At 37.6% G+C, this 119,155-nt stretch overlaps 13 protein-coding genes across 22 annotated transcripts; 5 read left to right on the plus strand and 8 right to left on the minus strand.

Moving 5' to 3' along the window:
* Positions 1-2,356: 2,356 nt before the first annotated feature.
* Positions 2,357-9,505, plus strand: LOC137944828 (auxin response factor 5-like). Of its 3 annotated transcripts, XM_068790592.1 has the most exons (15): positions 2,357-2,560; positions 2,725-2,837; positions 3,156-3,254; positions 3,339-3,395; positions 3,662-3,811; positions 3,923-4,007; positions 4,704-4,794; positions 4,994-5,158; positions 5,257-5,379; positions 6,362-6,437; positions 6,522-6,657; positions 7,155-7,493; positions 7,575-8,533; positions 8,621-8,811; positions 8,939-9,505. In XM_068790592.1, exons 1-15 carry the CDS (start codon positions 2,461-2,463, stop codon positions 9,063-9,065), a joined length of 2,811 nt encoding a protein of 936 aa, XP_068646693.1. In that variant the 5' UTR covers positions 2,357-2,460; the 3' UTR covers positions 9,066-9,505. The 3 variants fall into 3 exon arrangements, with proteins under 3 accessions (XP_068646693.1, XP_068646692.1, XP_068646694.1); XM_068790591.1 differs by having other exon boundaries at positions 7,155-8,533; XM_068790593.1 differs by lacking the exons at positions 2,357-2,560; positions 2,725-2,837; positions 3,156-3,254; positions 3,339-3,395 and having other exon boundaries at positions 3,701-3,811; positions 4,691-4,794; positions 7,155-8,533.
* A 3,268-nt stretch (positions 9,506-12,773) lies between these two features.
* Positions 12,774-14,404, minus strand: LOC137944219 (probable methyltransferase At1g29790). Of its 2 annotated transcripts, XM_068789819.1 has the most exons (2): positions 13,763-14,404; positions 12,774-13,609 (listed from the first exon to the last, which is right to left on the minus strand). In XM_068789819.1, exons 1-2 carry the CDS (start codon positions 14,309-14,311, stop codon positions 13,073-13,075), a joined length of 1,086 nt encoding a protein of 361 aa, XP_068645920.1. In that variant the 5' UTR covers positions 14,312-14,404; the 3' UTR covers positions 12,774-13,072. The 2 variants fall into 2 exon arrangements, with proteins under 2 accessions (XP_068645920.1, XP_068645918.1); XM_068789817.1 differs by having other exon boundaries at positions 12,774-14,404.
* A 338-nt stretch (positions 14,405-14,742) lies between these two features.
* On the plus strand, positions 14,743-16,167 carry LOC137944771 (peptide methionine sulfoxide reductase A5-like). Of its 2 annotated transcripts, none has more exons than XR_011110849.1 (3): positions 14,743-14,849; positions 15,634-15,729; positions 15,805-16,167. XR_011110849.1 is itself a non-coding variant. In XM_068790517.1 (3 exons), the coding sequence occupies exons 1-3, from the start codon at positions 14,763-14,765 to the stop codon at positions 15,843-15,845; spliced, it is 228 nt and encodes a 75-aa protein (XP_068646618.1). In that variant the 5' UTR covers positions 14,743-14,762; the 3' UTR covers positions 15,846-16,167. The 2 variants fall into 2 exon arrangements, 1 of the variants encoding a protein (XP_068646618.1); XM_068790517.1 differs by having other exon boundaries at positions 15,634-15,733.
* A 3,482-nt stretch (positions 16,168-19,649) lies between these two features.
* On the minus strand, positions 19,650-22,551 carry LOC137944830 (uncharacterized). The gene is made up of 3 exons (XM_068790596.1): positions 22,349-22,551; positions 22,194-22,259; positions 19,650-19,838 (listed from the first exon to the last, which is right to left on the minus strand). The coding sequence occupies exons 1-3, from the start codon at positions 22,394-22,396 to the stop codon at positions 19,791-19,793; spliced, it is 162 nt and encodes a 53-aa protein (XP_068646697.1). The 5' UTR covers positions 22,397-22,551; the 3' UTR covers positions 19,650-19,790.
* Positions 22,552-22,666: 115 nt separating this feature from the next.
* Positions 22,667-29,254, plus strand: LOC137944829 (peptidyl-prolyl cis-trans isomerase Pin1-like). Its single transcript, XM_068790595.1, has 2 exons — positions 22,667-23,068; positions 28,915-29,254. Exons 1-2 carry the CDS (start codon positions 22,837-22,839, stop codon positions 29,037-29,039), a joined length of 357 nt encoding a protein of 118 aa, XP_068646696.1. The 5' UTR covers positions 22,667-22,836; the 3' UTR covers positions 29,040-29,254.
* Positions 29,255-29,677: 423 nt separating this feature from the next.
* LOC137944831 (uncharacterized) lies at positions 29,678-44,140 on the plus strand. The gene is made up of 7 exons (XM_068790597.1): positions 29,678-29,974; positions 30,333-30,929; positions 31,736-31,932; positions 42,661-42,899; positions 42,980-43,179; positions 43,624-43,749; positions 43,827-44,140. The coding sequence occupies exons 1-7, from the start codon at positions 29,822-29,824 to the stop codon at positions 43,923-43,925; spliced, it is 1,611 nt and encodes a 536-aa protein (XP_068646698.1). The 5' UTR covers positions 29,678-29,821; the 3' UTR covers positions 43,926-44,140.
* An 8,493-nt stretch (positions 44,141-52,633) lies between these two features.
* LOC137943980 (zinc finger CCCH domain-containing protein 6) lies at positions 52,634-61,610 on the minus strand. Of its 4 annotated transcripts, none has more exons than XM_068789442.1 (5): positions 61,209-61,610; positions 54,921-55,112; positions 54,618-54,742; positions 53,160-54,028; positions 52,634-52,819 (listed from the first exon to the last, which is right to left on the minus strand). In XM_068789442.1, the coding sequence occupies exons 1-5, from the start codon at positions 61,266-61,268 to the stop codon at positions 52,785-52,787; spliced, it is 1,281 nt and encodes a 426-aa protein (XP_068645543.1). In that variant the 5' UTR covers positions 61,269-61,610; the 3' UTR covers positions 52,634-52,784. The 4 variants fall into 4 exon arrangements, with proteins under 4 accessions (XP_068645543.1, XP_068645542.1, XP_068645541.1 ...); XM_068789441.1 differs by having other exon boundaries at positions 52,634-53,741; positions 53,820-54,028; positions 61,209-61,607; XM_068789440.1 differs by having other exon boundaries at positions 52,634-54,028; positions 61,209-61,270; positions 61,382-61,606.
* A 5,078-nt stretch (positions 61,611-66,688) lies between these two features.
* Positions 66,689-69,648, plus strand: LOC137943974 (GDP-mannose 4,6 dehydratase 1-like). Of its 2 annotated transcripts, none has more exons than XM_068789434.1 (2): positions 66,689-66,770; positions 67,041-69,648. In XM_068789434.1, the coding sequence occupies exon 2, from the start codon at positions 67,043-67,045 to the stop codon at positions 68,204-68,206; it is 1,164 nt and encodes a 387-aa protein (XP_068645535.1). In that variant the 5' UTR covers positions 66,689-66,770; positions 67,041-67,042; the 3' UTR covers positions 68,207-69,648. The 2 variants fall into 2 exon arrangements, with proteins under 2 accessions (XP_068645535.1, XP_068645534.1); XM_068789433.1 differs by having other exon boundaries at positions 66,694-66,770; positions 67,035-69,648.
* Positions 69,649-69,924: 276 nt separating this feature from the next.
* Positions 69,925-71,814, minus strand: LOC137944123 (zinc finger protein STOP1 homolog). Its single transcript, XM_068789656.1, has one exon. It carries the CDS (start codon positions 71,579-71,581, stop codon positions 70,157-70,159), a length of 1,425 nt encoding a protein of 474 aa, XP_068645757.1. The 5' UTR covers positions 71,582-71,814; the 3' UTR covers positions 69,925-70,156.
* A 670-nt stretch (positions 71,815-72,484) lies between these two features.
* LOC137944833 (uncharacterized) lies at positions 72,485-77,408 on the minus strand. Its single transcript, XM_068790599.1, has 6 exons — positions 77,200-77,408; positions 77,032-77,112; positions 76,858-76,945; positions 75,009-75,097; positions 74,378-74,489; positions 72,485-73,081 (listed from the first exon to the last, which is right to left on the minus strand). The coding sequence occupies exons 1-6, from the start codon at positions 77,236-77,238 to the stop codon at positions 72,882-72,884; spliced, it is 609 nt and encodes a 202-aa protein (XP_068646700.1). The 5' UTR covers positions 77,239-77,408; the 3' UTR covers positions 72,485-72,881.
* Positions 77,409-77,873: 465 nt separating this feature from the next.
* On the minus strand, positions 77,874-85,160 carry LOC137944832 (protein IQ-DOMAIN 32-like). The gene is made up of 6 exons (XM_068790598.1): positions 84,856-85,160; positions 82,328-82,681; positions 82,068-82,241; positions 80,902-80,985; positions 79,086-80,802; positions 77,874-78,291 (listed from the first exon to the last, which is right to left on the minus strand). The coding sequence occupies exons 1-6, from the start codon at positions 84,937-84,939 to the stop codon at positions 78,272-78,274; spliced, it is 2,433 nt and encodes an 810-aa protein (XP_068646699.1). The 5' UTR covers positions 84,940-85,160; the 3' UTR covers positions 77,874-78,271.
* A 4,110-nt stretch (positions 85,161-89,270) lies between these two features.
* On the minus strand, positions 89,271-93,955 carry LOC137943979 (endoplasmic reticulum oxidoreductin-1-like). 2 transcript variants are annotated; one of them, XM_068789436.1, is made up of 11 exons: positions 93,703-93,954; positions 93,419-93,601; positions 93,136-93,267; positions 92,285-92,540; positions 92,075-92,185; positions 91,521-91,639; positions 91,320-91,424; positions 90,563-90,765; positions 90,355-90,478; positions 90,043-90,211; positions 89,271-89,930 (listed from the first exon to the last, which is right to left on the minus strand). In XM_068789436.1, the coding sequence occupies exons 2-10, from the start codon at positions 93,587-93,589 to the stop codon at positions 90,056-90,058; spliced, it is 1,377 nt and encodes a 458-aa protein (XP_068645537.1). In that variant the 5' UTR covers positions 93,590-93,601; positions 93,703-93,954; the 3' UTR covers positions 89,271-89,930; positions 90,043-90,055. The 2 variants fall into 2 exon arrangements, with proteins under 2 accessions (XP_068645537.1, XP_068645539.1); XM_068789438.1 differs by having other exon boundaries at positions 89,271-89,934; positions 93,419-93,955.
* Positions 93,956-94,567: 612 nt separating this feature from the next.
* LOC137944834 (uncharacterized) lies at positions 94,568-113,718 on the minus strand. The gene is made up of 16 exons (XM_068790600.1): positions 113,208-113,718; positions 110,609-110,670; positions 110,392-110,459; positions 108,696-108,817; positions 104,200-104,305; positions 104,009-104,060; positions 103,802-103,925; positions 103,672-103,702; positions 102,927-102,950; positions 102,690-102,814; positions 96,492-96,573; positions 96,179-96,301; positions 96,015-96,068; positions 95,851-95,920; positions 95,565-95,598; positions 94,568-95,165 (listed from the first exon to the last, which is right to left on the minus strand). The coding sequence occupies exons 1-16, from the start codon at positions 113,407-113,409 to the stop codon at positions 94,816-94,818; spliced, it is 1,629 nt and encodes a 542-aa protein (XP_068646701.1). The 5' UTR covers positions 113,410-113,718; the 3' UTR covers positions 94,568-94,815.
* Positions 113,719-119,155: the final 5,437 nt, after the last annotated feature.

Genomic DNA, 119,155 nt, shown 5'->3' on the forward strand with positions numbered 1-119,155 from the left:
GGAGATAAATTCATCTTATTTTAATATATTTTTATTTTATTGTAACATTAATAAAAATAATATTTATTCAGTATTATATATGATAGTAAATAAATATTAAAAATAATTAATTTAAATTAATTTAAATTAAATTAATTTTTTTTCTTTTTCCTCGAATAACGGTAACCTCTGTTTACAGTAAATGAGCCCAAATTTTAAGGGAATTCATAAGTCCCAAAGTTGGACTTTGGAATACGCGCTATTTTTTATAAAAAGCAATTATTATTTAATTATTATTTTTATTAGAAAAAGTAAAAAAAAAAAAATCATTTTTCGAAAACAGCCATGGTTTTCAAGCGCCTTCTCCCTATCTGATCTGACCGTCCGATCGTTTTGGTGGGTTCCATCTCTATTCGGTCGATCCAGTCCGTTCATTCAGCGAAGTGGTGGACCCCAGGAACCGTCTATAAAGCCATCCGCGCTAATCATTGGCATCCCCGATAATTCCCTGTCTTATAGGATTACTAGCATTTTTAGAACGTGTTAAAGATCTTATTGGGCAACTGCTTTTCTGATTTCTCATCTGAGACGATACGATAAATGAGAAAATAGACGAGAAATTGGTAAATGCTACATTTCTTGTGCTCAAAACAAGGATTAGCGGTAGACTCATCTTCTCTTCTTCTCGCGAGAAGCTAACCGAGAGAAAATAGACGTCTTCTGCATGCTTCCATGCAAATAAAGGAGCCCAGCTTTGGCGTGCCGGGCGCAGACGACCGGGGACCACGGTTGCCGGTTTCGTGGTCCGCACGCGTGATCTGCACCCAGTCAAACGGGTACGCACGCAAGCTACCAGAATTTTGTCCTTTACGAACGAACGCCTCTTTCTCTTACGCATCCGCTGGGCCTGAAACGGCGAGACAGGAAAATTGGACCACCGTGTAACGGTAGTTCGTAACTTGTAGATCGCGGGGTCCACTTTACCGATCCAACGGTCAGGATATATTAAGATAGGCGGTGCTGATTTTTAATAATCCATAGTTTATATTGGGTAAAAATTGTATTAGTGAAGGAGTTGATGTGGAATTATGGTTAATTAATCAGGTAACTAGTCTAATTGGTGAACCACAGTGGCCACTGGAGCCGTTGATTGGAAGGCGAGAGAGAGGGCAGTAGCCAGTAGTCCCATCATGTACGATAACTCAGATAGGACTACCATTTTACATGGTCCTTTTTTTTTAAAATTAAATTCCCATCGTTCCCTCTAATCGGCCATTTCTCTCTCTACAAGCAGCTTTGTGTCTGCGCCAGGCCTGTTTTCGTGTTTTCTTCGCCTTCTCTGCTTTCCCGCCGTTTAAAGCTGCAACGAAGAACTCAAAAGAGAAGGAAAGAAAGGGAGAGCACTGGAGAGAGAGTGGGGTGCGTAGGGTAAGAGAGTTGGCCACATTCCGGAGTTGGACCGGACAGAGAAAACGGAACTCTTTTTTCTTTGTTTGCTTTCGGGGAGGCTTCTCCATACTCCTCCTTCGAAAGGTCGGTTTCCTTCTCCAAGCACTAAAATTCGCTTGCTTGGTCCCGTCGCTTTTGCTTCTGTTTATTTGTGAAACACCCACAAGGATTTCAGTCCCCTTTTGCAGGTTTTGTTCCTCCGCGTTTGGATTTTTGGCTGTTTTTCTCGTTCAGTGAGATGGATTTTGGAGCTTCTTGACACAGGGAATGAGAATTTGCCAATTTGGTCTCGCTTGCTGTATTTTCAGATGAAATAAGATTCTTCTGAGTGCTGTTCACCTGGTTTGTCTTCCTTCTTTTCTATACCATATTTGATGGAAGAGAGCGTCTCAGGGAGTTGCTCACACTGGCAACGCGCATTGTGGGAGGTCCCTGCTTCTGGGTTGTAGTCGTTGCCTTTTGGGAGTTCAGGAGTTTCGGCTTCGGGCCGTCGTTTTGTCATCTTGTTCTACTTGTGAGACGTTGTGTGTTCCTCACGTCAGTTTGCCGGTGAAGTATATTGAAGAAGTCGATATTACCAGAGAAGGATGTAGTGGCAGTTATTGTTTTCCTACTCTCTCGTAGAATTCTGAGACGTTACTTCTTCCGATCTCTGTTCATTTTGGATGATGCGGGCAGATTCCGGAACAAGACGAAATATTGCGTGCAGTGCTTATGGGCACGTATGAGAGCTCTATGTTCATGGGCTCTGCTCTGTTTCTTTCGTTATCAACCTGCTTGCACCAGGAGAGGTAAAGTTGGAGGCATTTTGCAGATTATAGCAGCGCATTGTCCTTTCACATTCTAAACTTTGACAGAAGAAATCTTTGGTGTTCATCAAATGCATTTTGCAAAGTAAGGGACACATTGCTGCCACTGAATTTGGTTTTCACTTTGTAAAGTTGCCGAACTTAAGAGCCAAGTTGATTGAGGATTCCTTTGGATCAAGATGTGTGTTCTGTGCTGAGTGATATTGTACCATAGCTCATAAATATGACTTCTGTTCATGAGAATCCTAAAGCCAGCTCAGTGAGAAATGGAGCAACTCTTCTGGAGGACATGAAGCTCCTGGGAGAACTCCAGTGTCAGTCAGGTATAAAGCGTAATCTGTATTTTCCTCTTGTTATCCATGATTTTAGCACAAATCCGGTGTTTTTGCAGTAAATTTACGTTAGATTCAACACCAAATCTCGCGCTAATGACAGTGGACCCATTTTAGATTAAAAGTAAATGGCTTTTTGATATTCTCTTGTTCAGGAGCGAGGAGGACTATAAATTCCGAGCTTTGGCATACATGCGCTGGCCCACTTGTTTCATTGCCGCAAGTAGGCAGCCTAGCGTACTACTTCCCCCAAGGGCATAGTGAGCAGGTATGTGATACTACTTCCATGAAGATTTTTCTTCAGTTTGAACTATGAACAACACTATTAGCGTTAAGGACGTCCGGGTTCTAGAGGTTCTGATTCAAAATGAAGCACAAAGTAAGCAGCTTCCTTTAGAACTAAGGCAACTCAACAACCAGCTTAGCTAGGAAAATTAGCTTGTCCTACACATTGTGCCTTCACTATGTGAAGAGAGCTCAGGATTTAAGAGTATGCGAAAGAAAGAAAAGTCAAGTTACTTGTAGAAGTTAGTTTAGAAAGAGTTTTTTTGTTTTTATCTCAGAAAAAATCAAATTGGTTTTGTAGGTTGCAGTTTCAACTGGACGACCAGCAAATGCTGATATTCCGAACTACCCAAATCTCTCTTCTCAGTTGCTGTGCCAAGTTCATAATCTTACACTTCATGTATGTAATTTTTTTTTTCTTAATTCCTGATGGAGGAGTATTTGGGTATTTACCCTGTTTTTTGTGTCTTATGTGGATTAACAGGCGGACAGGGATACTGATGAGATCTATGCACAAATGACCCTCCAGCCAGTACAACCTGTAAGTAACAAACTTCACCTTGAATGTGACTGCCATTTTCCCCTGAAAACTGTATTTTGGCCTATTCATGCATTGGAATTGCTTAGTCAACATTGGGTCTGTTCAGTTTTCCTTCTAAAGTTCTTAACCGGTCTAGCAGCTGTAGGCGTTGAAAAATATGGTCATGCTCAATCAAATAAACTTGTGGAAACTGTTGTGTTTAGGAAAAGGAAGTCCAATATTTGTTACTTAGTTAGATTTGGAATTAAAGTTGCTGGCCTTGTCAGGAGAAGGAAGTCTTCACCATTCAGGATTTTGGACTGCAAAGTAAGCACCCAAGTGAGTTCTTCTGCAAGACTTTAACTGCAAGTGATACAAGCACGCATGGAGGCTTCTCAGTACCTCGCAGGGCAGCAGAGAAATTGTTTCCTCCTCTGGTGAGACTCTCAAGTGAATAACAGATTAGTAGAACCTGTCCTTTAAAAGAGCATGATAGTGTTGTAAATATGTTAATGCGTACAAGCTCACTGTATTATCATATGGTTCAGGATTACTCAATGCAACCACCAAGCCAAGAGCTTGTTGTCCGAGATTTGCATGATAACTCATGGACATTTCGACACATCTATCGTGGTAAGTTTTCTTTTTCCCTTATATCGTAATATGCAATATAGGCCTTGATTTATGGAAAATGCATTATTATTATTTTTGTAATTTCTTTGCACAACATAAGTCTTTTGATATTGTTTTAAATCCGTGAATATGTGGGCATGCCTGCTTAACGAAGGCTTAACTTCTCTTGAGTGATAATATGAACATCAGCTGCCTGTGGATTTAAATGCTACAATTGAATTTAAATGTTTCTCTTAGTTCTCATTATGTTGGTCAAAGATAAGGGTTTCCATTGAGAGAGAGGTCAAGTAACTCAGTGTGGATTGTCTGGCTGGATCTGAAAATTCTAAAATTTGTTTCTACACTTAATTGCCGCCAGATTGATGGGAATCACACCTGTATTATTTCTTCTCAAAAGGATTCGGGCATCAGATTAGTTGCTAATGTTTTTCAAAATTAATATGTGTGTATTTTTTTATAACCAGATCTCTGTGGCCGTGACCTGGTGTACTTAGTTGCACATGTATCTGTTGATAAAATCTGATTTGCTGTTCATTATTCCAAAAAGAATCTGGTTTGCTATTCGAAATAAAAAAAAGGAACTTGTAATATGCTTTAGAGCGTTACCCAAATTTTTGCATGTTACAAGTTTAACTTTTTATTATGCACTATTAAGTGATTATTATTACTATTAATCTTGTCAGGTACTTTATGCAGGACAGCCAAGAAGACATCTCTTGACAACTGGTTGGAGTTTATTTGTGGGTGCAAAACGACTTCGAGCTGGAGATTCTGTTCTATTTATCAGGTAATTTCAAGTCACACAGTAGATATCATTTAAATGTTTTACTTCTCGGTGTCTTAAATTCTATTGTTATCGAGTTAAACACTAGTACTCAAACAGTCACTTAACAATATTATAACCACAAGAAAGGGTAAACTTATCAAATTAAGTAAATAAAAGACATTATATTTTCTAATAATGTATATCTTATTTACCTAAAAAGGGATGAAAAGTCACAATTACTTCTTGGTGTGAGGCGTGCCAATCGTCAGCAAACAGCAATGCCTTCGTCTGTTCTCTCTGCAGACAGCATGCATATGGGTGTCCTTGCAGCTGCTGCTCATGCTGCAGCTAACAGGAGTCCATTTACTGTTTTCTACAATCCAAGGTATTCAATTTTAGATTTTCTTTCTTTCATTTTCAGTTTGTTTTTATTGACATTGTTAGCCATAACTTGAGTTGTATTATATATTTATCTCTTGGTAGGGCATGCCCATCAGAATTTGTAATTCCATTAGCAAAACATCATAAAGCTTTTCTAGGGACCCAAGTTGCAATTGGTATGAGATTTGGGATGATGTTTGAAACTGAGGAGTCGGGTAAACGCAGGTAACTCTTCTGCATTGCCTCTTTATTCCATGTCAAGATCTTTCCAACCAATTAGATGTTTAATGGTTGATTTACACTCCAAGGCAGCACTTCCTCAGAAATCCACTCATGGCATAGGCCAGTTTAATTTGTTTACTGCCAAATTACTGTACTTATGAGCCTAGGTCATTGGTATGCTTGGACATTTTAGCTACAGTGTATCTTCTTTTACTTTCAAATGTTTTAGCTTACAACAAGACTCGCTGTCTATAGATATGGTTGTGAACCTTAAATCGCACATGTAAATGCCTTGGACACTCATAACCCTGAAGTTGCAGGTTCAAGTCTCACCACATCTTCAAGGGAAAATGTCTTAGCTTTACCTGCAGAAAAGAAGTTACCGTATTACCTCTTGTTTGTATGAAACAGGACAAGGAAAAAAAAAACCTCTATTTTTCCATCCCAATTCCTTTTTCTAGAATTTTAAATTTCTTTCATAGCTCTTAATTAATTATTTATTTATGAAAAAACAAATGACATGACAGACTCAAGGCAAAAAAACACAAGCTAGGGAGGGGGAGCCTTTACAAAGATTAGAGAGAAATCCCCTTTTTTGCTGAAGCATTGACCCAATTACATACAAAATTATGAGATCCATAGCACCTAATTGTCATTCTTGATTTTCATGTATCCATTCTTTGTTAATGAGATCTCCCTACTGCTGTCAAAAAAAGAATTTTTTGCCTTGGCATGATACATACATTTGGAGCAAAATAAGAGATGAATGCATAAGAAGTCCATCAAGTTTAGTGGTGTCCACTCTAGAAGAAATCATTCTGACTTCTTATGTTTGATTTTCACCCTTTGAGCCTGCTAATGTTAGGGACACACGTTGAATATGTTAGGGGAGGCCCATATTGTCATTGTTTGAAATTTTAAATTTTATCAATGATAAGCACTGAACATGACATAGATAGCTGATGTATTGTTAACTTTTTAGCAGATATATGGGTACGGTTGTTGGAATTAGTGACTTGGATCCAATAAAATGGCCTAATTCAAGGTGGAGAAATCTTCAGGTATGTTCATTCTTTATGTGTGGCACAAGGGTTGAGCTTCTCTTCTGCAATATCATAACACAAATTCATTGAACTTCTAAACAGGTCGAATGGGATGAACCTGGATGCAGTGAAAGGCAAAGTAGGGTTAGCTTGTGGGAAATAGAGACCCCAGAAATCCCCTTCATTTGTCCTGCTCCCATCTCAGGTTTTAAACGGCCTTTCCTTTCAGGTTTTTCTGGTAAGTCCCTTATACTTTGCTGTTAGTAATAAAATGAAGCTATTTTTTACAGACAATGGTTAAATAGCAGGAGCAATTGGTATATCTGCATTTCAATAGGACTAACTATAATGGAGCTTAGCATCAAGGATTCTGTTTGCTTAATTTGACATTTAGGTACAATCTGAATGATGACTTGGAACTTTATGATCCAGAAGCCCTTATATAATACAACTATCTTAGCCAGAAGTCAAATGCAAGAACTATTCTTCATTCAAACTCAGTCTACGAGTTTTCCTGGGCTAAGGGTCTTCTTGATTTCTCTTATTATGTGTTGCCGCCTTTGGTTTTCTTTGAATTCATCACTTTATCTGGTTTAATACAATCTTTTAGATTTAATATGTATATTATCTGTTTTTATGTTGATATCAAGTACCTTTTTTACTTTTATTGATTTTTTTTTCCAAAGGAAAATATAGGTGCCTGTATTTATCTAGTCATTTATATTTATTTATCAGGTACTGAATCTGATTTGGAAACTGCGATGAAAAAATCTTCATCTTGGGGTTTAGAGAGAGAAAATGGAGATACCCAATACTCTTTGGTTCCAAATTTTGGTTCAGAGATGATGAAGATTCTAGTCAATTCTCAGAGCATTAGTCCCAGTGCTCATCTCATGGATGCTTCTATTATGCAGCATATCAGAACTAATGAACTTTTAAGAACCTTCCCTTCGACCATACCAACTCCTTTTATGAAAGAACTTCTGCTACAACCGGAGGAAAAGATGGGCCAAGGATTTATGCAGGAGAACAGCTCTCTTATCCATCTACAGCAACATATGCTTCCTTTGCAAGGTATTATATCACGAAATCAAATACCTGACAGTTGTCAGGTTCGTACACGGTTTGTTGATTCAAGTTTAGAGCCACAAGCAGGAATGCTACTACCAGAGCAACTTGCAGAAGACTGCCCCACTGAGCAGGAAAACCTGATTCATCAGGCTAAGCACGATCAGAGACCAGATGTTACAGCCATAGAGAAAGTTGGAGACCACTCTCAAAGGATCATGTCAACATTACTCCATACAGGCTCTGCGAGCCAGCTTCATCTGTCCGGGAAATGCAGTGAAGACAAATTGATCAGTAGCCCATGTAACCCTGAGGACATTGCACCTCAGGTGTATCAAAACCAAAGTGAGGCAATTCTGCCATTACCTTCAGTGGAGGCCAGCAATCTGAATTTTTTGTTACCATCAAATTACATACCACTTTCATTCTTGGACAATGGTGATTGGATATCACACCATTCTAGTTGTCAATCTCTTGCTAGCATTCTGAAATCCCCAAGGTCAATCCATGGGTTTACTAAGCTTGGTACACCACACTTGTCCCCATCTACAGACACCAACTGTGAATCAAAATTTTCCTCTGCAGTTAATCTAGAAACAGCTAATCCAACTGAAAAACTTCAGTTTCCATGCATGCCAACTCTCAGTGGAGGACAAGAACTATCAAGTCTTCCAGAGATGACATACCTTAAATTACCACCTGGGTTTCGTGATTTTTCAGAGGAGAGCAGCTATCAAACAGAGGCTTACAGTAACCATCAATTGGAAGTTCACTCTTCGCAGACATGCTTAGAGAATTTTTCTACAGTAAAAGACATTGGGTTTCAGAACCCATCTGAATGCCTGTTTGAGAATTTCAGTTCTAGTCAAGATGTTCAGTCTCAGGTTACTTCAGCAAGCCTCGCTGATTCTCAAGCCTTTTCTTTTCAAGAGTTTCCTGATAACTCAGGAGGTACATCTTCAAGCAATTTGGAAGTTGACGAGAATACCTTCCTGCAACAAGGTCCATGGCAAAAAGCACCTCCTTGTCTACGAACTTATACAAAGGTATTTCAAGTGCTAATCAACAGACTTTTCCTTTGTTAAAAATGTTCTTCTCCACAAGTAGAAATAACTTTTGGCTGACTGAAATAGGTCCAAAAGCTAGGATCAGTAGGGAGGTCAATTGATGTGACAAGGTATAGAAACTATGCAGAGCTGAAATCTGCAATAGCTTGCATGTTTGGACTTGAAGGGCAGCTTGACGACCCCAGAGGCTCAGGATGGAAACTTGTTTATGTTGATTATGAAAATGATGTCCTTCTTGTTGGAGATGATCCTTGGGAGTAAGTCCTCTCTCTCTACACCCCATATATTCTGCATGTTTTTTAGGTTAAGGTTCCAGTTCTGCTTTTTAATAAAAGGAAGGTGATCTTAACTGTCCTGCTGCTTTTCCCATTGGTTGCATTGCAGGGAATTTGTAAGTTGTGTGAGGTGCATCAGAATATTATCACCATCTGAAGTTCTGCAGATGAGTCAAGAGGGAATGGAGCTTCCCACTAGTACTACTATCCAAGGAGGACAACAGCTCGTTCCTTGACAAGGGACCACGCTCAGTTGTAGGAGAACCAAGGAGCTGATGCTGCTGATACTTTCTTGCATGCAACCAAGAAATCAAAGGGTTCCTTCTCCCAACTTGGATGCAACTTTCTCCAACCAGTGGCTGTTATCAAGATTTTGTACATGTAAGGGCAGACAAGGATTGAAGAAGTACTTGCAGACAGCTATAGATTCTTATCCGGTATCCTGCTGAGGACAAGTAGTGCACGGAGTTCCTGTAGATGCGTGGAAATGATAGCATATTTGTCTTTTACTTCTAGGTGTGAGCCGCATTTTGCAATGCAACATTCGAAGCTTTTATATACGAACGTGAATTGTGGGAAGAATTTCTGCTTAACGCTTTACGAATGAGTATTGCAGGGTGTTCTGTCAAGATTTCAAACAAGAAAGCAAAAATGAAAACCTTCTTGGTGGTTTCTCTTCTCCGATCTTGAATCTTCAAATCTTATAAGTAATGGTCACAGATATTGGGTAACCTGCAACAAGTTCGAATTTTGATTTCTCCTCTTGCACAGTTATCTACTCTAGACTTGATTCAAATAGGTTCTGGACACTACGTTCACTGAGTTCCTGCTCGTAGCCTCATAAGGAATCCCCCTTAAACCGACAAGAGCTTAATCTGTGAAAATTGCAGCAGTACTGGTATTCGAAAGAGAACAAACATGGTCTCTTACAGTCTTTCTTCAGAAGTAGGATAGGAAGCTGCTTTCTGCGACTGTTCGTGGGAAGACTCCTTCCCTGTGTTACGGATAAAGATGATAGTGCGAGAGAACCAAGGAGCGACTACAGACGATTACCCATCAATGGTCACTTTACCGCACATCATAAGAATTAATAGCAAATGTCATGGATTCTATCCTGCAATTTAAATCTACGAAGGAGCAGTCTACCCTGAAAAGGTCAAAAGTAGAAATGGCTCGTATGCCAGCCCGTTTTGCAGGTAGGGAGACTTCCCCGTTCCTTGGGTCGATGACTTGTCTGTACTTAACACCAAGAAGGGTGTTTTATCAGAGTAAACTCAACCAAGGGCGGGCTTATAGCAGATATGCATTGTGTATCAGTTAGCATTTTTTAAAAATTTCCTAGTAAAAACTGCTGCAAACATGCTTTTATATTATTTTAATGACATAATATTTTTGTGAGATTATCCATTAAATCCGTAACTCTGAAATACGTTTACACAATTTCAAAGAAAAGGGTAATGGAATTAGAATAGCAGAGTTGATGAATAACGTAGTAACCATTTACAGCGTCGATTGGTATCAAGAAAAGACCCAGAAGAGGAAAGAGAGAACCAGACCCAGAAAACTCAGTTTTTTTCATGAGGAAAAAGGAACCGGCTGTAAATAACCATTTACAGCGTCGATTGGTATCACGAACAGACCCAGAAGAGGAAAGAGAGCCAGAGCCAGAAAACTCACTTTTTTTCATGAGGAAAAGGGAAACGGCTGTAAATAACCATTTACAGCGTCGATTGGTATCACGAAAAGACCCAGAAGAGGAAAGAGAGAGCCAGAGCCAGAAATCTCTCTGAGTGTCAAAATTATGAGGCTTGCATTTGATACTGAATTCATGTTCGTGAGCTGCTTTGTGAACTCTGAGTTAAAGAGGTACAGATGAAGAGTAGCAGCAGTTACTACCTCATTCATAGTAGAGCTTATAGTTGCATTTCATATGGAATTTTAACAAATGTACCTTGAGATTGTTGATCCCAGTCTGTTTCAAGTGAGGAAAGGCTGTACTGACTGTTGAAACTCAAGCTACTTGCACAAATTCTTTAGTAAAAGGCCTAACAGCTCAGGAGCCTTAGTCATATAGATTAGATACCAGCTTCTGGTTTCAAAAAACAACTCTGAATGAATTTCTGCTATAGAATTGCCATGTGTAGAGAAAAGTGGTGCAGGTTATTTCCTTCGATGTCATGAGATTCATCTATCATGCAATCAATCTTTTTGTGTGTGGCTGCCTTTGTTTCTCTTACATTGAAGCTAAAATTGATTCTACCATGACAGTCCTAATCTGAAGAGATAACCATGACAGTCCTAATCTGAAGAGAAGTGGAAGTGATGGAGAACGACTTGAATTGATTCATGATTTTTTCAGTATTAGATAACCTGAGTAACAATATAAATATAAATTTACAACTTTTACGTTTTATGCTTGTGCTTTCCTTGTCAGTGGTGGGGCTCCAGGCAAACAAGAAAAACGAGTATATTTATGTTGCAGCTACTATTAGATATCTTGTTGGCTTCTATAGCAGTCCATCAAAGAGTGGTATATTGATGTTCAACGAATTCCTAGAAGTGAACCTATCAGAATAGAGAAAGTGTCAACTTAACTCGTTGGACTTGAGTGGCATAGAATTGTTTTAGAGAGCAGCTAGTTGGAGAATCACTTGGGGCAGTCTCAATAAGTGAAATCTGTGAAAACTAGTTTTCAGTTCTGAGTCAGTTTTTTTTTAATGGGCAGTCTCAAGTGAACAACTAGTACTTTTTTGTCTTATTTTCTGAGTCAGTTTGAGTGCTAGGGTAATTGATGCATCTGCTGCCTTTGTTCTGGCTTTTTTTCCAGAGGAGAACACAAAATGAACCATATCCTGTCTCTGTCATGGATTTAGCTGGGAAGAAGATTGAGCAGCTGCAGCATTCTCATGTGGAAACATGGACTATGGTCTCAACCCCTTGAGGCTAGGGCCACATTTCTACGATTAGCGGTTTGGTAAAGTGTGGCTCTCAAGTTTGACTTCTGTGTTTTTTTACATCCAGTTAACAACCCTTCCCCCACTGCAAGAATCGAATCAAGGAAAATGTCATCCTAGAAAAAGTTATCCAAATGCTGCAATCAAAAGAACCTGCAGTTTCACTTAAGAGTAGGAGAGCTAATTACGAACAAATCTAAACACATGCACCACTGGATATAGACCTAACATCTAAAGTTTCAGATGGGATATTTATCAGATCAGAATCTTTTAATTCCAGTTCCACTCTGGTAAAGCGATGGATCTCTTATCAGATATCTAATAAAATTCCATCAGAACTCTGTTTTGACTAATTATCAGTTCGGACTAGAACTCAAGTCGGATCTGATATTATCTGGATTAATTAACAGCCCAACTCTTGAGGCCAGTCTCACAGTCCTATGATTAAAAGTTAGGTAAACTCTAGCTATCAAGTTTTGACTTTTGTTTTTTGGCATCACATACTTGACAACCCTCCCCACTCCAAGAATATAATCAAGGAAAATGTCAGTCTAGAAAATTTACCATTTCCCTGTCCAAAAAATTATCCAAATGTTGCAATCAAAATAAGCTGCAGTTTCACTTGGAATAAGAAAACTATTCATTAGCAAATCTGACTATACCAACGCGAAGCATAACTCCAGAAGCAGAATATGAATACCAATATGGTATTGAAACATGCAGTTCTTTCAGCCTACCTCTGAGGCCATAGGGGTGCTGTCATATAGAGAATCACATCCAAGCTTATTCTACATACATTGACCAAAGTTTTGGTATCATAGGAAGAAAGAAGTGAAGAAAATCATTGGCAACATATTTAGATTAAATTCAACTAATGAAGATGACAATGACAAAATTACAGATGTGTAAATAAAAATTTAACAGAAAGCTGAAGTAGTTTACTTCATTGAGACTGTCGCACAGTTTGTGAATGATATTGCACAAAATGTCTGTCCTGAATCCCCAATTTATCCATTTAGATTCAAAAGATACACAAACAGACACCAGCTCACTTCTATGGAGCATTACTACAATAAATCCTACAGAATAGCTCATCATCAGTCAGTCGATTCACAGTCAGAGAGGAGCCACACATGTTCCACTTATTTTACGTAGAACAGCAATTTCATGCCTAAATAAAACAAAAGAATTGCACATGCGATTTGATGAAAAAGATCAAATTTTCCAAGAGCTTTTTGCCTTTCAACAAGATCAGTTTATCTTCAATCTCAAGCAAAAGCACTTTTCCATTACAACCTAACAGGCTTCTGCAACACTGCTGATAAATAAACCAGAGGCTTCCCTGATCTGGAGCTGTCAGCCTTTTCTCCAACAACCCACCTCAGTTTTTTGTACCCAAACTTCTCAATCAACCTTGTTAGTGTCTTCTTGCTCTCATCATCAATACAAGAGCAATTATCCAGCCAAAATAATCCCCCAACCCTCAAAATTCTATCTATATCAAACATCAGGAACTCCATCTTCTCCACTGGAGCACCATCGCTCAGCTTACTCGTATGGACCAAATCAAACACTCCGTCAGAAAATGGAAACCTTTGGTTGGGAGTTAAAAACAAAGGAAAAAGGCCTCTTGCTGCAATGAACTCACTGTAAGGTGCATTAGGATTCAAGGTCGAGGTAATAATTGTCACATTGTTTTCAGCCATAATCGCAGCAAAATGACCAGAGTCACCGCCAATGTCGAATCCAATTCTGATCCCACCCCCTCCCATGGCCAGAACATCATCTACGAGAAAATCGATCTTCCCCCGGGGCTTGACCCACTTCTGTTTTTCATACCCATTACCAACCAAATCGAAGTCAGCACCACTATTTTTTGCATTGTAACAAGCAAAATTCTTACACACCAAACCGCTCCAGCTTAATATCTTATCACTCACAGGTTTCCATAATGACAAAGGGAAGCCAAACAGACCCACCTTAGGAATCGTTTTAGTCTGGCACCTCCGCCGGGGCAACGGTTCGCACCCGCGTAAAATCAGTTTCTGTGCAAGGTACGAATCGTCCGGGCAGGGACCTCCGGGCTTGTAATTCATATATTGAGCGAGTAGTTCCATAGATCCCGCACAGAAATGCCCAACTGATGCCACCATTTCAGTGATCCCCGTCTTGGAATCTGGCCCGAGTGGAAGTGGGTTACTCTGAAGAAACACCTTCAGCTCGCTGGGTACATTGGGTTTCGAAATATCAACGATTTCGAAGCCAAGGAGCTCTTTTTCCATCAGAGCAAGTTTTCTCTGCGAATACTCGATCTCCCTCACAATCAACGAGACGTGTTCTGAGATCACTGAGATGTTCTTGTGGGGGCTCTGGCGTATGCGTTGTGGAGGCGTAGTGAAGGCGTAGAGAGCGAAAAGATTTGTGGTGAGCACAGAGAAAATCATGATGACATTAAGAGCTGAAGAACAAACAGAAGCACGCTTGAATCGAGCCGTTCCATCTCCAATCTTCAGAGAGACAGAGCCCATTTTCGAGCGGAGAAGAAAAAGGGAGCTCAGGGTTTAAGATTCCCCAAGCAGAAATGGCGAAAGGGGGGTTGGTGAATGCTGAGAGCAGAGTGAGTGGAGTGAATGTGATAGGACAGGGACAAGGCAAATTGAGATGTTCATGAATCGGATCAACCACTACCCGTCTCATTCTTTCTTGAATTTACTCACTCATTTACCCATCCAATTAATATATTTATTTATATATAATTAATTAAATAATTAATATTTATCCCTGCGTTTTAAGTAAATGTTAACATTACTAAAAAAAAACACTCTCTATGGTAGTTGCAAAATAGAAAACAAAAAATGAACAATATTGATTAGAATATTAGCATAATAACTTAATTTTTTTAACAATAAAATATATATTATTTTATAATGAACATGATAATTCTGGAGGTCCGAAACTGTTTTCGTATGCCTCCCGGGAATGCTGCGGACGAGTGTAGGTTATGCTGGAGGTACCAAAGTGAATCCCGAGTTCAGAAACTTGGGAGATCACGCCGAAGCTGTTCAGGTGATTGGCATTTATTTTTCTAATTTCTTCCGCTTTGATTGTTTCCGAAGTTGGAGTCGTTTCGACTGAAAGGTGATCTAAAAATGTTGAGATGAATAGTTTTGGATTTGTGTTCTCTCTCTGTTTGCTGCTCTTTTTAAGTCAATTCTTCTCGTAGATTAGGGAAAACTCTCCTTTGCTTTTCTGCCTTCACTGCCAACTTTCTCATTTGTTGCTTCTGTTGCTGTAGGGTTGTTGATCTAATTCCATTCGCTTTCTGCTTTAACTAAAAATGGCAATTTCATTTCACTGCTTCTTGAATTTCAGATACGATCAAACGGCATAGTTTGAAATTATAGGTTCCCATGTTGATGTATCTTCTCTGCTGTGTTTCTTTTAATGAGTTACTCCCTGGAAGGGATGAATAAAAGAAATGGGAAAGTCTTAGCTTACTATTTACCAGGGTAAAGTTCTTCTATTCAGGAACAGAAAAGCCTACAAGGCAGAGATGACACAATCTGAAAATGAGTGAAGTGTTGATAATATTAGACCTTATTAGCTTGCTTAAACTAGGAAAAGGCACAAAAATTGGATAATTTTTGGAATTTTCTGTATTATTGAGGTTCAAAATCTTCCGCTTGCTTTAAACATCTCAAAGTTTTCAATGGCCCCAAAAACTAGGTGCAGATTACAATCTAATCACTCAAGTAACCATAATGTCTGGAGAACTGCTCATTTATTGTTTTCAGCATAATGATTTATCTGGAACAACAATTTATGACTAAGTTTCATGACACTATTGCAGGTTCAATATGATCCTAGTGTGATTCAATTTAGGAAGCTTTTGGACATCTTTTGGGCTAGTCATGATTCCAGGCAAATTTTTGGGCAAGGTCCTGATGTAGGTAAAAAAAAAATTGTTATACATAATTTTGACCATTTGGTTAAAATTTTCTAAAATTCTCATCCTCTATAGGTCCAAAATATTTTTTAATGGAACTGAAGAAGCTAGATTAGCTGGTGTTAGTAAAGAAAAAGAACAAACCAGAGATAGGAGCACTCTTGTGACTACAGAAATTCAGCAATTGGGAACATTTTATCTCGCTGAATCTGAGCATCAGGTATGGCATGGTACATAAATATACTACCTATTAGGAGGATCACAGATCTTATAACTTAAATGAGAATGCCTGTTCTCTGATAATGGATCCGGAATTATTGTGTCTTATAGTAATAAGTTGTTTCTGGAATGACATTATCTTCTTAGGGTTGAGGTGTTGTACTGGTCACAACCAGTGTATTGTTTAAACTGCTGGCTAGATTTATATGGAGCTTTCATTGTTGCCATCTACAATCTAAATTGTGGTGCAGTTTTCCTTTTTCCTCAGTTTTAGCTACTTTGAAGTTTTTCAAATGTTAAAAAGAAAATTCTTACATTTAGGGCTCCATCTGAGGTTGAGGTTGTAGAAGTAATCCGGAAACGAAAAAACTTCGAAGATGGAGCTACTTTCACTGCAAGCTGCTCTGTCTATCTGCATCATGAAGGAGAGAATTTCTGAAGTTCATAAAAAGAAAAGACAAAAGAGATATGTTATAATGAGATTTTCAGCAAAAATATGCTGGCCATCCAAAAATCTATTCTGATGGTTCTCAGTTAGGTGTTAGTATTTGCACCGCCTGAATGCTAATCTAGAGGCAGTCCGGTACATTCTACTTTCGTTAGATATGTGTTATGTTTCAATATAACCACTAGAGTTCTTGTTATTACGTTACTTCTGTAGTTTAAATTTTCCTCCCTTCTCTGAATATAAATCTCTTCCAATTCTGAAAAAGTTTAAGTCGTCATTTCATAGGAAATTCCAGTGAGAAACTTGTTATGTATGGCTTAAAAAAATTCATGACTATTACATTAAAATTGCTTCAGAAATTTGAGCTAAGACGGAACCCAGATCTCCTCCAGCTAGGGGTGGCATCGAGCCGAGCCGAGCCCGAATCTGCTTATGTTCGAGTCGAGCTTGATTTAAATATTTCGAGCCGAACTTCGAGCCGAGTCTCGTCTCGAGCCTAAAATTGTTATCGAGCTCGAGCCCAACGAGTTCGAGCCGAGCTCGAGCCTCAACATACATTTCAAACTTTTCAAAAAATATATATCGAATAAAATGTATATAAAATTATGCATACATTTTATATAAAATTGGGCATGACCTCTACATAAAATTGGGCATAACTTATATATATAATATGTGTATAAGATTGGGCATAACTTCTACTTAAAATTGAGCATAATCTATATATATAATACTTGTATAAAATTCGGCATGACCTTTACTTAAAATTGGGCATAATCAATATACATAATACCTGCATAAACACTTCATAAACACTCCATAAAATTGTTTATACATTCCATAAACACTTCATGAAATTGTTTATACACTCCATAAAATAATCTAAACACTCCATAAACTGCATAACTTTATAAATAAACTCCATACAATAATCAAACACAACAAAATTAAATAAAATATCACTATCAATTTACAATCACCCAAATAAAAAATATAAATTCTTTAAATAAAATCATATTACTATTACATACTTACTAGAAAATTACAAGAAATATTTTAAATTTTTCTTAGGAAAATTAAATGGACCTCTTATTGCCTTTTCTAAGGAAATAAATAAAAATTAATAATTAATCTAATATATTATTATACGTAACGATAAAATTTTAATCACATAAAATGTCAAACACAAAATTACTATGAAAATTGCCTCATGCTCAAAGTATTATATCATCAACTGTCAAATACTTATTCAAAATTTTTCTATATGGTTTTCTAAACCATCTTGGCAAGAAAATCTTACTTGAAAAATTATAGGATTTTTTAAAAAGAATTTATAATTAGAAAAATATTTTGAAAAAATTCGAGGCACTAATGGTCCCTATATTTCTATTAAAAATGTTTTTTCAATATTTATTGAAAAAACTAGTCTCTGGAAACGTATTTCTACTAAAATATCTTTTCAATTTATTTAAGAGCCATGAGGAAAGGACAAAGAGTTTTTTTTTCCTTGTTTATGATCTCGCACGTAGGGGTGGCTTTGAATAAATTATATATAAAATTATGCATACATTTTTAAAAAATATAATGATCGGGGAGGTTCAAGATTGAATTTCAATAATGGATTAAAATGCACCAATATTAATATTTTTTACTCCAATTGTTGTCTAGCTTGTTTTGTAATTTTTGAATTTGGCCATAATTTATTATGGCCTCCTTAGTGCCCCTAGATAAAAATTTATATTCTAGGAAAAACTAAAAGTATTTTTCCTATGATACATATTCCCAAAAAAACCTTTAAATAAAATCTTATTACTATTAGTGACTTATTAGAAAATTATAGGAAATATTTTAAAATTTTCTTAGGAAAGTTAAATGGACCTTTTATTGTCTCTTCTAGGGAAATAAATAAAAATTAATAATCAATCTAATATATTATTATACTTATCGATAAATTTTTAATTAAATAAAATATCAAACACAAAATTGCAATGAAAATTATTTCATGCTAAAATTATTACAACATCAACTGTTAAATACTTATTCAAAAATTTTCTATACAGTTTTTTACCCCATCTTGGTACAAAAAATCTTACTTTGAAAATTATATGATTTTTAATAAAAAATTTCAATTAGAAAAGTGTTTAAAAAAACATGAGACACTAATAGTTTATAGAAAATTATTTATATAAAATTTATTTTTAATTTTTTCCAGAGGAAAAAGTTTTTATTTTATTTTATGATCTCACACGTGCGAAATCGCATGTGCGAGATCATCTTCTCGCGAGGAAGGGGGAGATTATTTCTCCCCTGTTCTGGTTTTCCGCCGAGACGACCCCGAGGGAAGGGGCTTACGGCGCCGGGGAGGATTTATCGTCGGAGATGACGGCCATGATGGAGTCGGCGGCGACGGCGAGGAGAGGAAGAAATCGAACGGACGGACACAGAGGCGGCCGGCGAGCAGCTGCGACGACGGTATAGATGCCGGAGAACAGCTACGACGGCGTTAGAAGCGGCGACAACAACCGATGGGAGGGGTTGGCGGTGACGAGGGGGGAGGAAAAATTTTTCCCCCCCTCGCTCTCGCTCCCGCTCCCGCTCCCCCGCTTGCTTGCGATCCCGTACCGATTTATGCCGATCCGACTCATTTCGAGCCGGCTCGCGAGCCAACGAACCGAACCTAGCTTCGGTCGAGCTCGGCTCGTTAAGGTAAACGAGCCGATTTCGGTGTTCGAGCTCGGCTCGAGCTCGAACAATGACGAATCGAACCGAGCCGGCTCGCAAACCGGCTCGGCTCGAAGCCACCCCTACCTCCAGCTACTGGACAACATGCGTGATGAGGAGCTCTCAAGATTAAGCTTTGCAACGAGGCTGAATAGAGCTACACTGCATAGTTATGTCCACCAAAGATCCAGAAGCACATTGAAGCAAAAATCAGTGGTATCTTTAGGAAACGGTGGCCTGTATTGAGAGAGATTTGACTTTGGAATGGAAGTGTTAATTCAAATTAAAGTAGCATTTTATTTCCCCAATTCTTTGACAAGCTCCTCCGGCCAGAAGTAGAGTCCAATTACTTGGGAACTTCATCAGCCTGTCAGTGCTTTTGTTAAATTTCTTGTTAAGACAGCACAATCACTTATCAGAAAGCTCCAGAAATTCACGAAATAACTCCAGAAATTATTTTCTGGAGGGGCAAACAATTATTTTCTGATTAAAGCTTCAACCGAACACACTGAACTCCCTTAAGAGTCAAATGAAAACCTCAACAAAATGGTTTTAGCTTGCGACTGTCATGGTTTGTCTCATTGAGACTACCAAAAAAATTAAGAAGAGCTATCAAGAAGTCTTCTGCTTTAAGTCAACCCTAATTAAAATCAAACAAATAAAAGCCCATAGCTCAATGGTGAGCCTTGGCCTCAGCCTTTTTCAGTGACTTTGCCTTTGCCTGAAAAGGAGAAACAAACACGCGTCCAGATGTTAGTCCAAAATGAATCATCAAATTTCTTTTTTTTTCTTGAAGTGGAATCAACTAGTTCAACCATAAATTTTTAAACTAACATGAACATCCTACTCGTTCGGGTTTTTTCTCTCTTTTTTGTAAAATATGTGAAACTTGAAGGTGGAAAGAGAGAGTGAAGGAGAAGAGAGTTGAGAGACGCTCTTGAATGAGCTGCAGCTCCAATGCTTTTTATTAGGCTTGGTTGATCAATTTACAAAAATACCCTTCTTTATATAAAATCACTTATTCAACTCCTATTCTAGTCTTACTATGAATATAAAAATTTGTACATAGACTATATCAAACACGTTGAATAAGATAGTGCAGTAATATGAAATAACCGATCATATACGATGACCAAAATGCCCTTGAACTGAAATTCTCACACTTTTCTTACAGGGGAGGCTGTTATGGGCATTTAATATGAATCGGGTTTCCCAAAACCCGATACATATTGAACATATTTGTTATGTCCTGCTGGTTATGCATTATGCAATGGAGTGATTGCCCCAGCTGGTTATGCATTATGCAATGGAGTGCTTGCACAGAAACTCAATGAAAACAGTAATATGAGCATATATATATCAATTTTTCTTAACCCTTCCTAAAATGGAAGGGCCTCTCATGCAAAAGGTGCAAAAATTACTCACGTCTTTCCAGAGTAACAGAAGGAGCTCAAAAAAACATACAGAGCATCTTGAAACAACAGAGAAGAGGACCTTCACCCAACAGAAAAGACCCTCACACGAAACAGAGGGTGTCTTTGAAATGAAGCCACCACTTCCTTCGGTTATAGAAGATCTTGACATAAGAAAGCAGACCATGGAGCACGACAGGAATCTAGGACTTGCACAGTGCCCCATTGATGGAAAAGTAAAGAATTCAATTCCAAATAGCAAGGTCTCCTAGTTGTAAGAGTGTTGAAGGAGCCATCATATGTACGGGGATTGGTAGAAAATGTTCTATGTTTCTTCATCCTTTTTTTCTGTAAAGGAAACAGCAATATCTGCTCACTGACGATGTCTTTTCAAAAGTATGAAAAAACTAAGACAAGTGAGCACAAATAACTTTAGCTTATGATAATGTTGAGGACCAAGAACCACATCTCATTGGACCTCGACCGTCAATAAGCATAGCTTGAAGATGCTCTCTAAATATTTTGACTTGAGTGACTTGAATTCAGGTACCAATTATTTCCTATGAGACAGATGAGTCAGTAGCCTCGCAAGTATGAGTCAATACACGGGGCAGGAAAGATGAGTCCTGAGTGAAGGGGGTATATCAATTGCCAACCAGAATCAGGCAAACAGTGTCAAGGTCAGGATCAAATCCTTCAAAGTTATAAGAGGACAGCTAAAGATTAATAGAATGCACATACAGAAACTTGGGACACAGCCAGGATTAGCGAGGTTTTCCAATTGCAAAGGGCTTAAGCATGCATATGAGGGTAACTTGACACTGTCATCCACTCATAACACTGCGACTTATTAAGATGTAGGAATTCAAGGCAAAGGTCAGCATGCTCCACAAAACTGAACAGGAGTTCCTAATGTACTGACAAATGAATCTAGAAGAACCTGCCCCTCATAGTCCTTAGACGTACTTTCGTTGATCTACACTGAAAATATTCTCCTTTTCAGTTAGATTGAACAAGTGAAGATAAGATAGACTAGGCATTTACTAAGATCATTCTCATCAATTTTATCAATAAAATTACTTTTTTACAACGAGAACTAGTGCTTAAGAAGACTTAATTATGGGGAACCGACTCAACTTACAACTGCTTCCTACTTTCCAAATCCTAAAAGAGAAGCAAGACCCGTGAAGAAAAAGCTATGTGTTTCCAAATGAATGAGAGCGGTTTCTGAAAATTGTACCACCAAACCTAATATGGATGGAAATAGGTGTGCATCGCACATAGAAATTAGCTTCCAATTATTTCCAAATAGTCGTCAACTTCGTCGAAATCCACATTAAAATCCAGACTATTGACAAGGTCCAAAATCCAAGCGCCTAAATTGGGATCAGACTTGACCTCAGCTGCTGCATCAATCGGTAAATCTGAACACATAAACGAAAAAACAAACACAAAGATTCGATAAACCCTAAAGCCTAAATGAGGATCGAAACCATAAACCACGACAATCCCCTCCATAAATGGAATCAGACTCAACGAAAATCCCCTCCAGTAAACCAAAGATCCACAAACTAACAGTCTGCAGTGTAGAAACCGCATCTGACCCAATAAAACGAAAGAAGGAGAGCGGGAAAAGAAGATATTCGAGAGTGGAATGCACCCACCTTGAGGTAGGAGAGCTTCAGGCTCCCGTACACAAGACCAACGGTGAAGGCCGAAGCCCGCGCAACCTGCAGATGAAGAGCGAGACCCATGAGAATCAAATAAGTCGCAGAGAACCATGGATAGACAGTGAAAACGCAAGAATTGGAACACTTACGAGAGCGAGACCGCTGGTGCCAGAGTAAGGACCTGCTGGAGGTGCCATTTGAGTTCCTCCTATGTGAATTTCCCCTGCAAATATCGGGACTCGGAGGATTGAGGGTGGGCGAGGAGCCTAGGTCTTAATGGCCACACGGGAAGACGCTTAAAACTTGATCTCAAAAATAGAAGGGAGTTTGTACCATCTGTCGTATATCTTCATTAGTATTTATCTTTAATAGGGACCCCAATCGTGTAATCGGGACCGTTAATATTCGTACACGCAGGAAGGGAGGGAGATCGCTCGATAAAATGCAAGAGAATAATGTCTCCTCTCTGAGCCACTGTAGACTTTACGATTTCTCGCGGAAGCCAACAAATGCCGTCGCAGTATAAGAAAAAGGGGCCGTCGGAGATAAGCCTGTGAGGGGATCGATCGTGGATCGGAAGAGGAAGAAAGATTCGTCGTTGATAGCGTCTGGTTGGAGGAGAGATAAGAAGAAGAAGATGTCGTCGGAGAATGTGCGCGCTTCCCACATACTCATTAAGCACCAAGGCTCCCGGAGGCCGGCCTCTTGGAAAGATCCCGATGGCAGCGTCATCAAGAACACCACCAGAGATGAAGCTGTCGCGCAGCTTAAGGCCCTCCGGGAAGATATCGTTTCAGGGAAGGCGAAATTCGGGGAATTGGCGACTCGCCACTCCGACTGCACCTCCGCCAAGCGCAGTGGTGATCTAGGTCAGTGTTCTTGTTTTGTTATTTGCATTCCGAGTGAGACGAGGAAATCCGGGCGTGTTTTTTTTTCCTCCAATGAACGGTTGGGTGCTTTCTGATACTTGGCGCTGGTTGGGACGTATTTTTTAGCTTTAGTTGATGTTGATTACCGGCGCCCCCGCGCCCCCCCCCCCCCCCCCCCCCCCCCCCGCCTTTAATAGCCTTGAGTTGTGCTATGTAGACCTGACGGACTCGGTTGCCCACTGTTATTTCCTTGTTAGCGGAAGATGTCCTTTTATATTGAAGTTGATAATTTTGTTTTAGCTTGTTTGGGTCTATCATCTCTGCTTGCCCCTTTCTTATGGCTGCGCTTTTCATGTGGTCTATGTACATTCTTGTTGAAATTACTTGAAGAGCTGTATTATACACTGCTAAGTGCTTAAGATGGTAGATAAAAAATCGGTGATTGATTAAGTACATGCGATTTAAAATATTGTTATTAAGATCTTTGTGAAAAGTATTTCATTAGATGATAGAATTCAAGCATCCGCCTCTTTGAAAACTTTCCATTGTCATAGTCAGATTTTAAACTCCAAATGAAGCATAAAAGAGAGTTTCCCGCATTGAATGAAATGTTTGTTTCAATCCAGATTGAAGAAAAACATAGAAACAATACCAAAAGAGTTGGAGTAATTGTTCTGATATTAGTGGTAAAGCCAATTTGATAGAGTCCAAGAAAATTAACTTTTTAAAGAAGAAGACTAAGAAACACCTTAGTAAGTATGAACAAAAGATTCGGTACTAATAGAATAAGAGAGTATGTTATGTCTTTGTTAAATCAGGTCACTTTGCAGAGCAGTGTATACACGAAAAAGGTAATGTTAAGGAGTATGGTGATAATGCAAGTACTCAAGCCAACATGACACTTGGGACTAGCTCAGTTGGACCTGATGATAGGTTAGTTACAACTAACATAAAGCTAACTTTGATATATAATCCAACTTATTGGTGGATTGACACAAGAGTAATTGTCTATATTTGTTTTGATATATATACACCAAGAGGTCAAAGAGAGAAGTGTGGTAATGGGTAATTCCACTATTGCAAAAGTTTTACATCCAGGAATATTCTCATTCTCCACAATGCGCAGCATATGCCAGATGTGCACAAGAATCTTGTTTACAGTTTCTTTTTGAATCAACTAGGCTTTAAATTAGTGTGTGAGTCAAATAAGATAATAGTCACCAATGGTGGGTCTTTTGTAGGGATGAGTTATGTTTCAGATGGATTATTTAAATTAAATGTACTTTCAGTTAAGAGTATTAGTCGATTTTTTTGACTTTTGGCATAGTAGACTTGGACAAGTAAATATTAATAACTTAGAAAGAATGATGAATTTGGATTTAATACTCAAACATAACATAGATGCAAAAAATAAATGTAAGATAAGTATCTAATCGAAACAACCTAGGAAACCATTTAAGTTAATGACTATATGTTCTAACTTACCTGTGCTTATACACAGTGACATATGTGAAATTAGTGAATTTTTAACTAGAGGAAGAAAAAGGTATTTTATTGCCTTTATAAATGATATGTCAAATTACTGCTATGTGTATTTAGTAAAGACTACAGATAAAGTGTTGGAAAATTTTAAAATTAGAAGTAAAAAATAAAACCCAAACATCAATAAAAAGACTTTTGTTAGATGGAGGAGGAGAATATAGTTCTATAAAATTAGGAAATTATTGTGAACAAGATAGTATTATATATGAGACCTAGGATAGAAAGAACCTAAGAAATCATTTTAACACATTCCTCATAGAGGATAATCCTTTGACATATAACTAATCTAGTAATGCATGCTTATGGGAGGAAGTAGTTAGAAGTGAAATGGATTCAATCTTTTCACACTACACAGATATTGACAAACTTATCTTCAGAGTCTAGGCCAATTGGATGCAAATAGATTTTTAAAAGGAAATGTAATCCTAAAGGGTCAATTGAAAAATACAAAAGTAGATTAGTTGCTCAAGGTTTTAATCAAAGAGAAGAGATTGACTTTTTCGACTCTTATTTTGTAGTCACTAGCTTTAAGTTTAGAAAAATGTTGGGAATAGTGTTTCTTAGTTGAAATATTCTCAAATTGTTAGAATTTCATGTATTTATTAAATTGTATCAAACTGATTATTTTTTACATTATAGGAAGATTTAGTAGGTACATGAGTGACATTGATAAAACTCTTAGGATGCTATTGAAAGACTTTTGAAATATCTAAAAAGTACCATCAATTGTGGAATACACTATTCTGGATTTCTTGCTATACTAAAATGGTAATTCTAATACAATAATGCTAATTGGATCGTTGATTACGATGATAGAAAAACCACTAAAATAATGCTAACTGGATCTCTGATTCCGATGAAAAAACCACTAGTATATTTGTATTTACACTAGGTGATGGTGCTGTCGCTTTGAAATCTTCCAAGCATACTATGATTACCGGATTCACTATGGAGTCTGAAATGGTAGCCTTAGAGTTGGTTGGTGGAGAAGCTGATTGACTTAGGGGTTTGTTATGAGATGTTCCCATGATGAATAAGCCAATTCTTGCCACCTTGGTTAATTGTGATACTCATGCAACTATAATAAAAGAAAAAAGTAAAAATTATAATTTAAAGTTGTTGAGCCATATTGAACTTCGATATAAAATTTTGAGGAAACTTATAAGAGCCATTTTGAACTTCGATATAAAATTTTGAGGAAACTTATAATCACTGAAGTTATAACCTTGAGTTATATTAGATCAATGGAGAATTTGGTAGAACATTTGATCAAGGATTTGTCGAGAGGACAAGTACTATATGCTTCAAGGAGAATGGAATTAAAACCTATTACTTGAGTCATCTTCTGTGGCAACCCAAATTAATTGATTGGAGATCCCAAGGCGAAGGTTCAATGAGAAAAAAACAAGCTAATTGAGTGGCTGGTAGGAGTACCAACAAATTAAAGTGAATTTATTTTACATCTCATCTGTATGAGGTAGGTGCACAACTGTATTAGATATGAGATTGGTTACCTTAATAATATCGACTATTATAGTAGGGTATGGAGATACTGTATACCCTTGGAGATATTATCGATGTGAGTGTGAGTGTGACTATGGGGTTACAATCTAACAAAATTAGTGCTTGTTCTCTAAGAGGCACTCACAAGACAAGATACTTCGCATGGTCGTAATGCACTACCGCGATGTAACTTATATGCAGGACAAACACTTAGTTGTTAAGTTCAAGATTTGTTCACTTAGGATCGTTATGAGTAGTGAAATATGAACTAGATGAAGGTTCAAGTTTTAAAGATACCTATCATCGAAAGTTGTAGTGTACTGATTGCTCATTCTTACAATTTTTTTTTTAATTCTGTCTTTTTAAATCATCTTTTAATTTTCAAATTTTAAAAAATGATGGGCAATTAGAATGTTGATAAAAGTTTGAGAACACATGTGCTAGAAAGTCTTGTGCATGCATAACTTGTCATTAAGACTTAGTTCCACATTGCTAAATGCAATAAAGACTAACAAGTTAATACCCTCTATCTTGATTATGTGTGAAACACATGCACGCATGCGAGTGAGGCACCCGTGTACATGTGTACGTGGTCTTGCATGTGTCTTTGCTTACCACACATGTACATGCATACACACGTGCTTGCTTGTTATCCAACTAAAGGCACTCTTCTTTACAGACTCTTCCTTGGTTGAAAAATGGTGTTCAATCTCCAATAAATTTGTCTCAAGCTATTTGAACTGAGCATTTTATTGCCATGGTCAATTTTTTATTTCTCAATTTTTTCCGTTGCTCATACAGTTGGATATAATAGGCTGATAATTTGGGATTGATTCTTTTTTTCAACTCAAAGGAAATATCTTTAGTTTGATGTCTTCACATAGATGATAAGTGTGTGGGCAGCTGAATGTCTTGATCTAATTGCACATAAGCGTGTGTGGTTGGTTTTCCTGGCTGTATGGAATTTTCAAACTTCTTAGTACAAGTTTAGCATTCTCAATTTCTGTATCTAAAGGAAAAAAAAAGGCTCAACTTATTACTGATATGTGATACTAGTTTAGTGTTTTAATAATTGCTAGAAATTCTTTAGGCAATGATAGATGCTTAGATGCTGATTGCTGTCTGCCAGCATGACTCCAGATATATGATGATGCTTTACTAAGCAATGTGAATATTGCAAGATTGTAAAACTTATAAATAGATCATAGAATAATGAAAAACTATGAAAGGAAACAAAATTTCATGATGTAATAATCAAGGTTTGTATTTTAGTAGAACATAAATATACTTAAGAATACTAGAAAATTGTGAAAGGACAAATTCATTGATATACTCATTCTGATTGGTGTTATTGGGGTTTAGATAGACTTAAAATGAAGAAAAACGATAAAACAATACAGATTGCATGATGGCCCTAGGAGTATCTCAGGCTATTAATCCATGTCTGCAATTTAGTGAAACATATTGAAGGCTAAAAAAAGGTTATGTGCTATAAAGTTTCATGAATATCATTTATTCCCGGAAAAAAAGAAGTTTCTCGTGAGTAATCAATTATAAGGATAAGAAGCCTTCTTGTTTCACCTACTTTATTCTGTGTCTTATGTCATGTAAGCTTTCAGTGAGGTGAGTCACGTGAGACATCAAGTATTTAACTTGATTGACTTTTATAAGCCTGAACATGGGTCTTGCTGGTAATTGTGCCGAGCTGCATGGCCTGTGATTCTGGTTTTTAAGAATATCAGTGGAAGTTGGTGGTTTTCTTCAATATGTAGTTGCGCAGATGCATGTTTCGTCTGAATAGATATATGGAACTTGGTTTTGCAAGGGCTTGTGGATGCTTTAAGTTCTTGGTGTTCTTTGCTCAGTGAATTGAGCACTCAAAAAGTTTGAAATCTACTTTGTGAAGTTTGTGGTGTATTTTGTTCATTTTAACGTATATTACTTCCCCAAAAGAGGCCCACGGTGCTATCTGAAAGAGAATTGGTCCCTAAGTGGAGGAAGTACAAATCCAGTAAGCAAAAACTTAATTGTGCTGTATAAACCAACACCTTATCAGGAATCTGATAATTTCATCAAAGACAACTGATCTTTCAACACCAGGACCAAGTGTAATGCCTTCAATCAGGAAGGAGCTTTGGCAGACAATCATTCTCAAAAACAAGTTCGGTGATCCATCTGCCTTGTTATCTGCCTTTGCCAATTTTCCTTATTCCATTTGGATCCTTGAGGGCCATGTAATGTAATTCTAAATGACTGCAATCAAGATTCCCCATACCTACATTCTCCAACATGAACACATAAAAGGCCTAGAAGAAACCATCTAAGATTAGACCAACTGTTGAATGATTCACTTGTCATAAGGTTTTACTGTTAAATTTGTGTAGCCTATTGATTATCTCCCCCGCTTCCTTTTTAATCTAAATTTATCAAACCCTTCTTCTACTTTTCTCTTTGGAACTCAGAACTCGTAGAAGAACCAAGTCTATTACCTGTCAGCATAATGTCTTCTTCTTCTTCTTTTTTGAGTCCACTTCCAGAAGGACATCTATCTGTTTTTCAAGCTCACTGAGCATTTGTAGACCAGAAGACCTTGGCCAAGAAGTTGTTAATAGTTCTTCCCTCTCCTGCGTGAGGTTGACTGGAAAGAAAGGATGCTTATTTCGATTTTTGTTATCCATTACATCTTCATGTGGAAGACTTTTAATTGTTCCTCTGGTGAGCATGTTTTGCAAGTAGCTATTAATTGCAGAAATCATTTAAGCAACGCCATACCTCATTCATGACGGTAATGATTCTTGCAGGTTCGTTTGGGCGAGGACAGATGCAGAAGCCTTTTGAAGAGGCAGTATTCTTACTGAAAGTCGGCGAGATCAGTGACATTGTTGACACTGATAGCGGAGTCCACATTATCCTCAGAACTAGCTGATTTTTTAGCTGGGTTGATGGAGGTCCAGCACCCAGAAAACCTGGATTTATCTGAAGTAATATTTACTCTTCGTTCCATTTGCATCATTAACAGATCTTTGACGAGATTTTCTCAGAATGTAAGCTAAATTTATCACGTTAAAACAATTGTGTGGATAACTGGAAGGCCGTGATGCCTGTGCTTTTTGGCTTTTTACAAGACGCATTCATTATAAATTTCATGACGCGTATGAAACTCAAACTCATTACTGTGTAGAAGAATTTCATTTTTGGCTTTTTAATCTAAAGTTCCGCAGGTGACATTGATGCGATCAAGTCAATCCAATGTTTGGCCACTCGATGGGTCAACTCGTGACTCTTGAGAGTCGACCAGGATTTCCAAGATAACGAGTCGGGTCAATAGGGCATAACCACCCTGCAAAATTGTCATCAAATTGTTTATAATATTATTTTTATACTAATTGTGAAGATTATTGTATTAATTTTTTATTTTTTATAAATTTGGGATTGAAATTGCGGCTGGAAGCGTGGGACGGTCTGCCGCGTCGTCACCCCAGATCATTCCTTGGGGTGACATGTGGCCTACGAATGCCGTCAGCTAATCAACTATCGAGCAATTCAAATTACATCACTGCCAGAACTTTAGGAAACAAATTGGTAATCCGCCAATTTCTCGTGCCGTTAATATCTGATGCATTTGTCTGTTGCTTTCCATTTCCAGTCTTCTCCTCCTTTCCAATTTCTACTTCGAATCAGTTACTGAGAGGGACGATCAGACAAGAAATGGGGGCTTCTTCGTCGACGGATCATGTCTCGGAGGAGCAGAAAGAGGTGGAGTCGCTTGCAGCTTCTACGGGATCTCTTCCTATGCTAAAAAATGTTTTTTCCAAGCTATGTAATCCGTCCACAAGCACAATTCCACTCGAGTCACTTCAGGTACGCTTATTCCTTAATTGTTTTTTCCTTTAATGTCGGATATCTTCCCGTTGGGTACTCAGTTTCCTTACCGGATTGGATTCTCTGTGGAACTCATATGTATATTTTATGTCTTGTAGCTTGTTGAATTGTGTTTATTGGGCATTTTCTCAGTCGCTCTTCGTTGGATTATTTTGAATTCGGGTGCTAGTTTGATCTGGATGTATTTTGCCTTGTGTGCGTTCTTGTTTGGGCGATGCTTGAATTTTGGTGCTTCAATAATCATACACAAATTTTACTTGTTCAGTTTGGTTGCATAGCAATGTCACCTTGTCCTAGAGCATGTTATTTAGTCGATGTTTGTTTTTATTTTTTACAGGAATGCTTTTCTTTAAGCTTCACAAACGTTCTTACTGAAGGGACCCCGATGCCGGCATGCTTTCCAGAACTCTTGGCTCATCTTGGTCCAACTATAGCTGACCAGTTCTTCGTGTCAAATAAAGGAGGCATCGTTTGGGTTGATTTTTTGAGAGGGTATGTCAGGTGCTGCGGGAGGGTATCATCTTCAATATCTCTGAAGACATTATACAAGGTTTATGCCGCTGTGTGTGTGAAAGTTGGTTTGCCTCTGAAGCTAGAATTTGAATCAGATGAGCCCGACTCTAAGATAAGTGGTTCCCTGCTGCCAAGTGATATTTTCATGCTTCTTTGGACTTGTTGGATTATGTCAATCACGAAGATAACTAAGAATGATGGAGTCATCCTTCCGGATATAAAAAACTTAGTATTAGCTGCCATTCAGTCATGCACTGTAGCTACAGGTGACTTAACTGAGGCGGCTTGGGAGGTTTCTACCACGCAAGAGCCTGTTCCTGCCCCAAAACTGCATGTGTGGGCCCTGACAACAGTTCCAGGCCTTGCTCACTGTCTCAGCCAATTCATCCATGATAGACTCCAAAAATGTGCCACTTCGATGGTATACTTCTTCATCTATTTTTTTTTTTTTTTGTAGCTTTATTTGCTTTCTGTAGTACTGAAGAAAGTTTACGTATGGAACAGTGAAATGGTTCTCTCATTTGTATGAAAATCTATGGTGCTTTTTAGAATTGCATACACTTAAAGGCCTGGTTCAAGGGCCTGCTGTGCATAGTGCAAGTCCTTAATTAACACAACTTCTGTTTCAAAAACAAAAAGAAAAACTAATTATCACAACTTGGACGGCAGTGCTTTCCGAACAAAGGCGAATTGCTACTTGAACATTGACCATCTGTTTAAATAATATGTGTTGGTCAGACAGCTAGAACTATCCTGCTGTTGAGTGTTTGTCACTGTCAAGCAATTAAAACACTGGGAGGAGCAGATGAACATCAATTGGCTCTGACAGCTCAATGGTTCTCTTTTTTCTTTTTTAAACATTCTTTTACTGGTAAAAGAGGCAATCATGCAGCTAATATTTACAAAATTCTGCATTCCATAATTTTCTGCCGTCGAGGCTCTTTTGTGATTTTTTCTACTCAAACAGAGCTGTATTAGCAAATTTTTTCTTTTCTTTGTATGAAACAGGTCACACAGCATTGTATAGTCTTACATTCAAGTGAGATAATCCTATACCTTCCATTGTAGAGTAAATATGACAGCTTCTCCACACTGTGTCATGTTTCAACTTATCTTTTCTGTAATACCTGTAGTTTGCATGCTTTCAGTTAAGTTTTACTTTACTGGTTCTGTTCTCTAATATATTTTCTCTGTATTCTGTCTTTATTTCATTGTTGCTATGAATAGGGTAACTCAGAACCACCTGTTGCCCCTCCTGATGAGACATTCTCCATGGAGACTAGAGAACATGATACATGTCTCTTGACATGTGGAACAGCCTGGGCAATCTCTCTTTCCTTGGGAAGTGCTTTTAGAAGTGAACTATTTCTAAAAGCATGCTGTCCTGGGAAACGAATGGGAGTATTTGAGGACCTTCTCTATCGGTATGTTACCTATAAAGCATTTCTTGTAGAGTAAGACAATTACTTCTATGTGGTATATTGAAAATAATAGTAGGATAGAGAAAAGAGAGAGAAAGCAGATGGGAGAAGAGCATGAGAGAGATAGAGAAGAGTGTAAGAGGAAAAACACTCGTTAGGGGGTAGATGTCGACCCCTTTCTGTATTATATATTCACTTTAAGTGAAATATCAAATCACAATAATTCCCCTTTATATATAAATCTCTAGAACTCTCTAAATACAACTCAAAATAAAATGAAAATTGAACCATAAAAACTTTAACAAGAAGACCAACTCACTACTATCCTATGAGGGACATACAACTATAGTAAATGATTGGAGTGCATATATAAAAAAACCCGACTTGTTATAAAAATTCACAAAATCTTGATTGCCTAAAGCTTTAGTAAAAATATTATCATGCCGATCATCGGACTTGACAAAAGGAGTAACCACTGCTCCACTCATTACTGCATCACAAATGAAATGGTAATCAATATTTGCACACTCATTTGATTTTCTTGTGGATGGACAATAATATTTGTACCTATTAAAAATCAGATGAAGGGTAGTTTCATCATTTTGAAGTATTTGTATTTTCCAGAATAGATAGTATTGGGCTCAAGCCCACATGACCAAGGAAGGCCCATATATCTAAGAGTGTTGGAGGATGGGCCCAAGCCCATAAGAAGGACTCACCATAATTACCACGAGCTAGTATCCGTATCACATAAGTTGGAAGATCAAGTGGGACTCACAAAGATAACCACAAGCTAGTTGGAAGATCAAGAAGGACACACAAAGATAACCACGAGCTAGTTAGAAGATCAAGTGGGACCCACAAAGATAGCCACGAGCTGGCATCTTTATCTTATGGTCACGTCCTCATAGAAGAGTTCTAGTTTGAGTTATGTTTGTCTTCAATTTATATTGAGTTATTTAATTATGCTAGGACTTACCTTTAAGTGTTAGAGTTTGGGTGTAATTGGAACAAGGGTAGTTTAATTGTAATTGGACTCTACTACCTTCCTCTATTATAATCAGAGTAAATTATAAATAGAGGTTCATGTACTCTGATTATAATAAGTCAATGAAGTATTTCTCTTTTCCATAAATTCAACATGGTATTAGAGTAGGTTCTGTGAGTTGACTCGGTCAACCCACAAAGGTAATGTGATTCTTTTCTGATCTATTATTTCAAGCAGTATAGGTTTCATATTTATCTTTTTTTCAGTCCCTACACCCGTTAGTTGTTTATGTTTTTCACCTCTACATTGAGCTTTTCATATTGCAAATTTATATTGACGGAAAGATATTCGAGTCTACTTTCCAAGGAAAAATCATTTTTTCCAATCAGAGTTATCTACAAAGAGAAATCGATATTTGAAGCAACGAATGTCAGATTACAAAAGAGGTTCGAGCAGTAGCAGAAAACTTCAACTTTTGAGGTATTTTATGCTATCACGAACGAGACTTTATATGGAGAATTATATATTAAAAGAAAGATTTGTAAGTCTATTTTCTTACCTATTCAACCAATTCTCGATCTGAGTTTTTATAAGGAGATATTGATCTTGGAAGAGTCAATGGTCATGCTGGCAAAAGGAGAAACAATACTAGATCGGCCAGATTACAGAGACCAAAATTTGTTAGATTATTTATCTTCTGATAATTATATTTTATGAAGAGAGCTTATACTTGGATGAAAGGTATTTAAGTCTAGTTTCAAAAGGAGAAAATTTTATGTCAAACTAATCTATATTTAAAGATATATTCTCATTGGAAGAATCAAAGGTCATGTTGGTATCCTGTTGCATTGAAAAATCCGAATTTAAGCCAATTGTTTTGCGTCACTTTTTGAGTTGCTATATTAGGAAAATATCTCACTTCTCCCTGTTTTGTGGGCTTATTACTACATATATGTTATTTGGGCTTATTACTACATCTATGATATTTGGTTCAAGCTGGAATCACTGCCATTACCTCCCAGCTTGAGGGGGAGAAGTAGAAGAAGTACAAGAAATAAGTATTTTATTCCATATGTTGTGGTATTTAATTACTCCTACCACTTGAGAGTCGTTGTCCTATGGAGGGACACAGTGATGAAGGAGTTTTATTATACTTTTGAGCATTGCGTATAGACCCACAACCTATAGAAGATAGGAGTGTGCCCTACTGGAGTATGGAGCAATGTCATACGACTTGGAGTGATTTTACTCTCACTTATCTTATGCCAGCAGGGTCTCATGGAAGAGCCACCAGCATGAAGGGGAGTGTTAGAAGATATGGAGGACTGCCATTTTATACAAAAAGATCCTATACATCATTTGCAGCAAGCTGGGAGTTCATGATGTTCTCTCACCCCTAGCGTGAGGGGGAGTGTTGGAAGATGGGCTCAAGCCCACACGACCAAGGAAAGCCCACATATCTAAGAGTATTGGAAGATGGGCCCAAGCCCATAAAAAGTAGGACCCACCATGATTACTACGAGTTGGCATCCTTATCACATAAGTTGGAAGATCAAGTGGGACTCACAAAGATAACCACAAGCTGGTTGGAAGATCAAGGACTCATAAAGATAACCACGAGCTAGTTAGAAGATCAAGTGGGACCCACAAAGATAGCCACAAGCTGGCATCTTTATCTTATGGTCACATCCTCATTTAGAGTTCTAGTTTGAGTTATGTTTGTCTTCTATTTATATTGAGTTTTTTAATTATGCTAGGACTTATCTTTAAGTGTTAGAGTTTGGGTGTAATTGGGACAAAGGTAGTTTAATTGTAATTGGACTCTACTACCTTCTTCTATTATAAATAGAGGTTCATGTACTCTGAAGTATTTCTCTTTTTCATAAATTCAACAGTGTTCAACATGTTTAGATACTTCTATGGTTCAAATCTGGTGTAATTTGAATTTGTATTTCAGAGATATAAGGGTTTAAGTGAAATTATAAGTTAGTGGGGCATTCTTGTAATTATCTCTCACTTAAGTTAATAAAAGAAAAAGGGGGTCATGCACGATCCCCAAGGAGAGTCATTTTGAAACTCTCTTTCTCATTCTCTCTATCTTTCTTCTCCTTCTCTCTTTCCTCTTTACGATCTTCATATTTTACCTTTTTTCATGACATTAGAGCAATAGGTCTTGGGTACAAGCCTTCATCTTCCATCTTCTTTCTTCTTTGAAATACATGGATTACAGAAAGGGGACTCCTTGAGGCTTGTGTGTGACTGGTTTCCAAAAACAAGACCTTTTCTTCCTCTTTTTTGTCAAAACCCAAGGGTTATTGGCTTCTACTGCATTTAAGTGCCGTCTAATGCTGAGAGAGAGTCCTAGAGGGGTTCTCTGACTTGGGACAACCCCATTCTGCTGGTGCACAGCCCAATACTGGGCCTTTCTACTTATGACATCCACTAGTAAGGTGATGTCAGCTCTAATCTTGGTTGTCTTGTGATATTTGCTGGTTGAAATCAAATATTCCGGTTAAGATTGGATTGAATCTGGTTTATTGTGCAAGTGTGCATAAAACCCTAATTTCTGAGAGTGGGGCCTACAAACGATGCACACCTATTTTGTGAGTGAAACTTTGTTGTTTTGATTATAATTATTGGGTGGTACATATGGCTGATTCTAGTGAAGTATATACTCCATCAAGGGAAGTAGAGAGTTCTGATGGAAAAGATACTATCGTTATAACCTTGGAAAAATTGAATGGATAGTATGTAATCAGTATGGGTGTATTTAAAGGCCTTAGCTGGTCTTAATCAGTATGAATGTATTTAAAAGCCAAACGGAAGTCTAACTATGTTTAAGATGATCCACATGTGGCTTATGGATGATGATTGGGAGGCAAAAGATTGTCAAGTTATGACTTGGATGGTAAACAATGTTGATTCTAAATTGAGGAATCAAATTATGAATTTTGAGACCACGAAAGAGATGTGGATGTCCCTTGAATCATAGTATGCACAAGAGAGCAATCTCTCTCGAGTATATGAATTATATACCAATTTCTTTGGTCTCAACAGAGGTAACAAAACTGTTACAAAATATTACAGTGAATTTCTGGCGGTATGGCAAGAAATGAATATCTAACATCCATTCTCAATAGATGAATGGGAATTGAGAAAACAATAAAATCAACGGTTGATTGCTAAATTTCTTGATGGTTTGGGTTCTGAATTTGATAGAGTAAAGACATAGTTGCTTGCTTTAGATGATGTGCCTATCTTGTCTATTATGTTCAACAAAATTATGCTTGCTGAACTACTGTTGTACCAAAGGTGCTTAAACAGTCAAGGTGGTGGGATGCTTCTGCACTTAATACCTCTTAGTTTTACAAAATCTTCTAAAGTTCGTAACAATGTCAGTAAGGGTAGAGGTAGAGATGGATCTGGTCGAGGTCGAGGTGATGCAAATCTATGAGAAAGTGTAATCATTATGGCAGGACAAACCATTTCTCAGATAAGTACTGGATCAAGTTTGGTAAATTAGCATGAGCCAACTTGACTATTCATGATAGTAGTGAAAACCCTATTGAGGTGGTAAGCACTATTATACCTAGGTCATCTGATGAAATGCACCAACTACTACATTAACAACAACAACAACAACAACTTGTACAATGTATGACTTAGTTGTCAACTACCTCTTCTTCAGCATCTATGGATTAGATTTCTACTCCTACAGCCACTTTGGCTAGTTCAGGTATGTCTGCACTACATGTGTGTCCTTCATCCCCCTTGTTCGTGACTCTGGGGCTATTACCCACATGTCAGGTATGTCATCTTTATGTTTTGAGTTAAAAGAGTTTTCTACCATTAAGCATGCCACATTAGCCGATGGATCTATACCCTAGTTCAAGGAATTAGTACTCTAGTTCCATATTCCTTCATGTCACCTCAATCTGTATTTGTTTTGAAGGTACCTCTAAATTTGTTGTCTATTAATCAACTCACAAAGTCCATGAATTATTCAGTAACATTTTATCCCTCTCATTGTGTTTCGGGATGAGGATGATATTGGTTCCGCATGTGAGAGTGGTGGATTATACTATCTGGACCCACTCACAACATTCCTTACAGGTGTTGCATTCTACAATCTGACCTTTATAGTGGCGTTTATGGTTAGGTCATCCTTCACCTGTGAAGCTGGTTCAACTTTTTCTTGCATTTCCTTCTAGTATTTTGTTTCAGTGTGAGTCTTGTCAGCTAGGCAAACATCATTGGACACCTTTTCCATTAAATCAATCTAAAGGCAATCACTTATTTGACATTGTTCATTTTTATGTTTGGGGTCCTTGTCTTATATCTAGTACTTTTGGTTATAAGTACTTTCTTTCATTTATTGACGATTTTAGTCGATGTACTTGGGTGTATCTCCTATCGGAGAATTATGAAGTATTTGATATGTTTCAACTTTTTTATAAAGAAATAAAAAATCAGTTTGATGACTCTCTTAGTGTACTTCACATTGATAATAGTCTGGAATTTATGTATAAAAAATTTGATCTATTTTGTCAAAGTCAGGGGATTATACATCAATCATCTTCTATTTTTACTCCACAGCAAAATGTAGTAGCTGAATGTAAGAACCATCATCTTTTAGAAGTTGTGCGTATTATGATGTTACATATGAATGTTCCCAAGTCATATTGGGGTGATGCAGTTCTTATTGCTTGTTTTCTGATCCATAGGATGCCTTCTTCAGTTCTTGGGAGGAAAAATTGTTCCACAGGTGTTGATGCCATTTGACACTTTTGTTTTCATTGTCTCCTCAAGTGTTTGAATGTGTTTGTTTTGCACATGTTTTTGGTCATTCTAGGGATAAATTGTCTTCTCCTGTTATCAAATGTATTTTCTTGGGATATTCTACTCAAAAAGGGTACAAATGCTTTTGTCCCTCTACTAAGAAGACATTTGTGTTTGCAGATGTGACATTTTTTTAGAATATTCCATTTTTTCCTTCACCTTCCACAGCTGTATCTCTATCTCCTACAGGCATAGGGGTTGTTGTTCCTATTTGTGCGAAGGATGTTCATGTTCCTTCGTCTGATGCCACTACAAGTATAGGCGGCGTGTGACACCCCATCAGGTCTCTCTCTCACACCGGATCATGGATCTTCCTTGCCTTTTGATCTTGAGGTAAGTGATTTGCACCTTCCTATTGCTCTTCAAAAAAGTGTGCTTAAAGGTACATGGTATCCACTATCTCATTTTGTATCCTTTGATTCACTTTTAGACCGTAACAAATAATTTGTCTTGCACTGTCTTCCTTTACTATTCCTTCTTCAGTGCAGGATGCTATCTCCTTAGTAGAAGCAGGTCATGGATATTGAGATGGAGGCTCTCTTGGATAGAGGCACCTAGGAGATGTGTGACTTACATCCTGATGCTACAGTTGTTGGATGTCCTTGCATATTTACTATGAAGTATAAGGCAGTTGGCTCCATAGGTGTACAAGGCAAGATTAATGGCCAAAAGGGTACCTTGAGACATATGGTGTTGATGTGTTTGAAACTTTCTCCCTGGTTGCTAGATTATCCTCTATGCGGATTTTGATATCTATAGCTATAATCGAGGGTGGTTATTATCTCAATTAGACATTAAAAATGTCTTCTTGTATGGAGACCTTAATGAAGAAGTTTATATGGAGCGACCTTCTGAGAAGGCTATTTATGATCTCAAACAAAGCCCTCGAGCAAGGTTTGATCTTCTTCTTCTTCTTCTCCTCCACCTCAACCTTCTTTTACCTCTACCATTCCAGCCACCACAACCCCTACCCACCTATTCATATCCTGCAATTTAGCTATGAACTTCCACTCCATACATCCACAATTACACCACATTAACCTAAACAAAATCATCCACCCCAACCCGATGCCAACCTAGCTCATTCTTCCTACTCTTACCACCCTATTCAATTCCCAATTCCAACCACCCATCCCCATGCTAATGTCCTACATGTAAACCCCAATTCCCAAACCACCCATACTTACTTATCCTACCAACCCGAACCTAGCCTCCCACCAAGTCAATCTTATTCCCCCAAAGTGTAAACCCTCATACTACTCTCACCTTCCAACTACCCCTTTCCCTCCGAAATCAAATCACTCCACACATGATATGCTACCACAATAAGTACACTCTCGCTCTTCCCACCAACCACTACATTACCCCCATGCACCACGTATACATCAGCCACCATCATACTTGACACAACTTCCCCTCATTACCCAATATCATCCATGTTTTAAACCCTTGCAACCAAGGATTGTCAAACTTGACATCCTATGTCCAAAACCAAAGATGTCCCTACTTTTTTACATGGATAAACAACTCTTATGTATCCAATCAGTGCATACAAGCCCACAAAGTTGTTACTCTCGATGAGGCTTGGCTGAACCTGAAAAAGGGTCAATATTGGAAAGCTAGGAGGACAAAATTAGAAATTCAAGGGGGACCAGCCTCCAAGGGTATTTTGGATATTTTCTTATTAAATAATCAAAAAGTCAGTCAAAGAAGATTTCTAATTCAAAAGGTCATGTTTAGTGTAAAGTTAGTTTCCTTTTAAGAGTCCTAGTTTCCTATTTTGATGTAGTTTCCTATTTGATGTAATTTCTAAAGTTAGAAAAGTCCTAGGGTCCTAGTCAAGGTGTTATTTAAGTCATAGTTAAAATAGGAGTTTCTTATTTTGAATGTATTTGAAAAGCTGTATAGAAGAGGCGACACTAAGGTAAATCAACCAATTGCCTAAAGCTTTAATTATTTTTCTTGTTTCTCTTCTCTCTCTCTCTCTCTCTCTCTCTCTCTCTCTCTCTCTCACTCTACCTTGCTTGTCTCTCTTCCCTTCTCTCTTATTTCAGCCCTCTTTACTTCTTTCTTTCAATTCATGCCTTGCACTTTTAAGAGAGGCTAGGACCTTCCACCAAGGGATTTCTGTCAAGGAGATACACCCATGTAGACTGACCAAAATCGGCAAATAAGGAAACAAAAAATTGGTGACGAAGGACCGTAGAATCCGGTCATGGACCCCAAATATTAGAATGAATAATTTCAAACGAATTACTACAACTTTGATGCAATGGGATAGTTGTCCTAAGGTGAATTCTGAGTTGACATGATCCACATTGAAATGATAGAGTAGAAGGCAAATATTGAAATAGTTGAAATTTTTTGGTTGGGGAGGAATGTCCTCGAGGCAGGTGCCAATGGAAAAGTGAAACAACTGCCTAAAGTGTTGAAGAGGATTGTTGTACTGAACCTTCCAAATGATAGAGCCTTTCTTTTTCAACCCTAGAATAATCATCCTCCTTGTTTGGAGATCTTGAAATACACAATGAATAAGAAAGAAAGTAATTGAGCACTATAATGATTTTGTTATCTGACTAATAGATAACAAGTTCATAGGAAACTTAGGCACAAAGAAGACAAGATCCAAATACAAGGATGAAGTGGGATTAACCATCCCACTCCACTTACAGAAGATGATGAACCATCAGTAAGTGTGACATGCTTGAATGAGGAAGATTGATTAAGAGAGAAAATATTGTGGACATACCTGACATGTGAGTAGAAGCACCATAATTAATAATCCATAAAGAGACTGGAGTCACATAGAATGCAAGTGTAACTGACCTTGCCATGGTAGTTCTGGTAGTGGAAACATTTTGGTTCATGGACGAGGAAGATGCAATTAACTGTGCTATGCGTTGAACCAACTATTGAAGCTCATCTAGCGTACTAGGCACAATGCCCACCACACTAGTAGAAGATGCTCCGCTTTCAGGAACACTTGAGTTGCACACTTTCTTATCACTGTGAACTCTTCCACCTCCAAATGCCTCCCTACTCATCCTCGTTCACCTCAACCATAACCACGTGGCGTCTCTGAACAATTCTGAGTTGGCTATATAAGGCAGCAGGCTCTATTGCCTTGTTTTACCTGCTGCTTGGTGGAATCGCAACTACTTCTGCTCACATTTACCCATTAAAAGCTTTGGTGAGTGATGAAATATCATATGTTATAAGTACGGATTGCCTCGTATTCAGGGCCTAAACCATCAAGAAATTTAACTACATAAATTTGTCCTTGGTTCTTTTGAAGTTCAGTCTCCTTTTTTTTTGTGTGTGTGTTTGAAAATGCTTGCAATAAAGTTCAGTCTCCTTAATAGTAATTAGATGATAAATTTCAATTTGTTGTAAAATACTTTGTAACTCGCTGAAATAATAAATAAGTTTATCGCTTCTTTTTAAGCGAAAAACCTGACATACAACTCATAAATCCTAGATAAATTGCTTTCTTGATCATACAAAGATTCTAAAGATGTCCAAATTTTCTTAAAGGTTTCACAGCTCATAACCTGTCTTCTAAATTTCGAGTTCATGCTATTAACCATGTCATGATTTAACTATCTTCTGCTTTCCGATCATCAGCCATTTAGTTAGGAGGATTATATCTCAAGTATTTCTTTTTCCTCTTAATCTTAAGATAAATCCGAACAGACCTTGACCAGCCCTAATAATTCAATCCATTTAACTTCTCTGTGGTAATTATAACAGTATTCTTACCCTCTCGATTATCACTCTTTGGTTGGTGTAATAATTTCACTGGAATAAGTCATTGTTTAGTACCAAAAGGCAACTTTATTCTCATGCCAAACATGTTGGAATACACTAACACACCAACCAACACCAAGAAATCACCAAAATACATAGTAAATGCCTGTGTAGAGGAAGTGGCCCCACACACAATTGAAAATTTAGGGCACTGGAAGCACTATTAAAGGTATTGTACTGCAACTATTCTGTAATGACAGAAATACAATTTGAGGAGAAAGTCACTTTAGAGGCTGATGCAGGCAATTTACAGGTCTGGAAGATCTGCGTCAGGCACAGGATTGCGAAAAAAACTCCAAAACAACCTTCTAGGGGCACAAAAAATTCATAAAAGATGTTCAATTGACAGCACACACCATTAATCCTAGGGTTATGGCAAAAGAAAGAAAGCAAAAAATGGACTTCAATCGGCAGAAAATCCTGAAATTTTCGTTTCCTAGAGAAGTCACAAACTTAAGAGGAGGGAAAGAAGGTTTTCGTAGCAACCAGAGAAAATAATAATAGAAAAGAGAAAAGAGAGAAAGGTGAAGAAAGAAGTGCATGAGAGAGAGAAGAGTTCGGAGTGGTAGCACTAGTTCAGGCTCAGAAATTGACCCTTTTTTTTACTATATATTCACTTAAGTGAAAAGAACATCAAATTACAGTAATGCCCCTTTACACTTGAACTTTAGGACCCTCTAAATACAACTCAGAATAAAATAAAAATTGAACCATAAAACTCTAACATTAAAACTAACTTACTATTATCCTATGAGGGACATACGACCCTATACATGTATTTCAATTTGGTATATTTGCAATTTCTCACATCAGTTGACTGTTGTTTCTTTGTCTGTTGAGTGCCATGATAAAGGAACACTTCAGCCAAAATTTTGCAGAAAGTCTAATCTCCTTCTAGTAGTTTACAAATGAGCAGGTCAAACACTTTCTAAGATCCTTAAACTATTTTGTGGTTCTTTGGATCAAACCCAGCTGCCATTATTAATGCACTTTCAATATTTTAATTTACATTCTGACATATTCTAGACACATTTCCCTTGAAGAAGGATTACTTACTGAAATGCTATTATCTGATTTTATTGGTCTAAAAAATGCAGATCTTCTCTTCATGGGAAGGGATTAAATCGATTCTGGTTTGGTGTTGATGGTTACAACGCACCCTTGTTGATTTTGATATCTGCTAGTTCCTCAGCTACTGACAAGGGTGACGTTCATGCTGAACAATGGGTCATTGGGGTCCTCGCTCAAGGGGGATTTGAGAACAGAAATAGCTTCTATGGGAGCTCAGGAAATCTGTATGCTATAAAACCAATTTTCCATGTGTTTCCTCCTTCTGGTGAGCAATATACATTCTCGACCTGTGTTTGCAACTCTTTATGATGTATATGAATGAACATGAATGTCACTCTTATACAGGGAAGGATAAGAATTTTGTGTATAGCCACTTACATACTGCTGGAAGAGTATATGAACCACGTCCAAAGCCAGTGGGTATAGCTTTTGGAGGTACTGTGGGAAATGAAAGAATTTTTATAGATGAAGATTTTTCACGAGTCACTATTCGTCATCATGCCGTTGATAAAACTTATCAACCGGGCCCTCTTTTCCCCAGTCAGGTGATCATCGTATATCAGTCTCTGTTTTTCATGTTTGCATAATATATGCTTGTAAAAGCTGCTGTGTTTTCTTGCTATTTTCTCTTAAAGGGAGCCTGTTTGAGTGATTGGAGGTTTGTTCTCTGTAAATTTACCAAAATGGCTGCAGACTGGTTTCTGTATGTTCCTTCCAAATTTAGGATCTTGTTCTGCATCTAGGTACTGTTCTTGGTGATGGAATTACAAGAGGCTTTATTTCCATACTGTTAACAAGTAGGAACCCAGCCAGCCAAATTCCATATCATGGATGGATTGTGTTCTGAGATTGGAAGGCTAGACATGTATAGATGGTGATGATAGACATCGGATCAGAGGATTAAATATATCTTATTGTCTGGAAAAGTTGTCATTTTTCCCTCCAAAGTACTAGGTCTTATTTGTGGAACATGTGTTCTTATTGAATAGGGGTTTCTACCTACTGAAGCATCTGTTCTGGAGGTGGAAGTATGGGGCTTAGGTGGGAAAACTGCCAAGAGCCAGCTGGAAGCATATAAGAAGAGAGAAGATCTCTTCTCTGAACAGAGGCGCAAGGTGGGAAACTTGCCTTTTCACTTTCCTATTTTCTGCTCTTCCTTCTGGTGCCAAGTATTTTCATGTTGGTGTTTCAGGTTGACCTGACAAAATTTGCTAGCTGGGAAGATTCGCCTGAGAAGATGATGATGGACATGATGGCTGATCCTAACAGTGTACAGCGTGAGGATCGCTAGAAACCAGTGTTCATACTCCAGTTCCTGTTCTTCTCCTATCTGGTATCTTAACTCCGACATAAATTGAAACTGTTTGTATCATGTATGTGTGTATCTGCAACTTACACCCACAAGTAACTGTGATATACATACTCCATGGAAAAATCCAACTTGGCTTTCTTTGTTAATCCATGTCAGAAAAGAAATAAAAGGGTATCTAACCATCTTTACTGCAATCTATCTTTCTACTTGGTTGCTCCTGGATGATGTATATAACATGTCAATGGCATGCATGTTGGACTGAAAAGGGAGGAAGAAATATACATTACAAGAATGTAGAGAATTAGACCTGGAGAAGTTACAGAGTCAAAGTAGCTCTTCCATAATGCCTCTAATACTCTTCTTGATTCATGATCTGATAATTGAGAAACATCTAGGGAGATGAAAGATTTTAATGGACGACCACTTATGTTAAAAGAGGAGGAAAACAATGTATTACTTCTCTCTAACTAGTCTTCGATGCTCTTTCACTAAATGGCATAACGAACCTACTAAAGTTGGGTTTAGGTCCATCCAAAATGGTTAACTAAAACTAAAATGTCTCTATGAAAGATCCATATAGGACTATTTTTTTATTGAATGGATACCTGCATGTTGATCTCATAAACCTCTACTAACCATTTTTGGATGGTCCTAGACCCAAACTTTAACATGCTACCAGAGTAGGTACTTGTACCTGAAATCTATCTGAAAATTATTCATGTGTAAAAATCACAAATCAAGCACATATGTGAGTTGACTGTTAGAATAATCACATATAGATTCACAAGTAGAAAGATCTTGTGCTTAGTACTAAGAAAGAAGCCCCTTAACTTAGGGTAGTATCAAAGTAAACAATTGCTTATATGTGAGCCTCCAACCACAATTGTCGAGATTGAAAGCCATAAAGAAGGTCCACGGATGAGGAGTGTCCAAGATAGTTTACACATGGATCCAAAAGAAAGAGGTTTATTGACTTTTGATGGGTAATTTTGAGATGCAAATCTTCGAAGGATGAAAATTCTTCATCTTATGCTCCCCCGCTTGGATTTTCTATTTTATTGGTCACATGAAAATTTTATACCATAACACGTGCAATTCTTTATTGTAGGTTGTGTTAAATACCATTAAGTATCTCTTTTTTGTATTCTTCTTCTACTTCTGCCCCTTAAACTCACTTTGTTTTTCAAGAGACTCAGCTTGCCCAAAACAAATATGACAGAAGAAAAATTATTTCTACCAAAATGATAAAAATCTATATACCAATCAAAGAGTGATATTATTCTTTGGAGTAGTGGCATTGGTAATCGAGCAAGAGTGCTAAGATGGGGTTGAAGCAAGGGGCTCAAGGGGGCAATAGAGTTGCTAAGTCTTGATTGTGTTCGCGATGACATGCAGTGGCCATGGGCTGCCTCATGCCTTTGTCTGTTAGATATAAATCTTCTACTTTTTTTTTTTTTTTGTCCAATGTATTGTTGAACTATAAAGACTGATGCAGTAGTTGAAAAATTGGAAGAAGTCAACAAACTTTCGACTGGACCCAATTTTAGACATTCATTCCTCATCTCTGTGAGAATCTTTTGATTCTTAAACCTTTATTTCTCCCAGTTTAGGACTCTTCCCATAGTAGAACTCTTTATCAAATTAGGATCTCAATCCTAATAGGACTTTAGTGTGGTAGGGCCCACTACAAGTGGTCTTCACTTCAATAATCTCCCAATTGAAGACTACTTCTAACTTTATTCTTCAACATGTAACTCTCCCACTTGAAACGTTTGTCTACAAGTGTTGTTATCTGAGTAATACTTTTAGTTGTGTGATATTAGCTTCCTAGTGTAGAAGACCAATAGAAGTTGAACAAAGGCTCAATTTTCGACTATCATTGTCTTGGTGAAAATGTGCACTGGATTATCACTCGTGTGAATCTTTTCCAATAACAATTTCTTCTCCTCTAGAAGTTCTCTGACAAAATGATATTTGATGTCAATGTGCTTTATCCTTGCATGGAACACACTACGCTTTGTCATTTCAATAGCACTTCTGTTGTCACAGTACAACATGTAATTTTCCCATCTCACACCCAATTCCTTTAAGAAAGCTTTCAACCACAATATTATTTTGTAAGTTTCAACCATTGTAATGAACTTGGCCTCTCAAGAAGAATTTGTCACTGATTTTTGTAACTGAGACTACCAAGCCACTATTGCACTACCAATTGTAAACACAAACCTTGTAGTACTCCTCCTATTGTCTAAGTTATCTCCATAGTCAGAATCCACATATCTAAATAAGCTGATGTCGGAGTTTTCACCAAAGGTCAAAGACATACCCAAAGAACCCTTCAAGTATCTGAGTATTTACTTCACCGCTTCCCAATGAGTCCATTCTAGATTTGCCATAAATTAGTCACTTGACTGATTGCATACAAGATATCCTGTTGTGTACTAGTGGTTGCATACATCAAGGATCCCACTACTGAAGCATATAGAACTTTGTCTATCTCTGCATTTTCCTCTAAAGTCTTCGAAGACTACTCCTGTGAGAGTTTGGAGTAAGACACCAAAGGTATACCAATAGGTTTTGCGCCAAACATGTTGAACTTCATTAACACCTTTTCGATATAGTCTGTCTACGACTACTTCAACACTCTCTCCTTCCTATCCCTGGAAATTCTCATATCAAGGATTTGCTTGGATGGTCCAATATCCTTCATAGCAAATTTCTGAGACAACTGCTTCTTGAGATTTTGAATCTCACTCATATCTGCTCTTGCAATAAGCATGTCATCAACATAAAGCAACAAAATAAAATTTGAAGATGCTAAACTCTTGAAATAGCAACAATAGTCTGAATGACACTTGTAGAAAGTAATTTCCAACATAAAATTGTTGAACTTACAATACCATTGTCTTGGAGTTTGCTTTAGGCCATGCAAACTTTTCAATAGTCTACACACCAAATTCTCTTTGTCTTCCTCAAGATAACCTTGGGATTCGTACATATAGATCTCCTCATCCAAATCACCATATAGGAATGTTGTCTTCACATCTAATTACTCTAGATGAAGATCTTTCACTACCAAAAGGGACAACACAATCCTGATGGTTGCAATTCTGACTAGCAAAGCAAAGATCTTTATATAATCAATTACATAATTCTACTCAAAGCCCTTGACAACCGGTCTTGCTTTCATCAGATTCATGTTTCAACCTATAGATCCACTTGTTATGTAAGGGTTTTTTACCTATTGGTAGTTCCACTAACTCCCAAGTGCATTTGGACGCCAACGAGTCCATTTCATCATCCATGGCATGCTCTCAATCAATTGAAGTATCTATTATGTGTGCCTCTTCATAGCTTTTAGGTTCACCACCTTTAGTTAGCAACAAATAATTCAGGTTGGGACAAAAATCTGATGTTTTCTTTTTGGCCTAAGGGATCATAAATTGCCTTTTGACATTTTTTGTCTAGTACTTGTCCACCTAAGCGGTGTTTGCAATGAAACCGTTGGGACATCTTCTCGCTCACTGTCAGAAATATCATGACTAGACTCACCAGTATGGCTACTGCTTGTCTATTTGTGCACATCAACCTGTGTTTTTGGCTTGAAGTGTCTTCAACCTCAAGTTCTACAAATTCGGGATCTACATTTTCCTTCCTCTTTTGGAGAACTTGACAATGCTTGTAGAGTTCCATCTCATGGAATACTAGATCTACACTTCTAATCACCTTCTTGAGCACTAGGTTCCACAGTCTATACCCAAAACTGTCACCCTCATAGCCAATAAAATACACTTGTTGGATTTAGAATCCAACTTGCCCCTCTTTTCTAACTCAACATGTACATAAACCTATTGAACGAAACACCTGTAAGTGATCAAAGTGTACCTCTTTTTGAGTCTATGCCTCCTCAGGTGGCCCATTGTCCAGAGCGTAAGAAGGAGATTGATTGATCAAGTAAACGGTTGTGTCCAACACATAGGTCCAAAATGATCGCGGTAGACCTCAATGGAGTTTCATACTCTTCACACGCTCCTATATGGTTTTGTTCATCCGCTCAACAACACCTTTCTACCTTGGTTGTCTAAGCAATCTTCTGATTCTATGTTTGTCATAGTAGGATTGGAATTCCCTTCCACAGTACTCATCAAGAGAGCTTTCCATTTGATAAACAAAGAAAACACTTTAGATCTATATTTACAAAAATAAACTCATAACTTGCGTGGAACATCATCAATAAAAGTAACAAAAGTAACAAAATAATATGCACTTCCTAAAAAAGGAACTTCAACGAGTCCGCAAACATCAGTATGAACCAATTCAAGGCATTCAATTTTTTTGGTTGGGGCCATCTTTGAAAATGTCACATTTTTCTCTTTTCCAATGAATCACACTTCACATAACTCTAGATTGACACTCTTCAAGCCCGATACCTTCCCCTTTGTCTGTAACTATTTCATACCCTTCTCTAATATATGACCAAGGCATCTATTCCACATCTGTGTGCCTACTCAATTTGATGTCACTGAGATAGAGCTTCTACTGCAACAAACCAATAACCAGCTCTTGGTAGTTCAATCTTTTAAATTTTTTTCAATTGCCATGTTAGCAACAAACCAATAACTAGCTCCTGGTAGTTCAATCTTTTTTCTGTAAGCTAGTGACGATAGGTACATAATCGTGTAGAGAGGTCCGCAACGTGGTAAGTTCACGACTCTGAGGAAGGCTCTTAGGAAGGGTAGAAAATGAGGGAAGGTCAACACTGTGAGGAAGGCTCGACAACAGCAAAAGAGCAAGGGAAATCGGTGATAGACTGCCAGTTAGACGGCCAAAAGCACCACTGGTATGATGTTGTTCACTTCAACTCGGATACAGGAAGTAGAAAAAACAGCAAGAGAAAACGACCAATAAAATCAAAAAACGAATTCCAACAACTATAAAAAAGAAGTAACAATATGATAAAAGAAAATTGATGGGTTTTTAGAATCCTGAAAACCATACTATGAGTCCTGAAAATCAATACTCTAATACCATGTTGATTTTCAAAACTCCATGGATTGAGCTCATGAAAAAAAAGAGAAAGACGCCCATTGGGAAAAAAACAGGAGGAAGGAGAAGTTATGGACTTGTGTCTTAACCCTCCCCCTTAAGCTTAATTTATAGGTTGATAAAATTATAATATTATAATTATACCCTTAGAACTTAAACTATTTACATCAATGTCATCATTGTGTGGGTCTATGGACCTTCTCCTTCGTCTATGGGCCATGAGCCCATCTTCCACATCTCTTGGATGTGTGAGCCTTCCTTGGTCTTATGGGTTTGAGCCCATATTCTAACACACTTGGATGTGTGGGTCTTCCTTGGTTGTGTATGCTTGGGCCCATCTTCCAACATTTAACAAAAATGAAAGTGCAAAATCCAATGAGTGGGAGCTTAAAGAGACCGTCATTGCTTCTTGAAATACTTCCTAAGAGGAGAGGGATTAAAGGTGACTTTTTGAGGCATTTTCTTTTCCTCTGCCTCATTACTTTTGACATCTCATGATAGGGATGATGTTAATTGCTTGTCCACAGGAGGCTCCTAGTGTAGTGCTTGATCTTGGCCTCTACATGTTGCCCCTCTGCATCTTCCTCCTCTTCATATTGCACATTTGCATCTTGCTCCTCTACTTGTTGTCCTTTTGTGCCTTCCTCCGCTTCTTGCGACCCTATTACATCTTGCTCCTCTTCTTCATCTAACCAATCTTCTTCTTGCTGCTCTGATACCATGTTGCACATCTTCATGTTGCTCAACATCTTGATCAAGTATCGATGATTCACGAGGCATTATGATCTACTAAGGCTAATGAGTTTGAGGATGTACACGAGGGATGAAGAATTCTGACTAATAAAAAACTTAATAGTAAACGAGAGATGTACAAGATGGGACCTATTCATTATGACCCCATCGTAGGAGCTTTTGGTTATAGGGAATAGTTCCCATCTTGTAGAAATAGATGCACATGGGTTGGATTCAGGGTGAAGTTCTCACCTTGTCCATATCCTTATCCATTTTCCACCTTCATCCCCTCAAAACAACCTCTTTTAAGAAAAGCCAAATTTATTTAGCTTAACTTGATCACCCATCTGAGAAGATTATGAGGTCTAATAGAACCAAGACATTTTTAAGGAAATTTATTTTTTAAAAAAATTAGAGGGGGAAGGGTGACCCACCCCTCTCCCGCGCCTCTTTGTTATAGAGAGATTGGGACATTAGGGGCTCCAGATGAAGTTTAAGACAATGGCTTCCTCAATTTCTCCAATGATAGTTCGGCAAGAGAAAGGATAATCCAATCACTCAACTTATCTTGCATTGGTTCTCCATCTTTAATATTGGTGTCAGCTTTATAGGGAGATTAAGGGGTCTCATTGTTGTGAAGTTGAAACACGAAAGAGAAGTTTGACACTTGTGTATACAATTATTAGAGAGACCCTATCACAATATTACAGTTGCATGATAACAAATGAAAAATACTCAATGAACATAAAGAGGAACCATGACTCTTGTAAACTCATGTTAGTACATCTAGTGCAATGTTGATGTCTTTTTATGAAACCAATGCATTGTTGGTCCAACTCGGGGTGGCACCAAGCCAAACCGTTCGAGCTCGGCTTAGTTCAGTTTTTACTTTAGTTCAGCTCGAGCTCAAACTTGAAATAAGGCTTGTTAAGTATAACAAGCCAAACTCGAGATTTTTTAAGCTCGGCTTATTAGCTCATGAGTTGACTCGTTAGCATAGATTTTTTTTATGAAAATACCTTTTACTCTAATTACTCTCGTCAATTCCTCTTTAGTTGTTAATAGTTGCTCTTATTTACCTCAACCTCAAAGACGATCGATCGTTCAGCCTTTTTGGGTCCCTCAAACATTTATTGTTGTTGTTTGCCAATGGAATACATACTATTGATAGAGGTGTTTACTTTTTATTTTAGGTCTATTAAGCTGGGTATTATAGATTAGTATTTTTCATTGCAAAGTCTTAGACTCCCATGTGATACCTTGACGTTCAATGGTACCAAGGTCATCACAATATTATTTATTTATTTATTTATTTTTCAAATTTTAAATATAGGTTGGAGCTCAGATCTGGCTCAAGCTCGACCACAAACTTAGTTAAAATTTTTAGGTTCGACCTCGATTCCAATTTTAGGTTCAAAGTTGAGCTTAAGTCCGAAGTATTCAGATCAAACCAAACTCGAACATATATACAAGTTCAAGGTTCTCGACTCGATGCCACCCTTATTGGTCCCTCCCGTTACCCACCAACTAGGTTATATAGCTCACTAATCAAAGAACATAGCATTGCCAACAAAAGAGGGGGAAACCCCCTTCCTCTCCTTAACATCAAGCCCTGAATAGGTTGAGTCTCATTTTTTTTTTCTTTTCCCACATTAAATCGGTCTTAGTTGTATGCTATGTTGAATATCCCATAAGCACACTAAGATTGATGAGGTTTAGTGTTCGTGACGTTTGGTGTATTAAACATAAAAAGTTAAATTGTTATATTTAATAGTAAGGAATAAACATTAGTTTAAACCCTAAGGGTGTATAAGCAATTGTATTGTATTAATTAATATTCCATAATAGCTTTCCTTTGTTTTATATCAAGAGAGACTAGCCTTTGCTCCAAATACTTGATGATTGCCATATTACGAAGGTTGACTCCAAAGGTGTTTAGAATGGGTTTGGATTTGGAATCCAATTCGTAGTTTCCATAGTATATTAGGATTTGTTAAGGAAAACACTAAAAAAATATTTGTAGTAGAAATACGTTTTTAGGAACCATTAGTGCCTCTTATTTCCTAAAAAACACTTTTCTAATTGAAAATTCTTACTAAGAAAATCATATTACTTTTCAAGTAAGACTCTCCAATCAAGATAGGCGGGAAAACAATATGAATTTTTTTTAATAAATATTTAATAATTGATGCAACACAAGGAGTTTTTTCATGGCAATTTTATATTTAACATTAAATTTTACTAAAATATTGTCAAATAAGTAAGGTAATATATGAGATTGATTATTAATTTTCCTAAAAAATGCACTAAGAGGTCCTAATAGATTTTATTGAAAATTTTCAAAAAATTTCTATATAATTTCCTAGTAAGGCACCTATAAGATTTTATCTAGCTTTTCTGTGATATAAATTTCCAACCAGGGTCACTAACAAGGCCTTTAATGTAAGCTTTAAAAGTATTTTCCAAGGAATTCTAAAACCCTGCATTTTCAATTTAACTTCACAAATTTATTGTCGTTAGTAAAGTCCTAAAGCGGGTCCCCTTGATTAAAAAAAACACCCTCTTTTTGTTATTTAAGTTAACTATCTTTCAGATTAAAGGACTTATTATTTATGGACTGTTATTTTTAATGATAATTTCAAGTTTATAAAAAAGGAAAAAATATTTTAATGCATTGTTAAAATTTAAATTTTTTATAAGAATTGAATTACTTACTATTATCAATAAGATTCAGTCATATGTTATTGATAGTTAAATCAATTTCAACTATTCCTTTTTTACATCACTAACAACAGATTCCTAATGTTTAGAAATGTGAACAAGAATTTTAAATAATCACAATTAACTTTAACATTCTATAATCCAAAATCACTTATTTCAGAATCTTATAAACCATACATGAAAAATCCAAACACACTAACTTTGACTCAGAGGGAATGAAATCTAATTTGTAAAACAAGAATGAACCAACCATTTCATGCAAATGGACCATTTATATTAACTTTTTTACTATTTGGACAAGATATTAAACTATAATCCAACAAGTTAATTTTTCATATTTTAAACTCCTATAGCTCCTCCCGGGGAACGCCATCCTGAAAACAAAATCATGAGAGATGGGATGAAAACAACAGATAATTTGTACCAAATAAATGAAGATATATATATATATATAGGGCCATTCTATTTGAAACACCATTGGCAGATAATCGCACCCTCAATAACCACACAAACCCATCTCCACAGCTTTTTTTTTTTTTTTCTTTTAACTCCTTCCAGTAATTTCTCCCTCCAATTTCATTCTTTTTGCACTTTGCACCTCGGGTATACTAGCCACACGCTGCTGAAAAGATGCGTCATGCTGGTATGCACAATTAACTCCATGCCTACATCCCTTGGGTGTATTAAAATATATGCATGGCTTCTGTATTTTACCTCTTGAATCTCTTGCTTTCGGGTTCTGTTGTTGAATAGTTTCCATGCTCAAACCTAAGTTATGGTAACTAAGTCGTTTGCCAAACTGAGCTTCTCGCTTCTCTTCACCATGCTGCTGAATCAAGCTCTTATAATAATTAATGTCCTTCACCACTGGGCTAGTGGTCATGGTGCTTGTTGAAGCAAGGGGAGGGCGCATTGTTAAAGCAGGTGCAACTGTATTTGTCAATGGGTGGAAGTGTCCCGACACTGCCGGTTGAGTAAATGTACTGGTTGCCAAAGGTGTGGCTGTCGAGGTTGAACTAGATTCTGGCCGGTTGATATGAACAGGCTGTGACGACACTGGCATGGTAACTGAAGCAGTCACTGGGTTTGAGACAGGGTTTGTAGTCATTTGTATACTTGGAGCAGGGGTTCCGTAATCTTTGACCAAATGATCTATAAGCTGTGGGTTACTAAGAATTTTGATGAGCAAGTCACGGTCAATTAAGCTTCCTGCCTCATTGGTTCTCATTATGGCTGTAAAGGCAGCAGTGGCAGCTGCTACTACATCCGGTTCTGCAGCTGCTACTACATCCAGTTCTGCAGCAGAGGAAATTTTAACAGTGGATTTGTCAGTATTGGGTGGACTAGAGATCACATGAGACTTTTCAGGCATACCACTCCTCGTGTCCCTTGGAGGATGCAAGTTTCTCCTGTCAGGAAAACTCTTGGAAAAGCTTTGCATTTCTGAGGTTTCAAATAGGCCGATAGATGGGCTCGGATCTGACTGATCTACTGAATCATCATCTTCAACAGGAGTTATTGGAACAAGTTGCGTGCCAACATCACCATGTTGGTAACTGAGAGCATCTGGTGAGACAGAAGGGCTGCATGAAGATCAAAGAAATTTAGTGATAATATTAACAACAATAATGATAATCACAATAATTCAGTGATCGATCACCCTAAATCTCATATGTCCAATTCACAATAGCAGAGAAAAACAACTCAAAAGAATGATAGAATACAAGAAAAGAGAGAAAAAACAACAATTAAAATTGCAGCTATAAGATTTAAAATACCAAAATTGAATGTGAAACAAAAGGAACCGCTCCAACTTATCTATTTAAATGGACATGCCACTTTGGTCATTTATCAGACAATAAGATTTGCAGCACACGTTGAAGTTGAATGAGAAGTGCGGGGGAAGGGATTTCCTTTCCCCTTTTGTGCAGATGTTACCTTTGGGCTTGTTGAATGAATGTGCCCTTCTTGAAAAAGAATAAGAAAAAGAGAAATGAGAAGACAGACTGCAGTCCGTTTGGAACTACATTCCACTTGCTCATCTGTGAGATATATGAGAGCGTTTCAAAAAAGTGATATATACATCCATGAGGATAAATGCATTCATCATCTACAACAATTCCAATGGGAAACAAGTAAAGATAGGAAAAGATAAACTGATTTTTCACATACTTGGGAGGAATGGCAGATGGCCGTGGATAAACTGCTTCCAAAACTCTCACTTCTCGCTGGGTTTGTGCCTCAACTTCTTTACTTTCCTCTCCAGCAACCACTTGCCAAGAAGGACTCAGTAGCAACTACAGATAAAATAGACAAAATAAAAAATTGTTTTCTTAAAAAAAATGTAAAGAAATTTAAGGCAGACTTGCCGAATAAAACATGACTCTCACAGGAAAACTTCAACATTCTGAAGCACCGTAGTTGCAGCTTTTCTCAATTTAGTAGGAAGGCAAAATTTAAAAAAAAAAAAATTACCATAGGCGGACAGCACCACTTGATTATGGGGATCCTGGGGGTGGACTGTTGTGGAGCTTCAAAACCAGGAGGGAGATGGTCATCCGTTCCTGCTCCCATGGAATGCAACATCCATGATGTCTTTGCCTGGAGGTGATCTTGAGAACCCGATCCCGACAGTGAAGGTGCATCCTCTGACAAAAACAATCTAACCTGTAAAAGAAATAAATATGCATTTAGCTGTAACATTTCAGCAGTCAGTAATATGACAATTTTGTGAATTATTGTTCCAGTAACACTAAACAAATCAATCAACTTGAACTAGGAGAAAAGGAGCCCAAAAGAAGAAAGAAAGACTTCTCTAGTATTCAACCAAATGCATATATAGCAATAACTCTCATTGTTTCTTTCCTGTTTTCAGACAATGGGTAGATGCTCTAGATTAAAAACAAGTATGAGATAAGACCCCTTGAGGACAATATAGTAAGAAGAACAAAAATATCAGAGAAAACACAACAAAGGCATAAGCACTAATGCAAGACTTCGTTATGGCTAGCTGATAGAAGTCTCCAACTGCATTGCTGGGAGACCTCTGGAACTACCATCAAGCAGGGCCCAAATTCGATCCAGAACTACCATCAATGTCTAACTGTACCAACCTTAAGATGGACAGGGGCTCTAACAAAAGAAATCAGGTATGCATCTGTCAATAATCAGATTGCTGAACCAGGTCGGGGAGGGGCATCCTGATATCATAATGGAGAGCTAAATACTGAGCCACACCACAAAAGTGATCATCTCATTCTACCAAACATCTTCTCATACAGCAACTTCAGCAAATCAGCATTACACTTTAAGCATTTCTTGAATGCTTTTTAGTGCACCATGCCTATAGACATTATTATAGCCCACTTTCCTATGGTATTGAATTACAATCAAAAGGATATTGAAAAGAGCATTCAGCATGCAAACAAAAGGATCAATAAATAATCAATTGTCTCCTCAGCTTCTCAGCAACTCATCCAAATACCAGAGAGACCCAATTATCTGAGAGAAGAAACAGATGCTTACTCAATTTCAGTTTCGAAGATTTTCTAGAACCATATTGGGAACATGCATGCAGATACTTTGTTCAGATGAAAAAATGTGACAACACCAGACAAGAATGTAAAAGTTTAAAGTTTAATTCCACTATCTAAAACTCAATGGAAATATAAACTGAGACAGGAAGAATTTCCAAATAGAGCTCCTCTTCAACTTGTCTGTTCAATGGATACCTCAGGTAACATTATGGAAAATTTACTTTCTATTATGTTCCGAAATTAATCTCTAGGTGAAGGTTGAAGGTCAAAGCTCAGAATTACATAAAACTGTGCACAACCCGTACATAGTCAAAAATATTTCCTGGGAATTGCTTCCATCCACAAAACCTCAATATCTAGAGGCCTGAAGGGCCAGTTGAACAATCACCTTTAACAACTACACAATTTCAAATAGTGTGCTTGTCAATGTACCCTAAATAGTAATGAAACAGTAATAATACCTCTCTCAGGTTGTGATACCTTCAGATCCATCCATGGAGAATCAACATGAAGGAGATATTGAAACAGTCAGATCATGACAAATTGACTTTAACTGGTAACATTGGTAAAGGTGGTTCTTGTTAGAACTTTGAACTATGAGCTTTTATCGAAATCCCGTCAGGTCTCACAGTAGCAGAATCAGGTGCAGAAATGAGACAAAGTAATGCTTTTCAATTTCCAGGCAGGTGCCTTTGACAATTAACTCAACCTCAAAATTAAGAAGCACCACTTGTGTCTCACTTTTGCACCTGACCCTACAACAATAAGACCTGAAGAAGTCCAAGAACAAACTTTGGATATGGTACAAAGTTCCAACAAGAACTATCTTTACAAGTGTGAACGATTAAAGAGATGGTTCAAGTTCCAACAAGTACCAATTCAAGTGTAACCAATTAAAGTCAATTCGTCAAGGCCTAACTTTACAGCGGATATATGCAATGAGCTGACAATGAAGGTCTATGAAACTCATGCACGACTAGGATTGGAAGCCAGTGATTTACCTGAATATAACCAGTGTGAATCAAAATTGAAAGCCACCTATTCTAAAGGAATCAAAGGGGTATTATATGGAGTTTATAGCTTACACTTTGTTTTGTGTTATTTTGCACTCGAATAAGATATAACAATACAGATCTCTTATCCTCCATGGCATGGTTATTAGTTGAAGCAAAGCAGAATGAAGTTGTAACACATGCACTTGCAGTCCATTTAGCCGTCATCAGGAAACCATGTGATTCCTCTTTAGACAATACAAGACTGCTCCCTACTTGAGTGCATGCCTAATTGCTCTTTATAGAGGTATAAGGTCTATGAAACTCATGCATGACTAGCATTGGAAGCCGGAGATTTGCCTTAATATAACCAGTGTGAATAAAAATTGAAAGCCACCTATTCTGAAGGAATCAAAGGGGTATTATATGGAGTTTATAGCTTACAGTTTGTTTTGTGTTATTTTGCAATCCAATAAGAGATAACAATACAGATCTTTTATCCCTCATGGTATGCCTATCAATTGAAGCAACACAGAATGAAGTTGTAAAGCATGCACTTGCGGTGCGTTCATCCGTCACCAGGAAACCATGTGATTCCTCTTCAAACAATCTACTTTCTACTAGAAAACATTTTCAGTAAAAATAATGTAAACTAAATAAACCTAGAACTATAACTTCTATAACTTCTAACACTTCGAAACTAATATTTGAGAGTTGCATTAACAAACAAGAAACCAAGATAAGAGTTACTTGACAAGATCCGAATCAGATAGATCTCTTTATGTAATTTCATCAATTGCTAGGGGGCCAATGGTAATATTTTTTATTAATTAAATAAGTATTAGGGGTTAGGAGAATAAAGGGAGGTTATTGCCCCGTACTTGAATCAAAGAAAGAAGCTTAAGAGCAAGTTGCCCAAGTTTAACTCTTGAAAAATCTCCATTTAAATGAAAGAGGACAATGGGAAGAGGCAACTAGACCAATCCTTGTTTTGTTCATGTTTTATGTTTTTCACTAGCATGAGAATCCACAACCATCCAGCTTCTCTCTTTTTCCTCCCAGTTCAAGCCCGATTACTCTTTATTCCCACCCTACTCAATCACTTAGGACAAGTGCTATCATTGGTATCAAAACAGGTTCAACTCACGATTAAGGGAACCGTGTGTGGTTGCATAAGAGTCAATCCAGTAGAAGCTTTCTTTCGAGATAGCCCTGGTTGTCTCCTCCATTTTTTTATTCCATCATATTTTCTTGGCACTTGAAACTTGCAGCCAACTTAAAATGAATGGGTACAATATAGATCAATGGGATGATTCAAAGGATGAATAACTTCACCACACAAGCCAAAAAGGAACAAGCACCTAAAAGTACAGGAGTGTGCCCAACATCCAACTTTAGTCAAGTTTTATTATTCACCCAAGAAGTGATTTGTGTTTGAGCTACCCTTGAAAAGTGAGTAGTCCCTTTGTTGTATCTTTAAGTTGGGCTATTTTTCCACCTTTGATATTGAGCGGAGTGTGTTTTAGATTATAACCGTTTTGATCGGTGTATGGAGTTTTGTTGTACGACTACGAGTGATTTTTCTTCTCTCACCATTATGTTATGCAAGCTGAGTCTTTAGTTAAATAACAAAGAGATCTCTAGCTTGAGAGGGAGAAATATAAGAAGTACAAACAGAGGTAACCAACATTAAAGAATTTCACTAGAATATCCAAGTAAAGGGGAGACAAGATGAGAACAAGCAAGATGTGAACAAGAACAAGAGAGTCAAAGGAAGGTAATCAAAAAAAAAAAAAATTCAAACACACAAATTTCTTGACCAAGATTATTTTCAAGTGAAATTATGAACACCAACTTGAGGGGAGTGTTAAAAGACACCCACGTGTGTAGGGGAGGAATAGCTAGTAAATAAGAAAAATTTTCATAGAGATAGCATAGAATTGTAATTATGCAAACTGGTGTATGTCCACTTATATATTTTTCATTATGAAGCATGTAACCCTAAGGGCATTGTAGTAATTGTAAACACATTCAAACAATTATAAATATAACTTCAAAGCATGTGGTAGGGTATTCAAACCACTTCCTCTTGGTTCAAATTTGTCGATACACCTCTCTCTCTTTTCCTCTACCTTCTCTCCCAAGAGTTAGAATTTCTATATTTTCTCCTTCCCTTGAGATCTCTTGCGTTTATGTCTTGGCCCTAAAAATCAACTCTTCTTGAAGCCACGTATACATAGGAAAGAACAACATTTCTTCTTTTTCCTCCACAACCAAAAGGTTTCAATTTCTCAAGCTAATGTGTTGCTAGCTCTAGAAATTCAGTAAAGATACAAACCAAGGCAACAACATGTCTTGCTACAAAGATATCAACGGACAGGTTTCAACAACAATGCCAGAAACTAGAAGACAACTATGCCCCTATCACTCCACACCATATTTTCCTGTTTTATTTATCTTATTTTCCTGCTTCTGAAAGTAGTTATCAGACTAATGATACACTCAAAACACTCGTTTTTGTGGCCTCCCTTTTTTGCATTAACTGAAAACCACAATTTCTGCTTTGTTTATCAGATTTTCCCTTCTGACAGCAGCCTTAAAACCAATGCCCCAAAAACAGCTGCTAATATTTGCCTTTCTGGCCTCATTATTCAAAAAAAAAAATTACACGGTCCATCTGACGTTATGACAGATAAAAATTCAACCCCAATAACCAATTTATAAGCCTGTGGTACCGGAATATGTCTTTGTTATTGTATTCAATGCAAATGTTTACATTCATCTTTATTATGGGAGAAGAGCATCTCCTGCCATTCTTGTCAAAAGCTGAACAAATTGAAATTTTCAGACATGGGAAATGAAGTAATCTTGTACAATTCATGAACAAACAGAAAGACCTTAGATAAGGGTATTGAGCTATTCATAAATCTTGTAATCCATCTGATCCTGCAAGTAGGTGCAGCACACTCTTTGTTTTGATTAACTTTTTTTTTTTGTTCTGTAGCTTCTTTCTTATACATCTAAGTACATTTTTTGGCTGTACTGGGTCGTCCAAGACATGGGGCAGGCTTCCAACAGCTAGCCCATGCTGGTCTTTGTGGTATATTGTAGATGGTTAGATGGTTCATCATTTTTAGACCTTAGGTATCAAAGAACTAAGTCATAGTATTATAATGCCAGAAACTATAATACTTTAATAAACTTTGAAGGATCTTACTTCCATGGTACTAATTTGACCAAACATATTTTTCTAAAAGTAATTTATTCAGCAGTATAAGTAATTTCTTAACTTGAGCAGACAATAGCAACATCTAGGTTAAACATTTCCTCTTTCTGTTATACATTTTTTTGAATAATTTAGTTTTAAAAACAAATTTCCATCCCTTGGTCGTTTCAAAACATCAATTTCGAATTATTACCAACAGAAATTTATAATTAACTATACACAAAAAAGGAACTATAGACAGCTTTTAATTTTGATCTTTCACAGTTCAGATGAAATGATTAATGGTTAAAGCATAATTCTTGCATCCAATTAGTTTCAGGTGACTCCATTGTGTTTGAGTGGTCTATTTCCGGATTTACCCATTACATAGTCCTCTATGAAACTGTTCAGAGTTCTTGCAATTATAGTTTGAGACCATCTGTCACAGCTCTTCTATCAGAATCTTTTACAACATGATGTTCAAGTAGAAACTTGTTTCCAAATTGGAACTGATTAGGATATAATCTGAGCTGATGAACAATGCGTTCCCTCAGATAAAGTCAATGTGGTGTTCACGCCTCTTGATTCCAAAATTATAATGATTTGAACTTCTTTTGTATGGATATACATCTTTAGATATCATGCATACAAAAACTAGAACCCAATGAACGGATTCTGAAGGATAATAGCATATCTGTGAGATTCGAGAAAGTGCAGGAAATCGATATGTGAAGAAGTAATTTAGTTATCAATGAACAGCGATTCTTTTTTTCCAAAAATCGGCATCGACGAAAACAAAATAATTGAAAATATAGCAAATAAAAAAATAAGAATTGCGAGAGAGGAAAAGGAAAAGGAAAAACAAACTGTATCTATAAAAATATATATATCTTCCCGCTTCTTGCACTGAAGAATAGATTTGAAACGGTAGAGGCTCGTTGACGAAAAGATGGGAATGCACAAGTTAGAAGAAAAAAAAAAAGGAAAAGAAAACCAGGCACTTCATAACGAACAAAAGATTTTATTCTACCTGACATAAGTTTACATCTGGTGGCCAAGAAACCCTTTTCGACTTCTGCGATCTCGCCATCTCTAGAGTTGTGTGTTTGGATCGTCCCAAAATGGGGAAAAAACAGAAAGCGTTGAAAAATATCAACGATCGTTCTTGATTAAAAACTCTAATAGATTCGAATGACTGGTTACCAGGGCAAGATAGGGAATGGAGAAGAGAAATCCAGCGAGAAACTGAAAACCCTAGGGCTTGAGCAGTCTCCCTTTCGACGTTTCCCTTTCGACTCGAGTTCCTCAAAAATTTCCCCTCGCTGTAGCCGCGATTCTCTGTGATGACCGCTCCGCTAAATTGAATTATGAACAGATAGTCTTTTTATGGGTGCTTCACAGAAGAATTCCGGGGGGCCCTTTGGACTAAAACTTCCGGACCGACCGTGCGGCTCATATCTGTTAGCAACACAACAGCTGGTTGGAAGGAGGCGTGCATGCGGGGCGGGTTAAACGACGAATCCGTTGGGCCTTTCTTGGTTTTTGGGCTTGAGCTCATCGTCCTCTCACGGATGTCCGGGTCTTTCTTGGTTGTATAGGTTTGAACCTAACACTTGGATGTGTGGGACTTCATTAGTCTTATGAACTTGGGCCCCTCTTCTAACACTCTCCCTTAAGTTAGGGTTGAAAGAATATTATAAACGCCCAACTTAGCAATCTACCATATATTCTAACACTCTCCCTCAAGGCGGTAGTCTTTTTGTTTTTGCTCAATGGCATAATAATAGTGAGAGAAAAAATCAGTCCTAGCCATATGACAAAGTTTCATACTCTAGTCAAATAGTCATAGTAAAAAATACTCTCCACTCAATTTCAATGGTGGAAATAACCTAACTGTGGGGCACAAAGTTTACCCACTTGGGCATTGCTTAGAAATGATAATAAGAGGGAAATAAGAAATCACCGAAAGATAAATATTGGGTTCACCATGTACTTTTTTCTTCATCAAAATAACCTATGCTGACGACAATAATAAGTTGACCTAGTAATAAGCGAGCAACGCCGAGTCATGAGAGGAATTAGTAGAGAGTAAGTGGGCTGAGTCTGGTTGACCCAGATCCGAGTTGACCTAAAACGCGTTGACTCTGTCTGAGTTGTGACCCCAGTTTAACTCGGTAGACCAACAAACATTTAACCCGAGAGAGTACTTGATTTAACCTGGGCGAAACTGAAACACTCACGTCCGAGTAGACTCGGCAGAGTGCGGTCCGAATGTAAGCAGAATAGGCGCTGAATTAAAATCAAGCAACCTAACTAGGCGGATTTTAATTCAGAAATATTGTAATCGTCTTCCCCGACGTTGGCTTCCGAACAAACGCAGGACAACAAAAAATCAGAGGTACAACGTCCGAAACAGAGATCCCAAAGAAGCTGCGGCGAAGAAACAACAAAGGGATTTTTCCGATATAGATCAATCCAGCAGTCGTCTTCGTCCTCCCGAAGAGTCAACCAGAGTCGATACAACCACGAGACTTTTCCAAAAAAGGAAACAACAGTAAGAGATCCGGATTAAGCAAAATATTAGTTTCCGAAAAACAATAACCAGTAGCAACGATCCGACAGAGAATCTTTTCGAAATAAGATCCAACACCGGAATGTAATGCTGGCAAAGAGACGATCAGATACCAAGGATATTCAACAACTGGCCAAGATAATTTCGGCAAGGTGACACCCAGAAATAAAGTTGGCGCAATATAGCAGAGGATTGAGCCAGCGAAGGAGACGAGCGAAAATCGGAGTTATTCTCGGCATCGCTCTCGCCATCACTGTTGTCATGGCCGGCGCGCTTCTCCTCTCCAATTTCAGCAGGCCTGCTGACAGATCCTTTATCTGTGGCCTTGATGTTGGGATTCTCCGGGCGACCGACACAGCGCCTATTCAACTGCAGGCAATCCTCCATTATGCCACCTCCAAGGTTGTCCCGCAACAGAGTCAAAGAAAATTACAATCTGTTTTTTTTTTCCTCTCCGCTGATCATCTGGTCAAATACATTCAATGTCAAAGGATGCTTCATCGTCCATGTATGGTAGGCTCCCTCTTCTCTACTGGTGTCAATCGCATGGGGGCCCTGATCAATTGGGGTCTGTATTTCCGATGTCTGAAGTTCCTCCATGGATGTTTCACAAGCTTCGAGGCCTCGTTGGCTGCAACCAAGTCCTTGTATTCCTCTTCGACGTCTTGGGTGTCACAGATCTTTACAAGCATCTCTCTGGCCTTAATGGCGTTGCCACCGTCAATGAGGGAGTTTGGGATGAAAGAAGATAGAATTGAAGCAACCAAAGTTTTAATAAAGAGGTGGCAATTACCAAAGTGTCCAAACTCTCCCCTTAAACTTAATTTATAGATGAATAAACTACAATATTATAATTATACCCCTGAAACTTAAACTAATTACATCGATGTCATCTTTATACTCATTATTTACCATCATGACACCACTATGTGAGCCTTCCTCAGTTGTATGGGCTTGAACTCATCTTCTAACACACTTGGATAAGTGAGCCTTCTTTGGTTGTGTAAGATTAAACCTATCTTCCAACATGTGAGACAAGAGGGGAAGAGGATCAAGGTTCCCACCTTCCATAAATCTTTTTTTTTTTTATAATTTTTGGTTTAAAATATCGAATTATTTTAATATTTACTTACAATTTAATCCCTAAACTTTGTTGAATCTGTAATCAGATTTAAATTTTGGCCATGAAGTTTAGGGGAACTATTTAGGTGATTGATTTCATTTTACTCATCGATAGAGGTTACATCAATGAGCCTTGTCAAATCTCACCATTGTGATCCCCCTGCTCGAAAGAAAAGAGAATTTTAAACCCAACCATTCAAAAAAATCCAACAACTAAAAAATGTATTAAAAATAATAAAATAAAATTTTAATATCTCATTATTTGTTTACATAAAACATTTTTAAAGTAAGTAGATCCAAAGTTTATATAATAATAAAAATTCAAAAATTTATAACAATAATAAATGGAAGAGAAAAGATTATTTTATATATAATAGACTATATATGATTATTGATTAAATCTTTAAAATCACAAAATATTTAGATAAAAGATACTTGATGCATAAAAGAACAAGATGTATAAATGTCCTAGTCCTCACATATTTGAGAAAAATTAAATTAATACTAGTTGATTAATTAAATATATTAAATATAATAATTAAACAAATGCTTACTTTATAATATTAAAAGTGTAATCCAATTGTAATTTTTTAATATCTAAATATGAAATAGTTTACATAGAAAGAATATTTTATTATATAAAGTTAGTTTATTAACTCTTACGATAGTTGTACTTAAAGTTTTTATTAATAAACTAAGATAGATTTTAACATGAGAAAAAAATATAATTAAATTAATTAATTTATTAGTTAAAGATATAAAATAATATAATATATCACAAAGTTAGTCTAATTACTAATAATTAAGTTAATAATATCAAAATAATATTAATTTATCAACTAAATATATAAAAAGTACAATAATTTCACAAATACTTACTTTTATAATATCAAAATAGTTAATAAAATTATTATTATTTTAAAAGTGTGTAAATTCTCACTCTTAAACTATTCATTATCCAACGTGCTGCGTAAACAACGTAATGTAGACTCCCTCTTTGTACTTCTTTGCATATCCATGTCATCCTCAAAATCATCACCATATTGTCAAGTACCAAATTGCTAGAAACTGCAATAGATGCCACTGAAGGGAAAAAAAAGAATGAAAGATTATAATCGATCCAGAGGCAGAGCTGAAAGCCCAGTAGTTCAAATTTCCATCATTGCTGCAAAACCATTTTCTGGAGTTTTTGAGTTTTGTTTAGCAGGGGTGGCATCGAATCAAGTTGAGCTTGAACGTGACTATGTCCGAGCCAGGTTTGATTTAAATAATTCGAACTCGAGCTCAAGTCAAACCTAAAATTGTAATCAAGCTCGAACCCAATAATTTTAATCGAGTTCTAGTTCAAGCTCGATCTTCCACCTATATTTAAAACTTTACATAAAATATATGTCAAATAAATTATATATAAAATTATCTACAGTTTGCATAAAATTATTCATAAAAACTGCATAATTATACATAAACTTTATTCAAAAAAATAATTCATCTATCAAAAAGGAGTAGTTTTGTATTGCCTCTTTCTCTCTCTAACAATTATTGACATTCAAAATTCCCAGGTCCATTATTCAACTAAGGAGAAAAAAGAGATTATTCATTTGGGTTTAATAAGGTACTCACGTAAGAGAAGCATATTATGTAACAAATAAAAAAACACAAATATGTATATTTTTTCTTAGGAGATTCGGTAAGAATATGAAATAGTAATATTTACCTGATCAAGTTGGTCAATATTTGACGAATCCTTAGAGCATCACCAACAACCTAAGACTGAAAGTTGAATAACAATCAACGTCTATAAAATTAAATAGTTAACTTATGCGGACCATAATTTAGAAGAGAAAAAATAGGTTTGGCATCAAAATATTTTCTGAATGAGGTGCTAGACATCTATTAGACTATGCTATTATTGCTACTTAAACCCTTGTATGGGTTTCTCTACGCTCCTCTCTTGCCAAAACGCAGGAGACACCACCAGACCAGGGAGAGGTGTCGGCCCGACTCAGAGCATTAGACAAAATAGCCCGAGTATAGAAAGTTTCCGCGGATAATAGTCTTTTGGTGCCCCCCATTATTAGATTCCAAAGGTAAATCCGGGAGTTCGGGAAGAATCTATTACATAGCTTGGTCCACTGAACGTTGCTTCTTTCGTTTTTAGGTGCAAACCCTCCCTACTGAATGTACAACCGAGATCAACCAAACACGACAACGCAAACACACCCAAAAAAAAAAAAAAAAGTATGTGCTGAAGGGGTAGAAGAAATTATATTCCCTTCTTTCTAATCTCGTGAGTTGCAACTTGCAACGGCCTATCGGTACCAAAAGAATCACATTGTTTTTCAAGGCAATTCTCTCAGCCTCTCTACATTAGAGGTTAGTTGCAACTCCCACGATTAGTTGGTACCGATAGGCCGCCCCTATCGGAAAAATATGAAGGGGTAGAAGAGATTGTATTTTAAACAGCCCAACTCTGCCTCAATCTCCGCCCCTCTTGCCGAACGCCGCCCGTTTCCCTCTTCCCCCTGATTCCCAAGATGGAGAACAAGACGAAGAGTTTGATAAATGATAACTTAATATCGAACTCAAGTCGAAGGGTCGAAGTCGAAGATGACTCCCGCTCCCAGCTCCGGCCTCTCGGGCCACTTATAAGTTAACAAACCGGTTCGCGAGTTTTTGAACCGAACTATAGTTCAATCGACTCTTTAAGTTAACGAACTGAGTCAGCGAGTTTTCGAACCGAACTATGATTCGGTCGAGCTCGGTCCTGTTGGGTTATATGCCACCCCTAATAACACCCCAATCGCCGTCGGTGCTCGGGTGGCACTAATTGAGGGCCTAAGGCTGTTGAGCAGAAAAAACCGACGCGGGGTACGAGATCGAGCAATCCGAATGGGGGAGGTGAGATGAAACTTGGAAGTCATCCTTAATTTTCTCTGTATGAATACATCAATCTATAAAACAAAAAGAGAGTAAAAGAAGGGACGGAGAAATTTCAAATCAAATAAGTAGTTTCACTTCGATCACATTTCTTGCGCAACTGATGGCAGTTTGTAAACCAGTCTTAAACGCGCATTCTCCCTGACTTGTCTTCCCGGCCTTAATTTCTTTCTACAGTATTCATCTTCTGGATCTGAGGCTTTATTTCCTCTTTGGTTGATTGAGGTGAAGGAATGGCCTCGTCGGAGACTAACCTTCACGCAGACGAGGAGCATTCTAGATCTGGGTCGGCCCCGGCAAATGGATCTCCCACAACCGCGACAGCTGCAGTCCCGACCTGCCTGACTCCCAAGCGCAAGATTGCCCTCATCACCGGCATCACCGGCCAGGACGGTTCCTACTTGACGGAGTTCCTAATAGGCAAAGGCTACGAGGTGCACGGCCTGATCCGGCGGTCCTCCAACTTTAACACGCAGCGACTTGACCACATCTATGTTGATCCCCACAATGCCCTCAAGGCGCTCATGAAGCTCCACTATGCCGACCTCACTGACGCCTCTTCCCTCCGCCGCTGGATCGATTCCATCCTCCCCGACGAGGTCTATAACCTCGCCGCTCAGTCTCACGTTGCAGTCTCCTTCGAGATCCCTGATTTTACTGCCGATGTTGTCGCAACCGGTGCCCTCCGCCTCCTCGAGGCCGTCCGTTCACACATCGCCGCCACTGGCAGATCCCACATTCGCTACTACCAGGCTGGATCCTCTGAGATGTTCGGTTCCACCCCTCCACCGCAGTCGGAGACCTCGCCCTTCCACCCCCGCTCGCCCTACGCAGCGGCCAAGTGCGCCGCCCACTGGTACACTGTCAATTATCGGGAGGCATACAATCTCTTCGCGTGCAATGGCATTCTGTTCAACCACGAAAGCCCGAGGAGAGGCGAGAATTTCGTCACCCGGAAGATTACCCGCGCCGTGGGGCGGGTCAAAGTGGGGCTGCAGAGTAAGCTTTTTCTGGGGAATTTGAACGCATCGAGGGATTGGGGATTTGCTGGAGATTATGTGGAGGCTATGTGGCTGATGTTGCAGCAGGAGAAGCCGGACGACTATGTGGTGGCGACAGAGGAGTCTCATTCCGTGCAGGAGTTTCTAGAGGTGGCATTTGGGTATGTGGGATTGAATTGGCGTGATCACGTTGTGATTGACAAGAGATATTTTAGGCCAGCGGAGGTGGATAATTTAAAAGGGGATTCAACCAAGGCGAGGAAGGTTCTGAAGTGGAAGCCAAAGGTGGGTTTCGAGGAGCTGGTGAAAATGATGGTGGATCAGGATATAGAGCGGGCGAAGAGAGAGAAGGTGCTTGTTGATGCAGGGTACATAGATGCACAGCAGCAGCCATAAGATGTTTCGAAGAGATAGTAACAGAATATTCGTCCAAAGTGTTCTTTTATACGTCTTAATTTTATCCTTGGTACTGCATTTTCCTTTCATTCTTTTTGTTTTCTCATCTCCCTATATTTTGGGTTGGATCGAGTAATATTGTGTCTGAAAGATTTAGGTCCATTTCTAGTTATTGAATTAATATAGTTCATTCCTCCAAGTTGCTGCAGGAAAATTCTCTTGTTTTTTGTTCTGGTCAAAAGGAAAATAGTCTTGTTCATTCTGAGTTTGATTTCATTTCTTTAAAGCCTGTCACAAATATTTCATTTCATCTTGAACAAGTTAGATTTCATTTCATTTGATTTTCTCGTGTAGTCACAGATTCTTGTGTTCCTTTTTGTCTTGATTTTCCACCAACTCATTTTGGCATTTTGCACCGGTGACATGTAAGGTATTTGGCAAAAAACTAGGCTTCCAAGAGTTTATCAGCAGACCCATTGTAAGTCTACAGCATTAAGATCACAAACCTTCCAAACTGGTATTTGTTCTTCCACACTGTAAAAGGAGGACTTGGATGAGTTTATTCTAAATTTCAACATATCCACCTTCGCACCCTGCAAGTGAAGTCTGCCTGCATATCTGGCTGGTGAAGATGCCAGGTTTGAAGTTGGTGTTGTATTTTCACTTTCATGTTATTAGATTTGTAGGAAGATTTATATTTTGGGCTCTAAACATATAAGTCATACATGTCTTTACGCATTTGGAACTAGAAGTGCTCGTCATTTTGCTCAATTTTTTGGAAGTTCTATGTACTGTGATTTATTCAGTCGAAGATACACAGGTACTGTGGGAAAGGCTTTAAGATAGATGCGGAGCTCCTTATGGACACAACCCTTTGAAGGAAAATAATTGGAACTCTACAAGTTGGTGTCATTAGTGTATTGATATTGCATTTGCCTTATTTTCAGTACTTTTTTCCGGATAAAAATCTCAATTTGCTTGAATGGTGGTTACAAAATACAAACACTAATGGGACCCCAAAAGACCCATCTGTTAATACTCCATGACTAAATTATGGTATTAGGATGGAGCTTGCCAGATTCTGCTTCAAATTGATATGATACCATTTCTGTTCAGAGCATTCCAAAGTTACCACACTGGAGCAATATTTCTCTTTGACATATTTGGTGGCAAATGCAGATTAGACCTGAAGAAAACTTTCCAATGTAGTTGTTCTTCTTTAAACCTTTTTGACACTTTAGCTCTCTCAAGTTGGAATTCCATAATTTGTTGTAGTGTGAGCTTAAACAATGTGAATGCTTTACCAGAACTTGAGGTACTCTTCTCTTTATATTGTATCTGAGGTGGATGTTAGAACCTTCAGAGCTGTGGTTCTGTTCATGATGTCGATTTGATTCGAGTCAAATGCTTTATAGCAATAAATTATCGAGCATCTGAAACTGCCTGAGCATATTTAGTTGAACTGTGTTGAAGGACCAAAATCAAGATCTCCAGAACAGGGACAGCTATCAGTCGGGGAAAATTCTGATCCGATGAAAAATTGCATAGCAGAAACCCCAATTTCCCTACTTTGTCTCCAAGTGCAGGACAGGCATTTTGTTAAATTTGAAGAAACAGGGAATTCTCTTTGATTCTACTAATATCAACTGATTAATATAATTGGGTAAAAAGGTTAAAATTCCCTGACTTGTTGCATGAATTTTAAATTTGATGTTGCTTTTTTGGTGTCAATGACCCAAGTAAAACTAAGAGCTTTGAGGAGATTAAGAAATCTACAACTCCTTACTTACACACCACTAATTACAAATTAAGAAATCTCCTAGTTTGGGGAGATTCAACTAAATTACATAATTCAATCACTCACTAGTACATTAAACTATATTAGATTTCCTTATTATTTGAAATCTTACAATACACATAAAAAGTAACTTGAACACTTCTGCTCCTAGATCACATTCCTTCAGGTGACATATTCCCTGCATTTGGATCATCGAAATCACATTCACAAGACAGTAGACTGTGCAAAGAAATTTGGCTTTCCAAGAATGCACCAGGTGATCGAGGACATGCTCCCATGGTTTCCATGACAACTGACTGAAGATCACTATGATTTTCTTCAGTCGAGCACTGGACATTTGTAACTCTGTCACCCAGCAAATCTGGTATGGAGAATTCTGATCCACCACTGCCACCGGTCTTCTTCCTTTCAGCCAGGCTACAATCATCTGTGACTCTGCTGCATCTTCTAACCTCGCTAGCATGAACGACAGGAGTGTGACCTTGAAACAGAGCTATATGCCCAAAGAGCTTGTCCTTCCTGGAGAAGGTGGTGCCGCAAGAACATTGCCACTTCTCTTCTCCACAGTGCTTTTCATGGGTCTTCAAGTCCGCCAGTACAGAAAACCTCTTACTGTTGCACCTACTGCAAGTGAAGCTTTTGTCGCAGTGACTTCGTTTGTAATGATTTCTCACACACAAAATAGTCTTCAATGGCTGAAAGTTTTTATGCTTCCTGTTCCTCCTGCACCCTGCGAACGGGCAAGAATACCTGAAATGGAGAAGATCCCCCTTCGAGCTCTTGTTGGGGTTCGCCAAAGCGTCGGGAGTTTTATAAATATCCCCGTGGCCGCGCATATGCATACGAAGATTTGCGTCCCGCTTAAACCCCTTTCCGCATATCGTACAGAAATGGGCATGTGGAGCAAGAATTTCCTCCTTTTCCAGCTCCAGAACTTGATAGAAGTTCTCCCCATGTTTCTCTGTTTTGCCGGTATCCTCGTCTTTCGTCGGCCGGGTTTCAGCTACCGTGTTCTTCTTCAAAAGCGAACTTGCTGTGACGGTGACGCCACCTATAATTACTGCATCACCGGACCGAAGAGGTCTGGGCGACGGTTTGTCAGTCTGTGAAGGGGACAAAATTTCAGAAATTCCAGTTCCCAGCTGCGGTAAGAGGCCACCGGACCCGGTCAACCCACTTTGCCGAGCAGTATCAACGTCCGGGGAGCCGAATACTTGCATCAATTTTCCCGCAGTGGAGATCACTTGAACGATAATTGAAGTGATCTCCGACGCCACCATTTGCTGCCGAGTGATACAACTAGTCTCCGGACTCATGGATCTCACAACTCCTTGAAGATCTCGGACTTTCTGCTCAATGAAAACGAGATTATTGAGGAGGATCCTGGGATCCGAGTCCTGGTAAGGGGGCAGTGGAAGCTTCGGAAACAGCTGATCGAAGGAGAAATTGCAATTCCGATCGAAACCGAACTTCTCAAACTCGGCAGGGAGACCAAGATCTTGGCCCAACTTCGCTAACCTCGAAATCTCATCATCCATCGACTCGGAAAGCGAGGAAAAATCCAAATTCAGCTCCATTAGAGGATTAAATACCGATAGGTTGCAGAAATTGGATGATGAAGGTTGAAAAATTGAAAACCCTACTTAACTGGGAAGAATTTGGGGGATGTTTCCCAAGCAGCATCTGGAGCATCATCGAGGAGGGTTCACTGTTTGAAGACTGGAGCGTCGTTCTCAGAGTCCAAAAAGGTGTCCAGTCAGATATGAAAGGAAGGGCGCGCGGGAGACGACCATTCTCGCTGATGATTTGGCCTGCTTGGCCGTTGCAGCGTTACATTTCACCAATCATATAATACACCATAACGTGGGCTCATCCAATGGTGCAAAACAATGCCATGCCAAACAAATCAATCGGTTATCTCAACCGTTCAATCATCATAAATGATTATCTCAGCCGGACAACATAACTATTTATATTTGATATATAATATACAGTAAATCATGGCTGATCTAATATAAAAATATATTTAATGCGAAACATGCATAATGGCTATCTTAACCTTTCGATCATGATCGAACGATTGAGATAACCGTTGTTCGGACGGCTAAGATAGCCGTTTTACATATTTTGTACTAAATGTTTTTCGTATTGACTTTTCTTATATAAAATAATATTTAATCAATATAATATTACTTCAATAAATATTTCAACGTTAATTTTTTTTTTATATTTTATCTAAGTATTTGTTAGGATTATAATTAAGATATTTTACGGATTAAAAAATAATCGGTTTTTATGATTAAATTGGTGCCTCTCGAAGGGCATCATGTAAGGGCTCTTAGTCGTTCTTCCATTCATTTCCACCCTTCTTTTTTCTTCACAGGAAAGTTTTAAGAAACGATAAATCAAAGAAACTAATTCAAATCGGAGTGCTTTTCGTCTAATCGTTTTGAGTCACCAAACCACTCATTGAAGAAAGATCAGGAAAATCATCCAAGGATGTGACTTGCTTGATTATGTCTCCTTCAGAGAAAAATAATTTCTTCTTTCTTCTGCACATTGATCACTCATAGACACAGGACACTTGAGAGACTTCAACTCAACCCAATACCTCACAGTAAGAAACACTCTTTGTGGCTATCTAACTCTTATACACACACAGACTTCAACCCAACCCAATTCCCCACAGGAAGAGAACCCCAATGTGGCTATCTACCTTCTCACCGGGAAGCCGAATCGGTGCGCTCGGTTAAAACTGGCACCTTCTCATGGGGAGGGGAGGGAGAATATCCTCCTCCCTAATAAACCAATTGTGTGCCATCATGTTATCATTTGTAAGTCAGGACTCCTGTTCAGCAGTTGGGGATGACTTGGTCTTCATGCAGATTGATTTTTCTCCATCTTTTGCAAAGAACTATGCTCAGGGAGCTCCATGTCAGTCAGAGCAAATGGCTTTACAGATGAACGTAGCGCTTCGGGCCCCTCGTTAGAAATCCTTTTGCATAATGCATCGCAATTACTTATCACCTCAGTCAGTCTTCCTTTTAGCTTACCCACTTCCAATTGCAATGGTTCAACTGCAAGTTTTCAATGTCACAAATAAGACTAGAGGGTCTACTTCCTCATTGGTATCATCTTAAAAGAAATGTCATAGAATAACTGATTAAGAATCAAGGAACAGGTCGATGAAAAATGAGAAGTTGTAACTACACTTGCTCCATGAAAAAAATGCTTTACCTGTTAGTTACACTGCTGCAGCAATGTCACTATTTTTTTTTTTTTCCTCTCTTCCTTTATCTTTTTGAATGTCGATTACACATGCACACTCTATCCCTTTCCCCCAGTAAAAGTTGAACCCAAGACCTCACACCAGAAACCCCCCCATGTGGCACCATCGAATCCACCTCTCTTCATTTATTTTTCTTTGTCAAACCTTGTGATGCAGAAACCTAATAAAACCATCAGTGATCCTTCCCTTCTTCATTTCTACATAATCCTCGGCTTCTTATCAAAGTTAATTTTAGTTGTTGTGACTTTGTCTCTGTTTTTTCTTCTTAATGAGCTTTAACCATGACAGAAAATGAAATCAACTCCGGAAAACACTGTTCCATCAGAAAAGAGAATAAAACCAAAAGAACCCAAAATCCAGGTACACAACCATGATGGAGTTACTGCAGATTTAAAATTTGGAATTTGTTCTATATGATAATATAAGGCAAGACAAAGAAAATAAGTAAAGGAAGGAGGGCGATAAAAGGTAACATAAAAAAAGATACAAAAATTAGGATTTTATAACTCTAAGATGATCCATTCATGGTGGAATAGAGAAGAAGAGTGAGAAAAAATAGGGTGACGGAGAAAATAGGAAGAACAGGAAAAAGAGGAATGATAGGTTAGAGAAAAGACTAAAGAGCAAGAGAAAGAAGGGAGAGGGGAGAAGAAAGAGAGAGTCCAAGGGTGAAAGGAGGAGATAAAAAGAGAGACGAAGAGCAACAGAAAATAGTGAGGAAAACAAAGAAAAAGGAGATATGTGAGGTGAAGTTCAAGGAAGCACAGGTGCCTTGTGAGGAAAGAATTGAGGGAATGGAAGAGATGCTAAATAATGGGTGACATGGTATGCCAGTTAGCTGTCATGTCAGAGATAAGGAATCTCACTCTGTCGAACAAGGGTACTTGGTGTTTTCCTTGACCACCAATCAAGGAAAAAAAGAAAGAAAAATAAAACATTTTCTTTTAACAACTTTTATTCAGTGTGTAAAGCATGATAATCAAGTGTTTCATCTCTCAAGGACTCATTAGACCGGCCACTGATCAGAGCCATCTTTGTAAGAAAAGGAAGTCACGTGATAAAAGAGACCTGGGTGCATAATTACCTGCTGATACGTGATGTGCAGTTGTCCTCATTGCTGATACTGAATAATTAAAACGCTGAAGAAGCTTCACAGCCAATGCATCTGCCACCTCAAATTTGTTCTCTATCTCTTCCTGCATCATTCACAAGATATACTTTCAGCTTCAAACTTCCATTCATCAAGAATTCAAAATTATTTTTGAACTTTCTTTTTTTCCTTTTGAGAATGAAATTGATGTATAAACTATGAAACACTCAATGAAGCATTTTCTGAATATTTAATAATCAGCATAGCTTTTGGCTTTTCCGAGCTGCATATAGTTCAAATATAACAGATCTTGAAAGAAGGAAATATGGACTTGGCAACAATCACATTTGCTTTCAGTGTCCATCAACCACCAGCTACAGGAGCCAGTATTCACGTAATTGCAGAGGGTATGTCAGAACAATCCATTATTCCTTCCTCATCCTACAAGATACTCATTGTTATCTACGGAATGAATGACCTAACAAAGGAACCCAGGATTTTACTGGCATTAGACACACTGTGAAGGCATCAAAACATCATCATTCATGATGAAAGTGACTACAACTTAACTCGCCTCTGCACTAGAGCTCATGAAAATGGACAAGTGAATCATTAGTGTCGTTACCTGCTTTTGGCCAATAGTCACAGCCTTCTCTTCTTGCCAGTCACGGTACAAAGAGAACAGCTCCAATAAAACGTTTGGATTCAAATTGCCTACAAGAATCAAAAGAAATACAGACTTGTTAGGGCATAGACTGGTATTTGTTAAGAGAGTAGAAGCACACAAATGATTCTAAGCAGAGGAAACTCGCTGCCATGCCAAACATGACCGGAAACTGAACAAATTCTCTTTGAGAACCTACCATCTCAATTTATACTTCTATTTCGAAAGAAGATACCACATTATGTTTTTCACGTATCAACAATCTGACGTGTTACTTCTATGTTTAGTGTGTACATATTTGTCATGTTCTCCATTGTTTTGGAATCATTTTTTTTTAACACGTCAGAGACTAACATGCATGGCCTTGCTAGGAGCAGGGTTGAATTCTTTTTAGTCAAGAACATATAAAGGAACTATTATTTGCCCTCAAACTAGTTCTTGACCTAACCACATGTAGAACCTATCCTACAGGCATTACATTTTCTATTTGCAAATGATTTAACTGTTTACTTAAAGCAGGTTGTACTATGGATTAGAATGAGTTTTTCAGTGATCTAGTCTAACAAAAAAATAAAGGTAACATTGCACTTAAAAAGATGAGTAAAATATTTCACTCAGATGATGCTTCCGCATCTGATTTAGGTGGAAGTCACTCCAGGAAAGTGGACATGTGAAAATAGAGGATAAGAATAAAAAAAAAAAAAAGCAAAGAGAAAGTAGCAGCCAAACATATGTTCACATGTTCATTTTAAAAAAAAAAAAAAAAAAAAAACATATGTTCGCATGTTACCTTGAGTAAAAAATATTATTACTTCAACAAGAATGGATTTTACATTTCCGAAAGAAACCAAATCTACTAGTAGCTATCCATTTTCTTTTTGACAAATAAACCCAAGTCAATAACATCATCATCACCATACTCTCATCCTAACTATATTCTATCATTTCTCACTTCCATTTATACATAAACCTTTTTCTAGTTTTTCAAACAACTTCAACTGCAGCTTAACCTCTGAGATGCATGAACCATCAAGATAATCATGTTGATAAATGATAAATGAAAAGTAAACAATGTTGAATTTTCTCATTCTGAACCAGTTGCTCGGAGTCATTGCTTGCAGGTGGCTAATTCTTTAGCAAACTCTTAGCTAAAAATCAGCAGCCTCACCAGCAAGATCTCGTTATGGAGGGGCAGCTTAACTTAGTTGTATCTTGTTTCTTTTTGCTTGTCTCTCTAAATTTTCCCTTCTTTTGGGTTTGGATTCTCTCAAATATACTTGTTCCAGTTTGATTAAATCTAATGACTATTCAAAGAAAAAAAGAAAAAAAAAGGAACAAAAGCAAACAAAAGAAGAACCCAGAATTTTATAATTGGAGCGAGAAACACCAAATTCACTACTGAAAAACATCACCATAGCTTATCACAATAATGTTGACATCAGTTGCAATCGCTTGTCATCCAGTGCTGGATTTATGTTCTACTGTTACACATGATTTTATCTGACACAATTCTCCTTTTCTGTGTTGGAGACTAGCACTAGTTCTAACTGGCAGATGAACTAATTCTAGTCTACAATTATACAAACTGCTGAGCTCAAAGGGTTAGCCTACACGTTGGGCCTTTCCTATATTTTTCCTAATTTGACATTAAGTAAACCGAATGACAAGGAAAAAAATCATTTCATAATGTGTGAAGATCCACAATAACCAGAAATTTATAAAGGCAGCCTTTTCAAATTCTAAAATATTCCCAATTAAATCATAATAATTGACGTCTAATGAAGGATAACCAAAATGTAAAACGTCGGACCTGGAACCGAAGTTTCTGAGGGTTTCCTAACAAGAATATCAGTCAAATTACTCTCATCAGGCGGAGAGGATTTGAGAATCGGAGAAGCCTGTCATTAGCAGGTAAAATACAATCCTCAACAGAATAAATTCCACAAAATTCAACCAAAAAAAATGAGGAACAGATGAAACGAACAATTTTAAGGGATTTGAGTCGTTCCAGGATAGGATCAACGTTGGCACTTCTCTGAGAGACGGTGGTGATTTCATCAACAGGCTGTTAAGACCAAGAGAGGAACACATTGACATATTAGACATTCTACAAATCACTAAGAAAGCAAATAGTAAGAAGATTGTCAGCTACCTGTCCGTAACTGGAGAGGGTAGATTCCGAGGAACCCATTTCTGGTGGCCTTTGTTGGATGGTTTCAGTATTTCCTATGGTCTTACACAAGTTCTTTCCCACCTGTTTTCATCAGGAAAAAAAATAAAAAAAACAGTAACTCAGCTGAACAAGGTTCGTTTGAGGTCTCTGGTATGGGGAGTCGTTTCGGCTATCGCAGCCTCATCGGGTCTCTTACAAAAACCGACGCGCGGATCAGCCCTCTTAAATTTATTTTTTATCTTTTGCAGTTGTGGTTCTTGTTTACATTAATTTTAATAAAAATAAATATAGTAATATTATCGTAAACATAATGAAATAAAAAACATTCTTGTAAATAGCGTAACTTTTGAAAGAATAAGAAAAAATTGGGTATAAGATGGTGACTTGGCTTGAGTTCAGCCTTCTAGTTTTGTTACCTATTATGGACGGATTTACAGCCGCTTGACGACAAAAAGAAGAGACTGTGAAGGTAAAAATATAGAAAACAAAGAAAAAGGCCATTATTTGGGTTCTAAGCTTGCTTCCCTCTTGAATTGCTTTCATTACAATAGTTTTCAAGTGATTACAGAAATACAACCATGCTTGTGTTGCATATACGGGACTGGAAGGATAAAAAAATTAGTAGTCTTACCTCTGATAAGTGATAAACCAGATTCTTAAAGAGCAACAAAGGGCAGCCAAATGATCATTCTAAGAAGCAGCCAAAGTAAACAAGTTCCAGTTTATTGTAACCAATACTCAACATCTCTTCCCATCGCCACATAGAATCTCAAAGAATTGCATAAGACATCATCACACCTCTCTCGCATAAAGAACAGTAGAATATCGCACACACAGAGATGACATAAAAATAGCACAATACAGATCTTCACGGAGAGAAATACTCACATACTATTAATTTACATTAATAAAACAGATCTTCCCTCCACTGGTTTCCTTTGAAACTGCATACACTGATAATCACACACAACTGGCATCTAGCCGCAGTCCTCCAAGTTCAACATGTTTCCTGAGAGGTCTCATCTCAATGAGCACGGTCAACTGAATGCGCTCACCTTTGCCATTTTCTCTCTGAAACAAACATACCAATTGATAAATGTTGAACTGAACCACACCTTTACAATTGATTAAATGTAGTATTTATACAATTTAGAATAGAAAAGATAAGTTTTATATGATAAGATAAATCTAATGAGATCTTATCCGATAACTGAAAGGATTATGCTTATCCTTATCACCAATAAACCAATAGTTCATTAGAGTTGCGCTCACATAGAATATCTACTTTTTCTTTGAAAAAGACTATAATGCAACAAATTGGTGATCCTCTACTTGAAAATCATGCTAGCAGCTGCTTATTGTAATGCTCGATTGGAAGCTCAAAAAGTTTTAGTCATAGGTTGATGACAGCAGCAAGCAGCTTCTATGGGGAAATTCAATGAACCTAGCCTAGAGATACACCTCATTATTGAGACCTGTATTTAAGAAGAAGAAGAAGAAGGAAAAGTTTCCCATGTGCAAAGACTTTGAAAAATATGTTGCTCATTTTTTCGGGAAGGTCACTGATTGCTCGAAATCTAGTACAAGTGCCAGCAAAGATTTGTATCCTTGCTGGGAATCACTTCTAGTTATATTGCAAATCTTTGGCAAGATATTTTAGATTTAAAGATGCCAAAGATACTGGGATAATGCCCAACTTGGGGTATACAAGGACCCCAGTACAGGGTTGTGGAATCATGATCTCCATGATACATGGCTTCCCACCCATAAGGTTGATGAAACAGATGGTGTGTTCTACTAACATCCTATTGCATTTACTGCACATAGCTTATCACAGCACAAGGTAATAAAGGTTCAAGACGTACCAGTATGAGGAGAATGTGTACCATTTCCCTTGGCATTTTGTTGTGCCTGTGACATAGATCTCAGCATCCGAGGTGATCCCTGCTTCCCATTAGTGCCCGGTAGGGAATGTCTTTTCTTGATGTATGTATCTTTGTCAAGCACATCTGGACTCGATTTGGGAGAATTGTTACTATTAATCTTGGCCCTAGCAGATTCCGTTACTTGCATGTAGCTGGGAAGTGAGTTGCTACTACCACTAACCCTAGCTTCATGGTCAAGCGAATTACGCCTCTTGCCATTCTTTAAATCCTTTTCCACATTATCAGTACTACTTCTTGCACCTGAATCATGATTAAGATCTGATGGGGACCTCGTTCCAATTAAATGAGTTTTCCTTTTTGGTTTGCTATTGACCAATTTGCTTCTTTTAGTATTTGCTGATACTTGACTTGAAGGAGTACCTTGCTGGGAGTCGGGAACAGTAATATGGCTCCGTGGAGATCCGTCTGGTGTTGATTTGTCAATTGGCTGATTTCTTATACTTTCAAGTTGAATCTGGAAGTCTGATACAGTCGGCTCCAAAGTCTGCTGCTCTTCTGAGGATTCCATATGTGAAACTAAATCAGTTGAGCCTCCATTAGCTTCATCCATCTTCCCTGGTACAACTCCATAGTATGAAGTAAAGGCCTCAATCACGGGAGAAGGCTTCTTAGCTTCAGTATCATGATTTGAAACATCAAGCTTCTGATCATAGGATGCATTTGGATACGAGCTGACATTATCTGAATCCATGATTTCAGGCACTGGCGCTGCACTTTCAATCTCTAACCTATCTGGTGAATCAAGTGTGGAAGTGACAGAAAGTTCTGTCCCACATTCAGACACTGCAACCTGAACTTTAGAATCATTCAAGACAGAATCTTCTGTAAAGCCAAACTCTTTAGTTTTTGCCATAGAAGTGACAGATTCAGCTCGGGATGGAGGAGAATCTAGTCGTGGTTCCACTCCTATATCATGATAAGAACTGAGTGACCTTGTCGAAGAGGTATTTGCACTCAACTCTTCAAATTTAGACTGTACAGCAGCAAATACAGGACTGATTGACTTTCTTGTTCCAAATACAAATTTCTTTCCTTCAGTTTCAAGTTGGTCAGGGGCTGCCCTTTTGATTGTACGTTTTGACTTCTCCAGGTCCACCTTTGGTTTTGTTCTCTCCTTATCCACCTCAGGCTTATCAGTACCAGATCCAGGAGATAATTGTGTAGTCATATTATATTCATTTGATAAAGAGTCAGTGGCTTCTGCAAGAATCTTTCCATTATTTGTAGCAGAATCTTGTGTTGAAATAAGACTGGCATCATCATGCAGTGGGTCCTTGGTATCATCTTCCTCCAAAGTTGCAAAGCTTGCTAAAGTATGTATTGGATAGGGCTGGAAATTGAATTCATCTTCACTATTAGCTATCAGTTCCTCTACAATCTCGACTGGTTTTTCTGTGTCTGTATGGTCAGATTTCACATCTGCAAACTCTGGGATTACTTCACTTTCTACTGAAACAGATGGTTCTGTACTTCCCCCTTCTTTGAGGTTCTCTGGATTAAAGGGTTTCTTTTCTGTCTGAGAGATGTTTCCTGAATATGCGACCATCCACCTTTCCAACCACTCCCATGATGAATTGGGTTTTGAAGGATCACATTTGATGTGCATTGGTTTTGTCTTAGGTTTTGTCTCCAAAAGCTTATCAGTCCAAATAGGAACATAAAATCAGTTTCTGTTATAAAAAAATGACAAATCTCAATAAAATCAATGTGGAGGCCAACTTGTGACTGAACATACCTGACGTGCAAATCCGTTTGTGAGTAATTTCTCAGTAGAAGAATGATATGCTTTATGTGCTTCTTGGCCTGAGATTTCCTTAACCTGAAAAACACAAAGGATGCAATTGCTGAAATCAGAGTACATTGTTTATAAAACATTAAGGTCTCTTTTCCTTTTTGATCAACAACTAGTGAGATGATAATTTACACATCAATATGGATCAACACAAAACAGGAAGTATAAAGAATACGATCAAAACCAATACTAACATACTTATAAATAAAAATAAAAATAAACTAAACTAAACAAACATCCACCTATACATGCTTTCTCAAGGATTTATAGATTGGATTTAAACCATGTGTTACACTTTATCATCTATCAAGGAATGATCAGATTGCCAAGCAGGGAGCTTCCTTGCAATCTCTTGTTGTAAGGGGATAGCTCTCCCGTTTTTGTTTCCTTTGGTTCTCTCTCTTAATAAAATCGCCTTTCATAAAAAAAATGAATGATCAGATTGAAGATAGGCAAAGAGCTTCACACTTTGCATCTACTTTGACCTACAGAAAAAAAGAAAAGAAAAAAAAATAAAAAATTCTTGGTGGAAAAGCAGGTGCCATGATAACACTTTCAAACAACTTTTATATACAGAGCGAATGGAGAATCCTCGCCCAATGAATGATACTGGTCTGATGCACATATACTCTACAAATTTATTTGCTTGATTTAGGAAGAAACTTATAAAATAGCCTAAGGTGTCATAAATTTTTTTTAGAGTTTTCAAAAAGAACATCTCAACTGCTTTTTTCCATTGAACTCTGAAATTCTGATCATGCAATTAAAACCAACCAGGGCTGGGGATGAGCTACTCCAGTTTCACTGTATGTCAAGGCTAGATTACCTTTTTGCCACCATCAACAATTTTCTATGCATTGGAAGAAACACTGGTAATGCTGAATTTTTTGAATGCTACTCTACTTTCTAGCTGTGATATTTTGAATATTGCTATTAACATGAAACGGCTTTACTTCACCCTCTTCTTTAATGCAAGCAGGAAAGAAATTGTAACATTTTTATAACTGGAGAAAATAAGCTATATTAGTACTAGTATTGGAACTGTAACACCTCAACAGATATATAGCACACATATTCTGGACTGGCAGGTTCACGATGTTGTTACTAACCAGTGGCTTAGTTTCAAGAGATTGACGAGCACGCCTGGCCCGTACAAGTGCTTGCATTTTCACAATTGCTTGAACACAGCGAAGAGTTCCCACAGCATGATTCCGAACCAAATGCCCACGTACAGCTGCTTGTAGTTTAACCACATTCTTCAACTTGTATACACTTCTTTGAGCCTTTCAGTATAAGAAAAGAGAAAAAGCTCAGTCAAAATTCACCTGGAAACACTAAAGAAGAATATTAACAAGGTGGAAGAAAATACCAGATAGCTCCTGATAGCTGTTTGGATCACAACAACAACAGACTCTGGTATATTACTATAAATGTTGACGGGATTCTCAATGTTGCTGGCTTTCTCAACCAGAGGTAGACTATCGGAAGTGTTTGGATCTGGTGCCTGTGATGAAAATGGTGGGGCCTCATCTTTCCACTGTGGTACTGAGTTTTTCTCAGGAATAGTGGGATTAGACTGCACATGGAAGTCACCTGTGGCAGCTTCAGGGCTCTCCTTGTTGCCAGTTGAAGGCAGCTCAGAACTTACAGTGTTACTTAATACTCGATGCCTGGCCGACCTTTTCCTGAAACTCCAGCCTCGTTTGTCTGTTGAACCTTTGCTCTGAACGATGGTGAATGAAAATATTTGATACTTAGCCAGGGGGTAAGAATGGTAAATTAAATAAAAATAATGTAATTTCTGATTGTGAAACTTAGAACTTAAGTTAAATATAAACTTAAACCAAAAGTATCAATATGATTATTTTGGTGTTCTTCCTTCATATTATTAGTCGATCGCTAATGGCTAGATATTAACTTCTCAAAAGCATCAGGAACACATCAATACATGTAGTTCATCCGCAGATAGAACATCGTTGCTGTTAGAGTTCCACATAGATCCATAGAAGCAGAAAGCAAGTTTACTCAAGATTCTTCATTTAACCATCCTCTGGTGATAGCTTGTAAGTGTACATGCACTAAATGATTAACTGGTAGCAATTTTTTACACTCAGAACAGCTCCCTGAGATATATTGTGTTGATTATAATTCTCATAATAGTAATTAGCTGAGATGTTGATTATCATTCTCACAATAGTAATTAGCTGAGTTTCACAGATATCTTTATCTACTATATCATGGTGATCCACAAAAATGTGTTCCAGTATCAGTTACTTACTAGCAGAGATAAGCAATATAGTAGCACCATAACACACAAAGAGATGGAAGGCACTATCCAAATAGATTATTCAAAGATCTGCTCACACTTATATTTCTATATCTACTTCTAGCTCTCTGTTCATTAAAGTTTTTTTGTTTATCCGTCACTTTCCCTGTTGAACAGTAAGTTAAGTCACTCATTTACAACTCTGGAAATTCCTTCCCACAATATATTCTCCTGAGTATGTAAGAAGTTATACTATCTACACCAAGAAATTTATTTATACTTTTAAAAATAAAAAATAATAAAAATCCAAATGTGAGCCAAATATTTGGAAAAGTTACCCTGTAAAATCCTTTTCTTAACACTTTTCTTTTATTTATTTTTTTAAGAATCTTATAGGCTGGTTCTTGCTTAAAGTGGATTGGTCAAACATTCATTATTAGATCATTACATCATGTACAACATGCAAGCAGGTCTTTCAGATCCAATTTTTAAGCGAACTGAATCAGCCAAATCGCTGGTAACAGTACAGCTAGCAGGTCCATACCAATTTTTGTACCAATCATAGACATGCATTCACCAAATGAAATGAACCCTCACATTTTGGTTGCTTTGCAATCTGAAAATGTAGGATACCAAAAGACATGTACAACATGCCTAACTCAAAAGACAAAGGTGTTATTTTATTTAATAATTTTTTTTCATTTTTTGGTTGCTTTCCATGGTATGATACAAACAATCAAACACATATTTCTTGATAATGTACATGGTTCACCAAAAGGAATTATCACTGCAATTACCCACGGGAAAAAAAAAGTCTTCAAAACAATTGTATTATCAATGCTTCGAAAATTAATTGCATTTTTCAAAGTAAGATATGATACTTTATTTTCTATTTTTAAAATTGCATTTTTCTAAATAATTTTATTGCCAATGCTTAAAAAAAATTGTATTTTTCTATGAAAGATAACATAGTTTAGATCTCTTCCAATTAGGAAAGTAATCATTTTGATTTTGCGGAATTATGTTATCCTGGTGATATTTGAAAACGATACAAATTTAACTGGTCATTCCTCCCACAATTTGGAAACCCCCAGGTCAAGTACCAACCTAATAGGCACTGCAGGGACAAAATGAGTGGAAGACTGCAAACTACTTCCCTAATTTCGTCTAATCTGGTAGCGTCTACTTTTTTGTACACCAAAGAGTATAACTTGAGCCCTTTCCAAGAAAACTGGATTTTGGATAATATCTAACGAAAGTGTCATATAGTTTAAAATTAAGCAGGAAGATGCTCCTGTTCATAATGCTTCGTCAAGATCACGTTTATATATAGATGAGATTCGCATCTAGATATCAGCTAATCAAACAAAACACAGCCCCTGGATCAGATAAAAATCATCACCAAAAATTCCGTAAAATCATCGAATTGGCGCAAACAAGCATTAAAGAAATAATAACAAACAAAACAAACAGGAGAACTCTCCGCCACGGCCAGTAACTAAGCAGAACCGCAATGCAACATATGAATCACAAGTTTCCGCCGCGAATTATTAATGCTTTGAGTAATCGGAAAGATAGAAAACAAACCAAAATCTGATACAGAAAATGCCGTTCAACTCATAACAAGCTACCTCTGTCCGTTCAAGCTCGTCCTTGTCCGCAGAATCGCTACCGCAAGCGATGATTTTCAAGCAGGCGCTCGACGATCGCACCATTTCTTCTCCTTCTCCGCCGTTAAAAAAAAAAAAAAAATCCACCGAAAAATTGCAGCAACTTCTAACAAGGGATCGGACCTTAAACCACACTGAAATCTACCTGAACAGCCGCTTGGCGTCCGCCATTTATCCGATCATTTTCATCTCGAGAGCCTCCGTGAGTGTCGATACTCGATACAATAGAATGGCCCCTTTTGTGCAGAGACGAGGCGAAAAAAGGTTGTCAGATCTGCGCTTCATTTTCTAAAAGAATTAAATTTGGGAATAAGACCCCTTATCTGGCCGTTACTCGCCACTCGAGCGAGTGTCACGATATTATCTAGGAAACGCTAATCTAGGGAGACGCGTCTGACGGATATCCACGCTGCAATTTTTTCCTCTCCAAGTCCTAAAACATGCAAAAAGGAAAATTTTAAAAATAGTTTTTAAATAACTCAACGCAGGCATTAGACTGTAAATTAGCCCTTTTCGCATCTAATTTATTTATTTAAATAATTAATGAGGAAAATTTAGAAAAAGTGCTAAAATAATAAATGATCCCGTGAGACGCGTCTCACAGTTTCAACACCACGTGAATCTACTGAGAGTGATGTCTAAAGTGAACCCCTCTCGCAAGATGATCCTAGCCGTCCAGTAAATGATCAGGACGGTTATTTTTGTGAGGGCCAACGAAGAGAAGAAGCGTTGGTTATCTTGTGACACGATACGATAAGAACGAGAAGTTGGTGAGGAAGAGAAGAACGGGAGGGGGGGGGGCCCACGGGAGAGGAGACGAAAGGGGCCTTTCATGTGGTGTTAGGAGAGTAACAATAATTTGGAATTAATTAAATCGAATTAATTAAATCAAATGATGTCTCAGATTTGCACAGCAAATAATGTCGATTTTTCATTTTTTTTGACCTTTTTAATCATTTTCTCGCCTAATAAAACAATAAAAAAATCATTATCCACCAGTTCACCAAACCATTGACATCTCTCCTGGACTTTTGTCCATGTCAGTCCTGCCACGTGTCTCACACATGTGAGCGATTACCCGAAAATTCTATAATTAGCTTTATTTAAAACGCTAATAAAAGAGGAGCACGTGGGCGAAGCTACTGCAATTCATTAGAAGAAAAAAACCTATGGGCCCAACGTAAGGGAGAAATAGGAACATGTGGGCCAGGGCCCATGCGAAAATTCAAAGGGCTCGTACAAGGAAACAACGCCGCTTTAATTCGTATTAATTAAACCTAATAAATAAATTAAATTCCTCGTCCCAACAGAATTAAGAGCAATCCATTTATTTGTTTTAATTATCCCATAATTAGAAAATCCCATTTTAATGAGAGAAGGGCAGGTAAAATTCGATATTCCCATTTATGCCCCTAGAATTCTCTAACCGAAGGTTTATTGACTCGGAATTTGGAATTTCGACACAGAGCAGGAGAGTCAGGTGAGGTCGATTCAGAACCGGGATTTCAAAATGACGAGTCAGATCAGGGGAGCGAGGTCAGGTTGCTGGAGTCTAAAGACAGATTTGGGAAGGGAAAGGGTGGGGGGTTTCTCTCCATCCAATCCGAGTTGGTTTTAATGCAAAAATTGTGAGTTGACTCGAGGAATGAAAAGAAGAGCATCCAAATTCTTTATTCATTTGCAGGTAAAAAGGGGCGTGGCACATGAAAGCCCGAAAGATTTCTGGAAGAGAGGGGGCAGGAGATGCTCAAGAATTGCGTTTTTGGCTGTTGTATTCTGCCAGACTTGGTGATGAGGTGTTCTCATTCCACATGGGATGTCCGAGATGATGATTTGGAGGGCGATGAGTTGGTGCCCTGAAAAGAAAGAAAAACCAACAGAAAGGAGGGTTGAGTGCTCACTTTGGCAATCTTGATTGAAAAAGATGGAGCATGGGAGTATGTTCCGGAAGACATTAAACTGGCTTATCTCTTCTGACTTTGTATGTATTATCATCTCAATCTTTTTAGATGTAATGAAACTTAGTTTACTGTCATGATCATCATCAAAGCTTTGCATGGATCCGTAAAGCAATACAAAAGAACAGCAAGTACTGTCTTGAAAAACAAAATAGCCAAATGATGGGTTTTGTGTAGTAGTTGAGGTGGGAATAAGATGGTGATCTGACGCGAAGGCCATTAGAACAGCTGGGTGTGAACCAGAAGAGAGAGATGATGATGATGATGGTGGGTCACCGCCTGTTTTGGTGAAGAAGAAAGATAGGAGCCCTGCCCCAACCATTGATATGAACGTACAAACACTCGGAATCAACCTTCACAGGCAAGCAATGAGAGGTGAGAATTCAGAACTTGAAAGAGACCCTCTCACCATCTTTCCATTCTAATGTTGCCATAGTCTATTTCAAGCTGGAAATGTAAGGATGGAAGCCTTATCCTGCCTTCCCAACTTTCCACAAACAAAAGCCATGGTAGGTTTAGATTTCCAATTCCATCTTCAGCCTACTGACAGATTACAACAAACCCCATCTCTGCCTAACCTCATACTACCTCCAAATGATGCCTGTCATAACAAAGTTCTTTACCTTTTTATTATTTTATTGTCCCACCTTATGTTGACACCTGAAGCAAGGCTGTGAGTCTTAAGTCCATATAAGCTTACAAGAATTTCTAATTCTCCCACTGTTTCTAAGCAATGGACAGCCCTTCCAGTTTTGTTCTGGTTTAATTCAGATAGGCTGTTAATATCCAACTAAACTCAGTTTTGACTAACCACCCAAAAACCCGAATCTTTAATGGGGATAATAATTTGACTTTCAAGTAATTTCAAGGGTGGGTTTAGTTGTGATAAATGCCCTTCCAAATTTGATTATGGGAGTGCTTTTAGGTCCATAATTGAAGGTTTGGTGGCACTTCATGGCACATTGTGAGATAGTACAATCTGAAAAGAATAATATTACTTAAAAAGAGTTGAAACCCCCACCACTATCAGGAAAACAAACCTTGAAGAGAACCCCAAAAGAATTTTAAGCCTTCCCTCCTCTCCCTCTCTGTGTGCCACAGTCAAGAAGCATCACCCACTCCTTTTCCACTAATAGAGATAGGAATATGCTTAGGGTTTCCCTCTATCCCCTTATTATTAAAATTAATTATATTAAATTATTTAAAAATACCATAAGGGTAATACTATCTTTTTATTTAATATATTTTAATTATTTATTCTTCTTTCACTGACTTAAAGGTCATATGTGTTGGAATGGGTCTGTTTTTAATATGCAAGTTGTGCATTCGCTAATAGGTCGATCTTTTGGCACAACGGTTAATAACATGGTATCAGAACAGGTTTGTTTGGCACGTTCGCCTTCGAATCCCAGCGCGTTCGCATGTTTAGTGTGGAGACTTTGCGTTTGCATTTGTAGTTGGAATTTGTCCTGGGTTTAACCCAGGGGTTTGGTTTGTGGGAGAATGTTGGTGATTTGTGCTAAGTATTTGACTTTCCGCACCTTAATTGACTAGTCTATTGGGTGCGGATGGCTTGGTACTTGGCATTTGACACTCCACCTCGTGTTCGAATCCCCAAGGGGACATTGGTTTGTTTGGATTTGGTTTGGTCTTTACATTTGGTGGGGGTTCCGTCCCCGCATAGATGGGATTTTGTCTTTGGTCGTACCCGTATAGGTGGGATTGTGCATTTGCATTTATACACGGGTGTTCCCCGTGCGGGGGAGAGTTGGAATGGACATATCTTTAATATGCAAGTTGTGTCTTCGCAAATAGGTCGATCTTTTGGCACAATGGTTAGTAATAATATGTATGCATGCAAGTTGTGCCTTCGCTAATAGGTCGATCTTTGGCGCAATGGTTAGTAACAATAAGTATCAACTAAATTTATATACTTAGAAAATATTGCATCCCATTTTCTATTTGGAATTATGGAATCTAATCAATTTTAATTATAAGATTATACTTAGAAATACAACATCTAGACCATTGTATTTGAAATTACAAAATCTAAGAGGGTTGTAATTAAAAATTACACATATTTAGATGGGTATTTTGCCATTTCTGATAGCATGTAAGAAAAACCTAGATTATAAGATATAGTTTTATTAGGTATAACAATGGAAGTATGAAAAGCAAGGAAGGATGCTTTTATTATTCTAAAAAAATGTAAGATAAATATTTTCACCAGCAAGTACGACCAAGGTGCTCATAAAAGGAATTGCATTTGTGGCACATAAATTTGAGCTTTCTTTCTTTCTTTCTTTCCTTTTTTCAAAAAATTAGATTACATTTCATTTCTGCTAAGCCTCAAATTATCTCTTCTTTTTACCTTCCATTTTTTATCTTATGGCTGCCATCATAATTTATCAAAAGCCCTTGCTAACAAGTAATTGCATTAAAAAAACATAGGGAAGGGGAGAAAATGGGAGAGGCAGAGACATAAGCATTAACCAATAGCTCTTGGCTTGGTTGGATCCTCGCAATCAAGAGGGGTCTGATTCTAATCATCCAAGCGAGGAGGCTTTCCTTCCTTGCAAAAAGCAAAACCACAAAAACAAGAGAGGTGGGATTTCCTCTCTGCTTCATCTGTGAGCGCCTGAAAAAATCTCTCAAAACTTTCAATCGAGAAAAAAGAACTGGTGGTGTCACTTCAGTCATGAAAGATCATTCCCATTCTTCAGTCCTATGACTGCAGGAAGTTATTTGGGTCAGATTGGATCTGCAAACTCGAAGGAATCTGCTATCTGGATGAACTATAATCTTATTTGAAGGATCTTAAGTCTAACATAATTTACACAATATTGATCACTCAACTAAACAATTCCCAAGATCCCTGGCCTCCCTATCTTTTAATCCTCTCTAACTTGCATATCCTTGTTCAGAATATTGTTCCTACTGAAACAAATTTCATCAGCATATGTGGTTAAAAAATCCCAGGTATATTTGGAGTATAAACCCCTCTCCCCAATTGTAGATCTGAGGATAGGTTCACATGTAGATGCCCCTTCACAATCCACAACTCGTCAGCTACATCACCTGTCTTGACCGAGGAACCGACATTATAGAAAGAACCAAACTCATAAGTTTTCACTTTCATATATGATTAACCTAGATAAGAAAAAGCGGGAGGTGAAGACTTCTTGGATACCTGTGCAATTATGCTATGAACTGCTACTACCACTGTCAGTCGCTCTGGTAAACTTCTTCTCCATGCTCTTTTCAATTGACGGTCCCATCTCATGAATTAATTTGACAGACTCTGAGAGTCGATTAAGAAGGTTGATGAGGGCAATCACTTCATTCCTTTGCAACTGCAGCTGCAGGTGCAGAATGATTTACGAATCAGTATAAGACACAATGGAAAGAATTTCCACCTTTAAAGGCCAAAACTAGACTTCAAAAACTTGATTAAAAAGCAAACAAACACATTATAAAAAACTTCAGTGAAAGCATAACTTACAGGCATATCCATGAGATCATGACCATTAACAGAGAAAAGGATTTTCAGTGCAGTTCCCAGGCCAAGAACCTGAAGCTTTCCCCAAAGTCGGCATTTTTCACATCCAACACAATCCATCAATGCACTACCATGAGCAATGCAGACCATTAGTCATGGTTAGTGTATAGATAAGCTACAAATTTTGCTCGAGAGGCTGATGAGAACAAACCTAATATTTTTGAACTGTTTTTGAACCTCCAGCTTCAGCTCTGGTCCACTTTGGCCTTGCCATAATTTTGCCTCATCAAAAGGAAGTGGGCATGAGGCTCGCGATTTGGGATGATAGACCAGCTGTTTCACTAGAGAATGTGTTTTCAAGTCCTCCACAGGGTTACCGGTATCATACTCAGCCTGTTCCAAGTAATCTGCTGCCTGGACCACATAAACACAAGGCATACAGTTGAAAAATGACAAAGAACAGACGAAAAGGACAAAACTCCAAAATATTTTACAATGAAACTATCAAAAGGTTCTTTTTCATCTTTCACCAGATGGTTCAAGTTGTTTTTAACTACAGAGAGAGACAAATTGCTTGATCTTATTCTACAAAAGCCTTTCAAAAATAAGAATCACCAGTAAGCAGGTACCAAGGTACATTAAATTTGAAATCATGATAATTAAAATGTGACTCCAGGGCTCAGGGAAGGCTATATGATTAAAACTAGAATAAACATTTCTATCTCCAGGGGTTCAGCAAGGGTAATCATCTTTCATCTGAAATTACAGGGACACAATAACCCTAATGAGTCAAAAATTCTATTGAATATGCCTTCATTCATCAAAAACATTTTTGTGAGCATCCATTTGTCATACGTAAAATTTATGTTAATGATAGTAGTAGCAGTGGTAGAGAAAGGTCTTCAATGAGGCACTAACAAGAATAGATAACAACACTTTTGAAATTAAGGAAGCAGGAATACTATTACCTTCATCACTGCTCGGAGAACAAAGAGATAAGTGAAATACAAATTTTTCACGCGATCCGGATACCTTAACACACGATCATACATGAGCTCAAGATTTTGACCCCACTGTCATCGTTAGAAGAAACAAATTCAAGCCAGTAAGAAAAGTGAAAATCATAAAGACATAATTTTAGATCTAAAGGCAAGACTTAGGTTGCAGACCAAGTTGGTAGCATCATCAAGAAGATAATCAGCCGCAATGTGGACTGTGATAGAAGAATGCAGTCCAGAAATAAGCTTGTACAACACTCTTTTCTCCTGGCAGAGTTCTCCGGATGGGTCTGTAGCACAAAAAAGAGGCTAATAATAACAAATACCAGGTGAGCTAATGAAGGGCTACCAGTAGATTCTAGGAAAAAGTTCACCAGCATACGAAAAGAATCTGCTGTAGTTATTTCAGATAAAATTGTCTGTATGTAGTACACAAATCAAGTGAACGACATATAGAAGGTACACAGATCGCAAAGTAGACATACTGAAGGTTAATAAATATCTTGAGATCTCAACGTAGACATACTGAAGGTTAATAAATATCTTAAGATCACAAAAGTAGACTTTTTTTTTTTTTTGAAAAACTAAAAGCCAACATGCCATACCAATAAACAGATTGACAAGTACAAGTACACTCTTCATATGTAAGTTCAAACAGGCTTTCTTCTGCATACATAACCAGCAGGGAGTGTTTCTCCAAAAAATAAACAAGTATGGACCCTCACATTTTGGGCAATTTTCAGTGTAAATAGCCTCCCATATCCTTCTAGCTGATGGGCCTGTATAGCCAGTGTAACGTTCAGGGTTCAGTTGCAGATTTACATATGTCAACTCAGCTGCAAAAAGTAAAAAGGATATTAAAAAATAAAAACCAAGTGTAACTGCTAAATTTTCAATGCTGTAAAAGACCATGACAGCAAACAATAGAGACATACCGTTATCTGTCTCATCATCATGTGTCCAGGGATTGTCAATTTCAACCCAACCTTTGAAAACTTTAGTATCGATTGTTCGATCAACAGCAGCCTGTGGTTTCCCCTCCTGACACATCAAATCATTAACAGAAAGCCCCTGAAAGGGCTTTTTAAATGGCTCAGGGAATTCACTTTCTGGGCATTCACAAACACTGCAGTCACGTAATTTGCACATCCCATCATCGAGCCAGAATTCGCAGTCACACCATAACTTGACCTGTCCAGAATCATTACAAACTCAATAACAACCAAGTGTGATAGGATCTTTAACTTGAATCTGTCCAACAGGAAGTCCACAGTCCACAAACCGGTGTAACCAATAAAATAAGCTGGAACAAAGAGCCACATCAAAGTACTCATTAGACTAATTTAAGGACAATAAGGGGATAATATGGTAATACACTGGAATATCAAGGGCTGTGTTGATCATGTTGATGGAAGTTTTGCGCCATAAGGGTCTCATTTGACACAAGATGGTTGCTCAATGACCAGATAGCTAGGTTATATGGTGCGGTTAGAGAAATGCCCCAGGTGATTATTTGCAGGGTGCCATGGCAACGGAGCAAAGTTTACCATCACATGCACCAAAAAACAGCTTAACTACAATGTTAAACTGAAAAATATTTCAGAACCCCGACGTTGAACAAAAATAATTCAACAATTCAAGTATGTTAAGAGAAAGAACAAAAGATGAATTCTTACTTAAACTTTGGCCAATTGGATGAAAAATAGGTCATTTCATATTCCTCCAATAGCAAAAAAAAGATCAAAGAAACTGAAGCAGTTATACATTAGAAAGCTAAATAGCATACCTTGAAATACCGAAAAAAGGGGGTTGTCACAAGTTCTTGCAGTATAGGGTGCAACACTTCCTTGTTAAGACTGTCAACAGTCTCATAATCACAACAACAATCTTCAACAATTCCGGTATACTTTTTTGAGAACTGCAAAAATTGCTGAAAAAATGTCACGAGACTGGAAAAACTAAACTGCTGATTTCAATTCTGGAAACCTTCTCTTGCACAAATTCGGTCAACCCAATACCAAAAACAAAAACAAAAAAAGACAAAATGAGCCAAAAGACCGAGAGTTTACCGTACAATCGCAGGGTTTACTGATTCGGCCAAAGAGCGAGAACTTAGGTGTGTTTCTGGACGTGGCAACGGCGGTAGCCAGAAAGACGACCATGAGAGCTCCGATCGTGGCCCAACCCCATCTACCCTTGGGTTTCTGCTTCACCTGATTCGTCATTTTTGTTACCGACATTGATCCAACTCCCTAAATTGCCCAGTTACAATAGAATCAATAAGTATAACCGGGTAGATTTGGCTCAGCTGTAAATTTCAAGGTCGTCGAATGACTCAACAAGACAACTCTACCAGCTTTTATAAAACAAAAATCAAATGGGAGGCGCGAAACAACGGTGCGTCAATTGAGACGGCTTTCTTCTGTGGGTCGGAATGGCGGTTTCAGAATTCAGACTAGCAGGTCGGAAAATTTAAGGAGCTGGGGACGTTGGTCTCGCATTTGCAGTTCAATTTAACGGGTAAGAACTCAGCAGATCCGAAAAACCGAAAACTACACCGGTAAAATTGTCTATGACATGGAAAACGAGAATTGGACCAATAGGGAACGGGAGAATACGTGTTTTTGTCAGAGTAGAAAAACCTTCTGAAGAATTGACCTTCGAATGCGACGATAAAAAGTATAACGCGTTTAGGTTGATCTCCTAATCCACCGCGAATCAATCTCGTTCGAGAGAAGAGGGTGTAGAAATATTCTTTAGGCTGATAATTTTAAATTTTTAATATAAAAATCTTGGATTAACCTACAAGGCTTTAGATGACAAACTGAAAGCTTTTAGCTCGTACTTGAAAATTAGATTTTCTAAGAGTGGAAATATCAAAACAAGTTTTAATTAGAAATATGTTTTTAGTTTGAAAAACAGTAAAGAGCTGGGCCAAACACTCCCAAATAGGCCTTAATATTCTTTTTTTCCTGTTTTATTTTGCAATTATTTAATAAACACTTGGTGGAGAACTGAGTTTAGAACAGTTTGTTGCTTTTGATTTTAGGGTAACGAAGGTGGATTAATGGAACAATGCTCAGACAGGATAGCAAAGACGGTTTCCTAAAACTATGTTACTTTAGGCTGTATTTAGAACCCAGAAAATGGAGAACTTCATCTCTAAGGATAAGTGGTTTAGAGCAGCATAGCATATTGATTGGCTTTTTAGGGAAGAATTTTCAAAGCAGAAATGAAAACGGAATTTTTGATTTAAGAAAAAAAGCATCTATCAATGAAAATTACATTTGACAATCAATTCTCAGCCTAAGTGCTGCGTAGAACCAATGTTTTTTTGTTAATCATGATCGTGGCCGACAATTAGGAGGGAGGATACTTTTAAAAAGAAAAACAGTAAAAAAGTAAGATTGAAAAGAAAACCCCAAAATTGCGGACGATTATCAAAATTCCCATTAGGACAGATGCATCATTTCCTGCCTCTCCCTCTCCTACCAGCCTTACCTCTTCCTCGGCCAGACTGGGATACATTCACATCAGCCCTAGCCCGCCCACTGCCACGACCAGAGCTTTTCCTTTCTGGCTCAGACTTTCTACCTCCTCTACCTCGGCCTCTTGAAGAAGCCTTGCGACCCCTCTGCCTCTTCACTGGCTCACCATTTTGATCTTCTCCACTCTCATTACTGTCTTCATCTACCTCTTCCTCGTCCTCTTCAGAGTCTGACGAATTCTTAGATTTCTTTCGTTTTTTGGAATTTGATGGAGAATTAGCATATCTTTTTTTAGGAATTTCAGTGGCCACATCATCTTCGTATCCCTCTGAAAAATTTTATGCTTCAATTAGATCTAATAAGAATTTCAGACCAAATAACTAGCCATTTCTATTGTTGGGCTAGTAACCCAAGCCCTTAAGGTTCAATTACATCCTCACACAGACTCAACTCTATTAGTTCCTTTCCATTTTTTGGTAAATGTGGTTTTTCAATCAATAAATTAATAATAACATCCGACTCATGTTAGATTTGCAGAGCAATTTGTATTTTTCTCTTCTAAATGTTGCTTGCAGTGTAAAGTTAGTGATTAAGAACAGTTCTTTTAGCTATTTAGAGGCCAATTTAGGTAATATTTGATACTCTATTAACGAACTGGTACAGGTCATCTCTTTTGAAGTTCTTCTCCATCAATATTATACCAGAAAATATCAAAGAGTACGCATACCTTCAGGAAGAACTTTCCCATCATAAATATCCAGCTGCAAGAAAGGCAGACCACAGAAAATTTTTAAGGCAATGGATATACTAACCGGAGAAACAAATAAGGGATTTGCACATGATCTAGTAGCAGCACCAGTTAGTTGCACTAGTGATACAGATCCAACCATCAGAACACTGTATCAAACAGCTTTGAAACATGCTCTCAATCTTGCATGTTTCATATTTCCCTCAGAAGAGGATATTCAATTTATGAAGATAAAACCGGTTCCATCGAGAGACATGATGTTTACCTGCTCCAGTTTGTCACCTACATTTGTTCTGTCTACAAGCATCAAGGAATGACCCATACCACAGGCAACACTGCAGAAGAAATTTTCTCACACAATGTGAAATATATTGCTAGGAAAATATAAGAGAAACAAATAACAACAATAATACAACAGTAGAAGCAAACCTAATGACATGCATACTCTCAAGAATATCCACTTTTTTGGGAATCGAACAAGACCTGTCCATTTATTTAAGACAGAAATACATTAATAGCAAATTTACTAATTACCAAACCTGGACAATAATACAGCTTAGAAGTAGAGATTCCAATTAGTTGAGAAGACATACTTCTGCTGATTTGGCCCATATCCAAGCTCTCCGTATTGAGCATGACCCCAACTTATACAAGAATTATCGGCACCACAGAAATGAAACATATAACCAGAGTCCATGCAGCGAATATGCCAACCACTGAAATCAAAGACAAAACGACCTTCAGACAAACAATGTCTTCAGCAGAAAAAAGGCCAAAACATTATTAGAAGAAATGGCAAAATCGTCAATATTAGTAAAAGAACAAATAAAAATCAATAGTGCAAGCTTTTAAAGAGAGAAGAATAAGTGTAAAAAATCTGAAAGAGTTTAGGATATAAGTGACAACCTCAAGTCCATAAGAGGTTTGGGATACATCCAATCATCACCCGTATTCTTTAGCTTACCCCACATATATAGTTGTCCTCCAGCTGAAACAATAGGTGTCATTTTTATGGTGAAAGAAGAAATAGATAGAACAACTCAATTTGCCAACATGTAGAAAGTGCAAAACTAGTTAAAAAATGCATATACATTTAGTTGGAAACAAAATTCAATTTCAGTTCACCAAAACATTTTTTAATCGGCCACCTTCTCCTCTTTTGCTCCTTCTCTTGGCAGGTGTGGACGTCCATTCTCAACTGTATTGGTCTTCAGCTTTGTTTGCCTAGAGACGTCATCTCGGCCAGCAGGATGCTCCTTGGGAATTTTATTCCCAAGATGGGAAAGCTGATTATTTCAGCTGGTACTGCTGTTATTACCTGGGGTCTCTGGAAGGAATGAAATAACAGAAGGTTCAATGGAATGCTCGAATCTCCTGAGAGGGTGACTTTCAACATCATTGGTCTGACCTCCTCTTGGCTTCATACCAGAAAGGAATTCACCTCCTTCTTGGGTTCCTCTCTCCGGGACAATTAGCAAGCTTTAGCTCAAATGAGCATCCCCTCTAGGCTCTCCACCATTCAAGAATGGCAACCTCCCCAGCCAGGCCTCCTCAAGCTTAACTTTGATAGTAGTTCCTATGGTAACCCCGACAAGGCTGGCTACAGTAGCATTTTCCACCACTCAGCAAGCACCCAGCTCATCTGAGTATCTTGGCGGCATTGAGATGTATTCAATGAAATTAAGGATTTTGTTCCCCATATTGCTTGTACTTGGTCTCACATTCCTAGGTTTGCTAATTATATTGTTGATTTGCTTGCTAAGTAGGAAGCTTTCCTCCAATTCCTTGTTGTTGAGGGTGTGCTCCCCTAGCTTGCTTGCTTATTGTTTCTTTTTTTGTTGAATAAAACTTCACTTTTTCAAAGAAAAAAACATTTTTTAATCAGCAATATGTTTGCATTGCTTTCCTCTCATTACTGAAAGTCATTTGCACTGACTGTTGAGAAAATACCCACATCTAGCTCATTGCAGGATCTGTTAGACAGAATAGCGCCTCTTTCTAAATCCTTAAAAGATGAAGATAGAGCTAAAACTGGAATATTGGTTGTCCAGTCACTATTCTCTCAACTTTGAAATTTCTGGGTTTCAAGTTAAAAAGAGTAGAATTTAGAAGTGTTGTTTTATAGATAGCAGTAGCTAGCCTAAGAGGATAAAACACTAACAAAAAATCTATACTTAGGCAATAAAAAAAAAAACAAAGAAAACAGCCTCAGCAACTAAAGAAAACAACTATATTAACTCTATAAAGAAAAGTAACAGTAGATCTCCCCATTTATACTCTAAAGCAGTGGACTTAATAAATCAGTTACATCTCAATAATAGAATTTTCCTAGGATTACACTCTTTAGTTAACAATGGAATTTTAATATTTATAAAATTAAGAAGAACTAGTTAAGAAAGGATTTCCAGCAACTAATTAGATGAAAAACAAAGAAGGTTTGCTCACTAATATAAAAACAAAGAAGGTTTGCTGACTAAATATTTTCCAGAGGGGTTAATATGTTTGGAATTCCAGTGCTAGAGTAACTGGAATTACCGCAAAAGTTCTCATGTTCTAGAATTCTACTTCTGTTGTTGGAGAACAGAAATAGATTTCGGACAGGGTGAGAAAACTCATCTCACCCTTCGTGCAATCATGCATGAAAATGAAGAAGGGAAGCGCTCCAGTTCTGCCAGAAAGAGGATGTTCGCTGGCCTTCCTCTCGCCAGTGAAAAGAAGACCTCCCCAGTTTTTGCTAGCAGAACTCCCGTCAGCAAACAGAAAAGGGGGAAAGGGGCTGCCCCCCTCTTCCCTCTTCCTCCACATCTAGAACTCAGATGTACCTCCCCCATGTTTTTTGCCAACAGGAGAAGGGCCTGCAGCCCTCTTATCCAACAGGTAACAGAAATGGCTACCCCCCTCTTTTTTGTTTACTACCAAAGGTCAGACAGATAGCCCTTCTTTTCCTGACGAATAAATATGCCTTCTTTCTCCTTCCCTTCCCTTCCCACAGTGGGGATGAGGGAGAAGGGATGAAGAAAGATATTCCCTTCCCTTTTAAAAAAATAAATAAATAAATAAATAAACAAATAAATGATGTAAAAGGCCATGAAAGTGATTATGGGCTGGCTAAGGCCAAGCCCAAGACTAGTTGAACTAGAGTTGTATGGTTCAGTAGTTCTATTTGTATAGGAGCTTTTATTTTTGTTAGCTGCTGAGGGCTTAAACTAGCAGGCCTTAAAAGGCCATGAAAGTGATTATGGGCTGGCTAAGGCCAAGCCCAAGACTAGTTGAACTAGAGTTGTGTGGTTCAGTAGTTCTATTTGTATAGGAGCTTTTATTTTTGTTAGCTGCTGAGGGCTTAAACTAGCCGGCCTTCAATGTCCTATTAGTCTTATAAGTTGTTGCTTGGGCCCCAAATTACCTGGACAGCAAGCAACTAAGCTCTATAAAAAAAGGTGTTTAGTTTTAATAACAACAGATATCTTTTGCATAGAGAATTTTCAGATCCGTTTTATCTTTTAGTTTAACATCTTCCTGTGTGAAGCCCAACTCTTAACTACAGGCTTTCAGTTTTTGATAGCTGGGTACTATGTTAAAAAATGAATCGATAACGAAGTTGTGAAAAAAGCTGGTCCAATAGTGTCTAAGGCAAGTCTTATAAAAAAGAAATCTCATAAGTGGAGCAAACTCAAAGAAGAAGCTGGAATGAGGAGGATGTTTTTTTTTATGGAAAGTGTGAATTTATAAAGATAGCAAAAAGGAGGGAGGGGGGCGACGGCTTCCACCACATCAAAAGTTGTGGAGCCTAATCATCACAGAGAAGGACTTTGAGTTGCAACCCAAGAGAAGTTAGAGAAAAACACTTGTAAGTGTGTACGATTTTTCTTGTAAACTATTTCATCTTCATAATGGATTACTACAACGGCGGAAGACAGAACATAGTCTCACCTTGAAGCGAACCTGTATAAATCTTGTTTGTTCTCGTGCTTGTTTTTCCTTTCTCTCGTTAGTTTGGAATTAGGGCGTCTAATTCCTAACAGGATGTGCCCCGTTAAGCTTGAGCATCCGCAAGATAATCAACGGATCTAGGTAAATGATTCCAAATACAGTCTATGGAGGAAGAGAAGTTGCAAATATCCAGAAAAATGTCCCAATGGCACCAGGTAGGAGACTTGGACTTGGCACACCAATCAATGATCACTTTAGAGTCTCCCTCAACGATGAGGGGACCAGACAAACGATCACGAAAGGAAATCAAAACATGAAGTAACCCAGCAAGCTCCGCCGAGGTGGAGTCCAAGATACCTAAGGGGTTGGCATAGGAGAGGAGGAGAAGGTTGTGGTCGTCATGAATGACACCACCAAATCCTGCCACCCAAGGACAATCGAAGGCACTACCATCAAAGTTTAGTTTAAGGTAACCGATAGGCGAAGGAGTCTAGGTAACCATAGCAAGAGGGCGAGAGGCCCCAACCATAATAGCAACAAGACACCAATTTCCCCAAAGGTGGGAACTTTTGAGATGGAGGAAATCTTTCTTCGTGAGGAGTCAAGTTGAGACCTGACCCACAATAGATTCAGCAAGTTCAGAGTCAAAGGAGGCCTTGAACTAGAATTTCAGCCTATTCCGCTCCTTACAAAGAGCCCAAGGGATATATGACCCGCATAGCTGGAAATGAGGAGCTTACCAAGCTTGGGAAGCCGAGAGCCAACTAGTGATTGGACTATCAAAGGGAGATCACAAGGGATGCAATATTGGATCCCGATTCTATTGGGGAGGCTGGCCCAAACCGACTAGGCGAAGCTGCAATGGAGGAGCACATGGGTGGCACTTTGCAGCAAGTTGTGGCAAAAGGGGCAGGATGGGTCGGCAACTGGAGTTTTGCGGCAAAGCAAGACATCGAAATGAATATCTTATTCCAACAGGCGCACCAGACAAAGAATCTGGAACAGTTGTGGCAAAAGGGGCCGGATGGATAGTGGTGGTGGTTGTCTTCTCGTACTTGAAGGAGAAATTGGAGAGGTTGTTGGTCGAGGCCTGTCAAAGTCTTCTTCTAGTTGATCTGTTGGTGGTCGTCTGCATTCGCCAATGTTGTCTTCCAAGAGCCCGGTCTCCAGAAGTCTTCCGTTCTGTTGCAACTGCTAAGTGAAATCCCGAGTGCCGCAAGATCACCACCTTGTCCATTCGGGGGAGGGCGTGAAGGTGTGGAGACAAGAGGGTGACCGAAGAGTTGGTCTACCCAGAGGATCTCCCGAGAATCTCCACACAATGCCATGCCAGAATGAGGTGGATGTTTACAAGAGCTTTCTTGGTTATGTTCTGTCTTTTAATGTTTAATTTAGCAAGTTTATTATCGGTGTAATTGGGACATAGGTACTTTAGTTGAGTTTACCTTTAAATGTAATTTTTTTTATAAATAGAACATGTGAAAGTGATAAGAACAAGCTCTCTCTTTCCCTCTTTTCTCTCATGATTCATCACTCTTGCGTGGTTGTTCTCTAATTTTTTTTCAAAAGTAAATTTATTAACAAAAATCGTAATTAATCAAGAAATATTAATATTAATATTAATATGTTAAGGAATAATCCAATATGGATTAGTGTTATCAAAGATCTTGAGTTTATTAGTCGGCAGAATAGGTTTCTTAAGTGGCTAGTCATTTTGGGATAGGCCTTGGACCCAATTTAACATGGTATCAGAGCAAGTACTTGTATATGGGCATTCCACCCAAATTATCCACGTGCCTACCCGTGAGAGGGAGTGTTAAGGAATAATCCCACATGGATTAGTGAGATTAAAGATCTTGAGTTTATTAGTTGGCAGAAGAGGTTTCCTAAGTGGTTAGTCATTTTGAGATTGGGCCTTGGACCCAATTTAACAAATATTAACATAAATCCAAAGATACCAATACTAAAACAACCAAAAGATAGTAAAAGAATCAAAATCGAAATTCAAAAATTTCATATTAAGAGATTATTATTAACAAAAAGTAAATGCTAATTTTATCAATAACATAATTATATAAGTTTAATTGGTAAATTTGGTAAACAACATTTAATATAAAATTAAAAATTAAAAGAATAGTTAAAAGAGTTCGTTTTCTACATCAATAGGTTAATTATAAAGCAATATCTAATTTATGTTCTACAGTAAATAAGTTACAATTAATATATATTATAGTAATTTTTGTTTTATGTTAAGGCAAACTGTTATAACTTAAAATTAATTATTTTAAACAATTTTAAAAAAATTATAAGTTGCTTTGTTAATTGTAATTAATTAATTATTGTAAATAAAATTTTAAGTGTATGATAAATATATTAACAGAAATTTATTTCTAGTAAATTATATATTAAATAAAATAAGTCAAATTTTCAATTATTCCAAAATTACACTAAGAACAGAATGCAATTATATAGAAATGATAACAGCAATTCTAATAGTTGCAAGAACTGTAGAATATAGATCCTATATGCATTCAACCTGTCACTTAAACCCTTGGCATTTTATCACACTTCTTTAAATGTTGATTATACACACACCCCACAAGTTGAACCCAAGACCTCACACTAGAAACCCTCCCCTGTTGCTATTTTATTACATTCTTTTACAATCATATGGAGACCACTCAGCCCAAAAGAGATGTAGAGGTAGAGAAAAGTTCCTCAGTAAGATCCAAGTAGATCTTATTTGCCAATTTAGTAAGTAGATTTTGTAGTTGCATAACGACTAATTGAAACAAGTAAAATAACATTTAAAAATGAAAGGAAACACGAACTCAATGAACTAGGTTTCAAATAGAGTGTTAGAAATCACCTAATAGTCCTAATCGTGGCAAAGATAACACTTGAAGATTAGCCGCAAGGCCCACCATTTTGGACGATGATGAGAGGAGATTAATCTCATTTTTAAACGATTAAGTATCATCATAGGTTTACTAAACAATGTCAGTCCTATTGGCAGAGATTTACCAATTGAAACACAATCTTTGCCTGAAAGGAAATAATCTCAGAAAACAGAAACACCACACAAATCTGTGCCTCGATAGGAAGAACAAATAGAGATTACTAAGAATCATACAACATTTAGCAAAGAAGAAGCACATGAAGAAAAACATTTACCGGCAGTACAGGCAGAGTTTGTGGAACCGGCTGAAACTACAGCATCTGGAGGTAAAACATTCTGCCTCTGAAAAACCTCAACAAGCCGTGGCTCCCATTCATCCTTCTGCTCCCTATGCCCCAACCTATCAAGCAACCAGTGACATATTTTCTTGAATCAGATAGTATCTTCTGGGCCTACATCAATGGCTATCAAAGTACACTAAAAAAACAAAAACAAAAAGTTTTATCCCACACCTTCCATAGCCTCCAAATCCCCACCTGTACAGACATAAAAGAGGAGAAAATAAAAGAGAAAGGAATGTCACAAACAAATATATAGGTAGCAGAGCAAGAAGATCAATATAAAAAAATAGATTGGCAGCGCTTTCATGAAATTATGAATGTACATCTTCTCGGGTTTGATTGTACTTGGATCCAAGTACCAAGATCAGTCAATTCTTAGGCTGGCTCTTTGGCTAAGCAAGGTATCTCCCAACAAGCTCTTGTTGTAATGGGTCCCGCTTTGTCTTAGTCTTTGTTTTTGTTCATTGCCTTTCAACTTGAATAAATATTGCCTCTTTCCAAATACCCAAAAAAAGAAAAAGACCAGAAGCACTAGTTTTTTAAACAAATTTGGTTACACGCACATTACAACAAACTCTGATTATATCAGAACAGAGACCTTAGACTAAAAGCTCCTCAATGGCCATATGGGAGGGTTTCTAGTATGAGGCCCTAGTTCAAGTCTCACCCAGGAAAAGAGGTGTAGTGCATGCATATAATCAACATTCAAAAAAGTAATCTATGATTGTAATAGTAGTTTTTTATGTGATAAGTGTAAGGGCTGTATAGGAAAATTTCAGGCATATGCTCTTCAAGATCACTAAGCATGCCAAGACCATGTACGCAGTAAAAGTATTAGTAGCATGCTTTTATAAAAAAGGAAAAACCAACCTCAATTGCACAACCAATAATCATATTTACTAGTTGGAATACTTACGTATAAACATAGCCATTTGTGTCCACAGCGACTATGTGCATAAAAAAAAAAAAAAAAAACAATAACTTAATATCAACAAAAAATTAAAGAAAATAGAAGACAGTAATCCAGAATAAAAGGTAAACACAACCTGTATGATTGGTCCCACAAGCAACTTTGACAATAGTTACGCTTTTTTTAGTAAAAGCTGCAATTGCCCTTGGACGAGGCTGGGGTTCATAAGCCAGTCTCACTGAAGCTTCTTTAACATTGTACTGTAAGGATAGGAGAGGGAGAATTCGGTCTTAACAACAAACACAACAATGAGTAAACAATTTCTTAATAACAGAAAGGAAACCTCGTTATCTGTCCCATGGCCAAGCTGCCCATACTGAGGGAGACCTGCAGTTCTGAAAAGCCCCACAACCTACCACGTTAGGAAATAACCAATTGTAGTTCTCGCAAGCAAAGCTTCTAAGCTAAACAAAATAATTAATTTGCGGACTTCCAAAATATAAGAGGGTGGATAGTGCTAAACGCAAACCATACAATATGGAAGATCCTTCAACTGAAGAAAGCCAGACAGTAAAGTCAGCACCGCAAACAGCACTTTTGGCCTGAGATACCAGACACTTGACTGGAGACATCTCAACTTCTGCAAAAATTTGAGCCATGTGTCAATCAGTAACCTGAGAAAAAACGAATAAAACAGACATAACAAGTTGTACCAAGATAGTAACAAAGTTGAGAGATTTTATCAGAATCTGCAACCATGAGATCATCCTCAGGTGGTTGTGCAGTCAGAATCACTAAATAATTCCAAACCCAAGGTCAAACTTAACAACTAATAGTTTATTTACCCAATAAGTGTAAATTTGATTGCTACACTGATAAATTCCAAACATATTTCCATGTAAGAATGTGTACAACATCTCCTCAAGATTTTGGTTAGGAATGCAGCATGGCATGTTCAGAAGAGATTTTGTAAACCATCACCTCATCACTGGCCCACTCCGAGACAGGGTTCAACCCTCTTCCTGCCCTGCATCCTCACTCCCATCCCTGTCCCTGTACCAGCACAAAGCAGAAAGAAGATGGCACCTTGCCATGTTGCTCCTCTCTGTCCACATTCGATCCCCACTCATTCTTCCCCATTATTCCAGAGGAATGGTGGGAGCCATCCCCTCAAGGGTCAGGGGCAGTAACAACCGTCCCCACCTGGAATACAGTCAAGTTTTTCTGCTGAACCCCATCTCTGCACTGAGGAGGAATGGTTTCATCAACCCAGAATTAAGCAGTTTAAGCGACCCAGCAGCCATCCTTACTTTTGGTCTGAGGGGTCTACCAAAGATGGACAAGAAGCAAGAATTAACATACGCTGTACATAGCTTCCTCTGCCTGGCAGCATTAGCAGAAGCATTACTCACATATGGAAAGTTACAAGATTAAAGGTTACACTCATGAACTACTATCTACCCTTCATGCAATGCCAGTATCAGTGTGCAAAAGAATTGGCTCTATTCGGAAGCATTTTCTACAGATTGAAACCGAAGACTCCTTTCAGTACCATTTGGTCAATTGGAATGAGGTCTGCTTGACGCGCAATCTTGGCGAGCTAGGTATCCGGCCAACAAAAGAAATGAACCAAGTCTTCCTCCTCAAGTGGTTCTGGAATTTCAATTCACAAAGAAGTTCTTGCTGGAAACCCATGGTGGCTTACATGCTAAAATGGCCTCGACATTGGTGGTTAGAAGGGGGGAGACACAGAAGCCTATCTCCTATATGGAAGTCTTTCCGTCCCCTTCTCCCTCTCATCAAAAGTGCCACCCCCTTCTATGCAGGAAATGATAAGAGGCTCCTATTTTGGTGTGATGCATGGTGTGGAAACCGGCCCCTTATGGAGACTTTCATTTCGCTCTTTGTCGTCACTTCAAGGCAAGATGCCCTCAGTACAGATGTTTGGCGTGATCATTCTTGGAATTTTCACTTCAAGCGGGGCCTCCGAGATTGTGAAGAGCTCCCATTGTGATTCGGGATTACATTTCGGATAAGATTGTTTCGGAAACCAAACAAAAACGGCCTCTTCTCTATGGCCACCGTGTACTCTCACATCAAAGGGTGGACGCCCAATACCACTAAGCAAGATGCCGCAACTGCATGGAAGTTCTTAGCGCCAAGCAAAATGAAATTCTTTATGTGGATAGCTATAAAAGGGAAGATTCTTACCACTGACAACCTGTTCAGGAGAGGCTTCACAAGTCCAAGTGTGGTCTGCCCCCTAAGTGATGCATGCAATGAATCAATCGAGCATGTCCTCCTCCACTACAGCTATTCCTGAAATGTGTGGATGGGTGTCTTTCAAAAGTTAAATTTTCAACTCGCTCTCCCACAAGACCTCTTTGGAACCATTCAAATGGTTAGAGCCACCCAGTTTCCCAAGCTAGGGAAGATCCTCCTCTTTGTCTGTCTTGCCCATAATCCTTGGAGCATATGGCTTAAGCGAAACAACCGGCGTTTTAATCGCAAGTCCAACAGCATTGAACACTCCATTGATGTGATTGTGGGTCTCATTTCCAGCTAGCTACACGCTCGGCGCGAGTTTTCTTCCCTCATGGGAATGTCGCTTTGGAACAATTGGCTTATTGTCGCCCACATGATGGGCCCGATAAGGCCCCTGGCATGGTTGAATGATCCCCCCGGGCAACATCAAACTGAACTTTGATGGTAGTGCTCTGAGATGCCAAGGATCGGTTGGTTTTGGAGGCACTTTCTGCAACTCTTCGGGTGAGGTCATTCTTTCTTATGCGGGCCCTCTGTTAAATCTTTATAAAATACTCTTACCTCGCAATTAATTCTGATAAACATAAAATTACCCTAGACCAATTAATCAATCTACTAACCTGCTACCTCATGCACATCCATAAGTACTACTGTAGAGATGGCAATTTTGCCAATTATCCGACTTAACATTTTATCCATTCAATTATAAGAGGATGAAAGAAAAAGTTACCATTAAGATCACCTGATTATTCGTCCTTCAATATTTAATCGAAATGGATACAGGTAATAGGTTTCTTCTACCCGATTACCCATTTAAATGGGTGTTATATGGGTAACATTAAAGAGAAAATTAGAGCATCCAGATTTCTCATTCTTGCATCCATTCTTCATTTCAGACAAGAGGTGTTGAAAAATTGAAGAGTCCAAGCGAAATTGCTGGAGAATCAAATCAAAGTCAGGTTTCAAGTTTCTAAGATGCTGAAGATGAAGAATCAGAAAAAATATTGCATGATCTTAATTTTTTTCATCATTTCAATCTCTAATCACTGACTTTCTTCTTTCATTTGCACGGTTCTCTATTCATACCTAATCTCTCAATTTCTTCTCACAAATCGCATGATTCTTTCTCAAAAGCATGATTCTCCCTCAAATGATGCATCTATTACTTGGCACACTCGAATTTCCCCTGAATTACAAAACTTTTTCTTGCCTTCCCATTTCCCCCAAATTCCAGCAACATTTTTGTGGACTGACATTCACAGAGGAAGACCTCTGAAGCCTGCACATACATATGATCAGTTTGTTGTGTTTTACCAATGTTCTTTATTTTTTCCAGAATAGTTACTGTGAATAGTTTACGTGCCTTTTGGAAATTGTGACACAACAGAAGCTAAGCTTCGGTCTCTTCTATGTGAATTGAAGATACTTTGGCAGTCCTTTCTTCTGTGTGAATTGAAGGGAAAACTAAGGTAATTGTGAGCTGGTTTTTTTCAGCTACATATCCTCCATGGCGGTTTTGGACTCTCTATGATGAAGCTTTAGTGCTTTGTGATGGTCTCCATCTCTCATGGTCTCATATACTATGGATTAGGAATAGTGCGGCTGATTCTTTTGGCTCATATGGGTGTCAGTTTGTCAGCTGATATTCAAATCAATTCTTGCCCTTTTGACCCAAGCTGATTTTAGCCACTTTTGCAGTTTCTCTTTTCTTCTGATATTTCTATACGCTTGTTTTCATGTAGTTTTTTACTTTTGTTTCGATGTATTAGCTGGCAAGTTGCCTGCTTCATTATATGTTTTGCAATATTCTTCCTTCTTTACTCTTAATATATTTCTCATTATTCACAAAAAATAGCTCAGCAGGCCAAAATGAAATACAAGAGAAATTGATTAGAACCCCCCCCCCCTCCCTTCCTTTTGCTTAATCTGTCATATTTAAGCTCTGATATTCTCTTTCTTCTTCTCCTGGTGTTTCTGTTTATTTTCTTTTTCGGTTTTTGTTGTTGCTGTCAATTGTTGTCCAATCTCTCCTTCTTGGTCTTCTGTTTCTTTTAATTCAGTAGTCGTTTTTTCTCTGGAATTGGTTTGGGTTCTTTGCTTCTAGAAAATGTTTGTTGCTTCTTTCTGTCTTGGTTGGAGTACATCAATAAACTTCTCCTCATTTTAGCAAAACATTTTATGTGTATTGGGAAATGCAAAGTTTTGTTTCCTGGACTCCATCATTTACGATTGGTTGGTCAACCTGTGTTCATGGTTTTCTAGCTTACTTACTGATTCACATGTTTTCAGGATTTTTGACTCGATTCAATATTTCATTTTTTCTGTTTCACTTTTAAGTATTTGAGCAGGCTTCTGTAGTCTTGGCTTAGTTTTAATATATATATATTTTTGTGTTTCGTTTCAGATAGCTTGTTTAGAGATTAAGAACCATAAAAGCGGAGCTTGGATTAAAATGTTTGTCATAATCTACTATGTGCAAATTTTCACCGCTAATCATACCCAATCTAAAATTACGTGTTTCACGTTTGTCCATTTACCCACCAAAGAACAGGTGAATAATTCAAAAGCAATACAAAGTTTTGTCAATTGGTAAATGAAGTGGGACAAAGGAATAGGTAATGGAATACCCATTACCCGTTCTGTCCGTTACCCATTTACAGTCCTATCTACCAGTACCATATAAAAATACTTCTTAAAATGCATATGTGGACATATTCGGATTTTCGAAGAAGAAAACAGGAAACAGGTAAAATGCTTGTACTTACCATTCTTTAACGAACCAGAGCCCAACTGCCCATGCTTATTCCATCCAAAAGCAAAGGAATTTCCATCATCAGTAACAGCAACTGTATGATTTCTACCAGCTCCTGCTCTGACAACTTTATGCCTGCACACAACAATATATTTAAAACGACATATTGTTCACTGTGATTTATCATCACTGATCTCAGGGAAATTTTGAAAACTTAAAGTTGAAAACCAGCTTCTCACTTGAAGCTGAACAGATACATACAATTGCCTCAAAGTATAACATACACAAGTTACTAAAATTCACAAAAAAAAAGACAAATTCTAGGTACCAAGAATCCAATTAAAATACGGAGATATGAAGCTTCATTACTTTCTATTTATGTTGATCTTTTTGTACATAATTTGGGAGCTATGAAGAGTCTCACATCACATATTCTTAAACCTTTAATTTTCTGCTGAAAGGAAGTCAATTTATTAAAAGAAGATAAAATGAACTACAACAACAGCAAGCAACCAACAATTCCATTGAAAGGTTTCCCGCATCATAAATTTAATGGTTATGAACCTAGGCACACCCACCAACAGTAATCAATGAACAGGCCAATAACAACCCTAAAATGTTCAAAAAAAAAAAAAAAAACAACCCTAAAATGTTCAAGTGAACATGACCTACCACAAAAACATGTAATATGCTTTTCAGTTGTTTGTCCTTCATGCCTAACCCATCCTGGCTTTTCAGATATCTGCACTACAAAAAACTATTGGCCCTGCCATAAGTAAAGAATCCTACTGTTTGGCCCTGCCATAGACTACACAGTAAGATTAATGGCCACCAGCAGACAGCTAGATTGAAGAATGATCAACCACAGAAGATCACAATTGATCAACTTATTGACCATATGATCGAAGTAACTACTGTTCGGTATTTATTCGCACAGCAGCCCAAGCATCTGTGCAGCCTTCCTTTTTTTTCTGAAAAGGTCACAGTATGTGCACTTTGACCATTCAACTATGTAGTATCAGAAAGAAAGCAACTCCCAGACTAAACTAACACAATTTGTATGCAAAACCGATAGTAAAGGAACGACCAATAACAAGAGAAAGAAAAATCTAAGCTAAATAAAATAGAAACTGAACCCATTAAAGGTTAGGAGCTGACGCTGTGTCATATACAGGAAACAGATAATTCTTTAACTTGCTATCACTAATTGAATACCACTTCAGTAAACCTGTGGCAACATTGCAGACAATCTCAACCAATCTCTCACTCCTAAAAAATTGCAGCATATTTTTTTAAAGGTAAAGGCATGGAAAAGAATAACATGTACACAATAACCAAATTCAAGTAACCCTTAGATTCCTAAATACATGCAATCTGTTTGGTCTGCAAAAAAACAGTATACACCAGAGCACCCAGTAACCCTCCTCAACAAAATGTTCACAGAGTAACTAATAGACTTGGATACAAATTTTGAATAAAATACGATCTCTCTATGCTACCCCAGGGTATGATCATGACCTCGTAATTTTTAGAATCAGTAACCTTTATAATTTTACTTAAATATCTTATAATTCAGCAACTCTATTAGCACAAAGAGAAAAAATTCATTAACAAGGATAAAATACTTAAGAAGAAGCTCCTGTTCAGAAGAAAGTACATGCTTAAAATTCAACAACATAAACCATTATGAATGAAATAGAATGCCTCACTTTAATAGTTCAGACACAATCGTGGGTCTGTCACGTTGAAGTGTATCCCCATGTCCCAATTGCCCCTTCTGCAATTGACAGAGGTCAACAGTTAGAAGATGCTCACAGGATTCAAAAGAGAACAACAACAACAAAAAAAAAAAAAAAAAAAAAAAATAGAACAAAAATAAAAGAGACAGATTTACAAGCAGAAGTATTCTTTTCCAGCTAAGAGTACCTCATTTCGACCCCATGTATAGCAACGTCCTTCAACATCCAAAGCAACACAATGACAAGAAACTGCTCAAACAACACATGAAAGTCAGTAGTAACAAAGAAGTAAATTTGATGTATCACTAAAAATTACTTCAAACACTATCTTTTTTAGTAGAATGCAATGAGAAATCACCTAAATCTAGAATGATATAGAAAACTTCTGTAGATGATTTTTTTTTTTTTTTGAGTAAGCACTTTCTTAAATGACTGCTTGAGTTTCTGCAATGATGCTCATATTATGCAACAAAGAATATGACCATTCAACATTTTAACAGGAAATCCTTAGATCAACAAAAAAAATAAAGATGTGGCAACACAAAACTGTAAACTAATATAATGGAATCGCATCAAACAAAGGAAAGAGGTACATGAAAGGTACTTCCTGGAAAAAAAAAGGTGATCAAATAGAGAAGCAAGAACTTCCCAGTTTATAACAATTTGTATAAAACAAACTAGTTTGTTCATAGCCACTTGCAACTCTTTAACTTATAAATTTAGAAAAGTCCATTGAAAACTATAAAACAATCAACTGCAAGGAGAAATCAAGTTGCCCTGCCTAAGAATGAACTTGTCTTTTCTTTCACTTTGTATTGCCAAACGGATGATATCTGCTAAAATCAGAAACATCAAACCAGGAAAACACACCAAAATCAAGACTTAAGAGTATAAAAAGGAACAAACACTCAACAGACAGCAAGTGTCATTCGGTCATCATTAGGCTTCCAATCTCTTTCCTTTTTTATGAACTTACCCATATTTGGTCTTAAAAGGAAAAAAAAATCTTTCTGAAGGTGATTTCTTTATTAAGAAACCTCAAACAATTATAACTGAAACATTGCAACAACCTATATCCTTTTTGCAAGCCCAGCAACCATAAATTCATAAAAAAATCACTAAATCGTTTTGTTTTTAGAACAAAATAAATGCTCAAATCTTCTGGTCCATTTATTATTTAGCATTTTCATAAGTGCCTTGTTCCAACTACATTAGAAGTGGGACATGAATCCAGTTCCAAAATACAATCTTAAACTACTTTGAGAAGTAGATACCCATTTCATATAAGAGAATCTTATTCAGAAATCTACTTTATTTGCCCTTACATTTCCACAGGTCATCACAATGGAACGATTTTCTTTTCTGCTATCAGTGCCAAATCCCTTATCAGAATTAGGATTATGAAATACTGAATTGGGAATAAATTCGATTCAACAGAACTACATACATTTAAAGTGCTTTTACTTTCTTCAATTTACATGATCACTAATTTTCTTTATTAGTATGATATTAATTAGTCAAAATTGGGGTGAACACTTCAATAACAGAAGCTACACAAATTCAAAGAGAAAATACTGTTTTTGATGGTCCACTAAAACCTCAAAAGAGACAGTAGAAAGACAATTACAATAATTTTTGGAGAGGGACTACCAATTGATGCAACTTATTGCCGTGTAGGAATGACATCACAGAATGGCAATAGATAGAGAGTTGAATGTAAGTTTATTTTCCCTAAAAATACAAGTTGCATCAAATAAACACCCCAGAGTGTGTTAAAAAAAAATTGAAAAAATAAAAAAAGCTAAACCCCCTATGAGAATAAGTGTAACTGCAAAGTTGATTGTATTAATGAGAAGAGAAACTAGCTTGGCTTGCACGTCAAAGAGTAGGGTCAAGGTCTTCTTATGCATAGTACCCAAAAAAAGGAGCATGTATTTAACAATTGCTTAGAAATATAAGAAAAAAGGATCCATTATAAAAATCAAAACATGTTAAAGAAAATTTAATCAATTAGGGGAACATGATTCCCTCATCCTACCCCACCTCACCCCATTTGTGCACCAAAGCCTCAGACTAACTTACGTCCTGTAATACAGAGAGAAAGAAAATGATATCAAGTAACTAAGACAAATTTTAAACTTTGTAGGTAGCAGATAAAGTTCTGTAGGTAGCAGTGTGTTAGATAGAGTGGATGGCAGAAAAGTTTAGCACCTCCATGGCCATTCCTATTCAACTAAAGGGAAGCAAATTATAGCCCTATTGCTTCATCAAATTGTATAACATGGTAACATATAAGCTAGGCAACTAGTCTGTAATATCTCAAAAAAGCTGTTTTGTCCCAACACTCGGATTACTTTCGAAAATTGTGCTACATTGACTGACAAAAGCATTACATTTACACAGAGGACCACGTTTCAGTGGCTTATAAGATGAAATGTCATGTCTGGGGGCTTTTAAGTTCAATGTGCAGCCAGTATGACCTACAGCAGTCACGAATTTATAAGGGACAGCCGCAGAGCATGCAACCGAGGTCTCGCCAATTACATCGTATAAAAGTTATTAGTTTCTCATTTCACGGTAAACTGAAAAACGAGATTTTATTTAGTCACACAATCAGTGTATTTACGTTAACCAATAGAAAGAAAAAGAGTATAAATTGATAAATGAGCCACAGTTTTAAAAAATAAATAAATAAAACTTCGACACACGCATGCTGCAAATAGGACCAAGCTAAAACAAACAAAAAAAAAAAATGAACCAACTTATCAAAAGCTCAACAATCTTACCACAACCAGAAGCCACAAATCGAATATTGACATTAACTAACGGCCGCAACCGAGTCGGAGACACGAGGTTCTCCCCGGCCAGCGCTCCGTTTCTACGTCCTATATTATCCCAACTCGTCGCACCACAATACAGTAGCTCTCCGGCAGTCGGCGCCGTTATCTTCTCCTCCGCCGGCTTCTCAACTTCGCCGGTCGCCGACATTTTCGGTCAGATACGACGAAACAGCAGTCCGAAATCGGAGACAAACGCAAGAAACAGCTGAAAAAAGACGAATTCCGGCGGTGCCCTAGATCTGCGAAAAGGAAAAAGCGCGGGTCTAGAGAGGAACGAGGAAAAGGGAGAGAGTACACATTGAAGGCGAGTGATTTGGTTCATTGGCTTTTATTTCCCCCTTTGTGAGCGTTTTTATTATTTTTGTCGAACGTTGAGATGGTCGTCGGGTTTTTTTACAAGAAAAAGAATTTCGATGCGGCATTTGATTTCCCGCGGCTCGGCTATCTCAAACGTCTGGGGCTACATTGGTGCCGAAAGTCAGAAATGGGAAACCTCCTTCGCTTGCGCGGTGGACTTCCCAAGGCGTGTATTCGAATTCACGAGGCTGCCACTCTAACCTAGCATAGGTGCCCCCATCAAGCAAGGTTCATGTCATTGCTTAGAAGGTGACCCATGCCATCCTTCTTAAGAGAACAATCAACTCTGGTATGTCTCCTTCAGCTCGTCTTTGTGTTTTCTCTGTTTTCTTCCTTTCTCTCTCATGTTGACTTGGTGATTTGTTACCAAGAGCTTCCGGGGCATCTCCGATGACATTGGTGTTATTGCACCACCACCGTTTTGAACCATGACACCCCATTACAAACAACCGATCCCCCTCTACAAAACTCTCACCTAAAACTATTACCATTGTCGTTGCTCTTCCCATTTCCAACATAATTGGGACCCTTCCCCTAATACCTTATTTTCTAATGATACTTAAAAGAAACCCGCACCTTGGGTATCCACTAGCACTGCTATCTATTTTGTCCAAAGGGCCTAAGAAGGGCTCCACCCTCTCCTCCCTAGCTCCAATCATGCAAAGGATGAACGGGGTGGTAATCGACCCCCTCCGATTGTTGGAAATAAAATGCTCACATAACTTATAATACTTTAATCAACTCAAATAAATATCAATTATGATTTGTATATTTTGTTTAATTGCTTTGCTAATCACGTAAACAACAAAATAAATTATATAATACGTTAAATAATCCTGAGGTGTATATTAATTGTCTTCAACAAAAATGCTTCTTGTAGTAGACCAAATGTTGGCAATCCCTCCGCAAGATACAAAGGATATTTTGCCCTCTTAGATGTGTACAGTACTAAGATTAACTCACAAAATGTATAGGACTTTTTTTTACTGATCGAATATGAACAAATGAAATATTTTTCCTTCTTTTCCCTCAATTACACTTTAAATTTTTCAAAAACACAATGAATACTTTTCTTTTTTAGACCTATAACCACATGATCTGACAATTTAGATATGTAATTGCATTATCTAACTATTCAGATCTCTAACTACTTGATATAATGGTTAAGATTTGTAATTACATAATCTCACTGTTTAGATTTGTAATCGCATAATCTAATTGTTCAGATCTATAACCGACCACGTGCATATGCAGGCATGGTGCCTCGCACGCACACAAGCATGCTCTCTCACGCACACATGCCTTTTCAAATATTAAAAAATGATCAACATTCTCTACTATTTTTTAAATTTGAAAATTGACACATGATTTAGTGAGACAAAGGATTTCTAAAACAAAATTCGAATAATCAATCAACTAGAGCTTTCAATGATAGATGTCTTTTAGACTAAACCTTTATCTAGTTGATATTTCACCAACCACATTGGCCCTAAGCGAACAAATCTTGAATTTAGACTTTATGTATAAGCTTTGAGAATACCAAACAGGATAGCACGATGGTCACGCACTGGTATCTAGTTTGGTGAGTGCCCTTTAGATCATAAGCCTTAATTATCTGTTAGACTACGGCCCACGACCACACTCACATTGGTGATATCTCCAAGGGTATACCACAAGTCTATACCTTGCTATAATAACCTCGATATTATTAAAGTATTATACCAATTTCCTATCCAATGGAGTTGAGTACCTACTTCATAGAGGTGGAATGTGAATTGAATTCCCTTTAGTTTGGTACTCCTACCGGTCACTCTTTCCGTTTGTTTTTTCCCATTGAACTTCGTCTTGGGATCTCCAATCAAATAGGTTGAATTCCCATTAATGGTGACTCGAGTGATAGTCTTTAATCCCGTCCCCCTCGACAAGTCCTTAGTTAGATAATCTCTCAAGTTTTCCATTGATTTAATATAACTCAATAATATAATTTTAGTGGAAGTGAGTTTCCTTAAAATTTTACATCGAATCTCAATATGCTTAGACGATTTTGAATTATGATTGTTACTCTTTACTTTTATTATAGTCTCCTGATTTTCTCAATTAATCAAGATAATTGGAATTGACTTATTCATCATGAGAATGTCTGATAACAGACTCTCAAGCCATTCAACTTCTCCACTAGTCAACTCTAAACTACCATTTCAGCCTTCATAGTAGATCAAGTAAGCAAGGTTTGCTTGGAAGATTTCCAAGTAACTACCCCACCACGGTGTAAATACAAAATCACTAGTGAATTTAGTGTTATTAGAATAAAGAATTATGTTAGCACCATTGTACCCTTCTACTGTGTGGGAGATATATGGTTTGGAATAATTCTTAAATGTTATCCTATAATCATTTGGTGTGCAAATTGGTTTATAATTCTAATACTTGAACCATTTTAAAAAAAATCCACATAATAAAATTGACTCATAACAATCTCATTTTCCTTTTTTATTGTTTTGATTTCTAAAATTGCATTCGATATTTCTAAGTCTTTAATGTCAAAGTTATCATTAATGTATTTCTTTACATTTAGAATTTTGACATTTTCATTTCCAAAAATTAAAATGTCATCTACATAAAGACATAAAATAATGAAAGAGCTAAACCATAAGTAAGGATCATCCCATCAATTTTTTTATACCACTGCCTAGGAGCTTATTTTAAACCATATAAGGATTTAACTAACTTACATAGGTTATTCTCTTGACCAGGAATTAAAAAACCCTCTGGCTGCTCCATATAAATTTATTCCTTTAATTCGCCATTAAGAAAGGTGATTTTAATATTCATCGGATGGATTTCGAGGTTATATGATATACTCAAACTGTAGTTATCTTAGTGACTAATGAGTAAATGTTGAAAAAATCAATTCCTTATGTTTAACTAAAACCTTTAACAACTAATTTGATTTTGTATTTTTCTATGGACCTATTAGGATTAAATTTCATTTTAAAAATCCATTTGCATCCAATTGATCTAGACCCCAAAGGTAAGTTTGTCAATACCTGTGTATGATTTGAAAGAATTGAGTCCATTTCACTTTTATATATGATACCATGTTCCTCACATATTTTTTAAATTTTGTAGAATTGTATTCTCCCCTATTTGACCTAATTCTCTTTATTATTTTTTGGGGTTTGATTTTCTACATCTGATATATAAAATTTTAAATTTTCTAATGATTCATCTTTAGCCTTGATCAAATACACATAACAATATTTTGACATATTATCTATAAAGGTAATAAAATACATTTTTCCTCCTTTGGTTAAAATACTGCTCATTTCACAGATATTACTGTGTATAAGCTCCAGTAGGTTAGAGCTTCTATTCGTTGACTTAAATGGTATTAAATACAAATTCGTCATTCTTTTTAAACTGTTCATATTTACGTGTCCGAGTCTATTATGCCATAAGTCAAAAGAGTCAACTAACATGACATAAGATGGAATATTATTATCTTAAATTTTCTTAGTAGAAAATATATTTAATTTAAATAATTCATTAATAGTCATTCCCTACAAAAGACCCACCCTTGGTAATTACAAGCTTATTTGACTCAAATACTAACTTGTCGCCTAGTTGACTCGGAAGGAAGATGCTAACATGATTTTTTCTTGTGTTTGACATGTACTATACACATTGTGGAGAGTAAGAGTGTTCCCAAATGTAAACTTCAACTCGACTTCTCCTTCATAGCTCCCTATGATCTCCTAGTATAAAGACAAAGAAAAATATCAAAACAAATATGGATTAGTTGCACATGTGTCAATTCACCAATCCATTTGATTAAATGCCAAATTTATCTTTAAGTTAGATATAAGTAACTTATCATCAACTTCAATTGAGCTAGTCCTGATTATGTTGTTCTCTTGAAGAGTTGTATTATCTCCTTGCATTTTGGCTTTAATTTTTTTTTTTTTTTTGTGTACACAGTTTGGCAAAGTTACCCGATTTTCCACTGACATAACATTCCATCTTGTTTTGTTCCTTATGATTTTTTTTGTTTATGCCTACCATTGTATTTCTCGGGTTCCTTCTTTGTGAAGTTAGATTTATTGAATTCTATCAAATATGCCTTTCCACTAACTTCAGAGCCATCACCCAATTTTTTTTGTATATTATTTTGATGTTTTTCTTCAATCTGAATTGAAACCAATACTTCATCTATTGAGGGAAATTCTCTTTTATTCATCTGGAGTGTAAAATCTAACCACAACGATGGAAGTTTTTTTACGAGAACAGATGCTTGAATTCTGTCATCTAATGGCATGCCCCTGGCCATGATCTTAATAACAATATTTTGAATCTCTTGTGTTTGACCAGTCACTGATTTTCCATCTACCATCACATAGGTGGAATACAATCCTATAAAAACTTATGTTCAGACTCGATTTATTGCTTGTAAGTTTTCCATAAACCTCTCACGGTTTTAGCATCAGAATATAAGTCATATAAATTATTGTCAATGACACTAATGATCAATAAACTGTGCAAATAATCATCAATTTCAAATTTGTGTTTAGTGCCTGATATTCTTAGTTCTTGGTATTCTAAGTTGCTAAGCAGTGGTTCATTCACAATATATAGAACAACTCTAGAATTGTTAACCAAAATTCCATTCTCTTTTTGCCATCTAGAGAAATTTCTTCCATCTAAAGGCTTGGGTTTTAGTGTTTTGTTCAATCAATTGTTCAACTTTCCCATTCTGATTTTCTAGAAGTAGAATCTCTTTCAAAATTGTAGGAAATAAAATACTCATAGAACTTAATTAACACTTTAATTAATCTAAATAAGTATTAATGTTGATGTATCAACTGTTTTTGAAGTGTAGTATATGGGATGTTGATGATCCCTCCCCAACATACAATAGACCTTTTGCCCTCTTAGACGGTACTAAGATGGGTCCACAAAATCTACAAGATTTTCTTTTACTACAAGGAATGATATTTCCTCATTTTCTCTCAATACAAGTGTGTGTGGCAGACGAGTCCCGTGCTACACCACGCGCATGTGCACATGGGCACCTCTAAACCGTTGAAGCTTATAAGACTCTTTACCCCCATGGCCTTGAACAACATGGGACAAAGTTCTAAAAGGATTAGGCACCCCCTTTCCTTCCTCTCCATGTTTTTCAAAACAAAGGAAGAGGGGAGGAGGTCACCTCTAAAACAATGGAAAAGGGGGGAGGGTGAGGTTGCCTCTCTCATCCTCTCTTGTGGAATGGAGGCAGCAATCGTCCCCACCCTATCAGAGAGGAGCCACTCTCTCCCACTTTTGCATAGAAGGAAGGTCTCTCTATTGCTCCCTCACGTGCAAGTGAGAAGAGCATAGGAGGTAGCCGTATTGATTGTCTTTGTTTTGTCTTTAATTAAATTGTATAAAGAATAAAATTATTTTAATTTTTATTAAATTCTAATAATGTTGTTTCTTTATTTCTTCTTTAGATTTAAATTATAAGACTCTCTCTCTATATATATATGATCAGCAAAGCC

The sequence above is a fragment of the Aristolochia californica genome, unplaced genomic scaffold, assembly GCF_029961685.1.
Source record: "Aristolochia californica isolate CCGP_79_NKW_82.1479 unplaced genomic scaffold, dmAriCali1.0.hap1 SCAF_11, whole genome shotgun sequence".
Lineage (NCBI taxonomy): Eukaryota > Viridiplantae > Streptophyta > Magnoliopsida > Piperales > Aristolochiaceae > Aristolochia > Aristolochia californica.

Excerpts from the sequence above, each read along its gene's own strand:
- LOC137944771 (XM_068790517.1), top strand. The coding sequence starts at position 14,763 with ATGCTGCGGACGAGTGTAGGTTATGCTGGAGGTACCAAAGTGAATCCC. Across the intron at positions 14,850-15,633 it reads ATCACGCCGAAGCTGTTCAG|GTTCAATATGATCCTAGTGT; the intron begins GTGATTGGCATT and ends ACACTATTGCAG. Across the intron at positions 15,734-15,804 it reads TGGGCAAGGTCCTGATGTAG|GTCCAAAATATTTTTTAATG; the intron begins GTAAAAAAAAAA and ends CATCCTCTATAG.
- LOC137944831 (XM_068790597.1), top strand. The coding sequence starts at position 29,822 with ATGGGGGCTTCTTCGTCGACGGATCATGTCTCGGAGGAGCAGAAAGAG. Across the intron at positions 42,900-42,979 it reads CCATGTGTTTCCTCCTTCTG|GGAAGGATAAGAATTTTGTG; the intron begins GTGAGCAATATA and ends ACTCTTATACAG. Across the intron at positions 43,750-43,826 it reads TCTCTGAACAGAGGCGCAAG|GTTGACCTGACAAAATTTGC; the intron begins GTGGGAAACTTG and ends TTGGTGTTTCAG.
- LOC137944829 (XM_068790595.1), top strand. The coding sequence starts at position 22,837 with ATGTCGTCGGAGAATGTGCGCGCTTCCCACATACTCATTAAGCACCAA. Across the intron at positions 23,069-28,914 it reads CAAGCGCAGTGGTGATCTAG|GTTCGTTTGGGCGAGGACAG; the intron begins GTCAGTGTTCTT and ends TGATTCTTGCAG.
- LOC137944830 (XM_068790596.1), bottom strand. The coding sequence starts at position 22,396 with ATGGCACCTCCAGCAGGTCCTTACTCTGGCACCAGCGGTCTCGCTCTC. Across the intron at positions 22,260-22,348 it reads GCACCAGCGGTCTCGCTCTC|GTTGCGCGGGCTTCGGCCTT; the intron begins GTAAGTGTTCCA and ends CTTCATCTGCAG. Across the intron at positions 19,839-22,193 it reads TGAAGCTCTCCTACCTCAAG|GCAAAGGCAAAGTCACTGAA; the intron begins GTGGGTGCATTC and ends TCTCCTTTTCAG.
- LOC137943979 (XM_068789438.1), bottom strand. The coding sequence starts at position 93,589 with ATGTCGGTAACAAAAATGACGAATCAGGTGAAGCAGAAACCCAAGGGT. Across the intron at positions 91,640-92,074 it reads CACTGAAAATTGCCCAAAAT|ACCCATCCGGAGAACTCTGC; the intron begins GTGAGGGTCCAT and ends TTTGTGCTACAG. Across the intron at positions 90,479-90,562 it reads AAACAGTTCAAAAATATTAG|TGCATTGATGGATTGTGTTG; the intron begins GTTTGTTCTCAT and ends TGCTCATGGTAG.
- LOC137943980 (XM_068789440.1), bottom strand. The coding sequence starts at position 61,268 with ATGGCGAGATCGCAGAAGTCGAAAAGGGTTTCTTGGCCACCAGATGTA. Across the intron at positions 55,113-61,208 it reads CAGATGTAAACTTATGTCAG|GTTAGATTGTTTTTGTCAGA; the intron begins GTAGAATAAAAT and ends TTTCTTTTACAG. Across the intron at positions 54,029-54,617 it reads CCATCTGCCATTCCTCCCAA|CCCTTCTGTCTCACCAGATG; the intron begins GTATGTGAAAAA and ends ATCTTCATGCAG.
- LOC137944833 (XM_068790599.1), bottom strand. The coding sequence starts at position 77,238 with ATGGGTTCCTCGGAATCTACCCTCTCCAGTTACGGACAG. Across the intron at positions 76,946-77,031 it reads GACTCAAATCCCTTAAAATT|GCTTCTCCGATTCTCAAATC; the intron begins GTTCGTTTCATC and ends TGCTAATGACAG. Across the intron at positions 75,098-76,857 it reads CTCAGAAACTTCGGTTCCAG|GCAATTTGAATCCAAACGTT; the intron begins GTCCGACGTTTT and ends TGATTCTTGTAG.
- LOC137944219 (XM_068789817.1), bottom strand. The coding sequence starts at position 14,311 with ATGGGCTCTGTCTCTCTGAAGATTGGAGATGGAACGGCTCGATTCAAG.
- LOC137944828 (XM_068790591.1), top strand. The coding sequence starts at position 2,461 with ATGACTTCTGTTCATGAGAATCCTAAAGCCAGCTCAGTGAGAAATGGA. Across the intron at positions 3,396-3,661 it reads CCCTCCAGCCAGTACAACCT|GAGAAGGAAGTCTTCACCAT; the intron begins GTAAGTAACAAA and ends TGGCCTTGTCAG. Across the intron at positions 5,380-6,361 it reads GAGGAGTCGGGTAAACGCAG|ATATATGGGTACGGTTGTTG; the intron begins GTAACTCTTCTG and ends ACTTTTTAGCAG.
- LOC137944834 (XM_068790600.1), bottom strand. The coding sequence starts at position 113,409 with ATGTCGGCGACCGGCGAAGTTGAGAAGCCGGCGGAGGAGAAGATAACG. Across the intron at positions 110,671-113,207 it reads ATTTGTGGCTTCTGGTTGTG|TTTCTTGTCATTGTGTTGCT; the intron begins GTAAGATTGTTG and ends TTGTTTGAGCAG. Across the intron at positions 95,166-95,564 it reads TGGGAAAGTTCTTCCTGAAG|AGGGATACGAAGATGATGTG; the intron begins GTATGCGTACTC and ends AAAATTTTTCAG.
- LOC137944123 (XM_068789656.1), bottom strand. The coding sequence starts at position 71,581 with ATGGAGCTGAATTTGGATTTTTCCTCGCTTTCCGAGTCGATGGATGAT.
- LOC137943974 (XM_068789434.1), top strand. The coding sequence starts at position 67,043 with ATGGCCTCGTCGGAGACTAACCTTCACGCAGACGAGGAGCATTCTAGA.
- LOC137944832 (XM_068790598.1), bottom strand. The coding sequence starts at position 84,939 with ATGGTGCGATCGTCGAGCGCCTGCTTGAAAATCATCGCTTGCGGTAGC. Across the intron at positions 82,242-82,327 it reads CAGCTATCAGGAGCTATCTG|GCTCAAAGAAGTGTATACAA; the intron begins GTATTTTCTTCC and ends TTATACTGAAAG. Across the intron at positions 80,803-80,901 it reads CAAACGGATTTGCACGTCAG|CTTTTGGAGACAAAACCTAA; the intron begins GTATGTTCAGTC and ends TGGACTGATAAG.